The following is a 143,065-nucleotide window of genomic DNA, read 5'->3' as shown; positions in this document are numbered from 1 at the left end:
CAATTACCGTTGCGGGGACATCTCCTTGCAGCAACAGGTACCAGTCCTGGCCCATCTTTTTGAAGACATTAGAGGTTTTGGGTGACCTCACTGGCAGGTTAGCTTAATGCACGCTCGCAACTCCTCTCGCACCAAGGATCTGCACTTGCTTTCTCTCCAAACTCCAACCACTGGTCCAGTACTTGATGGGATTGGTCACCTCACAAACAGGGACGAAGATAAAGCAGACATTTAATTCCTCCTTCACCTCTTTCACACCAGTGACGCATCCTGGAGCCCCAGATTGTAGGATCATGACTGTGGCAGTGATAAAGTCTCAGTTGACTGTGAACTTGTACAGGATTTGCTGCTGCAACTGAACGCACATACGACAATGGGGCCTCATGAGATTCATCCCAGGGTACTGAAAGAGTTGACTGATGTTATTGCAAGACCTCTATCAATGGTCCTGGGAACCTGGAGAGGTTCCAGTCAACTGGAAGCTAGCAAATGTTATTCCAATTTTCAAGAAGGACAAGAAAGATGACCCTGGTAATTGTAGGCCTGTCAGTCTCCCTTCAGTGTCTGGTAAAATTATGGAGAAGATTCTAGGAGTTATTGAAAAACACTTGAAAGACAATGCTGTCATTGAACAAAGCTAACATCATTGGTTCATGAAGGGACACTACCTTAATATCCTTTTACAACAAAATTACGCACCTAGTGGACAAAGGGAAGGCAGTGGGTGGGGGCTTCTTGGATTTTAGCAAAGCTTTTGATACTGCCTCTCACAGTAACCTTCTGGACACCATGTCCAGCATACAGCTAGACATGTACACAATACAACTGAGCCTGACCCTTCAGCCAAAGAACTGTAGTAAATGGGGCAACATCTGGCTAGTGGCCAGCCAATAGATACAAGAAAGGACTTCTTCCCCTTGAGGGTGGCGAGACACTGGGACAGGTTGCCTGAGGAAGTTGTTGGTGCTCCATCCCTGGAAGTGTTCAAGACCAGGTTGGACGGAGCCTTGAGCAACCTGGTCTAGTGGGAGGTGTCCCTGCCATGGCAGGGGGGATGGAACTAGTGGAACTAGATGATCTTTGAGGTCCCTTCCAACCCAAATCATCCTATGATTCTCCAAAGCTCAATTTTAGAGACCAAGCTCTTCAGTGTTTTTATCAATGAGCTGGACACAGGAGTTGAACACACACTAAGTAAGCTTGCCAATGATAGTAGATTAGGAGGAGCAGTTAATTCCCTCAAGGGTAGAGAGGCCTTACAGAGATATCTTGATATGTTAGAGCTCTGGGCAATCACCAACTGTATGAAATTTAACAGGTGCCAGATTCTGCACCGGGGACTCTAAACCTAGATGTACATGTAAATTGAGGGACAAGAAGCTGGAGTGCAGCCCTGCAGAAAGGGATATGGGGTTTTTGGCTGATGGGAATTTCAAGAGGAGTCGACAATGTTCCCCAGCAGCCAAAAGGGTCAGCCGTATCCCAGGGTGCATTTAGCACAGTACAGCTAACCAGCCTAAAGAAGTGATTGTCCCGCTCTACTCAGCATTGGTGAGGCCTCACCTGCTGTGTGCAGTTTTGGGCTCCACAAGATAAGGACATAAAAACATTAGAATGTGTCCAAAGGAGGGTAACAAAGATGGAGAAAGGACTATAGGGCACGATTTACAAGAAGCAGCCGAGGATATTTGGTTTGTTCAGCTTAGAGAAGAACAAACTTGAGAGGGGGTGACCCCATTGCTGTCTAAAACTTCCTCAGGGGAGACAGTGGAGAGGAAGATGCTGATCTTTCTCTCTGATGTCAGGTGACAGGATGCAAAAAGAATGGCTTAAAGCTGTGTCAGGAGAAGTTCATATTGGCTGTGATGAAAAATCTTTTCACTGAGGGGGCTGTCAAGCACTGCAACGAGCTCCCCAGGGAGGTGGTTATGGCCCTGAACAGAACTTGCACAACACTTAGGTACACGGTTTAACTTTCAGGTTGCCTTGTGTGGAGCCAGGAGTTGGACTTGGTGATCCTCATAGGTCTCTTCAAATTCCAGATACTCTATGATTCTCTTCTCCCACCTAGCTTAGAAGTGCATTATCAATTCTTCAACAGCATGTGACTTCCCCCAGATGAAGCAATGTCATTTGCTGTTATTGCGTGACACTGAAGAAGGGCTTTTCAATCAATGTTGAATTGGTTATTCCTGGACACTTTTTTTTTTTAAAATTTTATTTGTTCATCCGTTCTGACTCTGCACCCAAGCCAACATGTTACCAACATCTCAGGCACATTCAGCGTTTGCCACGAGAGGGCTCCCGCCGCCAGAGCCGCAGGCAGCAGCCTGGCAGCTGCCCCCTCCCACCCCCTGTTCTTGCAAATTATCCAAAGATTAGAGGTTTTGCTGAAAACAAACACGTCTCTGAAACGTCATAGCCAAACATATCTGTATTTTGGATCTAAGATCATGATCTCATTTTGCTATCTCGTTCCAAGTCATGTTCCCGCCACCCCCCCTATATCACTTGAATATGTAAAACAGGGAAGTTTCGCTCAAAAAGCTGCAATAGCTTTCACAAAGGGAACAGGCTATTGTCAAAACTATTTTACAAGAGGAAAAATACAGTGCAGAGAAGGAAGTGGCTAACTCCTGTCTGACCAGCTCATACGATGGGTTTCCAGCTGACTCAGAGGTGAAACCAAGGTCTCCCATCCCTGTCCAGTGCCCAGAGCCCAGCTCCACAGCCGATGCTTTCCGAGGAGCTGAGCTGGAGGCTACGGCTGGGCATTTTATCTTCTCACCTTCTCTGCAATTCCCAGAAGAGCCTAGCTCAGTGACTTGCCTGGATTAGAAAAGTGGCATGAATGCAGCCCAAAAGCATTTTAAATCACTGCACTGATACGGGTATGAACACAGTCGTCCTCATCCTGGTTTCAGCTATTCCAACTAGTACTGAATCAAAGTTAAACTAGCACAAGAGCATCTGCTTGCCCAGGGTAATTAGAGTTGTGCAGTCATACCAGGACTGATTTTCTCAAAGCAGAGCTCAGACAACACGCCAGTGAGGCATAGCGGGAGGGCTGGGCAGTAGCTGTGGCTGGGGAGAGCAGAGGAAGTGGCAGTCTGAGCCACTCCCAGCAGGGAGATGGTATCACAGATCTTAAAGATCAGGCTTTAGCCTGCATTTGCAAAACTAGATGCTTTCCCAACACCTGCTGCAGCTAGACCTCCAGACAAGGTATCCCTCACTTTTGCAACAGCCCAGCTCAAAACTGCCTTTGTCAATCCTGCAACACCATGTGCTGAGTGAGGAAATCTGGCTGCAAAGGGCTCTGCTCTGTGGCCAACTCGAGCAGAAATGAAGAGACCTTCCTGCAGCTCTAGGGCTTGCTTTCTACATAGCTCAGGGAGTCTGCAGCCAGACCCTCTCCTGATTTTGCTTCACTACCCTGGTCTATCTTTCCCAGTCAAACTGAGCTACTCCAGGTTGGTGCTGCTTCCCCATCTCTGCGCATCACTGCTAAGCACAACAGCTTTCTGATTGCTGGGCTCTCTAGACAATACTACGCCACAAATAACTGTGAGTGAACAGCAGCAGCTTGAAAATGCAGCAGGAAAACCGTTCTGCTCTGTAGTATGTTTAAGGTGGAGAACTAAGGTTGTGCAGGGGTTTTTTTACCATAAAGCCAACAGAAGGCTCTTAGTTTATTTAGGTCAATTAACTTCAGCTTTCAAATTAAGTTCTCATCTCATTTTACAGACAAGCTGTAAGCAAAGCATAAAAAAGGGTCAGCTGAGGAGAGCATGGCCCAGCATTTCTAGACTGCTAAGCAATTTAAACCTAAAGGGTAGAAACAAAACTGAGATCAGAGAAGATCACACAGACCACCTAACAACATCTGCTGCTTCATGCACTTGCGTTCCCTTTGCTCTGTGCACCAAACTTCCAGGCCAGAAAAAGGTAGAAAAAAAAAGAGCTGATATAAAGAGCTGCGCAGAGGAAGCCATTTGTGGAACACGACAACATATTTTATTGGTCTCGCACACCCGGGAATGATGCTCCATATTCTTGAGTGCCATCTACTGGTATTCTTATCTCTTTGCTATATATTAGAGCCAACCCCAGTGTTAAAAGAGCAGTCAGGTTGCAGCCAAGCTCTTGAAAAATGTCACAGTCCGGACTGCACATATAATCCAAGCCCAGTCCCCTTGCATATGTACATTGCAACACACGTTGTAATGATATGATCATGGACCACTTCTTCTGCAGGAAAAAGCCCCCTTTTCTACACCAGATGGATAGTCCTCTCTTAATGAGCAGCTATTCAATATTTTTCTTTATCCTCATCATTCAATATGTATCCTTGTGTCCTGTGTATGGCATGCTATTGAAGTCCTGGTCTAAATAATGAGCTATTAATTTTCTCCTGGGCTTTCGCAGCATTTATTATCATAGTATCTGAGTGGCTTGCAAGCATTAATTTGCCTTACAGCAGCCTTGCAAGGAAGGGTGGAATTATTCTTGTACAGATGGGGAACTGAGGCATGGCCAAATAAATCAGAAGGGTACTATGCGGTTGGGTTCTTGATTTGAGATTCAAAAAGGATCCATTTCTCAGAGCTTTGCAAATCAAAGCTTTCAGCATTTAGGGCACCATTCTGACAATCTCCACATTCAGCTACTAGCCCACAGCTTTCACAGTCCCATCTGCTATAGCAGCTGGGAACCCAGCAGCACTGGGGTTCATTTGAGATGAAGTTTCTCTGCATCTTATCTAGCAAGTCTGCTGCAGTCATCCAGGCTGCCTTAGTAGCTACAAAGAGACACAGCCCCCCAGAAGCAATGCCTCCCTCAGAGATGGTCATTTCTCACCACAGACTGCAGAGATAGCCTAAAGAACTGCTTCAATCTGGGGCAGCTAAAGTTATATACATACTATGGATCATCCCAAAGAGCATCTCTTCCTCATAACACAATCCACCACAAAACACTTCCTCACACATCTCTGGCAAGCTGAAGACTTGCATCAGAAAACCAGAAATCATGGCAAAAACATGCCAAAGGAGGAGAGAGCAAGAGCATCACAGACTGGGGTCTTTCCACCAATGAACAGTAGTTGCTGCTGATTCAGAAGAGCCCATAAATACACCAGTATGGAAGACAGCAAAAACCTCACCTATATTCCCTGCCTGGCTGGGACAGAGAAAAAAGTGCTCTCCCACATCCAAATCCCTTGGGCAGCACAACCCAGCCTATGTGAGCAGTTACACCAATCCCAGCCCAAGAGAGCAGGGCCAGGACACACACCAGTGCGGTCTGTCTATCACAGCAGCTCTCGATGAAGCTTTGGAAGAAGCGAGAGACCCCCAAACACAATCGGCAAGTCATGGATGAGGACAGGGGAAAGGATAAATCCCTTCTCGCCACCTCTTGCTCCCCATCAGGCTCTAGTCTCCGCAGCCACCCACGAAATGAAGAGCTCACAGTCAGTGACCGCCCATGAGTGTGGAGCTCAGAGTGAGCCACTCCACATCATCACAGCCTTTTTGGTAGAGACAGGGTTTCAATGCCCCTGCTGTGGGGTTGGTGCATCATGTCATCCCAGTGCTCTGAAAACTGGCTGTTCATTCTGCCCTGACAGGGGGATTTTCCAGCCCCCAATCACTATTTTCATTCTGTTCTGCCCACCCAGCAGAATTGCAGTATCATTTTGGGGAGCAGAAATCATTACTTTGTCATATTCAGAGAAGGAAGCACTACTCATTTGCATCATGACAATATTATATTTCCTTATTACTTTCCATCCTTTCCCATCCTTTACTCCTCCTAAGATCTTATTTGCATTTTTGATCAGACCCATACACCAAGGAGATGCCTTCAGGGAGCTGGCTGTAACAGTGCCCAGGTCTTTTTCCTGGTCTGAATCAATTAATTTACACCTCTGGGAATAAAATGAATTTTTCCCTGCAATGTGTACAATTACTCCCAGTTTTCATTGGTAAGAGAGGGGGAGAACGAGGCTTTGAAATGCAAAGTCATATGTGCAAATCACCATCTCCAGCCGCGAAAGCTTCACTCACATGCTGTGATGTCCAGGTGAGGCAACATCTTACCTGTGCGGGAAGGACTGCTGCCTCTCCTGCACTGACCTGCCCACACCACACCATCCAGGCTCATCCTCACCCTAGGTGCCTGGTGATCAGCGATAGCCCTGGCAGAGACAGTGCATGGGATAGTTCAATAAGAGACTAAATTACCCCACGCCTTCCTGAAGCACAGCAGCATCCCATAAACCCGAACGCAGCACTCGCGTTCCTCTCGCAAGGCTCTAACACCACTGCCCAGCCCATTGCTTTTTTTGAACTTCCATCTCCTAGCTCAAGTGTACAAGGCTCTTAACCACATCCCCAACATAAAGCACAGCAGCTGTAAAACCTAGCACTGCGGCTGTCTGCGGGTTTTCAGTCTAATTTGCTGATTTGTGGTTCTTCAGCCCAACTTCCTCCCGTATTGTTATGTTTAGACTTGTTTTCTTTTTTTCTTGAGTGGTGTATAAACACAGACAAAATCTGTCCCTCGCTAGCAGCTGGGAATACATCATCTTTCTCATGTAACACTGGAAATACTGTCTGTCAATAGGAGAAGAGAGGAGGAAATCCCTGGTGTGGTCTAGTACCTTCTGCTGGTGGCAATCAGTGCTGGATCTACCTCTGACAAGCTCATTGTAGATGCTTTAGATAAAATGCTTTCCAGGCCTGACCAGCAATCAGGTCTCGCCTTGTATAAGAGCTGAACCACCTCTTCTCCCTACAGCCCATGCACACAGAAGGCAACACTGCTTTTAGAAATGGCCAAATTAGTTAAGAGTATTACACAACAGACTTGATAATCTTCAAATGTGAGTGCTGCTGATTAACCATGCATACTGTCCCTTTTTTTCTTCCCCCCTTGCCATTTCAGTTCTTCTCATTCCTTCATCCCTGTGCTCTCTATCATTTCTATCTCACACCGCCTTCCCCATTCTCCTGACACTGTTCCCTAGTAGAGTCACAGAGGGTTTTGAAGGCTCCTTCCTGATTTCTGCCTGTGTTTCCCATCCCTCCCACATGAATGGCTCATCTCTCAAGGCTGTCCCTTCTCAGATACACCAACACCTTCCTCCCATACTTTCCTGGGCACAGGAAGCTTTTACCACCACACACAGCCAGCTGAAGCACATTTACCAAGCAGTAGGGAAGAGGTGACAAAAGCAACAGCCATTACAAATCATTAACATAAAATTCACCAAATTGAATTCAGGAGACTCCCACCAGTTTGGTTAACTTTATTTCTTATAGTTACTAACATGTTGATACTCACTAGGTTTGGCCAGTGGCAAACAAAGCTCAAGAAAGCAACGTCCAGCAAAAGCATTAACCAGGGAGCTTGGATAACTCTGGCTGATAAAGAGCGGGGGTTTCTGATGCAGCCAAAGCTGAGCAAATATCCAGGAGCTTCCCTTCCCCTCCTGCTTCAAGGCTTGAAAAAGCTCTTCAGGTTTTCTCAGGATTCCTGGAATTTACCACAGAGGTGGAAGATCTTTTCCGCACGAAGGGATCTGCTGGCACTGTCCCGCCCAGGGGCTGCAAAGGTTCTGGGAGGTGAGAGCCACCTGGCAGCACCCACCACCACAGGCTGCTGCATTGTGTGCCTCAGTTTCCCTCTCTGAAGATGTACAAACGATCACAGCCACCCTAACAAGGCATCTCCAGGTACAGAGCGTCCTTCTCCACACCAGTCTCCAACCTTAAGTGGAACAACTTAAAAATCAAGTTCTCCTCGGACAAACTCCCTGCACAACACCTAGGTTGAACTCTGTAGGAAATAGTTAATTAATCTCTCTTGCTGTGGCCTAATTCTCTTTTCAACATGTGGCTGTCACTTCCCTGTCATCACAGCTGATTTACAATGGGGTTTAATTAAATCCTCCGTACATTATTCAGCATTCTCTGAAGACAACACCAAAGCAGCCAAGGGTATTTAAAATGTCACCTGCTGAGATGTATCATCTCCTCCTAAATAAATATGACAGTGATCAAACTTTGGCTAATTACAGTGACTTCGTTATTTGTTTGTATGTTTTAATATTTAATTGCTTTCGTGTTCATCCAATTACAAAGCAACGGCAAATAGAAATTAACTTTTTATCAGCGTGTTCCCAGCCCAGCTAATCAGCACTTCAAAGGCCAGACACAATAGGAGGCCATCCAACCTGAGAGAGCTTTACAATATATTCTCTGCTGAACGGACCATTCTATTAAATTAAGGGAGAATTGTGTTTGTCAGTGTATTCCCAGCTCCCACCCAGATTCCCTTTATGTGGCCATTTACAGGCCTTGTTGTAGCATCCTTGCAGCAGGATAGTAAATTGTTTGTATTGCTCCTGCCCTCGATCCAGCAGTGCTGCTCTCTGCTCTGCAACCGCCCGAGGTAACGGCGCGTTGCTCTGTGTCAGCAAAAAATGCCGGGAAATCTCTTCCCTTCAGTACCTCACGCCTTGCTGCTGAGCAGAGGGGAGCACATGCACGTCTTGCTTCCTTGCACCAGGGGAGCGAAGGCAGCACCACGCGAAGTGCCCTGTCCGAAGTTGTCCGTTAGCCTAAGCAGGCACAGAAGTTAAACCTGACTTTTTTCCCCCCGCCAAATCTGAAATTCCCAGTGCTGTTAGCACCAGTGCATGCTGCTCACGTGCGACAGGTCTGCAAGAACTTTTTCGTCCTCATTCGCACGCGCCTGTTGTGGGTAGGCTCAGCTCTGCAACAGGAGCAGTCGCACAGACTCCCGTCCTTGCTGACTCTCTGGGAGACCTACACCCTTTTTAGTAATTACCAGGGGAAGGCAGCAAGAAAAGCCTGAGGATGCACAATGGATTTAAACAGGATTATTTCTAATCGGTGCAACTATCTTGACAGTGACCAGCAAACTGTTGTCAGAAATCTGATGTAGAAAACAAAAGGTTAAGTGTACCTTCTTTCCTCTGCAAATCTCCTAGCAGAAGTGGAAGCTTGCTGCAGACAAAGTGATTTAGGGTCAAAGAAAACAAACAGCGCATACGCCAAACATCGGAGAAGAAATACCACCAGACAAGCGCGTGCACAAGCGACCCACATTAAAGAGAACTGATCTGCGTTGTGTGTGTCCTACATTTCACTGCATCGCCCCATTATTATTACTTCAGAAAGCCAAGCCTTCCATACTTGCCACAGTGAAAGTCTAGACAAGAGATCAGGAATTGTGCCACAAATGAACATGGTTTTAGGAAGAATGAAAAATAGAGCACAACCTCCTTGTTTTAAATATTCAATTATACAAATCTATGCACATATAAACCCAGGCCAGGCAGTAGAGCTTTCCTTTGGAAGCACACGCAAATTCTAATGTTACGGCCCACCTTGCCTTCTCGTGTTTAGGAGTTCATATGTGCACACAAAGAGAGTAAAGAAAAACCTTTCACGATTGAAGACTAGAAGAATTGGGAGGTTTCTTGCCACATGTGCTGCTGTTCCTTAAGTTGTGCTCAACCCTCCAAGCCGTAAGTGAAAACCTCAAAGAGCCAAGAACAGCCACAGGTCCTTCACGCAAATGCTAGGAGATGCCACAGTGACTATCACTATCTATTTACAGCAAGACTACACAAGAAAAAAAAGAGAAAATATAGAAGACTTATTTCTCCAAACTACCCTGTAGCAGCAAGAGCTCATCTTTGTCCCTGGAGCACCAGGAAATTCAGTACCCAGAGAGGCACCATCTTTCTGAAAAGGCTGCTGTGACACAACATTATACAGAAATTCTCAGAGTGAGGAAAAAATTTTCCTTTTCCCAGAATAAAAGTACTTTTATCAGATGTTCTTTTTCTTTAAAAAGAGCACAAAAACAACCTCTGTTTCTTCGCCCACTGAGAAACAACTTTGTTTAATTTTAGGCTTCTCATAAAATATTAACTGAATAAAGAAATAAGTTTGAAATACTTTTATTTTATTGAAATTAAATATTTAATTTGACCCAAAATATTTTTTCAGATTTTTTTTCTAATATCTTTGAGACTGGTTCCATTTGAGAAATCAAGAATTGCAGGATTTTTCCCATGCAAACAGGAGATCTGATTTCTGCCTAACTTCAGTAAGGACTCATTGACTATACTGACTTGCTACAGGTTTTGTTTTCATAATTTTTCTCCTCCTGAGTTACATGGTTCATTAAAAAGATACAGAAATACCAGACTCACATCAAGAATGAAGCTGAAATAGCTTCGATGGGGTCCTTTGAAACAGCTGAGTGATCAGTGCAGTGGTGGTGAGAGAGAGGTTTGCAGTTGGGAGGAAGAGAGCTGAGAAGAAATGCAGAAATATGCATATGAAGAAAACAGATACTTTCCACTTTGATAAAAATCTGAGCATTTTGAAGTCTATGCACAAAGACTTCAGCCAACTTGGCTGTCAGTGACACGAGAAGGGCTGCAAATAAAAAAAATGAAAACTTCAAGTTAGAGAGATATGTTTGGCATCAGAGAAAAGTCACTTTTCAAAAGCAAGTGGACAGCAGGAACTGGTCAAAGGGCTTAAAAATGTTTCATTCCACACAAACTCCTGAGATACAGACCTTTCAGTAAAGAAACTAAAAAGAAGAAAATATCCTGTTTTTCCCGGCCAGTACTGACAATACCCAAAGCACTGCTCTCATCCCACAAGAGCAGTGGGGCAGAGGCTTCAAAGCACTGCAGTGGCCCTACTGATATCAGTGTGGGTTTCCTATTGGAAAAAAATACATCAGTTCATTCCTAGCAAAATCCTGTTTTGAATCAGTTCAATATCCTTCGACCTAAGGAAAAAAAAAAGTTGGAGAAAGTCCTGAAGTCATGCTTATATTACCTTCCAACATACAATTTATTTTCCTCCCCCAGCTTGGAGTGAATTTGTATCCTCAAGCTTAAGCTAATTGCATTTGTCCAGCTCCAACCAAAACACAAAACCCCAGGCTCAGCTACCAAAACCAGTTTGAACAAAATCAAAGGTTTCAGCTGGCACAGCCTGCTCACTTTGTAACTTGCAGGGATTTGGAATTATGATTTACCATCCTCATCCAGGCCAAGAATGGTACTGATATTATTATTATTCTAAATCTTGAATGTTTTCCATGGTGGCAAAGATATCTCCCACTCAGTTTTACTACTTAGTTTCTGCATTTTTCATCTCTGTAATATATGGGGTGACTAAGTCCAGGGTATACATCCAGACTTCTGAAACTGCCACATCATCAAAACTCAAGAAACAACTCCATACTGAGGAGGGCATGAAAAATCAGGCCTCCCCCTGGCTTCCCATTTCTCTGGTCCCAGATTCTTGTTACAGAGCTGTTAAGTTTTAAATTGGGTATTTCATATAAAAGTCCCAGACCCCAGCGTCAGAAAATTACAGGAGAATCTGAGCTTTCATCCCCCAAGAATCAAATTTCCAGCCTTCATGACTGCAGAGGAATACTTCAAAAGGCAACACTGAAGACTGCAAATTCAGGAAAAAAAAATTTACAATGGTGAAAAAAATAATCCAATGGGAAACTCCACAAAAACCACCAGCAGTTGTTTTGGTCAGCATTGTCGAAGTGTTGAGCATGTGTGTTCCCAAGATACTATGCCAGGACACTTGGGATGAGCACCAGGGTTCGATAACCTGGCCAAGCAGTGGGAAGGAGCAGGCAGAGCAGCCCAGTGCAGGACAGCATTGCACAAGTTGAAAACGGGGCTGTGGAGCAAAGCTGCCCGATGGTGTCCTCCTGTCTCATACACAGTGGTGGGAACACATAAACTGAACTCTGACTTGCTACTCCTGTGTTTCCATCCCCCTTTAAATCTTGTTCTGTTTTCTTAGTCAAGCCAACACAGTAAGATGTGGAAACTTGCTTTGTCCAGTTGCAAAAGCCTAGGAAAGTTTTTCAGGTCCTTTCAGCCTTACGTGTGTGCACCTTTCAGCTACATACACCTCCAGCTACCCAGAAATTGCCGCCCCAGCTGAGTCCTTTATTTATTATCTGCTTCAGAAAAGGGAGCCTCTGCTTCCCTCCACCTCTTGGCAGACTGAGGGCTGCTCAAGTGCCTCCACAGGCAGATCTGTCCTTTCTTCTAGGGCAAACCAAGCTTCTGGATGAAGCTAACAGGGGTATGGTGGATCACTGCAAAACCCACCAAGGTCTGTGTTGTCAGCAAGACACGGCACAAAGGCCAGATACCGGGAGACGGTAAGAAACCTCAGCAGCAATTGCACACAAGTTACAGCTCAACGGAGATCCAAGAGCGTTGGGAACCTCCAGGTAGCCACCAGCACCCTGCAGCATCAGGCTCTAGTGGTGCCCTGTGCCACGCCAAAGCTTTTTCAGAAGCAAAAGCTCCCAGAAAAAAAAAACACCACAATCCAAGACACAGGAAGGAACAGATTGACTTCCAACATACACAAAATATTAAAAAAAAATCAAAGCGAGCGGCTTGCACACAAGCGTTGCATTTGCAATTCTGATTCTCTAATAGGAAATGGCTCCCAACTGGGGGAGGGGTAGACAGGAAATATTACAGCAATGTTATTTTGTTACACTAATTACCAGTAATGGCACATACTAGGCTACCAACCACAGTCAATTCATTTTGAAAGCTATATAATAATGTTTAGGATAAGGAATTAATTTTTATAGCCATTGAAGCAGATTTACTTGTACTGTAATACAGATTTATTACAAATTAAATTTCCTAACTCCAGAGGTTGACTCGGAGAGGCTTAGCAGGACTCAAAGGGAGACACACCCTGTTGCTATGAGGGAATTTCAGCAGCATGAAGGCTCACAGGTCGAAGAGTGCCCAGATCAGTATCAGCCCTTTAGCATGCACGTGTTTGGATATACTCCCACCTTCATGGGCAAATTCAATCCCACAGCACGAACATGAGCAGGACCCCATCCATGGGTGACTTTCATCAAGTCAACTGCTTGTGAAAGGTTGGGGTTTTTTGGTTTTCATCATATGGTTTTAGAAGGTAAAATTTCAGTATTACAGGTTTGGGGTTTTTTCCAGTGTAAAGAGAACTCCATAAAAGATTCATAAAGTGAAAACTTTGAAGTGTAGTCAAGAAGACGCATGCATTAATTTACAGAAACATCTCTGGTGTCAATCACTGAATATGAAGCGATTCAGATTGTCTCTTCCACACAGCAGCAGTGCTGCCAGGCTGGGACTGATGTACACAGAGACAAAAGCAAGGCTGGGCCTGAACAGGAGACCTGAACGGTGCGAATGCATCCTTAGCAGGGCTTCAGATGCAGTCCAGAAGAGGGACTGAACTTGATCATTTCTAATTAGGACCAACACTCAAGCTGGAGTCCAACAGAATTGCTGTTTATTAAATGACTGGGATAACTTTGGTTTCTTCTTCCTCTCTTGCTCATCAACATCCATAACTGGATCCATCATTACCTGGGTGGGAAATCTGAGACCTTTTCCTGCAGGCACACAAGCTGGGCTGAGCTTGAAAGTTTCCCCCAAAACCTCAGGCCCCAGAGATCTAGCTGGCTGCAGGCTGGTGGACAAGGACAGGATCTGAGAGGACAGCCAGGCTGAGTTCAGCCTCCTCTGGAGGGAGAAGACACTTTCTGCTTCCAGGGAAGGAACACCCACTGTGTACACAAGTGCTGCAGGACCCTCAGAGCAAACACAGGGTGGGTACAGCAGATGGTGACACCAGAGACTTGGCTTTTGGGATCCATCTGTTTCAGCTGCACAGGGGATTTTTATGTCCCTCAAGCTTCAGCAGACAGCTTTGGAGCCAGCACAGGGAGCCCAGGCTGGGGCAGAGCTAGTACCTGCAGCCAGATAAGGAGCTACACACATCAATACGCACCACGCCAAGGGAATTCTGATGAGATCCTGGGACTGGACCTTCATCCCTGATGAAACCCAATGGGAAACTTTTCTGATATCTAGCCAGCCCTGAGAAATAATTCGGGCAAAAATCCGTGGGATGGGCACCCACCAGGATGCTTTCCAGGGCACCGGACAAGAACCAAGCTGCGTGCAGCTCCTCCTAATCTGCAGCTTGAAAGAGGGGGCCCAGACTCCCAATCCAACACTTGGCATTGCTATCCCCTTAAAACCCCCACTTATTCAACCTAAGTTTTGTGACAGCTTCAGTGACAACTGGCAGTCCATCATAGCAGCCAAGGCAGGCAGGAGGGGCTTGCGGTGGTTTTTAAACATCGTCTCTGCACCATCTGATCTATGCAGGCACCAAACAAAAACCTACTCAAATTCTTTAGGAGAAAGAGCAATAGAGTTGGAGTTGCTCCAAATCCTCTCCTGGCTCAAAGCAGCTCCTGGCCGTGTCTCCACGGGCCTCACGTGCGTACACGACATCGCAAAGAGAATTTGACTGATACTGTTTTCATGTTGTTTTTTAATGACACTTCTAGAGATCCCACCGCATTAAGTTTCATCCTGGGAGGGAGATGCAGAGGGAGGAGAGTCATTAGCTTATCCCTAATGCCTGGTGAGGAGGAGGAGGGAGGAGGGGTTTCCTATGCTAATGCTGCACAGGCTGATCTCCCACCGATGCTTTCCTGTGCTCCAGGATAAATTAGACTTTCCTAATACTTTCCCCACTGCAAATAACCAGACAGGGAGCCCGCACCATGCGGCTTGCACTGCCCTATTCATCACAGCATCCCATTTGTAGGTAGCAGTGATTACAGCTAATTATTGGCAATTACCACTGCCGAGCTGGTAGGTGTGTTTCCCCAATAACTTTCAGCAGCTCCAAAGCAATTTGAGGGCTTCTCCATGCAGAAAGGCTGAAGGAAATCACTCCCCCTCTGCCCAGCAGTCAGATCCTCCTCCCAAAAGCTGTAGCCATCAGGCACCACAGTGCAATCACTAAAAATAACCAGGAAAAATACCCCCAATCCTGTGAGCCTGTAGCATCAGCAACACACCGAGTCTGCTCTTTTGGTACGGCTGGTTGACAGAAAACATCTCTGCTTGGAACAACTCTTCTTTCTCCCTTCTGCTTCTCAAAAAGCTTATCCTGTGATCGAGCCTGCATCCCCCCACCCCTGTTCTAAACAAATAATTCAATTCATACAAAAAACCCCCACACAACAGAAAAGCGCATGTACAGTCGGTGCTTTTCCCGCATATGAAGTAACACGGCAGCGGGCTGAGGGATGGACCCTTTGAGAAATTCGTATGCCAGCCTTCCCACTATAGTAATTTCATTCTGTCTTTGTAATTGTCTGATATTACATTGTTCCCTGCCAGAAGATTAATTAGCTAGTCTTACCCTCCAACATACCATCCCTCTGCAACCCTCAAGGAAGCTGGAGTGGTGCCAAGTCGCAGGGATTTGCTATTCGGGCTGGCAGCTGCTACTGTCGCTGCAAAAAAGCCTCCTTTTGTCCCCGAACAGCAGTTGCTGTGCCAACTGACCCCCACGTCCCTGGCCCTCCCAAAGCCACCACCAAGGAGGTGGCCAAGTTTCAATGCCGTGGGCTGGGCAGGCAGAGAAAAAGGGGCAGGGAGAAGTGGAAATTAAGAAAAAAAATCAAGTAAAAAACCCCACACCCCCAACCCCAACCGCCCCCCACACCCCAACCCTCTGCCTGGCGTAATTACTCACGCTCGTTAAGCATGGCTGCATTGCGTATGCGAGTCACGCGGGACAGGCGTGCGCTGGGCTGCCGGAGCGCCGATGCCGTGGTCTTGTCTAGCGGTGGGAAAGGCACGGGCGAGAGAGCATCCCGCATCCCAGCCCAGAGCCACCTTCACGCCCCAGCCCACCGGCAGCCTGCCCCAGGGAGGAGAGGACAGCAAGGAACACCGCCGGCCATGTCGGCTGTGGGGGGAACCGCCACCCCAACCGGGACTGCGTGCCGCAGCCGCTCTTGGCAAGGAGCCCGGCCCAGCACCGCGGTGGATCTGCTGCTTTTGTTCCCCCTTCACCTTCCCTTCCCTCCTCACACACATGCTCTGGGTCTCCCCATCTTATCTGATGCGTGGTGCCCAGGCAGATGGGATCTGCGTGGGTATGAGCACACAAACCCGTGGTCACCACCTGACCAAGAAGTGAACTCTGGGGCACATGGGGTTTCCTTCTCCTTGGGCTTTTGGTAGAGTTGAGCAAGTTCAAAGATGGGAAGTCAAAAACCATAAAAATTAAAAGGCACCCATCTAAACTCCAGTGCGTGCCACAAAACCACTGCTGACAAGCGCATTGACTTTCTTTCCAGACAGTCCTCCAGAAGTTGTATTCTCCTCCTAAAAGCACCACAGCAGTTAACATTTGGTGGTTTATTTTCTGGTTTGCCCCAGCAGCACTGCAGAGCTGCCCTGGCTGGCTCTCTATCCACCACCCCCATCAGGGCCATGGCACAAGGTAGCACAGAGGATTTCAGCAGAGGAGGCACCACAAGTGCCAACAGGCTGTGTTTAAGGTAAAAGAAAAAAGAAAATGAAGCCAGGAGCTCTGCAATGCTGATAGTGGCAGCTATGAGCAGAGAGGGGTGTACTGAACCCTTTACAGCCCAATGTAGTTTAGCCCCAGCCTGCCCATCCCCAGCACAGAGACCTCAGGACAGACTGAACTCGGCTGCTTTGCCTCCTGTCCCTCCCAGAGCTCAAAAAAAAGTCAATTTGTGATTTTTTTATGGTTATTTTTTAATTCTGGCAGTTGTTGCAGCAGATCACCTTTCCCCACAAACGCACACAACCCAGCTGCCCAGGGACATGGGGCTGTATTTGCTGGGCACGAGAAACCAGTTTGAAACCACCCGTTACAGGGCTGCGGGAAATGATCCCATATTGTCACAGGGGCTAATTAAGCTCCTCCACTCAGACAGCAGATCTAGACTGCCTCAGCACCCGCCTTTGCCAGCAGCCCCCCTCCTCGGGTGCTACGGAAACGGGAATTAAGCGGAGATGAATGCAGTATTAATTAATTAAGAGAAGACACACACGAAGGGGGTGTGAGGCAGGGGGTCTTTGCGCTGTGGAAATTACCCAAGGAGGGGCCACTGTAAATTCATTTCTTATTGTTTTTGCTCACCAGAAGGCACTGGGAGGGACCTGCATGCCCAGGCAGCAAGACTGACCTGCTGGCACCACTGGCACTACAGCCACCCGTCCTCTATGACCGAGATGCATGAGGGAAGATGGTATCTCAAAAGAAAAAGTGATGAGGGAGCAGAAGAGGCGCCCGCAGCTCCGTGCCGCCATCTTCTTCCACTGCGGAGGCCGAATACAAAATCAATTTTGCACACTCCGAAATGGCTGTTCAGGAAGGTTTTTTTGCTCTGGAGATGTTAATGGGGAAGCTCAAAGCAGCTGACGCCGGGGGGGTGCTACTTTTCAGTTTGCATATCAAGATTGTTTACACACATGATTAACTAATATATTAAGCTTCTTAAAAAAAGATGGCAAAGCACATTGTTTAGCTTTGATTTGCATTCCTCACCTATCATCTCCTTCACCATATACCACCCAGAGAAGAGGAAGGACTTGGCCATCATTACAGACAGCTGGGTTTTGGAGAAGGGAAACAAGTGGTTAAAAACCCATAAACAACTGTGGTGCTTGGTGCTATTTAGCACATCCAGCCTCCCCATGGGGCTGGCACATCAGATAAAAGCTAGTCCCCACCATGCAGACCCCTGGGGCAGTTCACTTTGCCCCGAGATGAGTTTTGGGTGGGTACTCAGCAGCCCACATTGTCCAGATCCTGACCCAGGACAAGACCTCCGTGGGAAATCCATTTTTCCAAGCCTGGTTTGGCCAGCGGCAGCAGGGGGGCAGGGAGGGGGCAAGCTGTGGCCTGCAGAGTCCACATGCAATGGGGAGGGCTCAGCACCACAGCTTTTCCCCACTGCTTGAGACCCCCTCCTGGTGGCTGGCTGTGGTTTCCAAAGTCTGTTTTCTGTCTTAAGGCTGGAGACAGTCACCCTTGAGATAACCACGGCTTTGTTTCACCAACAGCAGGGTCACAGAAATTCAACTGCAGACCCCATTGGGACTTGCCTGGACTAACAGGACAGGTACTGTCATTCCCTGCTCCAGAGACACCGTGGGCATCTCCATGGCACACTTGTCAGATATCTCAGTTCTGGGAGCTAACTGTTTTCTACCTCCTCCCATCACAAACACACACTCCTGGGACCACGATCCAAAGGTGTGGCTGTGCTTCAAGACACTCCTTCAGTTCATCCCTGCTTTTGGGCCTTGGGCTCCAAGCAGCCCTGCCTCCCAGGTTATGCCGTGCCAGTGTTTAACACAGCCACAGAACAGGCTTCACTCAGAGCTTCTCCTCTATAAAAACCTCCTCCTGAGTGAGCTCAGTGGGATCATGGGCTGAGAAGTGTTTTACAGAATCCCCTTCAAACACTGGGCTGCACTCTCAGACCTTGTGCTATTTGTCTAACACAGAAGCTACGTTGCAGACTCGAGTCCTACATTGCTGCCTCTTGGACAAGCTTTTTGTGATCCTCCAGAGACACAACTTCCCTGTGCATTTCCAAACACATTGGCAAAGCTCTTCCAACTCACTGTCCTTCCCCTCTGCCATGATTTTAAACCCAGGCTTCTCCTTTACTCCATTTTCCCTGCTACAGGGATAATTCCTCCACAGCCAGGCATGACAGCAGCCGCTGCACCAGCATCCAGGCTGTTGTTCTTTCCCTCAACTTCCCCTCTTAACTCTCACCACCCAGGGTGTGTTATTTATATAACATCTCTTAACATTGACGTTTTCAACACAACTTTTTCTTTAATTACTTGCATTTAAAATAAAAATGCCAACCTATGTGAGTGACTGCCCTCATTATGGTTCCAGTCCTAGTCCTCTAACTAATTAATATCTGTTAGCTTTGGCTTATACAGCAGGATGCCTAAATCCAAAGTACACACGACTGCCAAGTTACTTTGCAAACAGAAATGCTTGCCTTGAAGAAAGAACCGTGTTATCTGACTTGCTTCTATGCAATCTTACCATAACCCTTACTTTCAAGGTCTTAGACTTCAAAGGAGGAAAGCTCATCCAGCTCAAAAGAGATTGCTAAGAAATTGAAAAGGAAAGCAAAGAGAAAAGAAAAAAACAGAAGAGAAATAGAGATCTCCAAAAGAAAGAAGAACCATCAAGTGCAAGGCGTGCTTTCTACATGCTTTTTTTGCACTGACACAGGCCCCATTGCAAAGATGGAGTCCGTTTAAGAAAAACCTCCCAGCAGCTCCCAAGCAGGCTCTTCCAGAGCGCACGTACACTTCTCCAGCCCATAGAGAAGGAAAGCAAGCTGACTACAACATAACTCAATCACACCAGTACTCACGTTCTTTTGTGGTGTTATGTTACTGTAGTGGATGTCAGAGAAGCCCGTACAGGTCAAAATAAGACTCCAGAAGTATCAGGAGTGCTTATTTAGCATGGTGACAAAGAAAGGAGACATGCCAGGGTGTACAAAAGAACTGCCAGGGTAGAAAGGTGGGTACGGTACTCCTGTAAGCCCCACTGATAGCACCCAAGTGTCAGGGCATTCAGCACACCTGAAGGCAGCAGGTTTAGAACTGATTAAAAAAGGAAAAGCCTTATGTAAACTTAATGCATAATTAACCTGAGAAATGCACTCGCAGAAGACATTATTGAGGTCATGAGAGCATTAGAGCCACAAAAACAACTCCATCGGTATATGAAGGATGAGAACATCCACTGCTAAGAATATTCATCTAATGCAAAGGCTAAAACCTGCTGCACCCCTACCCAGGACAAGCATCCCCTCCAGGCAGATTATAGCAGGTTCTTTGCATTGTACTCCAAAGCATTTGACACCCATGGCCAGAAAGGACAGCCTGGGCTGGACAAGCCCCTCTGAGCTTTCTGTTCATGTCAGGTCTCTAGCAGGGATTATAGGAGGGACATTCCTGCCCTACTGCATGCACCCATGAGTGGGACATGGAGGTCTGCATAAGCTCCCCTTGGATGTCTTTGCCCTTAGTTGAGAAAATCAGCCCTTACAGGAATGATTCATCTTGCCTCAAGTGCAATCAGGTGAATTGTCCTTGTGAGGTGCCAGTCCCAGGGTGACCCACCCCCACAAGTTGCTCTGGGCAGCACATGGGAGATGCTTTGGGGTACTCATCAAGCTGTGCTTACAACATACCCCCTGAAACCAGTGGGCTGCAGGGCCTTGGGTATTTTTAAGCATTTACAGGTCTGGGTGAGGATGTATAGAAGTCTCACCCTTTCCATTTTCACCAACCCCTCCTGCAGCCCTTTCAAAGCCCTGCACTTTCCTTTGCCCCTTCCCTGACTTAATATCACTGAGGTTTCACAGCACACCTTTCAGACCCACCCAGCTCTCCTGACAGGTGTTGTTTGGGATTCCAAGGTCCCAAAGATCTTCCTAATGTCAATTAAAATAAAAAAAAAAGGAAAGCCTCCCATTTGCCAAGGTCTGTAAGTGAAACACCCACAGGCCTTGCCCTCCTCTCCATTCCTGGCTTGCTTACAACCGTAGCAGCTGTTTCACATTTCCCACTTTTAAAAACTCATGTTAAATCAAGGTCTCTCTTGCCAAAATCCAGCAAGTCACAGACTTCATGAAACATTTCAGAGACTGAGAGCTGCCTTTCCCCAGGCTGCCCCTCTCTCAGCAGATCATCATCTAAATACTTGAGGCTCCCTTTGGAGAAAGCAAATGATGGTACCGGCAGCTCACATTCAGCTGGCCAAGTATGGCTCTACACATCCAGTTTTGCTCGTATTGCTCTGCACCCAAACATCCCACACGCACAGCGCCTGCTTGGGATCCCTACAGCACCCCAGAGGGGTTTGTTGCAACGGACTCACCAACCCTTGCATCCCTGCCTGCCCTCGGGCCATAGCTTTGACACTTCCAGCACACACAAGCTAGGCGCGCTGCCAGCAGCACCGAAGGGTCTCTGCAGGGCAGTGCCAGGCTCTGTCTTCCTGTTCCAAGCAATCCAAAATAATAAAATAGGATTTCCAAATAGTTAATTTTAGAGCTAATTTGATGATATTTTGATATAATAAGCTTGGGCTCCTTCTATGTACAAAAAGCAAATATTTTAGGGCCCCGGGCTAGAAAGGCTTGCTTGGGAAGGAGGGATGCTATCAGACCACCAGACTCCAAGAGAAGTGAAAAGACCAGGCGTCACAGGACTCCTCATAATGATGATGCAGAATATGTTCAGGGCCAGGTGAAATCAAAAGCTTGATCCAAACTCAGCTTTACATTGGGTTCATCCCAGTGCATGGCAGAGACCAGTCTGCTTCAACAGGGCAAGGCAGGCGGACTCCCCTGCTTTCCTCAAGGACTGGTTTATTTCAGCTATTCAACACATTTAAACCCTCAGCTCCGTGAGTAGGGCAGGTGTACAGACAAGGTGCTGGACCTCAGCATGGGAAGGCAACAGCCTTGCAGCCGTGGGACCCAGCACGAAGGGGGAGGAATTAGGCATTGAAAGCCCAGGGACCCACTGGCTCACAGACCTGCAGCGATTATGGCAGTCAGGGAGTAACCTCAAAAGCCTCCAGAAAAGCCAGGCTTCCATCTGTTGCCGTTAACACTTGGAGTCTGTACTTTCACTTCAGGAAATGAAAGCCTGGAGCAACCTGGTCCTTCAAACTGGCAAGTGCACAGATTCCTGCAAAAGCAGAGCACTTGTCACCATTTCAGCCTTGTTTCCTTCATCCTCTTACACGGGGCTCCCTGTTACATTTAAAGAGCATTTGTGGGATAGCTGTCATCCAGATATCCATCACAAGTACCTCAGAAGAGCCCTGACAAGCACAACATCCAATGTCCTTCTATTTCACTGAAAGGGAAAACTGACTGCTGGTGGTAGCTCAGAGCCTTCTGAGGTGCAGTTCCCCTACCTATCAAATAACAAAAAAACCCCAACCCTTTCTCAGCTCACAGAGGTGCTATAACTCATACCTGACATTTGCAACATTCCTTGACAATCCCTGGTAAAACCATTAGCACTGGAGGGGATGCAAGGCCACAATCTGCCACCTCACTCTGTTCGTACGCAGTAAGTTACTGCCACTAGCTCCCTCAGCATGCGAGACAGAAAATAAAATTTAACTTTCACTTGCTTTATGTTGCTTTTAAAATGACATCTTACACGCTTGCTGGACAGGGAAGGCTACACTGTCATCATGTCTCCATGAAGATCCAATTCCCTAGGGGGACATTTCTTCCCTTTTTTTAAAAAAATAACATTGCAAAGACACTTGGAGACATTTTTCCTTGTTCACATGGAGAAAAACTCGCAATCTCAGGTTTATTGAATGACACAGAAGTGTCATTCATTGTTAAAACTTGGAAACACGCAAGGAAAGAGGAAAAAGTAGTATTTCACTTTTCTAGCACGGCTCAAGCTGGCCTCATACAGAAAGACTGATTTCCCAGACCCCAGGGCATTCTAGGCATTTCACACCACTTGCCCATGGGTAAACCTGAGCCTTAGTAACTCCCCATGAGATGGTGCATCACCCAGACCCTGCCAGGCCCTCACCAGCTTGCTGTTGAAACCAGGATGGTTTCAGCATGTTGAACCCTTGTAGTTGGAAACCTCTTTGGATCTCCAGTCATTTCTCTGGTTTCAGCTCCGCTGGTGTGTTCCCTTGGTAGAGATCTATGCTTTGTTATCATAGACCTTCTGATCCACCTGCACAACATTCCTGGCACAACTGCTGATGCCCCTAAGCACCCCATTGGGAAAAGCCTATCTCTCTCCAGGGCCCTGGTCCTGCAAGCACCCTGCTTGTCCAGCTCTTCTCCACAGGAATGTGCCACTGCCAAAGCAAACTGACATCCCAGCTTTGGGGACCTTCCAGAAATCAACTGCTCCTGACTCAAGCAAATGCCAGGAGCACAGAATTCTCACCCCCCCCTACCCCACCCCCCAAAAAAGCCAGTTTTCCTATTTCAGCACTCCAGGCTCTGCAGATTTAGACCAGATCCCACAAAATGTCTTTGCCCTTCTCTTTCTTTTTAAGCACACGGAACTTGCCCCTCTTTTGCAGATAATTTCCCTTGGAGCCATTGATTCCTCATCCATCAAACTTAAACTTACCTTGTCCAGGTTGCAGCCAAGACTCAGCACCAGTGACTGTCCATGTTGATGGCAGATCACTTGTTTCAGTAACCCCATACTGCCAGCCCTACACTGAATTTCCTTCCAGTGTCATTTCAGCACAGAAGAAAAGACTCAGCATCCCACTTTCAAAAGAGTTTGGTGCATGACCCATGCACATGAGAAGTCCTGCAGGATGACAGGGAATTGATAGCAGCAGCTGGACTGTGGGCTTGGCATGGATGGCACTGCCCAGGAGAGGATGTTTTGCATCCAGCTGTGCCTGGAGATGGCCATTCCCATTTACATCCCTAAACACAGCACTTGTTCTCCTGAGCATCCTGTGGCCTTTGCAAATTAAGGACCAGGTAGCTCCAGCTCAGGGCCATGCTGCTGCTATTCTTTCAGAAGCATTTTACACCCAGAGCTTTGGCAACCCCCCCTGCTTGGTGTATGCTCGCTGGGCTGTACCTGTTAGCCAGCCATACAGTAGAGCAACCCACAAGGAACAGGAGGGAGGACTTGGGCTGGGATCTCTCCTCCATGTAAAACAGGAGCACTGCTAAAGCAACCTCCCATCAAACAGAACCTACCGATCCACTGGGTCCCCATTCCTTCATCAGAGGGTCTTATAACTTGCCGAGATCAAGGGCCCTTTCATTGCTTGTTCCCAAAAGCCAGGAGGAAGCTGCAGATATACCATGAACACTTAGGAGGAAAAGCATTACAGCATCTAAAGGCACTTTAAATGATTTAGATACAAACTTGCCTGTAATAAGACATCTATTTTGGTTAATCTCTTAGTTGCAAATCTTGAAACTCTTGAACCTGCCTCAGGCTACTGTCAGCAGCACTTCATTTAACACTGCTTATTGGGAATAACTGCTATTTCCCACTGTAACCTCCAAACCTCTTAAAGTGTCTTATTGCTTTGCCCAAATATACTTGCCTTAAGGATACAGAGGGTTTTTTCCTCGCTAAGAACTGTTAAGATGATTTGAACAAGCTGAATCAGAAGAGACTGTTTCCCAGGCGAAGCAGCCGAGACTCAAAATACCATCCCCGCGATATTTAAGGAGTGATTTTTTTTTTTTGAGCATTTACTTGGGTTATGAAATCAAACGGCTGCACTTTGATCACTCCTCATGAGCAAAGGAGTCAAAGGCATGGGGATGGGTTCATCCACCAGGAAAGCCACTTGGGGCCAACCACCCCTGCCTGCCCCTGGGGAAAGAGACCACCTCCCCTGCCTGCACCAGGGATGTGGAGACCATCCGCTCGGACACACCAGTGTCCTAAGCTCTCTGCGGAGACTGGTGAGGGGTTTAGCACCATCAGTGCTCGCATTTCAAGTCCAATCACATTTTTACGTTAAGAGGATGCAGAGCCACGGCAGGCGCCGAGCTGTGCGGTGCCCAGGCGCTGCTCCAGCCCGTCAGCCCAAGTGCCCACCCTTCCCGGCTTGGCCCTGCTCAGTCGGCTTACTTTCAAACACAACCACTTGCACTGCAGGCAGTTGGACCCCAGACATACATAGCAATGACTATATTGAGGGGCTGTCAGAGCTCCAACCCTGATAACCGATGGGAAATGCAGCAACCCTAAAGCAGGGGTGATAACCCACCCCGTCCTGCTGACACAGGGACCAGCATCAGGCAACTGCCCATTTTATTCCCAAGCAGCAACCACACATGTCCCAGGTAAGAACAGCAGCAGCAGAGCAGATGTACCAGAGCCCTTCAAGCACGTCTTTTAGATACAACACTTTTAACTATAATGCGGGATTTCCAAGCCCAGCCCTGCGCCTGGAGCAACCAGTCATCTCTGCAGGTTTGCAGTCCCCATCAATAGTGCAACTTCAGCAACCGTCTTCTCTCTGCTCAGTGGGAAAAGGTCTGGCCACTAACTAGTGTTGACCCACATTGTGCAGGACACAGAGAAATGGGAAGCCATGACCCCGAAGGAAAGGAAAGGGACTCACACCATGCTGGCTCAGAGCATGCACAGACCTGGCTTGGGATCAGCTTCTATTCCCACTAACATGCCTGAGAAAGTGCTCTAGCATTAAGGGATCACAGCTCACAGGGACTTAGAGACACCCTCTCCCATCCCTCTGCACCAGTTTTACACAGAAATTTTAATGCAAAGAAAAAAAAAAATCAGTATGAAATATGTACATATAGGCTATGCTTAAATAAAAACATAACTGTGTAGGTTCTGGCTGCTAAAGGACCCTGTCTATCATACAGATAAACCCCGGTTTAGTAGGAATGAAAGTGACCAACTAATCCAGCCTCTGCCAAACTACAACCAGTACAGCAAGAACCAGCATGCTGTCTGCAAACCCAAATTGGTATCAAAGTTGTAACACTCAGCTTTGGCGCACCATAGTCCCTGGAAAGCTGCAGAAATCTAAACCATGTCTCTCCAGGCAGCACTCAAAGCCTCTTCTACCCCACGTCTCCCTGTTCTCTGCTTCCACTCTGGAGCTAAACCCTTATTCTGAGCTCAGGTTACAGATAAGAAATATTCCACTGGCTGTAAAACAAACACTCATTTCTCCTTCCCCCTTTGCATAATCAAAACCAAACACTCAAAAACCGCTTCATCCCTACGTGAGGCAAAGCACACACAGTGAGGTACCTGCACAGCCCTGGGCTTTCAGAGACAGCTCACCCATAGTGCAAAAAGTCACATTTATATTTAAAGAAGAATAAAAACTTACTGAACCTACTTCTTCACACAGGGCAGCTCCCCAGTGCAGCTCCAGCTCTCACAGAAGTTGACAGCAGGCCAGAGCCATCTCAGGAGCTCTGGGGCAGACCAGCCCCACATGTCCCGGCTCAAGGCAGTGCTTCCCACCCAAAATGCCCTCAGCCCCATCACTCCTGCTAACAAACAGCTGCAGCTTTTAAGCCCTCCGGAGAGCCGAGGAGTGGAGCACCTGCACCAGCAGCTGATAGCACTTACTGCTCCGCAATTAAGCTAATTTTGCACCCGGAGGGGAGACAACTGTGCAACCACTCATCAGGCCACCTCCAGTTCCCTGGTCCTTGCGCTATGACAGTACAACGCAGGCAGGCACCGACGCTTGCTGCAGCACTCAGAGGTGCCCCTGTGCCAGCAGTGGGAGCAAGGAAGCGTTGCAGTGGCCCTGCAAGCACCGGAGGCTTGCAGGAAGAGTCCCTGGGCCCTTTTCCATAGCACAAGTACTATTTTTGTGCTCTGTCTGTCCAGCAAACCTTGCAGAGTCCAGCACGCTTTAGGGCAATGCAGCAGCAGTCGCTTTGTTGTGCTGCAAAAGCCCACGTTGCATGTACTCCAAAGCTGACACGTATGATCTAGCACACTGGCCTGGCTGACAATAGCAAAAAAACCCCCAACAACCCTGTCTCAATCAGCTTTCTCCTGTGGCAAGAAGCACTGAGAGTGTGACATGCTCTGCTAAAAACAGCAAAGATTCTAGATTGAGGCAGGGTTAGGAGGCAAGACCAGAGCCTCCAAACCAGTGGGAAGTGTCCCAGCTACGGCTGCCACCACGACCTCAAATCTCCCCGCTCCTCCTCCACGCCAGTCTGCAGAAGTGCTCAGAAAAGGAAACATCAACTCCGTCTTTTTTCCTCCACAGGGCTGAAAAATGGGTTCAGTGCCTCCTTCTCACATGTCAGTGGAGACAAGGCATTGCAGCCGGCACCCGGGGAAGGAGCACAGAGGGACACGGCAGGTGCCAGCAGGGGAGGGGTTTCTTTTGGGGCAGAGAAGGCACCTCCAAGGTGCCGCCCCTGGTCTTACCTTCGCCCAGAGATGGGTCCCTTGGAGGCAGCTATGCTCAACATCCATCAGTCTTTATAGCAGGACAGACAGTCATTAGAGATGCTCCTTCAGCCTCCTTCCAAATGCTTTGTATCTTCATCCATCAGTCGGATTTCTCCTCCACTAGATAAGCTTCCCTTCCACTTTGAGAGTTTCAGAAGTCATTTGCAGACATCTCAGCTTGTTCCTTGTTAAATACTGCTAACGATAGCATTTTAGACTCTTGGCCATACATCCACTTTCAGTTCTAGTATAAATTTTAATCTATTTTTCCCTCTCACTTCTATTCAAGTTTTTTTTAAAAAAAATACTGGAATAAAAAGGAAAGCACCAAATAATTGAAAGGAGCAGCTAAAAACAGAAGGGAAGGAAAGCTGAAGAAAGTTATCATGATTGAAATGTTCAATAAAATTGGAGGAAAGAGGAAAAAATTCCAATTTTTAATGAAATGGATGATGAAAAAGGCCTTTTTCAGTTAAGTATTTTTAATATGAGACATGTCAACAGGCTGTAATTATGATGCAGCCCTACTGCACTACCCTGCACTGTTTCTCATTCATGCAGATAAATCGGGCCCGCAGTCCTGCCTAGCGAAGTACTTTGCAAGAAAATCCCATTCAAAACTCCCCCAGCGCACCGGGGCCGCGCTGCCCCACCAGGCTCAACGTCTGCGTGAGGTCTCACTGGCCCACGGCAGCAGATCGCTTTGGCGAGAGCCGTTTTCCCACCCCAGATCAGGCTCCCACCTCCGCGGGCTGTCCCAGAAACATCGCCCTGCTCCACTTTCCTTGTTTTAACTGGCTAGATGGTGCATTTTCTCCCGTCTGTTCATCCTTATTCTAAACTTTTTCAGCTGATGCTTTCGAAGCCTAACCTATAAAATGTTGCAACCAATAAACCTGTTTTGGGGGGAAAAAGTTTTCCAAAGAGAGAAAGCATCAAAGATGATGGTTTACAGAAAGCTATGAGCAGAAAATGGGAGGTTGGAGTTGAAATGCTGATGCTGATGAAGCTTGAATGGTCTATTCTCACCATAATAATGAGCACATACATGATTAATGAAAATATTTATCCTCGTAACCCACTGCAGCAAGTTAATATTTAATCCAAAGGCCGCGTGAAAGCCCAACCTCTCCTGGTTCCTCACCTACCGCCTCGTTTCCTTGGAAATCTCTGAACTCTGCAAGCTGACCTGAGATTTGGCTCTTTGGGGCTGATCTAAGAACCACACTGGCTTTTTCTGGCTTTCTGCATAAGTACCACACCTTTTGATCCCGTAACCGTCGTCACTTGGGACCTACAAGGTTTCTTAGATAATCCCGGAGAGTCGGTGCCTTGTAACTCGTCTCACTTTGATATTCAAGGCAAAGCTGGACAGCCCACACATGAAAAGACAGGCTTCCCTTTCTTCCCAGGCTTAATTTCATCTGCAAATTAAACATATCGAGACAGATATTTATAGAGGAATGCCCTGATCCTCCTGGGAGGGCCATGGAGTCTCCAATGTGTAATTTTGCTTTAGGAATATGATTTTATTCCTGACTTTCTTCTGAGGCTGGTGGCAGAAGAGGAGAAGGGCAGGGAAGAGGGATCATTGGCAGCGGCACTCACCAAGTGTTCCTCTACTCCCCCCCTCAATTTAAGCCTAGGGCTAATGCATTGTAAGATGGTGTGGGTGCACACAAGGGGACTAAGACTCTTTCTGCTTCCCTGTCATTGTTCTCTGCAAAGCTATGTCAGGACACGGCTCTTAAAAGGCTACAATTTTCACTTTTTAAAAAAAATGAGGTCTGTAAACTCTGCTAGCAAGTGCTTTCAGCTGTGCCTTGCAAATAAAAAAGCCAACAAGCCACCTTTAAATATAGTGTACAGACTAAAATAACTACTAAGCCCTGGGTCTCGATGAGTCTTCGTGACAAGGAGCTCACACACAGTCATCAACTTCCCTGTATCCCAGCCCCTCCATCCCACATTCTCACTGTGGGTAGTCCCCAGCACTAAAAAAACTACAGAAAAGAAGTGTTTTGGCTGATGTGGTTTTCAAAGAAGCACCAGAGGGGAGGATGAAGGACAAAGGTATCAGTCCTCCTGAGGGCTGACTCCTGCTGAAATCAGCTCTTACTGCTGTCGCTCAGAGCTAGGGCAGATCAGTGACTCCTGCCTGCTCTCGAGGCTGTGAAAGCCACCCAAAAAGTGGGTCTGCTGTCCCGCAGCCCAACAGAGCCCACAGGATCCCAGCAGCACAGGAGCTGCAGGAGCAGGGAGGTTTCTGCAGGGCAGGCTGTGAAAAACCGCATCCGCTCTCCTGGAGCTGTTGCAGGAAAACGAGGCGGGCGCCGAGCACCGGCTTCTGACCGTGGGCTGCTGGGGACGACGTGCTGGGGGCCTCTTACCTTGGGAACAGCAGGTTCTGCTGCCAGCAGCCCTGTATAGCCCCCATAAAGCTTTGTGAGCTTCATCTCCTTCTTGCAGGAGGCACAGCCAGCACACGTACCTGCACAGGACCAGCACGGGACCCCCGGGGCGATTTCCCCGGCTCCCAGAGAGTGCGCATCAAGCCAGGCTGACCCCCGAGGGGCATGGAGGGCAAAGCTACAAACTCCTTCACACAGCAATTGCCTTTCTTCTCTTTTCCAGCTAAATATTTTCTTCTTTTTACCTTCTTGATAAAGAATGACTTAATGCTATTCTTCTTTTGCCCAGTATCACCCTCTTAAACCTCCGTTGCGTTGCAGACACATGTCTACAAGAAATTTTGCTGCTGGGAAACCCACTAAGAGGCTCCGGCTTGGTGTATCGGTTCATTAGTGCAAGGTTTGTTGTAATGACCGTGTCATGCTGCTGTTTGTAAGGGCTTGGTTGGGATGCCCAGGCTCATCACTGCCAGCTCCTGGGCAGGGCTGGGCATGCAGTATCGTCCCTGTGGGGTTATTCATGATGTTCAGGGGTGGGAAACCTGCAGAAAATATGGTTTCAGTAGTAATGAGAGGGACTTTGGTACATTACTGCATGCTATGAGGTATGTCTTTAAGCTTCAGTAAACTTCTAGAGTCCCTGGGAAGCTGGTAATGTGCCTTTGAAAGAAGCATGACTTATGAAATTGCGGGTTTTAGCTTAGCTGGGTAATATTAATGAGAAAATATTGTGGGCTGCGGGTAGAAGTCTCCTGAATCCCATAAGTTAGGAATAGATTGTTCTGTTTTCCTAAATGAAGCAACGCAGTGCAATACTGCTCCTAAATCAGGTTGATGGTGAGAATTATTTATTAATTTGTATAGGATCAGACGCAAGCTCAGCCGAATAAATACAAACTAAATTGTAGGAAACAGTTATAAACTTTGACTTGCTGTGGGCATAGAAGAAAAGTTTTTGCTGTGGTTTTGAGAAGGAGCAGGCAGGCTGCAGCTAGCACCCTCTGTGATAGAGGTGGCACAAGGTGGTGGCAAAAGGGATGGAGATGGAGGGACAAATCCTCCTTTCTGCTGGAGCTGCAGTGAAGATGATCAAAAAAACCCCAGGCTCTCAACTGCAGTGCAGCAGCTTCACAGTAATTAAAGCTTGAGATCGCCAGCTCTGCCTTTGCCTGCTGCAGCCCCGCTTGCACATCAAAAGGAGATGTTTCCCGTGAGGACAGGTCCCGCGTCACCAAATTCAGGTTTTGATGTGCACTCTGAGCCAGTGTGTAAGTGATGATCCAGAAAAGTCTCTTAACAGCAGCTCATAGGGAGCAGGTGATGACACATCCCCCTTGGGTACCCCGGGCTCATGATGACTTGGTGGCGCCCTGCTTTTTGGGTAGCACAGGCTCATTCAAAGGGACTGTCCCCGGAGCAGGAGGTGGCCCTCTGGGGCACAGCAGGCTCCCAGCTCCTAGGGCTAGGGCTCTGCGGGTACCACACAGTTGCAGCTTTGCTTCCTGCCAGCACCTGGCCTCCTACCAGGAGAGGATTTATTCCTCCCTGAACAGGTCTCCAGTGATGTTATTAATCAGGGAGATGGACAAGTACAACACATTTTATTGTGCGCTGCGGATGAGTGATAAGTCTGGGCGCCGATGCCTGGGATAGCAATCAGGAGAGGGCGAGTGAAAGGAAGAGGAGGAAAGAGCAGCATTGTGGGTAAATATATGCGCTTCTGGTGGTGATTACCCTCCAAGTAATTAGTTTTTAAATCAGGCAGACGTTTCAGGAACTACTCACTATGAGCTGCTTTAATTATTTATACTCCCTTTTATTCTTATTATTTATAGTCATCCTCTTCGGATGATGATGCTCTCTGGGGCGGGCTGGTCAGGTGGAACCGGGACCCACCTCCAGCTCAGCCTGGCTGAGCAGCCATCTCCTCCAAGGCTGCCAGGCACCCCAAGAGCCCTGCTGTGCTGGGGGGTCCTCCTCTCCCCGCCGCAGCCAGGCGAAGGGGAGCGAGCGCCCGTCGTTGCTGTGGAAAGCCCTGCTCCGATCGGTAATTAAACTCTCACTCATCTTCATTTCCCTCATTTGTTAAAGTGAGGCCGTTCAATAAGCCATTAGTGCAAGGCCCTCTGTCAGCTACAGCATCGTTAGGCAAATTTCCCTTCGAGACAGCCCGGGAGGGCACGGGCAGGGGAAGCAGCCCCTGGCCTGACTCCTCCGCTGCCCAAACCCTCCCCACCCACCCTCCTCCCAGGTCACTCTTGCCCTTCGGCCAAAGCTCTGGGGAGAGGTGGTGGTGGTGGTGGATTTTGCAATGGCAAACCCTTCCCCCAAGCTGGGATTTTTCCCGCAGCACCACACAAAGCCCCGCTCCATCAGCACATCTGGTGTTGCTGCTCTCCCTTCACCAACCCCACCTCTCCGGAGCTTCGTAACATCTGGAAGCCATTCCCCGAGCCATTCCCATGAACAGACCTCCAACCCGCCGAGCTCCTCCTCTGCATTGAACAAAAGCTGCCCTTATTGCTGAGCTTGGGAATTTTGCCTGCCTTCCTCTTGCCCCAACCACAAACCATTTCTCAATCTGTCACCAGGAGGGCAACTGCCTGGAGAGCCCTGGAGCATCCTCTGCCCCATCTTCCTCCATGGACACGGTCAGATGCCAGCATTGAGGAAGACTGCAAAAAAAACAGATACCAGCGCAAGAAAAAGCACCATACGGAGAAAAGCTGCTGCAGATTTTACCCAGAAGCAAAGCCCATGGTCCATATTTGTAACTACTACATGTTGACTTTTTACCCCTCTAAGACCTTTTGCTGTGAGTTACAGTTACAATAGTGGCAACACCTTGATCTTGCTGCTTCTCCTTGATAGACTCATGTGGTAGAGAAGAGCTGTGGGGGGTGAGGAGTGTCTGAGCTAAAGCAAGCACAAAAAGCTAAAGCAAGCAGTGTAGCACACCCAAAAAAAAAGGGTGTTGCTAGGGTGAGGTTTAGCACTGGGGCAAAGGGGGGCCCATCAACAACTTTACTGCACACCTCACTGGATGCAATACCAGACGAGCCGATTCACTGCTCTGAAACCCAGATGCCAGCAGAAAAGCAGAAGAAAAATGTACATAAACCTCTCCTGTACTCTACACACCCATAAGAACCCAACCCAACCCAACCTGACTTCTGTCCTGTTGGTTTTGTTTTCATCCAGCTCCAGAACCACAGAATCCCAGAGGGGTTGAGGTTGGAAAGGAGCTCTGGAGCTGCTCAAGCAGCGTCACCTAGAGCTGGCTGCACAGGACCGTGTCCAGATGGCTTTTGAGTTCAACCGACTTGCGGGGGGAAAAATACAAGAGACAGGTAAGATGCGGATTAAAACATCAGACTGGACGGTGTCTTGAGACACCAGGGAGATATGTGGTTTTCAGGAAGGCGAGTCCTCAAAGCGAAGCCAGCTTCCAAGGGCAACGCTGCGGTCGTGAAAGGCTTTGAAGACCGTCTGCCTGCGAAGACAAAGCCACACTTGTGTGAAAGGCATGCTGGTGCTCGTCCTCGAACCAGGTGCAACCCACTCCTTAACACAAATAGCAGCAACTGCAGTGGAAATGTCTCCACCATGAAGGCAGGAGGTGACCCACCTGCCTCGCTTGGGATTTGCAAGGACACAGAGGCCACGCTGGCTCAGTCCCCAGGGCACTCAGCACCACCAGCTCCAGCATTTTGTAGAGTACCTGGGGCAGATATCCGAGGTAGGAAGAGTCAAGGGGGTTAGGAATAAATACAACATTCACACCAAAGCGAGCAGAGGACAGCAGCTCTGGAGCTGGATTCTCATCACCCCCAGCCCCACGGGGCCCATACAGAAACGATCACACTGTGGCTGGGAACAGACATTTCCAGACAAGCCTCCTTCTATTTGCATTCGAAACATTTATTTTGGGAAATACATATTAAACACTATTATTTATACAAAAATGGACTAAATTTGTCATAATGCTTATAACCCCCAAAAGGCCGGTTTAATAGATCTGGATGAAGGTTTTTTTATTGTATTATTTTATCTTTCTTTTTTCTTCCAAAAAAAAATAATCAGGTTACAAAGGAGAAAGCGGCATGTCTTGCTTGGCCCAGCTTGAGATATCAACTAGATGAAAAAAAAAAAAAGTTCAAGATGACATTTGCAGAAGTGCCTCACATAAGAGATTTTCTCCCCTTTCATTCTTTTTTAACACTTGAAATACATGTATTTTTTTCAGTTAATACACTTCTGTCGTTTTGTTTTTGCTAAAATATAGCAAGTCAGCAAGTAGATTATTGTTCTTCCCCAACAGATCTGTGGTGCTGTTGTGGGGGGGGGGGGGGGGAATATGAGTTCAGGGGGAGAGCGGCTTCTCCTTGCAATGCACCCCCCACACGCACCCCCCGACATATGTGGGGAGCCCCTGCAAATCCTCCGCTGAGCAACGTCATCTGGGCACCCCCACCAAGATGAGAGCAACCTCCTCCTTCCTCCCGGTCACCTGTGCTGAAGAAGGTGGCTCTGCCCCCCGTTGGAGACCATTGGGTGGGCTCCACAGGCACCTTTCCAGTGCTAGAGGATGGGACACACTGCCATTTTAGTATGTGCCCCCCCCTCCCCCCAAAAAAAGGGTGATTTGCAGAAAGTTTTATCCCTTAGAGAGGATACGGAGACTGACAGAGAGGACAACAAACAGGCAAGTGGAGCTGGGGCGGGGGGCAGGACTGCAGAGCTCCACTCCAGGACCACCCACTCCTGTGTCACGGCGTTATTTAACCAACCCCCTTGCAGGGTCTTATTTTCTGGAGACTCACTGAAAGAGGAGGCGCAGGGGGGCAGAGCGGGGGGGGAGGGGGGGGGGGGCCCATGGGACGCGGCACCTGCAAACGCCACCCCAGCCCTCCCCACGGCTGCAGGGCTCGGTCTGCACATGCAGAGTCCCCTTGCACAAGGACCAGCAAACCAGAGGAGCGTGTTACATGTACGCACGCCACGCAGGGGATCCAAAAAATAAAATTTAAAAAAAAAATAATTAAAAAATACGCAAGAGCCTCCTCTGATGTAGGGAAAAGCCTCAGAATCACAAGGGTCAGACAGGACGACCCTCCGCCTCCCACTACTGCTTTGCAGAGATGTTCCACTCTCAGCCCCCTTTGGACAAACGTACTCCAAGCCTTCAGTGGAAAAAAACCCCACCCAACTGAATGGAAAATAAATATACAAGTGTTCCCAGGACATCAGCCACATCTGTGGTCCAAGGGAGAGGGAGAAGGAGTCTCCACAAAGCGTCACAGGACTTTTGCAGGCTGCAAAGACAGACAAGGCAAGCCCTCCCTCCCCTCTCCCACGCTATTGCAAGGTAACAAGTCTGAAAAGGCACTTCTCCCAAAGCAGGTCGCTCTGCCTGGCCGGGGGTCGGTGACAAGCAAGGTGACACCTAAACACTCCCAGTTTATTGCATGTAGGTAGGGTAGAGGGGTTGGGTTGGGGGCTGGCGGTCCCGGAGGGCTGCAGAGGGTTCGGAGGAAGCGGCAGGAGACAAGGATGGCACCGTCTTGCTCTCTTCATCCCACCGTACCTTGCTTCCAAAGGCTACATCCACCTGCAGAAACCCTTGCCTTCAACGGACGGAGAAAAGCCTCTGCACAGAGGGGCAGGCAGGGCTCCCAGGGGCACCCGAATCCCGCCAGTCCCGTGGATCTGCTCCCCCAAGCTCAGCTGTTGGGCCAGCGAGAGCCCAACCTCCACGGGGGTTCGGTCCCCAGCCCAGGGATGCTGGGCCGGGGGCTGAGAAGAAAACCCGTGCCACAAAGCGGGGGGGGGGATGAGCGGTCGTCCCGCTCCGCACGACAGAGACGGCGTCTGGTTATTTGGTCAGTTAACATCGGCAGGGGGTTTGGGGGGGCGGAGGAACGGGGGACGAGGGACAGTGGCAGAGGATTTATATAAAAATAAAGGGGGAAGAGGGGAGAAATAGCGAGCGTGAGCGAGCAAGGTCCTGGCTACGGAGCGAGACGGTTACATTTCGTTAGCCACCAGCTCTTTGTCGGTCACGCCATTGGAGAGCGAGCTCTGGCCCTCGTTCAGCCTCTTGACCCTGTAGGCTTCGAAGTGGATGTTGCTGGTAATATCCTTTATGTTCTGCATGTGCGTCCTGCAGGAAAGGGAGACGGGGGCGATCGCACCTTGCTGGGCGCGGGCTCGGCCAGCCCAGCCGCTGCCGCCCCAACCCTTGCACCCTCCAACCTCTGCTTTCGAACCTCCAGCCCAAACTCCCCCTCCTGCTTTATCGGTTAATGACATCTTCAGGGCACAGGAGGGAAGGCAAAGGCAATTATGGGGCAGCCAAGACCAGAAGCCTTCACTGGTACCAACAGCCTGTGCTTGGCTATGCAGGAGCCCTGGCGTAACACACCCATCCAGGAACACTCCAGTCCCGCAAGTCCCTGGGATCAGGTTTTGTAGCCTCACACAACCATCTGCCAACAGCTCATGTGTGCCAAGTTTATCTTGCAGCCAAATTTAGGAGGAGCCCAATGCCCTCTCAGCAACCAAGGGGGCTCAGCCTCCCACTCCCCTGCGGCAGGGACGCTTCTTTCAAGAGGGACCAGTGATCGCCCAGACCCCGCAACAGCACGATCCTGGGACACAGGAGGGTGATGTCTTTGGATTGGGGGTAGGACCCAGGGCTGGTGAGGGGATCGCTAAGGCCAAAAGGCTTCCCAGCTGCTTGCAGGCAAGCTGGAGCCACGCTGCATGCTGCCAGCAATCTTGGAGCCTACCCTGACCCACCCAGTGCTCCTCTCCTCCCTTAACTCAGCACCGTAGCTGAGAAAAGCCTCCTGAAGCCACGTCCCACTGAGTGGGGCCACCCCGGGCAGAGGAGCTGCAGAGCTGCAGCAGGCTGGGAGGGGATGGATGGATGGATGGAGGAGAGTGAAACCACGGCTGCTTCAAGCTGTGCTGGGCTCTCCCCTTTCTTTGGATGCCACCTGGTGACTGAAGGCTACAGGGACAGGACACAGTCCTACCGACCTGATGAGGAGGTCCCGCAGGTAGGCGAACTCACAGTGTGTCGTGTTCTCCACTGGTAGGAAGAGAGAGAAACCCATCAGCGTGTGCCCACAGCAGGAGTATGGCAACCACTCGGGGTAAGGAGGACACTATAGGGCTTCATTAGTGTGTGGAGGCCTGAGAAGGGGACTTACCCCCAAGGGCTATAGGGTGCAGAACTCAAGAGTCCTCTCTTCTGCTGTAAGGCTGGTGATTTACCCAGGTACCTGCCCCAGCTCAGCACGACCAACTGGTTGGTGAGCTTTGACTGAGCATTCCCAGTCCTTTTCCACCATCTCCCACCAAACGAGAGAGCTCCCAGTAGCACCTCTCACCATAACTCCCCCTTTGGACCAACACAAGCCTAAGTGGGCCCCAAACAAGGCAGGGAAAGGGACGGACCCCACAGAAGTGTTTCATCTGTAGCTTCACCAGGAGCACCCTGCAGCATTCCAGGCACAGTGCCAGCGCTGCCCTGGCTGCTGGTGCTGCGGAAGGATTCGATCTCTTGCTGACAAAGGCTACTGCTTCTGAATAGGGCTTGGAACAAGCAAGAGTGTTTGCAAGAGGGAAAAACCAAGGGGTGTTGCTCTACCACAATCAGTCTGACGACTTGCCGCTTATCAGGCATTTGAATTTAAAGGATCAACGCCTTTCTTTGGATTTTTTTCCACACAAACGGGCTTGCCCATAATGCAGAAATGGCAAGAAAACAACTAACACGGTTCTGCAAAGGCTGCCTGGGCCCATGGCTGGGTCCTGGGGTCTCCCCGTGCTGGAAGGGAGATGCCACATGCAGAAGGTGAGTAGTTTAACGAGCCCCATTAAACTCAGAGCTTCCAAGGACAGAGCACAAGAGGGCAGCAGAGCTTTAAAATACAATGATTATCGTGGCATCTTTGTTCAGCCATCCCTCAACACAGGATTACTACCAAAAAGACTCATAAATGAGAGAAACCTATGAAATGGAGGAAGATAAGGCAGGTGGCACTGGAGATGTGCCAGTTGGCTGACAGGAAAATGGGTAGACGTACTGGAGCCAGGAGCCTTCATCTAGCCTTTAAATCATGATTTAAAATGGGGGATTAAAAAAGGAAGATAGTGATGGGATGAAGAAGGAAGAGATCCCACAAGGGCACCAGCCAAATGCATGGATGCCCAGGGAAAGGCTCTAATCTGGACTCAAGACAGAGATGTCAGCACCGCACTCCTACGCCCTCAAATCCAGCCATCAGGCATTTAACTGTGCAACCAGCAGGAGACAGGCCACAAGAAACCCTGAAGTGTCCCCTCTGGCACTCAGCAGCTCCGTGCGCCGGACAAAGGCCCAGGAACTCGGTGCAGGAGCATTGGCCAAGGGGTTCTCACTCCCCAAACACAAGGGAAGTGATTTTCTTTGGAGGGGCAGGGAAGCATTATATGCACCTCAACTTCTACTGCTGGTTTGGACCTCATGACCCTCTGTCAGGGCAGGGAGATAGGCTCAAAAGGTAGGTAAAGGACAAGGTACCTTCAATGGTGCCCCACTTGGTCTTCCTTCCAAGGATTCTTCTTCCATTAACCTGGTATTCCTGGTCACTGCCCACCACTGCAAATGGGATCATTTCCTGAAGAAAGAGAAAAAAAAAAAAAAGGTAAAGTTTTCCTCCTGAAAACCAGTCAGGAAATGAAGCTAGCGAGCAAAGTCCTACATCCAGCTGTTTTGAGGAGAGAGTTTCATGGGATGAGCTGGTCTGTCCCTGATGCTCCTGAGCAGTGTTGCCCGCCAGGGACCACAGGCAGCCCAAGACCTGGGCAGCAGCATCTCTCACACATGTGCCCAGTCCAAAACAAACCTAAAACCAGCCCAAAACCAGTCTAGCCCAGCACCTCATTGGCAGGTGCCAGTGTACAGCCAGGGCAATGATATCATGATGCTTCCCTGGGAATCACCCCCAGCATCTGGCAACCTGTGGCTCAGTCATTTCCTGATCCAAGGTGGTGTCTTTGTACTTGGGAGTCCCTAGATGACTTTTTTTCTTCCTTGAATTTGTCCAATCCACTTTATCGAGCCAAAAAATTGTTAGCTATTTCCTGTAGCAAGGAAATCCTCATCCTCTTTCTGCCCCTGCTCTGAGCTCTGGCAGGATCCTTGCCCCTGGGCAGACCCCAGGATCCAAGTCCCGGGCAAACGCCCTGGACAGGGGCACAGTAGCTTTGGAAAGAAAATAGAGGCTGTTTGCAAGAGACCCCCCAGGACATCACCAGCACCCAGAGCTGCAAGGCCCATCCAAACACACCCAACCCGCCAACACCACACACTAACCCTGAATTTCTCATTCACTAGCCGATCTTCAGAGTCTTCATCAAACTCCTTCTGAGGATACACATCAATCCCATTGGCAAGAAGATCGGCCATTATCTATGGGAGAAAAGCAGAGGAACACGTGAAGGAGACACAGGCAGAGGAGCTGCACTCCCACCGCAGGGGCAGCTCCCAGCCAACCCAAGAGGCTCTCATGAGCAGCAACATCTTCCCTCTCCATGCTAAACACTGCCCACCTTGGGGAAGAGAGACCTGTGTTTTACTGCTACACACCTACCAAGCACTTGCCCTGCAATGTCTGCAAGAACCTGGTGCCAAGACACGGTTCAGGCTCAGACTGAGATGAAGTTATATGAGCTGGGTGTTGCTTTGGGATTGAAAAAGACAGTAAGACAACACAAGCTGCACCAAGCAATGGGAAAAGTAGCTGCCAGACACATAACCCAAAGCTAAGAAGCTGCTTTCTGGTGCTCCCCTATGCTCCTTGGAAAAGGAGTCATGGCAGTGCTTGATCCTAGGGGACAGGGACACAGACAGCTTGGAAGAGCGGCCTCGAAGGACATTGCCTCTGTGCAGGACAACAAGACACTGAAATCTGATTCCTGGGTGGAGGCTCAGCTCACAGGGAGCTTGGAGGATCAGCCTACTCCAACAAAGCTGCAAACCCAAACCCAGCCTTGCACACCCGCTCCCATCGCTTCCTATGGCAATAAACTCCTCCGTGTCAGCCCTACATCGCAGGCTGGCAAAGAACCCAGCCCACAGAAACCCCCCAGCCAGTCTCCCAACCCCCAGCCAAACCCACACGCTATTTTCAGGGGAAAAACCCAACAAAGTCAACTCTGCAGGGCATCAGAGCCCATTCCACTAACTCAGCGCAGTGCTGGCATCAGCCTAGGTAGCCTGCAGCCACGCTGGTGCTTCACCATCTCCTGCCCACCCTGATCCAAACCCAAAAACCTTTCACCTTTCTGAGCCAGCTACACCCCCAGATACAAAGGGTGCTCTGCTTTTCGGAAGGACACATGCAGGCGCGCTGGAGCAAAGGGAAAAGGTGCCAGCCTGGGCCCACCGGGACTGATTACCTGCCCTCTCGTTTGCACCAGTGGATCTGGAGCCGTGAGCCTAAGGAGGGTGAGGCCCTTGCAGAAGGGGCACTGCAAACACACCACGTGGCTACGTGTTCTCCCTCCATCTGGAAGGATTTTGGGGGTCTGGTTACAATCAGGAAGGCAATTACAGATAGGGCGAGCCCACCCTGCGCTGAGCTGCTGCAGAGTGGGCGAGCCAGGTGGTCTCCCTATGGTCTTTCATTACACAAGGATGGTATCAGCAGCCAAGAGTACCCAGGTGACATTGTAGGTCCCAGACTGACTTTGTAGTCCCAGCGCCAGCCAGTCGCCCAGATACATCTCCGAATGGAACCAGCAGCCTGCAAAAGCCACTGCAGAGGGCAGATGTGGCAGCATGCACTCCCACCCCCATCCTCCCGCACCAGCTCCTCGCCGACCTCCACGCAAACAGGCTGACACACGGATCAAGCCCGGCCTGGGTTACCTCTTGGCTCCACTTCCAGCCATCCTCTAGCTCACTGCTAAGGAAACTGATGGCAGAGTTTGGATTCAGCCCCCAGAACAAGACTGGATATTTCACTGCCTGATCCTGCTCATCAAGAACTGGGAAGACACTGGTGTGGGAAGGGGTGGCTCATCCTCTTCTGCACGGAGGCATCGAACAACTCCTGGCTAATGCGCCATCCTCTCCATAACCTGGGAAGTGGTCCCTAAAACTGCCCTTTTGGCAAGACCCCCTTTCCCTTCGCTCCACATCCCTGCAATTCAGACTCACGGACTAACAACCTTGGTGGCTTGCTTACTTCTGCAGGGAATGCTGAGGCCACCACGCCTGCAGCCACATCAATCAGCTGCACAAACAGATTTACAGCCCCTTACCGAACTCCAAAGCGGGGCATCCCCACCCTTCCGCAGCACCAGGCGTGCATGCACGGAGGAGAGCCTGCGCCTCACTGGGGATTCAGACAGCCCCTCCTTGGCTCCCCACCACCAGCTCCCGACCAAGGGAATTTCATGCCTTGTTTTCCCCATAAATCTTGCCCAGCTGAGATCAGCAAACCCACACTTTTTTTTTTTTTTTTTTTCCCCCCTGGTTCCTGTATCAGTGTGTGATGCTGCACAGGATGGGATTTCCAGCACCCTCTACCTCCCAAAATAACAGAAACCAGCCTGAAAATAACAACCAACAATAACAAAGGAGGCAGGAGAAACAGGCCCCAAGACTTAGAGCTCCAAACTTACCCTGCACTGACAAAGATCCAAGAGAAACACAAGGAACTGCTTGGAGCACAGGCCTTTCCTCCAGCCACGTGGGATCGCTCAGAGCTGCAGCCGGAGGAATGCGCTGGGCTCCCGGCCAGGAGCTCGGCTTCCCAGCCCGGACGGAGGAAGGCAAGGGGAGCTGGGGAGGGGGAAAGGGGCAGGAGGGGATGGGGGACAAGAGATGGGAGCCTAGAGAAGAGCCACCAGCCCCTTACCCTTTGTTTGAAGTAGTCCCTCTCCTCCAGCGTTAACGTGTCGGCTTTTGCAATCACAGGGACGATGTTGACCACTTTGCTCAGGCGTTTCATGAACTCAATGTCTAGCGGTCGGAGCCTGAAAAATACAGCAGAAAAAAGGGAATTCGCACACTGCTAGTGAGGTGGGGGCTGCTCCAACGCCCCAGCAGAGAGACACAGAGGAGGAATCACTTTCTTTCAGATAGGACAAATAAAGACATTTTCTTAAAAGCAGGCCAGCACACGTGCGCCTGAGAGGCGGTTTGCAGACAAACACTTAAAACGTTTCCCTTTCAAAGTGCCTTGCTATCGCCCACAGACCCTCGCAAAGCCCCCTGAAGCGGGAGTGGGCTTTTATCTCTGCGCAGATGCTCAGCCACAGAGGACTGAGGGAACTTGCCCAAAGCCATGCGTGTCCTTGGCAAAGCCAGGATAAGAGCACGGGCCACGCTGGCTGTGGGGCCAGCCCGCCCGCGATGTACAAATCAAACTGGGGAGAGACCACGGTGTGAAACCTCCTCCAGCCCTACCCAAGCTGTCACCCACTGTCCAGGGACTGCATGGCCTGCAAATGGCCATGGACAACTATTTCCACTCCCACTCCCTCCTGTGCTGAGCACCAGCCTGCTGTCATGCATGAGCCAGGACTGCATCTCACATCCATCGGTTGGGACTAAAAAAAGGCTCCACTAATTCTCCAGGGGCTCACACGGCAAAGAAGAGATGCTGCTTGTTCCAGAGGACAAAAACGTCAGAAAATCTCTACGACAAAAGTCTCAGCAGAGGAAAGCTTCAGAGATTGCATAACCCCCATGATCAGCCCCTCAGGAAATCCCTCCCTGCTAAAGGCTCCCGCTGACAGCATGGACATGACCTCTGGTGCCACAATGCTCCGCGCCCAAGGGCTGCAGTCCAGCTGCAGACAGCGATGAGGGCTCCTGGCCGTGACCCTCCCTCGCTCCTCAGTCCCCCCTGAAGGTGTTTTTCCAAGCCAGCTAGAGGAAAGCCCTCCTTGGAACACCTCCACTTGCTGCAGGTCCCCCTCAGTGGTTCTGGAGGTGATGGGGACACATGCAGGACAGTTGAGCAGATGTTGCCCTGACAAAGGAAACCCAGAGGTCCCAGGGGAGGCCAGGGTACAGCAACACCTTCGGGGTGCTCATGTGTTAAGAAGCCTGTTTGAGATGAGCACTTGCTGACAGCCCACAAGGAAGTCTGCACCAGAGCCCCAGAAGCAAAGGGACATCTCTGCTGCTCATACATCCTCACGACCTCCGGCGGCGGCACGTGCCAGCAGGACACGACCCAACTCATCTTTGGTGAAACTGAGGTAGCGAGAGGTGAAGTCACCTTTCAGAGGAGCCGTAGGCTTAAGCGGCGGAGCTGGGGCCAGGAATGAGACCTCCCAAAGGGCAGACCAGCCTTGTGCCACAAACCAAAGGCCTATGGCAACAAGGAAGAAACCAAAATAAATGGGACGGTGACTTAAAATATCCAGGTGCAAGCAGGCACCCAGCAGGAGCCCTGTGTGGGGGAACACAGAGCCGAGTGCTCAGGGAGAACATGGCCAAGAGAGCACCTACTGTCAACACACTCAAGCCAAACCCCACCCATGGTCTTCTTGGGCACCACAAAGGGCTCAGAGACCCCCAAGACCCAGCACAGCTCCTGCAAACTCTCAGTCACACCAGTGCGAAGGGAAAGGGGCTGATATTGCTCCTTGGCAGTCACCAGGCAGCATCCCCATCCCACGAGGCCACCCCAGCCCAGCTCCAGAGCCAAGGGAGGGACATCCAGCCCCAGAGAGGCCCACTCAGCCCCGGCTCATCCAAAACCAGCAGCTCAAGGCTGCTCTGGCATAGCCAGCACTGGTGACCCAGGCGAGCCCTTCCCTGGTCAAACCCACTCCTCTTCCAGGGACTGGTCTGGACTGTGCCAGGTGGACCTTCTCCCTGCATGGCATGCATAGCCCAGAGCACATTGTTACTGTGCAGACAAATGAGTTCCTAACACAAACTTGGGAGTCACAGATCACCCTGGGCCTCAGGAAAGTTTGGCTATTCAAAAAAAAAAAAAAAAAGAAAAAACACAAGGAAACCCCCATGGACACATCTAAGCAGACTTGCTGCTGGCAAACACTGTTTGGAGCTCTGCATAATGTATTTCCCAGACCTCCAAGGAAGTAATGTTCCTTTCCCAGCAGACCTCTCTCCCCTCCTCTCTCTTTGCTATTTTTCAAACAATTTTTCCCCTCTAAAAGCCTCTTCCCTACTGAGACTGTGTTCCTGCCTCTTTCATCAGCTTTTCTTTTAGAGTGAAGACCCGGATGCATATGGAGCTGATGCAGGTGAATTCACAATCAGCCAGACATTTGAGTTTCAGCTCGACTGACACATAAAAGCCCCGTTACCGAGCCTTCACCAATGCCCAGAGGATGCCGGCAGTGAGCCTGAGAGCATGAGGCAGAGCCAGAGCCAGCCCACACCCCTGCCTACGTCCACCAGCATCCACGCAGGCACAGTGACCGTGTCCCATACCGGTCTGCAACCAAAGCCAAAAGAGCCCAAGGCACCTCTGACATGACTTTCTGCTCCAATGTGCTTCTGCAGTTGCCTCGTCCATGGAGGTCACCTCCCATGGGCACCTCCCTGCACCATCCTGGAGAACAGGAAGTGACCCAAGGGACCCCCCAGAAGAGAAAACTATGTTTTTAGGGTATTTTGCAAGTTTCTAGATATTCTACCAATTCCTGCTGGGTAACCTCAAAAAACCTTAAGTATTTAGAAGAAAGTGATTCTTCTCACTCAGAACAAGACCTGTCACTAGACGTCATGTTCACGTGAAGGCACCAAAGGAGAATAAACAGCTTAAGGCGATCACAAGTGCAAAGAGCTTGATTTGCACTCATAGCTCTGTACAGACGCAGTCAGACATGACCAAGGTCACAATGGGGCAAGCCCAGATCAAATTCCTCTCAAACTCCTGCTGCGAGGCACAGCCCAGGACAGCAGGGACTTCTGCTGGTATCTGCAGGGACCAGTTCTGGTGTTTAACCACCACCATCCCGTGACAAGCCACAGGCACAAGTAGTGCCGGCCTCCGCTGGGTATCTGAGCTTGGTTCACCTGCACATCGATGCCAGCACCTGGCAAGGATTGGCAGCGAAACCCTTACAGATATCAACATGCAAACCAGCAAGAGAAAGCGAGTTACTTCACTTCAGGTGGGTGCAACCTGCTCCAAGCAGATCACGAAAGAGAAGGTAGTGCTCAAGAAGAAAAAGCTTCTCTTTTCTTCCCCTTCCCCAAATGGTCTGCCACATGATTAACTTCCAACTGGATATACACACACTTTGGGCTTTGCTGGGAGGGAGCGGAGGAGCTCCAGGGATGGGCTGGAGCAGGAGCTGCAGGAAGGGCTCCAGCCCACCCTGGACAGTGCTGGTTGCTCCCTCAACCCCTCTTGTTGGGATGGGGAAAGCAGAGCAGCTGGGCACACATTATTTCTGCATCGCCCACAGCCACCGTGCATGCACAGGATCTAAGCAGAGGCGTCAGTCCTGCTGGTTCCCTTGAAATGCCATTGTAGGAATCAAAACTCACAGCGAGCTGCAAAGTTATTTCCTTTGGGTTGTGCCCCAGATCAAACTAGCAGCAAGAATTTGAGCCGTGCATTAAGCAACCACCAGTGAGCACCCAGCAGTTGCCCAACCCCACCACTAGGACCCATCAGCCGGCTCAAGGGACCTGGTGGGCACCCAAGTGGGGCAGCTAGCAGGGCAAGAGGCAGTGGGTGGCAGTCTGTCAGCCAACAGCTCTGGTGCGGGCAGAAAAGGGGCTGCCGAGGCCGGGGCGGTTTCAGAGCCCTGTTTCAGCGCCGAGCAGTGCTTCGCAGGGGTCAGAGCTGAGATATTTATTGGGTGGCAAAGAGCTGGGCTTGCGCGACTGCAGCCAAAAGCCCCTGCCAGGACATTACTTAGCCTTCACAAACATGGTTTTACAGGAGTGTTACAAGAAGGACAGGGTGTGTGCAAACTAGATGGGTTGCAAAGCCTGCCCCGAACTCCCCGCAAAGGGAGACGGCAGGGGAAACTTCCCTGCTGATTAACCCTTGAGCTGCCCGGATCAGAGGGCCAGATGGAAACGGAGCCAAGCAATCCTCCACTCCAGCCTCTGAATCTGTGCGCCTGGTTAGCTTTGCACCCCCACCCCCTTTTTACCTAAGAAAAAAGCAAGCTCTCACCCAATGCCAGGCTTAGCCCTGGCTGCCTGCAGCATCCACATGCCAGGGAGGGGATGCCAAGCCCTGTGCTGAGTCCTGTGCCGTGCCCATTCACTTGAGCAGGGAGGGACCGACGGACACGAGTCACCGCTGCTTTGACTGTGTCATAGTGAAGGCAGCAGCTCCCCAAAGGCAACGCAAACAAGCTCCGTGCAAGCACTATCCCAGGGCAGGTGACACCAGGCATCCTGGGATGGCGAGCGGCACAGGCAGCACACGGATGGTGCCACGTGGGCACGGTGGTGTCCTCCGCAGCTGGGTATGGATGTCCCTAGTACAGATCCCTGCAACACCACTGCCCTTGCCAGCCATGCTCCCCATCACCTCCTGGCGAAGCCAGATACACCACAGCAAGGCCCTCGATGCCCTTCCCACACCCTTCTGCAAGGGACCACAGACCGCCTGCCCTGGCAGGGGCACAAACCTGCACTCAGGTGTGACAACCCCATGACATGGCCTCCGAAGCCCCTGTGCTCCAAAACGAGCATGATCCTCTGCTACCAGCGCGGCTGCAGCAGCTCCACCCAGCAAGAGAGGTGGCCACGCCATCCATTTGCGTCCATGGACCACGGGAAGCAATGGGGAAAGCCTGTCCATGACGATGAGAAACGTAACTTGGGCTTCACAAGGGAGCAGAAAGGAAACCCAGTGCTTGCTCAAGCTCTGAGAGAAGCAAAACTTCCCACTGACGTCTCCTTCCTGGTAGGGTTTGTCCCCCTTCACTCATTCCTTGGCTTATCTCTGTCCCGTCCCGCAGCAGGAAGGAATGTGCGAGCCAGAGGCCAGCTCTGACACCAGGGCAGGAAAGTGCAGCCCCCAAGCCATGGCCGGGGGGCGAGCGCTGGCCCCAGCCAGGCTATCAGGCTACAGGGAAGGAGGATCAGTGCAGGGCTCAGCAACAACGGCCTCCAACCGCCAGGCTTGCTCGGATATTAGAAACACATGTTTGTTGTAGAGAAAGAAAAAAAGCAGCTGAATATCCACACAATTGCTGTTAGCCGGCGGGTGAGAGAAACCAGAGCGCACGGCTGGAGAGGCTCCGGGGGGGGACGACATGGGGACGGGGCTCCACGCCACCGCCTGTGTGGCTCAAGAAGGGCAGCTGCCACCACCCAAAATGTGCAGCCTCTGTCAGGTAGGTTTAAGCATCAGACGCGCTTTTAAGAGTTAAACACCCAAAGCGATCAGAAAAAGCTCGAACGTGGCTAATGCTGCAACACTCCGACCTGCCGAGGCAGGGTCTGCAGATTGGGGCTGAGATAAGCAGGACCAACACGCTAGACTGGCCTAAAAACGTCATCTTCCTTTGAAACATTTTCTGCTTTATCGTATTAAACCATAAAAGTTTCGTCGGCCCCTCTGCTCCCAATCGACAGGCAGTTACACAAGAAGAGCATATCTGGCCCATGCAGTCATTTTATTCCAATGAAGGATGCATTTTTGGTCTACCCACTGACAGAAGCAAAACAAACTCTTTTCTATTGGAATAAGTCTCTACAGGGGGAAGAGGAAAAGGCTGACATTAATACAGTGCTGGCAGCTTAAGTTTACTTTTGAAAACAGACCCAAAAAAATCCCGACACAGACGGAGCCAGAAGTGGAAGGAATTGACACAAATCAAAAGGAAACTTAGGTCTCATTTTATGTTGTGATTCTTGTAAGTCACATTTTTCAAGACACTTTAAGCGCCCCAGATTTTCACTGCGGGCTACGTGCCTAGAAAAAAAAAAAAAAAAAAAGAAAAAATAAAGCAAGCAAGATCCGGACCTTTGATGCTGTCACTTGAGAAGTGCCAGAGCCAGGAGAGCTCTGCGCTGAATGAACTGCATCCCACTTCCAGACTAGTCAAACAACCTAGAAAATACCCTTAAAGGGCGAGGGTGTTCACTCCCCCCGTAGCACAAGGAAAACCAGCTTCTCCCCTTACAAAGGCAGGGGCACAGCAAAAAAAAAAAAAAAAATTAATGTTCTGTTTGCAAAGGCAGCCTTTCCATCCGATTTGAGAGCTCAGTGACTGGTGTCCACCCTTGGCCAACCAAGCAAGGTGACCAAAGCAAAGCAAGCAGCTAACCAGAGCTCAGGGAGGCTTTGATGGCCCCTCAGAAGAAGAAAGGCCACGTCTCTCTGGGGTACAGCAGCTCTGCTGTGTTATTGTGAGGGCTCCAGATGCTACAGCCCTAGGAAGGACAGCTTCAAGCCGCCCTCAAGCTCCTCAAGTCCCCAGGAAATGCAGGGGGAACCCAAGGACAACCCTGATGGCTGAGCTGCCTGAGACCTAACGCAGGAGAAGGAAGCCCCAAGGGCCTGAGCGAGGACGGCAGGGTACGTACGAGTGGCCAGTGGCTGGGATGAAGTATATACAGCAGTGCACCCGCGTGTCAGGGATCCGCTTCTTCCGGTTAATGTTGATTTCCTCCTGCAGGTACTTCTCGTACTGGTCATTGATGAACTTCATGATGGGCTGCCAGCTGCAGAGAGGGAGCAACATGGGACAATGGGTTTGTGTGAGGGATCTGGACCACCCTGAACCTCCCATCTGGCCTGACTGTGTGGAGCAGAGCCTGCCGAGTCAGGGATGCTCAGCATCTTACAAGAAGCCCATAAAACAAACAAACAAAACCAAACACACTCACACGGGGAACGTTTTATTTCCTGTCAGCTCCCACTCACACAAGCACGTGCAGGCGGCGGGGAAATCACAAACCTCACGCGTTCACCGCTTGGCAACTCCACGCACCGCCGCAGGAAGGGATTTACTGGCTGGTTTAAGACAAGCAAATGCCTAAAAAGTCCTCCCTTCTCCTGAACCCAGCTGCTGAGCAGGGCGGGACTGGCAGCGGCCCTTGGCTCCCTGCACAGTGTCATGGCACAGAAGCCAGAGCAGCATCAAACCCCACAAGCCCAGCCCAGCTCACGGTGAGGAGAAGGCACCTGCCATCGGCCAGCCAGGCCAGCCCTGCCCCAGCCCGGGGGGGCCATCCCGCACAGCCAGCCACTGTCCCAGGGGCTCCTGGCAGAGCTCAGCCTTCAGAGCCACACGAGCAAGGTCCGGGGACCGGCCACGCCAGCGCACAGCTGCTCCCGGCCGCAAACAAAGGTTGTCTCATGCCCGGAACAGCAGGATGGTTGTGGGTCCAGGATCAGCCCTGGGAAGCACAGCACCACGCTGCCACCCACAACAACCCTCTCCCTTGGTCCCCACGGAGCATGGGTGGCACAGGACCAGGCCACAGCCCTTGGCACCAGCACCGGGTCAGGATGCCCTGGGGCTCGGCCGCTTTCCCCCCGCACCAGTCCCCACGTCAGCACAGCCAGCTCACCAGTTCTCATTGTTGATGTGGTCTCCAAAGCCCGGGGTGTCGATGACTGTCAGCTTCATCCGAACCCCCTTCTCTTCAATCTCTGAAACAGAGAGGAAAGCTGGTGCGTGAGGCAAGCGTCGATGGGCACTCTGGCCAAGCCCACCCTCCCAAAATCAGACAGAGGGCTGGAGCTTGCTCCCAGGGGAGAGACGCACTTTCACAGCTTCTAACAGGTACAAATTAGCCCCCTAAAGGGATGCAGCACCACATCTGCCCTGAAATACTAGCCCCCATGGCCACCTCACTTGTTCCCTTCCATCACAATTAAGTCAACGCTGGTGGATAAAGAAAAAATAGACATTTTCTCAGCCCTGCGAGCACCTCTGAATGGTAAAAGCCCCTTCAGAAAGATGACAGTGGAGGTTCAGTAGAGGTCCACAATGCCCACGAGCCCCTGCAGGCACAAGTCAGAGCAGGACCAAAAGCCAAAGCACCAGGTGGGATCTGCAGAGCCTCACCGTGAGTGATGGATTTGATTTCAATGGTCTTGGGGATCCGCTCTTCAGAAGTCGGCTGTACAGATTTCCGGCTGATTTTGGATTTGAAGAGGGTGTTGATTAATGTGGATTTCCCTAAGCCACTCTGACCTGGAAAAGAGCAGGATAAACCACAGTCAGCACTCACTTGTTTCCGGGCTGTTTTTTCAGGGGCCAGGGGATGGGGATGGTGACAGACTCAGCCTGCACCGGATCTGCGGGAGGGAGACAAGAGGGGCAGCTGCTTCCCTGCAGCCTCCCTGGCTCAAGGAGCTTGAGTCCATCCTGGGCAGGAGGATGCTGTGGGCAGCAAGCATCTTCCCTGGCTCCAAAGCAGCAGGCTTGGAGGGGAGTGAGCAGGTCAAGAGCTGGTTCCCTGTATCCAGCCGAAATCACAGCAACCCCGAGGACAGGCAGACACCATCCCCCAATGCTGCAGTGACATTCAGCAGCCCTGAAGAAGGGCACGGGGACCAGGGAACCCCAGGAAGTAGCGTCCTGACACATCTGTGCCTTTACCCTCCTGCAGCCTCTCCTGTCCAGCTCCACAAGGAAGACTTCGGAGCAGCTTGGCAAGCCCTGTGTTGGACAGGATTAACAGCAGCAACAGCCTTCCAAATCCCAGCCTCGCAGCATGCGCTGCTGCTTCCCCACTGGACTTGCTTTTGCAATCAGACCAGCTGGCTGCACAGATCCCTTTAAGCAGGTTTAGGCCAGGAGCTCCTCCAAGTCCCACAAACGACATCCCAGGAAGCGCATCAGATTCCACAACTTCAGAAAAAACAGCTTTTAGAAAGAAGCATTTTCATACTTTATATCCCAGAGCTAAGGCAGATCTGTGCAGAAAGGACACCTGCAGCTCTTGACTCTCCAGACAACTTGTCCCACAAGCTTGGAAAACAATTTTTCCAGAGCAAAGAAAACAGAGCAACTCCTCAAAACCCAAGAAGCGGACGCTTGGCTTCACACCAGATGTACTGCGCCCCCTGCAATCACTGCAGGGCTCCTGCATACACCATGGGGACCGCTTCAGCCTCATTCTGCCGAGCCACATTGCAGCCAGCTATCGCAGCACGACCACCAGCATGTCCCTAGCACCGCAGAGTATCTCTAAGCCAGAGCCAGCAATTGTTTCACCTACGTCCTTCAGGTTCCTGACCCATCCAGGCTGCCAAAGGCACCCAACATTAAGCCAACAGTAGGGTCAAACAGCACATCGGCACTGGGCATCACCTCCTGGCCAGCCCGCTCCCTGATCAAACAGGAATTTAGAGCTGAGTTTGCAACGCTACTGATGGCACACTGCAAGCCAGCGCAGGAAAACTCTGTCTGCCAGCCACTCTCACAGCTGGCTGGTAGAAGAAACACGTGGACCAGGCTGGGGTCAGGTGCTCCCGGTCCTCTGCTGCCTGAAAACATGCGGGGCCAAGCACAAACAGGTCTGGAGCTGCAAATGCAGGGAGCCAAAGCGAAGCTCTTGTTGCACTGCTCATCATTAAACAGAGCACACGGGGAGAGGTGGAAAGCAGGGCGACGCGCTGCTCGAGCTCCTGGCAGTCGGTCTCTGCGTTCGTGCTTGTCCAAGCTGCCGGAGCTGCACTGCCTGGAAAGGGACCAGAGGCAAGACCCGCCAGTGGCCACAGATGCGATGTCCCCCTCCAAACCGCGGCTGCAGGCTGACCTCACCGAGCGACGGATGCAGCTGCACCCCAGGGACCCGACGGCCCCGGCGCGGGCGGCTGAGCATGGGGCAGACCCGCTCCCACCTCCCCTGGTTTGTAGCCCACTGCATTTCCCTGAGCTGAGCCCCACCGTGCCTGGTCAGCTCTCCTCTTCTCTCCTTCCAGCTGCTCTCCACCAAAAACTGAACACAAAAGATGTGCTTTGGGTTTTTTTTTAAGCATAGACCTTTTTTCTTGTCTCCACAGACTGATAGGACACAGGGCTAAGCTGACCTCAGCCTGAAGCCACCTCTCAGAGCTTCGGTGAGGCTGGTGAACCCTTTTTGAACACGGACCCTGGTACATAGGGCAGAGGATTTTCAAAAAGCCCCATCACTGGGACGTGGTTTGGGCAGAGTGACCCCCCACCACAGCAGTGCTCAATGTCCACCTCCCACGCAGGAGAAACCGCCTCCCTCCTTCCCCTCATCTCCTGCCTGTAAAACAGGGATTGCAACAACTTCAATTCAAGGACTTGCAGCTTAGGCTGGATGGGAATAAAGGAGCTAAACTCATCCCGGGAAGTCCAACCATCCCCTACAGAAACGCAGTGGGATGAGGGCTGGCTGCTGCCTCCCAGCCTCAGCACAGCACCCCTTCCCCGAGGGCACTCCATGAGGTGCTGCTCCTCTCGTATCCCTCCCCGCATCTTCTGGGAGGGCCAGAGCTTGACTTGTTTATGCTGCCATGAATTCCCCAGCCTGTAAACAGTCAGCCCAGAGCCTGCCAAGGGAAGAACAATGTTTTCCAGCCACGCTGCAGCACAGGCTTTCATACCACACACAGCGCTGCCAAGGCAAAGCCGGGCCCTTTCCTGAACATCCCTTCACATCTGCAAAGCAGAAAGCCAAGGCGCTGCCGCGGCACAGCCTGCTCGCAGAGGGATGGGTGCCTCTTCTGGCAGGGAAACGGGGGCTCAGCTCATGCAATCTCACTTGCAAACTCTCAGGATCAGTGCTGTGACCCCTCTGCCCCAGGGGGCCGCTCCACTGGCAGTGAAGAGCTGGGTTTGTTAAAAAAACCTTGCAAGAACTAGTTCTGCAGTGACTGGGTTTGCAGCGATCTCTCAGCCTAGGGAGCCCTCCCCATAGATCAATTCATGTATGAAAAGATCAAAATGGGAAAGGCAGAGCATCAGCAGAGCTCGCTGGGAAGCTACAGCACACTAGTATCTTTTACAGAATTAGCAAACTCTGGCTCAGGCCCTCCTGTAACCCCAGGAAAATCCCCCGGGCCGTGGGGGCTCCTACCCCACGGGCATCCCTGCACAAACCCGCAGCAGCCCTACGCAACTCCTCACAGGAGGAGAAAGTGGGCTGGCGAGGCCCCACCACCATGCCATGGGCCATGGCCTGGGCTTTACTCTCCTCATCCCCCTGCACCTCCCCTGGGAGATCCAGGCAGGGAGAGCTGCTGCCTGCACAGCCCGGCCCCAGGGACCACAGCCCAGCTCACACGAGGGGCTCCACGGGACCAGGCCAGACACCCATAGCTGGAAAAAAAACAGAAAAGGCCCATTTCTTTTCCCTTTTCCCCCTTGCCCAGTGTCCTACAGTGCCCGCCCAGCTCTCCAGTATGTCCAGCATTTTGCTGGCGAGCAGCTGGTGCAGTCCCTGGCACTGGGAGCCCAGGGGCTGCAGGAGCACAGACTCCCCCTCAGCAGAAGCTGCAGCCAGAGCAGCAGCAGCAACACAGCCAATGGCCTCTAGCTGAAATAAAGCTTCTTCATCCCATCCAGCCTGCAGCCTCAGAAAGCTAATGAACAGCAGCTTGTAGGCAGCAGGATTTGGACACACAACCTTCCAGCCCTCCCTCCCTGCATGTGGACACCCTCTGGGACACTCATTCCCCACTGTGCTGCACTGCAGGTCCCCAAAGGAGCTACCGGTAGCAGAAGCCACTCAAGTCAAATGACTCAGCTACGCAAACCTCTCCTGCTGGTCTTTATTCCCACCAGTAAATCACACACGGAGTGTCTTCCCTGGTACTTGTAGCATGGTTGCCTGAGCTGCACAGCACAATACAAGAAACCTCACAAGTAGGAATTTTACCCAAATTGCTGGAAATACTAGCAAAGATTAGGGTTCTGGTATACCAGCAGCAGTGTAACCACTTGAGCCTTAATGCGCTCTCTGACTGCTCAAACCAGTGCAGGGCACCCAGGAGAGCAGGCAAGGGAGCTCTCTGCAAGGCTCTGGTGAGTTCTGACACCTCCAGGATGTGCCTATGGGTAACGCACCCCAAGATGCGGGAAGACTCAAGGGACCACAGGCCACGTCACATCGATAGCTTTAACGACAGCTGAATTCAAGCCAGCTCCTTGGGAGCAGGGTTTGCTGACCCCTAAGGCACAGACCCCAACGCTGAGCCCGAGCTGCTGCTCCCAAGGAGACTCCAGAGAGGACAAACATCGTCGCAGAAGAACAAAAACAACTCGCTGAGCACGTTGTGGGCAGCTGGCGCAGGGAGAGAACTCACCCACAACCATGATGTTGAACTCAAACCCCTGCTTCATGGCTTTCCGTCTCATCTGCTCCAGGATGGCGTCTATCCCCACGTAGCCGAAGTCTGCAGCCGGTTTCTCCGGCCGCGTCGGTGCTGCCTGCTTGGGGCCAGCATCCCGTGGAGCGTCCGTCATGCTGGGTGCGTGGCTGGGAACTGCCTCTGGACCTGCAGAGGCAAAGAGAAGGTGGTCAGGGGTGGCAGGCGGTACTGAGCACACCAGGCAGGGAATAAAAGGAGCTGCCTGCTGCATCCAAAGTGCGAATAAAGCACGTGCGGGGACACACGGCACCAGGAGGCTAAGAGGGAGGAGACAAGTGGGATCTTCCTTCACCTGTAATTACATTAACTTTGGGATTCTTCCTAACTTTCTGGATTCACCTTGATCCCTGCCCACATTACCAAGCCTACCACAGCAAAGGGATGCTGCTATGGGGGGGAGCAGGCACACCAGGTCCCATGAGCAGCTGATCCACCACCACAGAGCAGGACCCAGCACCAAGAAAGTCCTTGGCACGAGTCTGGAAGTTTATTTAGTGAGTGACAAAGGCTTTTAGCAGCACAGCTTTGTGCCCAGGCACTGCCATTAAAGGCTTGCAGACCTAACACAGCCTGCCCGCTCCTCCATACTACTGTAATTACAGCGCTATGCAGATTGCTGGTGCGAACGCCTTGTGGCCACATTTCAGGGAACCGGTTGGCTCTGCAGGCACAGAAAAGTCCTTGGTATCCACTGCCACATGCCCTCCTCGAGCTCCAGCTGACTCAGCACAGAGACTGCTGGCCCCAGCTTGCAGAAAACCCAAACCCCAACACATCTGCATCAAAATGGGTCGTGCCAGACAACACCCACGCAGCCACAAAGCTTTTGTGATCCTGCTCTAATTCTGCCAGTATGTGCCCAAGAAACCCAAACCCTTTGGCTTCCTGCAGAGACAGGGTGCTCGTCTCCCCTGCAAGAGGGCTCCAGGTCAGCAAAGCCCTTCAGAAGCAAAGGCACACCTACTGCCTCATTTAACACCTTCATAACAAAAATCGGGGAACCATCCACTCCACCAGGCAGGAGCATCTGCTGCCAGCAAGGACAAACTGCCCCTGATGTGCTACCAGGCAATGCAATCTGCTCCCACCCAGCCCCAGCTGCTCCGCGTTGCCCACAGCAGATATAGCAAATATCCTGAAGGCAGAGCGTGCACAAGGTCAGCCTGGTCCTTGCAAGTCCTGGAGGTATCAGCCGTGCACAGCAAGCTCCTCTGATGCAGGCACGGAGAAGCAGGTTTTAGGTAAACGCACTTCTAGGAGCCCCCCCCACCCCAGGCTGCTGCTGATCAACGCCTGGGTCCCTGCAACCACCAGCCTAAGCAAGCATTTTATTTTCGTTAAGCTTTTTGCAACGCTTATTTACCGTTTTTAGTATTATTAATAAAAACATTATTATTTGCAAACGACTTATTGCAAAGTCCTCATTGTCATTCCTTCAAACAGCAATATGGCTCTCAGCTCATCTTCTCACCCCACTGTTTTTCCTGGCCTTTGATGAGGCGCTGCCTGGTTTTCTCTCCCTCCCTCTGAAGGGATTTGTCTGTAGGAACGTGGCTGGTCCAAAGGGGCTCCTCCAAACACAAGCCCACCATCCCTTCTCCTGCAGCGAGGGGCAGGAGCCTGCCGGGGTCTGCACAGCAGAAGCGCTTGTTTCCTCTGAGCCCAGTGCACTTCCACACGCTCAAACACAGGCCAAGCAGAAAAAAACATATAAAAATAATAAAAAGCAAACCCAGAAATGATCCCAAAGTCTGTTGGGTCACTTTGAACTCTTTTTTTCCAACCCTCAATCCCGAGCTGTGCGGAGCAGCATTACTCACAGAGCTGCTAGAGAGCAGACGTCCCGTAGCTGACACACACGGTAGCAACACACTCCTCCCGGAGCACGGATGGATTCAGGCTACTGCACAGCTGGCAACACGCTGCCACGCTGCCCCTTGCAAATCCAGCTGGCCCGGCGTGCCCGAGGTCTCACCACAGATCCCAAATTAGCCCCATTCCAAAATGGTAAGGCCAAAAGTGGAAAAAAATCCCTACATACCACTAGGGAAAAAAAAAAAAAAACACACACAAAACTAAATCACGTGGAAAATATGCTGCCACGGGCAGCAGCGCTGGGTTATGCAACTGTTGTAACTCCTCCAGGCATCGCTTGCATGCGCGGGAGAGAGCCTGAAGCAGGACGGGACAGCAGCCTGGAAAATTGGTGCAGATCAGGTCTAGTAGCACGCACAGAGAAATTAAGAAATTAAAGAAATGGTGCAGCCAGCCCCCCTCCGCTTGCAATAAAGGCCACGAGCATCTCCAGCACCTCCTGACCGCTGCTCCTCCATCAAGCTCCGCTAACGTGCAACAGGCAGCGTGCAGAAGTGGCTGACCCCCTCCCTGGGCAGGGGGGCGTGGAGGCAAAGCTGTCCCCGGCACAGGGAGCAGATGCTACGTGCTGCCTCGCCACGCTGCCTGCAGTGCAAGAAGGAGGGCTCGGGGCTCCACAGCCCCCAGCCAAGACAAAAGGCAGAGGAAGCGCGGGGCGATGGCAGGCGGGGGTTTGTCACCGCAGAGCACGCAGGCGCGCTGCCGCCCGGGAGGTGCTCGAGCAGCACAGCCGGCAGCGTGGCCCACGCTGCTTTGGTCACCTACAGGGAAGAAGTGATTTAAAAGATGTTTTCTTCTAGCACCTGGCTTCTGTTTGGGGAAAAAATAAAATAAAAATGAATATATTGCAACTAGGAGTGCCTGCAGGACAGCAGAGATGCAAAGACACCACAGCACCAGCATTCTCCCAAGAGAAATGCCGCAACGCAGACCTTCACTTTTCTCTTTAGCTTCCCAGCACGGAGCTGGTCTTTTCTTAGCAAGGACTCCAGCACCCCACTTGGCTCTGAGGGGTTTGCGCCAGCAGAGGCAGGATGCAGCCGAGCTGCAGGACCACTCAGCAGCACAGGCACACAGGGATGGCAGGGAGCACTCCCAGCAGACACTTGTCTAAAATAGAAAGATCCTAGAAACAAACTGGCACAGAAGCGGTGGCTGCCTGGGACATGCCACGGGCAGATCCTGTACTTGTCTGACCCGTTGTGCTCTCTGCAGGGACGGTGCCAAACCTGTAGTGCTCTCGGTGCCAGCATCACCGAGCTGTCCCTTCCAGAGCGCTGCAAGGAGCGATGAATTAATGAACACCCAATACTGTCAGAAATTCCTGACTGCCGCCGCGTCCCTGGCAAGAGCAAGATCAGACCTCACGCACCGTTGCTTCACCAATGCCACCATAAGACAGCAGCTTGTCCCTGCAGCGAGGAGGGAGGCTGGGGAAGCGCTTGCTTTGCTGATGGGGGCAGAGAGCGCAGAGGCCGCAGCTCCTCTGGCTCGTGCGCTCCTGGATAAACACGAAGCATGCAGAATACATGCTTGTGCCACATTTAGACCTCTCCTGCCAGGGAAACGCTCTCCACGTGGGCAGGGGAGATGTCGAGACCGTCAGGACAGACTGCACTGAGCGGGAACAGACCCACGGCTCCAGCCCGGGTGCCAGGCTGACTCAGGACAGCTGCTCCAAAGTTGATTTTGCCAAAGACTCCGGGGCTGTTGCGCTGTAACTGATGCAAGTCAGACACGAGCCAAACCCAACATCTGCGAAGCAGCAGATGAAAGGCACCCTGCAGGCAGGGGAGTCCCGGGGAGCCCCCCGGGGAGCACCCCGCTCCTCCAGCCAGCTGGATGCTGTGCTCGGGCGGCCGTAGGATGGGCTGTGCAAAACGCTGCTGGCGAGGGACTGCCAGCAAACGGAGGGCTCCGAAATGCTGCGCTGGTGGCACACGGCTGCAACAACCCAGGTCAGCTGTGAGCAGGGGATGCAAACACAGGCCATGGGTTCACCCAAAACCCTGAACCCCGGGGCCGGCAGTCCTTGGGAAGTGGATCTGTAGGAGACTGGTGTTTCCACTGCAGGTACACGAAGGTTAAATAACCCTTGCAGAAGCTGAACTGGGAACTTGTCACATACGCCAGCTCCCAGCTAGACCCAGCAGTTCTATGCTCTGCTCCAACGACGCACTGGGAACAGGATGCTGGTGAGCTGGGAGGGCAGAGCTGATCCTAGAGCAGGGCTGGTCATAGACCTGGTGCTCAGCAGCTACATGGAGCCGCTGGAAAGAGACCAGGGGGCTGGACCTCTGTCACTGCTGCCCGCCACCAGATTCAAACTGGTTGCACGCTGTACGGATGCACACGCAATCAATGGAGATATGCTAACGCTCGCTGGGTAAATCAGAGAAACATCCCTCAGACACAGGGAGCACCAAGCATTTGCCACCTTTTGGTGATTCTGCAGCCGGTTCTGCAGAGCTTCAAGCACCCAGAAGACCAGGACGCTGCGGTGGGGATAACACCCCTTCCCTCCACACAGCAGAGACCAGAAACACCACGGGCTGCCAGATTTGTTGGATGGGTTCACACAAACACAGAAAGATTCACAGCAGCAAGCAGTGGTACATCAGGGCGTGAAAACACAACCGCGTCCCAGGCAGCTGAGCATCCACAGATGTTTTTGAGGGAGTAGCGAGGGCCAACTAACCTTTCAGGTTTTGGGAGCAGCAATCTAACAGAATTGTGCCTGTAGGACGTAACAGAGACTTTTCAGAACCAAAGAATGAATCTATAGCTCCTGATTAACTACAGTCGGCCGGCGGGACTGCAGCAGGCGCAGCCTCCAGCACCTCTCCCCTTTGCACACTGAGCTGACCATGAGCTATGAAAACAGATCCTAACCATGGAGGAGGTGGCAAAGCCACAGCTTTCCCTTCGGAGGGAACAGGAGGAGTTGGGAGGGAGAGAGGCAGCAAAGCCGGGGCTGGATGCAAACCCCGAGCGGCCCAGGCACTGCTGCCTTCATCAGCTGCCCAGTCAGAGCCACTGCGGGATCCCCCAGTGCTGAAGGCAGCAGGTTCATGCTGGTCCCCCAGGGATGTGTGGGCACCAGGGAATGCAAGGCATGGCTTGGTCAGAAACTGGGGTGGTAGCCAGCACTCCGGAGGAAGGCCCAGCCTGGCGTGCAGAGCCACCGCCACAGGCCCTGCAGCACCGAACTGTAACTAAGGGACATTTCTATTACTCAATTCCAATCATTTGCGCCTAGCTGGCACAGCCAGGTCCAAGCTGGACCCTGTCCCCTGCATCCCTGGGCACTAGGCTATGGTTTCGGGCTGGCTGCCAGCCCAGGTCCACCCACCAACTGGTTACATTTCCTTTTCAGCTTGCACTTCCACCCGGGTGCCAACAGACACGACCTAGAAATAGCAGAGGATGCTCAACTACACTTCATTAGACCAGATCCACCCAAGAGCTGTCAGAGAGGTGGCCAGGTGCTTCCTGAGCATGCAAGATGCTCCAGGCTTGAAGCCTCTCACTCATGCAGGGGGATATATCAATTTTCAGAGACCATAAAGGAGGCAGCAATTCCTGCTCTGGAGCAAGCGCTTCGGTAGGCAACCAGGCAGGGCCACAGCGCTAAGCCACGGGCACAAGCCACGGGCACAAGCCACGGGCATGCACCGCACGCGGCTGGCACATGTCGAGCCGCCTCCGCTCGTGCTTCCGTCCTCGCTCACTGCACGCTTCCCCCTCCCTGCTCCGGAAAAGGTCCTCTGCAGCTCACCCCTCTGCAGCTCACCCCTGGTTTGCTCTTTCATTTACAAGAGCTGGATGCTCCAGGGCTCCCCGTCGCTGCTTCCCTTCCCAGCTTAACCCTCCAGCTGCTGCAGGCTCCAGTCGTGGGCGTTTCTGGGCTGGGATGCAGCGAGCTCGTCCCAGAGGTCAAACCATGATGCCAGCTCCACCTGGACGCAACCGCCAGCGCTCACAAACTGCTGCCTGCGAGCTGAGGCACAAGCCCCTGTGCCACCTCGGCGCACCCCAGGTACGGTATGAGGCCGACCACCGCCCTTCCCCGGCTCGGACGCGTGCCAGCCCTTGCGGCGCAGCCGGCAGCCCTGCGTCCTCATTTCTCCAACCACCCTCACTTCTCCAACCACGTGAGGCAGCAGCTCTGAACCACTTACAGAGACCGGCAAGGAGTTGTTACGCTCTTCTCCTCCTGTTTGCCCAGAGAAGTTTAAAAGGAAGGAGATGATCATAAACAACCCCAAGTCTCGCCTGCTCTGGTCTTGCAAACTGAGCTCCAAGCCTTGGGCACGTGGAGGTCTCTGGCCACGCAGGCATGAAGGTCTCCCTCCATAAACAGCTTCACCTGGAGATGGAGCAAGAGCTGACCCCAAGGCCAGCCCTGCCTCGCTGGGGACCACCCTGTCACAGGGGAACTCTCCTGCACACCAAAACCAGCAAAAACTACTCCATCAGCCGGCCCCACACAGCAAAACACCAGGGGCCAGGGCAGCCCTTGCTCCCCACAGACAGGCTCGGGGTGCCCGTGCCCAGGGGGGTCCGAGACCCCACACAAAGCTGATTCCCTGGTGGGTCTGGGGAGGGGACCCCCTCCTAACCCCTGAGCGATGATGTTCCGCATAGGAGGGATGTGGAGACCCTTTCCCAGCCCCTGGGGAAGAGAAAGCACCTCTTACCCCTGTCACCACTTCTCTGCAGAGCTCTGCGCTTTGAAAACAAAGAGGCAGGCAGCGCTCCGCAAACTCAGCCTCCCCAAAAAGCCTTGCAGGAGGAACGCGTCCCGCCGCAGGCCCCGCACGGCCACCTCGGCACAGGTACCTGGCACGGCTGTGTGTGCCCAGGGCCACCGGGCTCCCAGCCCAGGGCTGACCTCCCTCCCGCGCCTGGCAGAGTTACTGACTTCTGCAGCTACGGCAAAAAAGAATTAAAAAAAAAGAAAGCCAGCGGCGCCAGGGCTGCCAGCACCCCGAGGTACCGGAGCAACCAGTGAACCAGTGCTCAAGGAGGGATTTATATTTAGTTTAGCTTTTTTCTAATTATTATTTTTCGCTCTGCTTCTTTTCCTTTTTTTTTTTTTTTTTTTTTTGAGGAATGGGGGGGGTTGTTTCTTTTTTTTGGTTTTGTTTTAGTTTTTTACGAAGTGCAACTGCGTCCCAGACGCCCCGAAAGCCCGTTTACGGGGGGCGGCGGCAGCAGCCGCGGCAGCAGCGCGGGCGGGGCCGCCGGGACCCCGCGGGAGGTGCCCCCCCGGACACAGCCGCTATTCATCCCCGGACAATGCCGGCATCGCGGCCAGGCGGCCGCCCAACAACGGCCCCTCTTGTGGGGCGCAGGGGCGAGAGGGGCCGGGCGGGGGCTGCGGGATGAGCCCCCCGCCCCCCATACCCCTGCCCCGACACCCCCCACCGCGCTCGGGTGCCCGTGCTCGGGGCCCTCCGTGGGAACCGGCGGGACCCCCACCCCCCCTCCACCGCGCTCTCAAGCCCTCTCCCAGAATAATTCACCCCCAAAAAAGCACTTCACCCCCATCAGCCCCCCCCCCCCCCCCCCCCTCCTCCCGCCTCCGCGGAGCCCCCGCCCCCGGGCACCGGCGACTCACCCGCGGCGGCAGCGGCGGCTCCGGCTGCCGGCGGCTCCCCGCCTCCTCCCGCGCTACCCTCCGCCTCCTCCCCCATCGTCCTTCCTCCTCCTCCTCCTCCCCCATCACCCTGCCTCCTCCCCCTCCAGCCCGGCCCGGGGGGATGGAGCCTCTTCCCGGGAAGTTTGTTTCGCCCCAGGGCGGTTTCCAACCCCCCGCCACTACAAGCCCGTCCCGGGCCCGGCGGGGTGGGGGGGAGCTCGTACAGGTTAAGAGGGGGAAGGGTTTAGGGGCGATGTGCAGCAGCAGCACGTCCCCCCTCGTCCCCCCACCCGCGGTCACGCCCGGGCCCACGCCGGCGGTGCGGGGGGGAGTCGGTGCTGGGGACTTCCACGGGGAAAGAGCGAGGCGGGGGCAAACTCAGCAGCCCCCGTGGTCCATCCCAGTGCTCCAGGGAAGAAGGGACAGGGGGCACGTCCCCATCCCCAGCACAGCCCTTTTGGCACTCGTCAGCACTGAAACTTGCCTTTTGCTTTCAAGTATCCTGAAATTCTCCCAGCAGAGACCAAAACCAGACTCCGGCGGGTGTTAACGCTGCTGACCATGGGCTCACTTCGCTCTGCGGCTGGTTGAAGACCCCCTGGGCCACATCTCTCACCCGCTGGGGACGAGACGGCAGCCTACACCTACCAGCCTGGCTGTTTTTTAAAATCATGTCAATTAAGTTGAAGGGATTAACTGTCTCCACAAGCTCTTCCTGCCTTCTATCTTGATAACCAGAGCTTCACCACCACCACCACCACCGCTCTCCCACCAGCGGAAAGCAGGGCCCCAGCCGCAGGAGGGACGCAGCGATGTGCACGGGGCCAGGCAGGTGGGCTCCACCCGGCCCTGCTCCCACCGGCACTGCAAGGTCTCGGCCAGTCCCGATGTGGGTCGAAGCCCCCTCGGTGCTGTTGGGCGGTGATGGTGGGAAGCAGCAGGCATGGAGAGCCCAGCATCACCCAGGCTGCAGGGCCAGGAGCAGACGAGGCTCTCCCTCCCTTCAAAGCCACCGTGCAAAGCCAACCTGCCTCTTTTGGACCCCCGGTTCTGACATGGTACTTTGACCTGTGAGCTCAGGATATTTTTCCCCCCCACTTCTCAGATCTGCATTCCCAACAAAAGGCCTACAGGCGACAAAAGGGTTAAGGCAGATTTGCGCATCTGCAGTCCTCAATACCCAAAGGACTCCATTTCCCCTGCACAGCCCATAAGCCAGGGGCTAGTCCTCCTCCATCCTTTTTGACCTGTTACCAGCATCACTGGCCGCTGTCAAACTCCTGCTCTAAAGGCAAACCCTGCCGCCCATGCCAGCGGCACCGCAGCCCGCCCTGCCTCGCCGCCCGTGTCTCTCGCGTGGCTGTCACTTTCCTTCTGCCCTTCCGGAACCCCAGCAGCGATGGCTCGTCCTCCACCCAGCACAGCTGCCATGCACTGGGCTGGCAGCATCCCCTCCGCATGGCACTGGGTAAGGCTGGCGTGGGCTGCCCCGGAAACAATGAGTGCTCAGGGGGGTGAGACTCACGTCCCCCCACTTCAGCCACAAATACCAGTTTCTGAGAAACCTCCACCCCAGCACCCAGGCAGGAAAGCCAGCCTCAATCTGCTTACGCTGCAGCTGTGTGTAGCTTTCTGCTGGATTACACCACTTTTTATGACTTAATAAAGCTTTAACCCCTATCAATGGGCATTAGTGTTTTAATCTCCCTAATCTCCAGGAAAATCCAACGCTAGATGCCAAACTGGGCTTGCCCAAGTAGCAGCTGGGTCTGTTTGCAAGTCACTCCAGCCTTGCGTTAGCTGGAAAAAGGGAAGAGCAGAGCCGGAAAGCAGCTCAGCCCAGCTCTGCAAAGCTCCACCATGCTCACTCAGGTGCTGGGTTTGCATGGGGAATAAGGGGGAGATCTCAGGTGCACGCGGGCTTTGCAGATGTGATCCACTCTTCATGTTCCTGCCATTAAATTAACCACATCTGTAACGTTGTGCAGGTGTTAAGCATCCAGCCAGTTTAACTTGCCCAAACTGAGACCAGCAGCAGAGGGGTAAACACAGGGTGCTTGGCCATGTGACCCAATGCCTCGCTGCTCGCTGTTATTTTTTCACGCGGAAACCACAGATGTGTTTTAGTCTTGCATGTGAGGGTAAAAAACCCCAAACCTATAGAAAAGTTTGCCCCTTGGTCACTGAAGCTCTGCAAAGACATTTGGAGGAGAATGGGAGCTCACACTGTGTACAAACTGTTTTTCAGATTAATTAGTAGAAAATACTTTGTTTCAACTCATATCTTATCCTTCCCAGAAAGGACCCGAGGTGGTGGAATGAGCAGCTCAGGACAACAAAGTGGCATCTTTGTCCTCAAACCAAATAAGTACATTGGGCTTTGGTAACCGTGCTTGTCCTCATGAAGGCCCTCGGGTGGTTTGGGGCTGTTTGCACAGAGGAGGTACTCGCAGAGTGACAAATAGTCACCTCTGGGATTTGTTATTACGGGAGCATGTCTCTGTTCCTTCAAGGAGAGCAAGGCCCTGCCATACTTGTCCTCCCATGGCTCATTTCTGGCTGTAAGAGGTCACTCTGCAAACGGGCAGGACTGATCGATGGACGATGGAAGTAGCCTTACCGCCATGGTGCAGATGAACAGAAGGATTAAGTGCCTCACCCAGCGTCACGCAGAAACTTACAACAGGACCAAGAACTGGATCTAAACCCTGTACTCAAGAGTTTTAAAATCACAAAGTCATTGTTCTTCTCTTTAAAAAAAAGTTAGGAGCAATTCTAGCGAGGCCCTCTTGCTGTTGTAAATAGTACCAAGGGATTTGAACTAACTACAGATTCAGTTCTTAGTCTGGCAGGTAATCCAAAATAATAAAGAAGGTTCCTGCCTGCCTTACGCAGTCCTATCTGTACTACTCTAATCTGACACCTTTGCAGGTGAAAGCTGGTCCCCATGTCATGGTCACACTGCACAGGGCAGTGTGGACGAGCCCCCGCGTTAGCGCAGGGCTGGTAGGGCGCAGTGGTCCACAGATGGTCCAGCACTGATGCTCAGGAAAGGCTGGGAGTCAGCAGAAGGAGCAGATCACCAGCAACGGTTTCCACAGTACCTGAATTTTGGGGAAAATCTCAGCCACCCTCCTTTACCTTGCACTAGAAAACTGCCCGACAGCAGGGCTGTTCCCTGGCCACGGCAGCCCTGCTCCATCCCAGCAGTGCCGCAGCTCTCCCCTATGCTGGGCAAAGCTCTGCCCTCGGCCAGCACGTACTCCAACTCCAACCACAGATCCCCAGCTTTGAGGAATAACGGAGACCTGCAAATGAAGACAGCTTCACCAGGACCTGATTATCAGCCTGCAGGGCGGATCTGCAGGGCTGCCAACAAACATGTTACACCCCAAGTTGCCCAACTCTAAGAAAACATCAAATCCCTCGAGCACAAGGAGCACGAGCAGGACATCTCTCGCAGGAACGCTGAAGGGACATTTCCAACTTGTACTGCACAGCACCGATCTCCAGTTAAAAGTGCACCATTAGGCCTTAGTAAATAATTTTTAATGTTTTAATAGTGCAGCAATGCTGACCACCTGCAAGTCCCCAATGACTTTGACGGGCAGCTGGAAATCCTGCCAGCTATATTTATAATCTCAGATCAATAGCAGAATGAAAAGCACATCCAGAGACCTTGGTAAAGCACCAGCAAGCTCAGTGGAAGGCAGCATGACCGAGAAAAGGACGTGAGCTTGCAGACCACAAGACCAAAATTTAATTTTTTAAACACTGAAAGAGACACCATCACTTCTAGCAGGAGCAGAAAGGATCCCCCATTATCAGGAACATCCAAAATCAACCCTAACCCTTTTCTAAGAGCCTGGCTGCAGTTCTGATGCTGTTACCATCTGGGAAGGGCTCTGGCAGGTAGCCACCGTGATCCCTTCTGGACATGCAGGGTAACTCTCCAGAAGATCTGTAAAGGTAAGACCTACAGAACAACGGTATTTCCTCCCTTCTGGCTGTACTGGACTCCCGTGTGTATAGAAGATGCTGGGTTTTTGTTTCAAGCTACATGGCTTTCAGCATTGAGCGGCTTCTCTGAGCAGCCCATGGCAGAGAGACCCCTCTGCAAGTATCACGCTGGTTCCTTCATAAAAGGAGTTATTTGGTGGCTTACATCTCCCTACACAGACAGCAATGGAGCAGCAGGTACTACGGGGTGCAGGCACTGCTGGGAGCATCTCAGGACCCTGCAGGCTCCATCATGCAGAGCCAGCACTGGGAGCAACAACCATCAACCCCTCCATGCCTTGGCTAGGAGCAGGCAGCAGAGCCGGTCAGCATCACTGAACCGTGGCCATTTTATTGAGCCCACGTTACACATGGCACCAGGACCGTTCCCACTCCCAGGGGCTCCTCCAGCCAGACACCTTCAGCCTGCTCCCATTCTCCAGAAGGGAAGGAAGGAAGGAACTATTTCACGTGGGGCCATCAGCCAGCTCACACAGCTGGCACCATGTCCTTGGCGTGAGTCACCCACTCCCCGGGGAGGCCGTGTCTCACTTCCTCGTGTCGCATCCCAGCAGGGCCCCTGCAGCAGCCTCCCTTCCTCTAGCACATTTCTTCTGCAGAGGATCTGCAGCATCTGTCACCTGAGCGGAAAAGGCAGGAGGCTCCTCACCATGCTTGAGCAATCCATCATTTTTCAGAAGGGAATGGGCTTTGCTAGGAAGCTAGTCCGGGGTCATGAATATTTAGAAAAAGCAAGAAAAAAGAATTCTTCCCAACATCCCCCACCCTCGCAGGGGTTTGGCCACTGATGGTTCGGACAGACACGAAGCACTCTCAGCATCTTCCAGCAACTCCCTGCACACCACAGCTCTGAGCACCGGTTTTGCTCAGTGGGGACCAGTCTGCCTTGGCACCGAAACGCTGCAGCTCAAGAGTCACCAGGACAGGTCTGCAGATGGCACAGCTCAGCCTTTCCAAAGGAAATGCACCTTGCTCCTTCGGCTGCTGCCTTTTCTTTAGGAGCAATCTTCACCCCTCCTCCTCAAGGGCACGATCTACTCTCCAGACACGCCTAGCCAGACTATTGCAAAGGACAAATTATCCTCAAAAGGATAAAGCAAAATCCACTGTGCATCACCCCAGCAGCATCCCAGAGCCCTGCTCCACCAAACCCCTACATCCTGCCCTGCAGAGAGACAGGTGGACAGACAGACCCTCAGTGGGTCTTGCACACCAAGGGGCACCTCGCAGGGGTCCACCACTGCCTCTGTTTCTCTTGCCACCAGCAGCATGGTCAAAGTGGACTCAGCAGCAGGGGCAGAGGATGAGTTTGGTGAAAATAAATCACCTTTGCAAGGGCGAACGGCATGGAGTGAAAAATCTGGCTGCCTGCGTCAACCCACAGCTCAAGCAAACTTGCTCAAGTAGTTTACTCCGCACCAAAGTGGCATCTCCTCTCCAGATGGGGAGATGCCCAGACAGTAGCAAGAGGATGCTCCAGTGCTGCCCAGGCAGTGACATCCCTGGGGGGTCACAGCATCCAGCTGATACAAACCCAAGCTGCAAAGTAGGTGCTTGGGGTGCCCTAAGGGTCCCTGCAGACCTTCTGTGTGATGGATACTTGTCTGTGCAAGCTGCGCATAAAGGGCCTTTCTCCATCCTTTGTGTGCTTCCCCTTTTAAACCTATAAATTCCCTTTGGAGGTAAAGGAGAAAGAATTCAGGGCACCCTAACCTTGAAAAGAAGGAAAACTCCATTCAAGCTGCCAAGCTGCCGGGCTGTCTCCTGCAGCTTAATTAATAGCAACACATCCCCAGCAAGCTGCTTGCAGCGCCAGCTGTCTCCTCTGATGGAGGTGCTTTTCTACGAATAATAGTGCTTTGTACTTTGATGGGGAAAGGTCAGGAGGATGGGGGGGAGGAGGAGGACGGGTGGGAGTGAAATGTGTTGCTTCCCTGCAGCTCCCGGCGCCTTGAGCAAGTCCCACTCGGTCCCCATCTGCTCCTGGGGTCAGATCTGGGAGATGGTGGCACGCCTCCATCAGCGTTGGGGCGATCACCTCCTCACACTCAGCGGAGCAGAAGGGCACAGGGAGAATTCAGGTCTGTGGTCTTCAAGTCCACTGCTGCCAGGAGGCCTGGCGAGCACCTCCTGGTGCCACTTTGACATAGTCCAGGACCCTCCACAGGGAAATCCCTGCTCAGCTCTTATCAGGAGCCACCCTGGTAACCGCACAGGATTTCTGCTGCACAGAGCCGGCACTGGGCACCCCTGCCTCTCTGCTGGGCCACCAGAAAGGGATGGTCCCTGCTGCCATTTGGCTTTTGCATAAATAAATAAGCCAAGACAAGGCTGACAGCAACGTGGATGAATCCAAGGTGACGAAGCAACACGGCACAGCGGAGGAAAAAGGTGAAATGGACCCAAGCCCTGGGTGTGCAGCATCAGATGCTGACAGACACCAGTCCCCAGGCCATGACCGTGAGATCACCTTCATTTCTGCTCAGCCACGGCAGATTAGAGCCAAGCACCAGGTACCAAACCAAGCCACCTCCTTGGACCCTGGGCAAGGGAGCCGAGGGCTTCCCTGGAGCCGTACGGGTGCTTTCTCCCTGCAATCACCCTGCTGCTGGATGGTAATTAAGTCCTCCACCTCTCCTGACAAAAGGATGCTCCCGCCCCCAGCCCAGTGCCAGTGCCTGGCTGGGCACCAGTGCCCCAGAAAGCACCACTGACACGGTCATTGCTCTCTGAGGAGCACACAAGCAGCTCTCCTGCTCTCGCCAGCTGGCCTAGTCTCTGCGCTCGCTGTGACTTTTGTTCCCTCCCTGTCCCACTCACGTCCCTTCTGCCATCCAGGCAGCCTGGGGCTGCCCCAGCACGAAGAGGGCTCTGGTCCCAGCACAGGACTGGGGCACACCTCCCTTTCCACCAGTTTATCTGGGGGAATAAAGAGCGATAAAAAATGCCAAAGAAAGGCAGCAGAAAGCAGCGTTAGGGCAGGTCCCTGTCCCACATACCTGCCATTGTGGTCTCCTACCCAGGCATCAAGACTTTGCCACTTCAGCCTCTGGCTGTGCAGGGGGAGGACGCAGCCCGCAGTGCCCCCACTTCCACCCACAGCCGCTCAAGGAAAAGGCCCCCACCCCGTTGCTTAGCAAAGGGCCATTCATCACCAGGACTGTGTGGGATGAGCAAGGGTTAACCCGCTGCAGCTGGGCCAGAAATACCATCCACGACAAAGGGAGACTTCATGTCACCCGCATCCGCCCAGCGCAGAAGGGGCCTTAATCCGATTCCCAAAGAAAATGTGGCTTTTACAGCCCTGCTTGACCAGGCTCCTCCAGCAAGCTTTGCATCCGCAGCAAGTGTTAACCCAGTTTAGGAGGGTTTCAGCCAGAAAATGGGAAGAGAAATCACTTTTCTCCATGTTCCTGAGAAGGGAGAGCCAGGTGGAGGCAGCTGGACCCAGGCAGCGTCCCTGCAGCAGGACACAGGGGGGAAGTGGACGTCATAGCCTGGCAAGGTCTGACGGCCCCAAAGCACCCCCAGAGCAGCCAGACCTGGGCATCAGTTCTCATGCCAGTTATCAGGGACTGGAGAAAGCACCACTGCTGAATTCCCACTGAGCAATGCTCCGTCGCACACCCCCGCAGCAATCAAGAATGGCAATGAGGGCGCAAGAGGGACCCATAAGCATCCAGACACTACCATGCATTTTGGGGACCGTGTCTCGGGATGATGAGGGTGAGCCAGCACGAGCTGGAGGGCTTCAGGGTGTTAACAGCAGAGCTCTGCCTCTTCCCAGCAAGGATGGGGACCCCAGGGAACAAAGCCAGGGATGCTGCTGGGAAGCAGATGGTGCTCACACCCACTATGGGTGCAGATGAACTGTTTCTGCCTTCGTCTCCCAGCCAACACCAGGGCACATGTCCCATGGTGCTGTGTCCGTTCCCATGTTACAGTGTGACCCCGACAGCTACAGCCCTGCAGGAACTGGGGTTTGCCAGCCTGGCCCTCTGCCACAGCTCCTTCCCTCCTGTTACCTTGAAATGCCACATGCCCACTCCTATGGGATCTTTCGACAGGCCCTCCTAGGATGCCACTGAGCTGTATTTGCAAGATTAACTCCTTCAGCCCAGTTTTTGTTATTAGTTTTTAACGAACAAGCGAGCTTTACCGTACACTACTCCACAAAGCGCCTACCAAATTTTAGAGATAAACGAAATAAAGTGTAGTTGTATTCAGACATAAAGTCACAGCACCCAGCAGGTGTAAGCCCAGGAGAGCTGTCCTTCCCTTTCCCAGCCCAGCCTTTCTCAACTACCGGAGCAAAGCTCAGACACGTTACCCAAGGATCAACGCCTCCAGTGCGGGTTTCACGCAGCCCCAGCCTAGCTTCGACAGGGCTGGATTCAGCGTCACGGCCATACGGAAATCAAAGCATCTAAAACCACAGGCTATAAAAATTCCACCATGCTTAGAGAGGGGAAGTCTGGATTCCCCATGGAGAGGTGTCCAGGAACCGCCACTGCCGGGTTATTAGCCGCCAAGCCATTAGACTCCACCACACTTGCATACTTCGAGCTATGTCTAGCATACACTAGCTAGAATATACCTGCTTAGTAGCTGTGAGGTCAAATACGTTCAATATACCACCATCGAGCTACCCACAAACCCCACAGACCCACAAGTATTTTGTTCTCAACACGGAAAATCATGGACTGCAGCTACAAAAGCATGGAAGGGGTCACAGCTCCCAGGGCTATTAGTCCTCTGTGTGCTCCAAACATATTTTTTCTACCCTGACATGTCTTTATCTGCACTCAGGACGCTCTTACAACAGGGCTGTAAGCAGGGCACACACCCTGGATGGCTGTACTCCTCCTGGATGCTGTATCTTATAAACTGGAATCACGTCCCCATAGGGCAATGGCGCTTAGGGGTTCACGCAATCACAATTCTTGCTCTTTTTTTTTTTCACAGGGTGGTGCCTGAGCTGCCGCTTGTCTCAAAACCAAAGCTCAATCAAGCATTGCCAGCACATGCAAATCTCCCATCACCCAGCTCAGGCTCCCCTATCTCATCCGGGAATTTGGTCAAGCTGACCAATGGTTGTTAGCACCAGGGAACCCACCTCCAACAGCGGTATAAAATCTCTTCCCACCCCAGAGCTGCACCACTGGTCTGCTCCATCTGCCGCACCCACCATCTGTGGCAGCAGGAATTCAATAAAATTAAGCAACGTGCTTAACACAAGGGATATTTAACCCAAAACTTGCCTGGCACTATGGTAGGATGTTCCTGCGCTCCTCTGGTCACTCTTGAAAGCAGTGGGAGCGAGCCCAGCACACTGTGCAGGGCACACGGCTGCTCAGTGCATGGAGAGCTCAACGTCCGTGGCTCCGAAGGGGGTTGGGGGTGAGATGGAGTGACCTGCGATTTACGGAAGGGCAGACACAATGCTCTGTCAGTGCCCTCTGGCCCTAAACTACGAAATCTCTGAGAAACCCTGTATAAACAGCTCGGTGCACGCTAAAAGCCATGGTATGGGGCAGCAATATTGGCCCCATTGGAGCTCAGCTGCTCTCCCGGCCTTGATCTGCCCTCGCTGAGCCAGAGATAATCTTGGCCCCAAATATGTCAGCCTAGATCCATCCCGGATGCTTCTTCCCTGATGGAAGTGTGGTCACACCAGGGATGGATGTAAAAAGCCTGGTCTGAAATCCTTTGGCACGAAGCCTTTCCCATGCAGAGGCTGCCTGCAGGCAAGACCAGCGGGTCACAGCACAGGCAGGAGTGGAAACCCCCTCCCCGGCTGCCTCCGAGGGGTGTAAAGGCGCGGGGTGACAGCAGGAGGGGAAAGAGGGGTTCCTGCGGGCACACACCGCGCACGGCCTGGGCTGCCCGTGGTCTGCGGGACCAAGGCATGCGAGAAAAACTGTGCACTCTCCAAGTCCAGAGGGTTCCCACCATGTCACTGAACCATTCGTGTCCCCCGTCTTCCACGAACACTAGCGACAGAAGAATGAGGATGTGCCGTTAAATTTAAAAAAAAAAAAAAAAAAAAGAAAAAAAAAAAAGGGGAGGGGAAAAAACCCAAGCAAGCTTCCCAGCTGGGACAGTTTACACAGCTACAATGCTGCGACACCGCAGGGAACAAAACTGCGGGCGGGCCCCGCCGTGTCGCCAGGCCGGACCGGAGCGCGGCGTGACCCGGCCGCCGCCCCCGGCCCCGCGCAGCGCCCGCCCCCTCCGCAGCCCCGGCCCCTGCCCGCCGCTTCCCCTCCTCCCGCCGCGGGGCTGGGAGGGCTCCCGCGCCCCCCTCACCCCCGGGGAACACCCCACCCCCCCCCCCCCCCCATCCCATCCCCGTGTCCCCCAGCCCCATCCCCAGCGCTCACCCGGGCGGCCGCAGCTCCCGCGCTGGGCCGGGGGCCGGAGGCGGCGGCGGCGGCGGCGGGGGGAGGGCGGGAGGGGGTTGGACGGGGCTGGTTCAAAAGAGCCAATTAAAGAGAAAAGCCGGGGGGGACGCGCCCGGGGCGGGGGGAGGGGAGGCGAGGCCCGCTCCCACGCGTGGGCACCCGCGGCGCGGCTGCGGACAGCGAGCGGCTCGGCAACACCCCCCCACCCCCCCCCGCGCTGCGGAGCCGGGGGTCCCGGGGACAAGAGCCCGAACGCCTCCCCCCGTGAAGGGGTCAGACCTCCCCTGGCAGGCAGCTGGGCATCCTCAACCCTCTACCTTTCTTTTTTTTTTTGGGAGGGGGAGTAGGGTACCCCCGAGGCCCCGGGAGCCTCCAGCGCACCCCGTATGCCCCTGCACAGGCGGGGACGCGCACCCTGGGCACAGGCTGCAGCTCAGGTTTGGGCGGGTGCTGCACCGGGGCAGGATGGGTGAGAGGAGGGGAGAGCAGGAGGCCGCTTTTGGGGAGCACGTGGGCGCTGAGAGCTACAGACAAGGGCCGAGGAGAGGATTCCCCCCCCGCCCCCGCCCTGCACCACCCACCAGCATTCGCAAGGATGCTCAGTGCTCAGATGGGTTTTTCCCAGTGCTCACCAGGACAAGGGGCCACCAAACACCAGGGGGTTCCTTCCCCATCAGTTCACGACCAACTTCCAGAGTAGAAACCGAGGAGAGAGACGACCACGGGCTGTCAGCCCTCCCTTATGTCACCAGACACGCTCCCCACGATGCTACAGAAAAGCGTCTCCCAGGGGAAGCAATGCAAGAGCATCTCCAATGCAGCCAGCAAAGCTGACACAGCCACGCATTTGCCATGCAGGCGAGGCTGCAGCAGCCCCTTCCCACTGCCCGCGCAGATGCAGACAACCACACCTGGCCCCTCTGGCTGGGGCAGGGCTCCCAAATTCAGTACAGACCCTTTCACAGGCAGCACTCTCAGCCTTGCCTGGCACCACCAGCAATCAGGGTCCCTTTTCCCCCCACAGGGCTGTGGGAATCGGGCGAGGGCAGCCTGCCTGCAGCGGGGTCCCAGCCCGCTGGGAGCTGACACCCCAGAGAACCCCCATTGCGTGGAGCACATTGGGGTCGCTGCTGGTCCGTTTCACCCCCAGGACCCAGCACCAGCTCCATGCCTGCTCTGGCACCAGCGCTCAGACACGGTCCAGCACATCCACACCCCATGGGTGAACCTGAGTGGGCAGCACAGCCGGCTCTGCCTCCCTCCCTTAGCATGGGCCCTGACAAAGTGTTCCCTTGCAACAATGCCTGCATCAGGCCCCTGGTATTTTCCCCTTGCTAAACCACTGCTCTATTGTTCCCCTCCTTACCCTTCAACGTCCCTTGCACTCATTGCCAGCTTGCCTCCTCCACAATTCCACTCCGTCACGGCTGTGGAGACCCCAGCACAGCCCTTGCCACCGCTTATTTTTTCCCCAAGGCTGGAGAGAACTCAGGCAGAGAGACTTACTCAGCCAAGGATTACGAGGAGGACAACGCACACTGCCCAGCGTCTGCAAGAGCCAAGGATGCTTCAGCATCTATTCCAGCTGCGGCCCCAGCGAGTCTCCCTCAAGCTTCTGAAAAGATTTGCTCAATTCCCTTCGTAAAGGCCTCGCAAAGCAAATCCCTCCTGGCTCTCTGCCTCCCTCACCACAAGACATGAAAAGCACTTGAGTTTCTCCCCGGGTAACGCGGGTAAAAGCCTCCAACATCAAAGGCACCACACAAGAGTTACCCCCCACCCCATCCCTCCCATGGAGCAGTGCTGGGGCTGCCTCCCTTGAAAGCGCAGCAGCCTCGGTGGTTAAGGCGCCAACTGCACTCGATACATAGTTTTGATTTATTTGTCTTTATTTTGGTTGGTTTATTGGGGAGGTGGGTGTTGGTTTGTCTTTTTTTTTTTTTTTAAACTCTTCCACAAACTGGGGAACTTGGGGCAAATCTGAGCCAGGGTCTCCTTTGGGAGCAACGTGAATAGCGTGGTGCTGATGAGCGTTTGCCTGCTGTCTGGCGTGCGGTCATCCAAGGAAAAGGGGAATAAAAATATTCCTTGTGCCAGCCCTGTCTGCTCATTGCAACATTAAAAGAAGCCACTAAGTGTCCTGGAGCAAAAACACAAGCACCCTCCAAGCAAGCAGATTCACACGCATTTCTCAGCAGCCTCTGCAACTCCACTCCTCCATCCACAAAACAGAAACAACATCTCTCCCTCTTTGCGAAGCACTTTGATATCTCTACAGCAAAGCAGGGCGAGGGAGGGGTGTTTACCTTCCTGGAAACAGGGAGCAGCATTTACACCCAAAGCAACAACAACCTCAGCACAAAATACCAGGGGAGAGAGAGCAGTTGCAGACACAGCAGGAACGGCCGTGGATTCGGAAGACGAGGAGGACTAGAAAATAGCTTCAAATCACCACAGGGATTTCAAAAAGTCATAGGACCACATGGTTTCTTGGCCCATTTAAGAGCGTTCTTCATCCCTTCATCCCACACAGCAGTTGTTCCTGCCAGATCACCGCCTGCCCGGGCTGCTAGGTTAATTTTATTGCTGGAACATTGAAACAACCTTCATTTGCAGGGGGGGAGGTGGGAGGGCTCTGCCGTTTAACACTTGGCCGCGTTCATGCTGTGATTAATATCACCCGATGCACAGATACCAGATGTTCTCAGGGCAGGCTGGAGCGTATCCTAAATTGCACCAAGATGGAATTTTTTGGCAATTTTCAAGGAGTGCTGAGGGCAGGCACTAATGGGAGAGCAGAGATTTACACAGATACACACACACAAAAAAAAGCCCATGGGGTTATGGCACCAGTCATAACCCCTGGGCTGGTTGCAATGCCATGGGCTGCACTTCTTGCAATCAACAGCTTGTCATTTTGTGGGCAATTACTCCAATTCCTGTTCTTCAGTGGGTCACAAGCCTCTGATTTCCACGTGTTCACAGCAAAAAAAGACTTCAGTTTTGCCTCTGTTGCTCCCCCAGAGCTTCAGCTCCAGGAAGAAATAGCTGGTACAGGAACAGCAAACACTTGTAAGGTTCGACCTCTCCATGCTGCTTCCCCGGGGTCCCACTGCAAGCCCACTCCAAAGCAAACCCTCCCCACCAAGCACCTCACTCCATCAACAGCTTCTCCCCACCCCTATGGGGCTGCCAGCAGGGAGGAGCGCCCCGGGGTCACCTACGTGGGCGTCTGTTTAATTAGAACCTAATCCTATCGTCTTGGAGACAGGGCCATTCCAGCTTTTCGGAGGCCTGCCGTAGAGCTGACCTCGATCAGGGTGACTTCTCCTGGCTCATTGCTGGATGCGAGGTGACGGGGTGCATCTGCTCACAGCGAGCGGAGCTGAGACCAGTGGCCCGTCCATCTCCAGCGCGACGCAACGCAACGCTTGCTCTAGGAGGGGGTCACGTCACTGTGCTGAGTGGCCACGGAGCAGCATTTGCAGTGAAGTCTCTCTGCAGCTCACTGCGGCTCTGCGAGCATGGAGGGGCTCAGCTGGCAAATACTGAGGTCCCAGTCAGGAGGGAATCTGCTGGAGCACGGTAGAACTATGTGGTGCTCAAAAACCTCACCATAGTATTTCAGAGACCTCTCTTCTCTTTGTATGGGTTCTTCCTGCTCTGCACCCTTCCCTCCTGCTGATCCCACGCAAAGGCCATGGCTGATGTCCCCAGAAAGCGAATTCAGGCAGTCCCAGGACCTGCTGGTTTTCTCTTTTCTTCCTTGCCAGGGTTTGGGAGCTTGGAGCTGAGGTTTGGGTCATTCTCAAGTTCCCCAAACCAGGTCATCCCCATACTTAATCACACAGAGGTGGCCAGGCTGTGGTTCACACACCACTTTGACAGCTCTGGGTGCTGCTGGTTATGTGACTGGTGGCAATCGCAAGCACCGTTGTCACTAGGGCTCATACCACAGGAGACAAACCAGAGAATAAAAAGAGGGTCCAGGGCAGAAAAAAAGTAGTGCTAGCTGTGCCTTCTGCCGTAGGCATGAAAAGAAGCAATAAAAAAGAGCATTTCCCCTCCCTGAAACTCCACCGCTTCCCACTGCTGGAGTCACTTGCTGCCAGCAGAGAAAGCGTGGGAGCGGGTGTGTGTCCGTGTGTCCAGGCAGGACCTGCAGTGACCGCGGGCGTGAGAAATCCCGCATCCCATGGTGCTGCCTTTTTTTTTTTTTTTTCTACTGAAACAGTAAGGTCTGGCTGACACCTAAAGCCTGTTTTGGGGGGGTCTGTTAGAGCAGGAAGGAAGGGTAATCTCTCTGCAGGCTCCCAGTCCCTGCTATAAAGAATTTCACCCAAGTGAAATCTCTCTCTTTCTCTCCTCCAGCTTTTCCCACCACAGAATCATGTTGTGCATACAAAACCATCACTGAATTGTGAATTTACACCCAGAAACCAAAAGTAAAAGATCTCTGCTATGCACTTCTTTGAGCAAAGGTTAAATCCAACCAAATAGCTCAGCTTTCGCGGACAGGACGAGTGTTTGGCAGCCAGCGGAAAGGAACAGGAACGTGGGAATTCCTCCTACGACTTGGCAACAGGCTCTTCCCCCAGCACGGGAGCCCTCTGGGGTCTGCTCAGCCTCCGCCAAGCTAAGAAAACCCCTCGTTCAAGCACTCACTGATCTCACAGGACATCCTGTAGCTCAAGGAGGAGTTTGGATGAGGGGCTGAATGGATTCAAGCTGCCTAATTGCTGGAGAAAGAAATAGGAAAGGTGGGGTGGCAGACCTGGAGCTGAGAAGTCCTAACCTGCTGTTTGGAGAAACACCTCTCTTCCTACTGAAGGTGTCTACAGCAAAATAGCTACTAAGTCAGCCATGCTAAGCTGTAACATGAGGTCTGCCTGTGATGGTCTCCATCACAACATGAAAGAAGCTGCACTAATATTTCCAAGTCCCTCCTTTTATACCTTGAAGTGTTAAAAAGCAGCAGGCCAGGGGAAAAAGTGTGTGATGGCCCACAGTCTGTGCATGGTCCTCTCCTGGAAAAGGCTCTCCCCAGTAGGTGTTTCTGCCCCTGCCCACGCGTACACGGCGAGAGGACGTGCGTGACCCAGCCCCCATGTGTTCCTGGCAGCAGCAAGACTCGGGCAAGCTGTGGCAAGCCAAGCTCTGCTGAAGGACAGCTGGGTTTTGGGTGCAGCTACCGATGGTGTTGGAAGTGCAATGCAAGCTTTCACCTCAGGTTCAAAACACTCATGCTGGGCATCTTCATCCAGCACTACTCCAACATCAAGACAGGCCCTGAGGCTCTGTAAAGGCTAACAACACCACTTAACTCCACTGGAGCTCCCAGGCCCCCAGCATGACATCCAGCCCCCTCCTCCCTTGCCCCAGCTACTCCCATCACCCCACTCCCCATGACAGGGCACATCGTACGGGTTTTGATGCTCTTCCAGCATCAGGGCGATGGGGCAGTGCTGTGCTCAGAGGTGCAGAAGAGCCAAGACAGACATCCTAAAAGGTATTTAGGCACCTAATTCCAATTAGGCTGTAACAAACCCCAAGAGATTTCAGTATATACATAGAAGCACCAATATTTGAGAGATGTTTCAGGGCAGACCTGCACCACAATCATACCAAGCAGGGAATGAAGCACCCAGTACCTGCACCCAGGTCTCACCATCACCACTCCACCCTACACAGCATTACATATATGTAGACTGAGACCAGCCCTCAGGACCAAGAGCATACATGTGGCAGAGGCGAGGAAGGCAGATAGTTGATTTCCTGAGGAAAGTGGAGACACCCAAATTACTATCTGCTACTGAATAAGCTCTCAATGGACCATCAGAAACCACCACAGCAGCTGCTGGCGAGATAGTCACCTCTAAGAAAGCAGAACTCAGCTTTAGTTGTGAATAAAAGAAACATTTCTTCAGACCTACCATGCGTGTTTTGGTTTTGGGGTTAATTTGTAGCTGTTTGGCTCTGTTACACATAGTCCCTACTTTACAGCACCCACAGACCTAACATTGTAACAGCAGATCACACTTTCTGGTCCAGTGCAAGGAGAACCTTGCAAGGACGTATTCAGAGCAACTCTTCTAGACATAAGGCTGCAGGACACCAAGGGTCCCCCCCAAGCCTTGTCTCCATTTCTTACAAGGACTGAAAAACGGGACTAGTCTGCAAGTCCCACTGGGTCCCCCACAAGTGCCCAAGTTGGGGAGGCAGCACCCGCTGACCCACAGCAACACGTGTCACTGGGCACTGCACTCCCCACCGGCTTCCTAAACCCTCGTCTCAACACGGCCGGCACAAAGCGGCTGCCGAGCTGAGCCCCATCACCCCACAAAACCAGAACAGCCCCGTCCGCCGCTCAGAGCCACCCTCCTCCCCAGGCTGAGATCTGCAGATAAAGGCAGCTGCTTCACTCTGCAACGCTCGCTCGCAGCCTCTTAAAGGTCACGGGCATCGTTAGGTTCGAGGTTTTCAGTTCTGCAGGGTACAGGTCTCGTTTCTGACACCATTTTTCAGCCGAGAGCAGAGCATGCCGCTGACTTCAGCACGTGCCTGTGGGCCCAGGCCCCCCCACTGTCCGCCCACATCCCCGCAGCACCAGGAGCACTCTTGGGGCACTGACCATCAGTCACGTTTTTAGTCCTGGAAAAGCATCCAAGAACAGACCCTAGATCCTGAGTTTAGGATCATTCAAGCAAAGGCTGGGGTGCAAATTTATTTTTCAGATGAAGAGCAATGGGGAAGCCAGCTGTGCCTCCAACCTCACAAACGGAAAGCCTTCTACCCAAGGAAAGCCACGTCCTGCCAGGATACTGGACAACCCGAGCTCCTCCAACTCCCATAATAAACCAGCTCCATCATGTGAGGGGAAGGAATTTTAGGAAACAACTCTGCTGCAGAGAAGGGCTGGGAGAAGCAGCCACCGCAATGCTACTGTGGTCTTTTATGGCCCTGCAACTCATTTGCTGGCAAGACTTCCACCCAAACAATGAATGAAGCACCTCGGCTCCAGCAAGGGGTCCCCTGTGAGTAGGAGAGAGCTTACACACCAGGTATTGCGGTGTCTACCAGAAGAGTCGAAATCCCCACAGCTCAGCACCCCTCCTTTAGCCTGTGCACTGGTGAACAGGGACCAGCAGCCACATCCCACCAGACTCTTCCTAGAGCCAAGCACACAGACCCCAGAGCTTCTGGAAAGCATCCTTAAAATAAACACTTTAACAGCCTTCTGGGTTGCCAGGACCAGGAAATAGGTAAAGCCTAAGGCACAAGAAACAGGATTGCAAAGTCAAGGCATGAAAATACCTGTTTTCTCTCTTTTCATCTCACAGGTTTTGCATTTGAGGACCGAGGAGCACCATCTTCTGACAGCTTAGCCAGGCCAAGCTCTCTTGGTCTTCATCCTTTCAAGGGCAAAGGCTGGGTGCTGGGTTTAGCCTTCAGGGGCTCCAGCCAGGTGCAGCGCAGCCCCACTCCACCCGACGTGGGATGGATGGCCCTGCCCTCCCCATCCCATCCCGCTCCTCCTGTGGGGCAGCGCACACAACATCTGGGCAAGGCATCCCAGGGTCTCACAGAGACTTGCCAAAACTCACTCCTTGGGCCCCAAATTGCCCATTCATTTCAGATTGAAGACAAGCTGAGTGATCAACTTCAGCCTCCCTATGGACTTGTGGTCTAGCAAGACGAGCACTGCCCTCTGCCCCACATGGAGCCTTTCAATGAGCTGTTTCCAAACCTCTCCCCAAACCTTTCCGTGCTTCTCCCACTGCTGCAGCCCCGAGGCTCCACGTCCCTCTGCGGGAGCCGTGGGAAGGAGGGCACCTCCTGCGCAGGGACACGCTGGCCTGCAGTTGGACGAAGGGGAGGGCTGCGAGGGGGACCCTGAGGGTCAGCCAACAAGAAGAAGAAAAATAAATCAACTGCGTAGCAATTTACACAGCAGCATTCGCTCCTTCCTGCAGACCCACATTTTCACCACAGCTGCTCAGCAGAAGCTGGGGATGCTGAATCGCCTGAAGGGCTCCAGGACACTCCTGTGGAAGGATGTTTCCTTTTCGGATTAATTCCCCCCACCATCCGCCCTCCCTGAGGGCACCTGGAGCCCCATGGACCTGAGGATGCTGTGTGGGTATCTGCTTCACCGGCTCCATCCGTGATGTTTTGTTCCAGAACAGGGTGAGCAGGGCAGCACTGGGCTTTGACCCAGCACCATCTGAGACAGCAAGGCCTGTTCTGTGTGACCACCCTCCTGGTCCCTGCACAGCATTGCAGCCACATAGGCAAATGGGGATGGCTCCAAGGCAAATAACTGCATTTCTGCCCCAAAAGCCACAGCATCTGCCCCTCTAGTCCTTCAGCCCCAACTCAGCCCATCCAGCCCACCCCTCCGCTCCTGCCCCCCGCAGCCCTGCCTGCCCAAAGCAATGCCAGGGCCAGGGCTGTCTTGTGCTCCCCGAGCTTTAACCAGCCCCAGCACGTTGTGCAAGAGCAGTGGGCACCACTGATGTATTACGGGGCTGCACACACAGCTTTCAGCCAGCTGTAACTACTTTTGGGCTTCAAATCAGCCTCATCTTCCCCTCCCCCAAGCTTGCTGGCCAAAGCTTTCCCGAGGAGAAGCACCACATGGAAAAACCTGGTAAAACAAACAGGGTGTGCCTAGCCAAATCCTATCCCCAAGGGCTGCGCTGCTCGGCGTTTAGTGGGGTTATGTGCCGTGGCGAAAGGTGAGCACCAGCAAGCTGCATGACCGACCTCCCCAGGCACCGAGCTGCTGGCTGAGGATGGTACTTACCCCCTTCCTGATCCTCACTCCTGCAGGGCTCCCAGCACCCCATGTGAAACGGTGCAGGAACAGAAGGGGTCAAGGAGGGAAGCCAGGGAAGAGGATGTTCGGAGCACAGCATAATGCTCCAGCCATGGTAAACCCGCCTGAGAGGGCACCCACGTGTGCTCTGGTTCTGCTCCTACAGCTGGAACAACACCTCCCAAAGTGACGCAGGTCCTGGCATGGGTGTAAGAGGTCTAATTTTTCTTCCATTATGAGCAATTTTATGATTCTCAGTGACTGTTAGGAGGAAGTAAGTGTGAGTGAGCTCAGACCGGCCCAAGGTGCTGCAGAGAAAAGCTCTGAACCATACCCCGCTTGCTCTGCCTGCAGCTCCCGCCTCATTCCTCTACTGCAACTGGGGGCTCCCAGCCACATGGCATAGGTATTTTTTAGACAACTGATAACATTTTGAATAAAATTACCAAAACCTCCATGCTGCAGCCAACAAACTGGGGTTTGGAGAAGCTTTCCACAACGGGGCAGTAAACCCCAGCGAGCTGAATTACATCTGAAGATGTGACACCCATCAGAGAGCTCCAGCGAGGGCCACCCTGCTCCGCAGAACCGCTGCCCTCCCCTCCTCACTGCCTGCCCTTCCCCACGCTGCCTGCACACAAATACTCTCATTTCTCTACTACCCTTGTGCATGCATCTCTGTCCTGGACAACCAGTCAGCCGGCTGCTATTCCCTGCCTGGCCAGGTAGATGGTGCTCAGCCAGCACGAAGTGGGAAATCATCAGGGTTGGAAGAATTAAGTTGCCTCTGATTAAACCAGTAACCCAACTCAGTTTCTGTTGACAGATGCAGAAGATCCCACTCCAGCCCCAAACAAATGGGACCAACTCCCATCCTGATCATCTATTTCAGACTTTCGCCTTTCACTTCAGGCTGGAAGGTGGCAGATAAACTGGTAGCAAATCTTTTGTCAAAACCAGTGCTTTCCCAACCCTCCCTTTCTGCTGGAAATTCACTCCGCTGACTCTTCACCCCCCACCTTTGACCAGCTCTCCCCAGACATCTCCCACAAAATCAAAACACAGCAAAGCCCAATGGAGCAGGAAACAATTTGTCCATTTTTCCCCCTACAAAGTCAAGGCTGGGGGGGGGGGGTCCTGGGAGGGCACTGGCAGGGCCCCTTGTTCTGGCGGAAGATGCTGGGCACAGGCAGCGGGGGGGTATGGGCTTTCCACCACATCACCCCAGGGTCACTCTCCTCTGCCGTGCCGGATGTAGGATGTCTAATATTTCTCCAGTTCTGTTTTAACACTCACACCATCTTGGGAGCAGGAAGCTTAAGCCATTTCCTGCAAGGCATTGCTCTGCCATTCAAATATTTTCAGCCTTGGTGTAAGCGGTTTTAAAACCAAGCCTGGCAGCTGGAAGTGTGAAATCAGAGGAGGGGCTTGTCAAGGGAAAAATCAGTTTGCGAAAGCTATCCAGTCCCCGCTGCCACAGAGCAGTAAAATAAATATTGCCACAGGCAATAAAAGAGAAAAATTAATTTTGCACGTCTAAAAATGAGAAGTAAAAGCAGAAACTCAAAACAATGTTCTCTGTGTCCCTCCCAATGGACGCAGCGCTGTTCCTCAGCAGAAAGCCACAGCCATGTCCCCCCTTGTCTCTGTAGACCATGATTTGAGGCTTTCCCAGCTTTGCTTTTTCAGTGGAACCCAAACAATGGCTTTGGTTTGCTCGTTCTTCAAATGACCGTCCCATTGAAATCTGTCCCATAAACAGGCTGAAATAACCCCAAAGAGACCCTTCCCGCTCTTCCAAGCGGAGAAGCCGCCAAATGCTCGTTCCCTGAAGCTCTGCAGAGCAATTTCAGGCCATGCCAGGGCAGAGCTGAAAACCCCACAGACCCAAGTCAGCAGAGCTCAGCCTCATCCCCACATCACCCACTCAGCTAGGAGAACTCGCTGCTCAGCCCCATCCAAGGTTGCACGTGCAGAGGAAGGGTCCAGCCCTGTGCAGCATCCCGGAGAGGCCCTCTTCCATAGAGGAGAGAACCCTGGCCACACTGCCCAAGGGTTTTTGGACACAGCAGGACCGAGACTGAAGACTTTTGGACAGAGCCTGTGCTGAGCAGGAGCAGCCAGGAAAAGGAGGGAGGAAACGCTCTCCTTTCTGTTTTCTCTGAAGCTAAGGGCAGACCCAGCCGACAGCACAAGCCCCGGGATCCCCTCTGTTACTGTAATGGCTTTGTGGAGGAGATGCAGCATGAACTGGGCTGGAAGCCATGGGGCCAGGAGGACAGCAGAGCCAGGCTCTCCTCTTGCTTCTTCCTCCTCTGCTCCTCTCCTTCATAACCCATGGTCCTTACTGCTTTCCTCTCTAACCAAGCAGGGATTTAAATAAGGAGCTGGTTTTATTGCACTGTCTGAGCTTCACCTATGTGCCCAGGCATCACCAGGGAGAGGACAGCAGGACGGTGTCAGATGGTGATGGAGAACCCTGGGGCAGGAAGAGCAGGGTACACTGCTGATGGTGACACCAGGTCTAGCTTCAGTCCCAACACAAGGGAAGAAAACAAAGCCCCCAGGGTCCAACACAAACATGGGCTCTGGGGAGATGCTGGATGACGGTGGCCAAGGGTGGAGGCAGACGGATGGCTGCTCATCACCTGCTGCTGTCCCTGGCTGCTCCTCGTGTCACATGTGAGCACTGGTTATCACCTAACAGGTCTTCTCCAGGTAACACGCACGGACACGTGGCCTTGCTACAGGGAAACAAAGCCAAGCCCCAGGCCTCTGCTTCACCGAGCTCCCACCCACAGACCTGCTCCTTTGCAAGACATTTCTGCCCAGGAATCAAAGCCACAAAGCAGAGAGGAAACCCCAGAGCTCCTTCAGGGCCCCACAGGAACTCTTCACCTCCCAACCTCAGGGTGCGCGTTCCTGGGCTGTAAATAAACTTTTATTTACTACACAAAGTAGGGCAAGGAGGACCGTTTCCCCAAGGGATGGTGGGAGGAACATCAGCATTATGGCAGGATCTCAGATTTCATCTGACTCCACAGTGTAACTCCTGGAGACCTCAGTGGGAGCCACACAGGGCACGACAACACTTCTCCTGCAGCTATAGCCCACCCAAGTCCTGCTTCTCTCATCATTTCCAGTCCAAACTAGAATCTCTCTAGGGCACAGCTCTGCCTAGCCACCCTACCTACATCCAGGACCACCAGGTTTGGAGAGAGTACAGCTGGAGCAATTTCACCTCTCACATCCCACAGAGCAACACACAACTCAGGTCCATCCTCTGCAGATGAACCATGATGGACCTAATGCTGCCCTCCCGGACCACCCGCATCTTCCAATTCCCAGCACTGATGTGCTGCATTATCAAGGTCTCCTCCGCATTTCAGGGCGCTGAAGTACCTAAAGCCTGGGCATCATCCTCAGCACTCAACTGTGTCCTCTCATCTTCTCCAAGGCCACCAAATTGGGTGGACAGGGGATCTTGGGGGTGGTGTGACCCCAGAGAGGGCCTCAGCAGCCTGTGAACTCGGCCTCCCACTTCCACCCCCTTTATCTGCATGTTGGTCTGCAGAAGGAAGTGAGTTCAGCCAGAGTTTGTCTAAACAATTATGTTTTATCAGAAAAGCTGCTCAGATCTATTCCTTTTTCCCAGGACAAATCTAGACAACTCCAAGGTAATCTCCATTCTCCTTCCTATCTGCACAAGATGGAAGCAGAGGAGGAGGACATGAGACAAAAAGCATCCAAACACCTTGCCAGTGCCTGCTCCACCTCCCTCAGTGTCAGCAGTCTTCACCACTCATAAATCAAGAGCAGCATCCATCCCCACATCTGCTCCCCACACATCCAAAGTTTACCTTTCAAATCCTTTTTCCCCCTCCAAACTACAGGTTTTTCAAATTCAGGAGAAAGCAGACTGAAGAGCAGAGTAGACTGGACAAGATTTTGATACAGAAACGTCCCTCTCCTCCTAGACAGCTCAGGACCTCTCTCTTTGTAGAGCTGCTCCAGTAAGCTGGGCAGAGCAGCTCCTCACATCCTTCATGACCCCAAAGTGCCCCTGCGACCACGACCAGCAATTTCCTTACCACCAGCTGAACCTCGAAGAAGAAAGGACTCAATGCAAGGACCAAACCCGAGGCATCTTCCCACATTCACCAGCTCCTTGGTTACAAAAAGAGAAACTGGAGTCGGTAGTTATTCACCCAGGACAATGAGCAAGTGAACAGCAAAGGCAGGGTCCCGACCAGGCTCTCCTGCCATCCTACCTTTTGTCATCTTCTCAGTGTTTTTCTGGCTCCCAGTCCCTGAACTTCCACTACAGATGGAAGTGAGTTGCCCATGAAAGCCCCAAGTACGCCACGCACGCGATAGAGGACAGCAACCTCTATGCCTTAACGGCATGAGCCTGTGCATTCGTAGCTTCAGAAACTGTAATCAGGGACTCATCCTGTATTTCCGCGTACCAGAGCTGCAGAGAAGCTGCAAGGGACACCACCGCTTTGGTGCATCAGTAGAAAGCAGCACAGCCTCCCAGATCAGAGCAAATAACAGAGTAAACAAAAACATTCCCATCCAGAGTCATAACATGCAGGGAAAGCAAGCACAGGCAGGGGCTCCAGCCCAAGCTGGGTAGGGCAATAGCTGTGATGTCCCTCCAGCTCTGCCCATCACACATGCATTCACGCTGGAGTTGAAAGAAATGCCCTACAATTTAAGACTTGTGAACTACCAAACAGTTGTAACTGAGAAAGCTCCTTTCAAGAGCTTATGTACGATTAACTTTTATCACTGCCTTCTCCTCCCAGGCACCCTACCCCTTTGGATTCTCATCTAATCTTCCTTCCCTGAGATGTCTCCAAACTGAGCTTTCCTTTGAGAAAGGGAAGGAATGTCTGTCCCACTCCATGCACAGCAAGAAAGGAGGAGAGGGGAGAAGACAGAACCATAATAAAAAGTTATAGTGCTATCGATAAGCATCAAAGACAGTCTGACCCATGCACTTAAGTAAATGATTGTCCACAGTGACCTGTTTGCAGAACAACCCGACACAAGGGGACCAGGTTTGCTGGGGGGCTGTCAAGCATTTCAGATAACAAGGGATGAGTGGCTTGCACAGTTCTGTTCTTCTGCTACATTCTTGTTCACGTCCATGTCTTTGGAAATAATACAGGAGGGTAGAATTTGTCTCCCCCAAATGGAGACACCTCCAGCTAAACTGACTGCATAGGCTTTCTTTACATTCAGCAGAGAAAAACAGATCCTTTGAGAAGACATCCAGACGATCAGCTCAAGTGCAGACATCTCAAGCGAGACAGGGTGAATGCCATGCAGTACGTATGGACGAAGCCACGTGCAAGGGATCCATCGGGCACATTCCCTGTACAGGTTGTCTTGCTCATAGATGGACAAAGGTTGAATTCGCAAAGAGACAAAAGGAGGTAGGCACTTAGCTCCCACTAAATATTTTTGGGCCCCGTGGAAACACTAGCCAGGGACCACACCAGAGCCACACCACGGAAAGCCTCTGCAGACCCAGAGAACACCCAGGGGCTGGTAAGACCACCCAACTCAGACGTAACCTGGACACCGTCTCTTGGGTGGAAAAGCTAAACATAAATCCAAGGTTATGCTCATATTTGCTAGAGCATCAACAATCTTTGAACTTCAAGGTGTTAAAAGATGCTTCATTTCAGTCATTCTTTGTCCCTGTTGCACAAATTGCCCTTACTATGCAAAAACCACCTCGCTGCTTCCACACAAAAGAAACTGCAGACAATACAAGTCACGGAGGAGCTAAGCAACCAAAAATCCCCACGCTGTCACTCCTGAGCGGGCACAGCAACCTTAGATGGCTTGTCAAAATTATTTGCTTTTCATAATGCATGAACATCTGCCAAGTTTTGTTGTTTGCAAAATGTTTTGGACCAGACTCTTTGGTCCAGCTTTGTCTCTCAAGATGTCCGGTACTATCTTCATGCCAAGACAAACCAAAACAATTCAAGAGAGTGAAATATTCATGGATGTGAAGCTACAGAAATCCAGAGAACTTCTATGCAGAGACCCATTCAGAAGATCAGCAAAATGAATGGCCCAAATGCAACTAACCCGAAGGAAATCAGCCCTCTCCCCAAGTCCCTCCTTTAAAACCTGTAACAGATGCAAGAAAAATTGGGCCCAAAGAAGTCGGAGCACAGGCTGCAATCCAAGACCAGCTGCTTCTTCCATTTATAGCCACATTCACTTCAGCTTCGTTGCAGCAACTTGGACAATACAAAAGTGTCTGTGTGCCTGTTTGTTTGCTGGAGGAGTAAAGAACACAACTGGCTTGCTGTCAAGTTATCTTTTTTGCACACAACAACGTTTGATCTTCTCAAAACAAAGTTATCTCTCTATAATCTCAATTCAGTTCCTCAAGTCCTCTTACACAGTTTACAGTGTTGGCACCATACCCAGCCTATGGTGTCCCTTCAACTACTGGCCAACAGAAACATCTCAGGCAGGGACAGAGGTCTAGAAATAGTTTAGAAGAAAATTATTTCTCAACTACAGAAAGTTCATCACCATTGCCATCATTTCCCTCCCTCAGCAGACAGCAGAGAAGTCACAAAACGAGTGGACAGGCCTCACTGGACGAGATCAAAGCAAACTCTTTGTTTTATCTTGGTCAAGATAACGGATTTTATTTGCCTTATCAGCCTGTAGGATGATTAACCTAAATGTGAGAAAGCTTGAAGATGCCAAAGGAGTTGATGGGTGGGGAGCATGTTCCCCAGCACGACTGCAATGGGCTCCAGACATGCAGATACTGCAAGATAAACACAGAAACTCTTGGGTCTGGTTCACACACGCCACCCTCAGCCAGGGCTGCATCTCCCATCACCTTCCAGTGTCACCTATACATATGCAAATCTAACAGCAGGCAGGAGAGCTCACCCATGTCTTCCAGCACAGCAAAGGCACCTCTCTGCCCAGGAGCTGGCTGGAAGGCAGCAGCTGCCCTAGTTTACATGCATGGAGGTGCAGAGCCAGGAGCGTCCTGCAGCTGCGCAGGGCTCATAGCCCAACACAACGAGCACCGTAGGGAGCCAGCATCCCAGGTACCATGCAGTTGGTCACCTTCTGCCTGGAACAGGAGGCTTTGACCTCTACAGAGACACGTTCAGCCTGAGATGCTTCCTGCAGGAAGCAATGACATTGATGCACAACCTAGCCCACAGATCCAATCCAGCAATGGAAGAGATCTGCCAGGTCATTAAGCCCAGCACCAGGACTCTGCAGCCCAGCATCCATGGGTTTGCCCTCTCCTGGTCTCAAACGACAGGAGGCAGGGAAGGGAAGTGAGAACTGTAACGTTTCCTATGGGAAACTGTTCCTTCGCATAATGAATCTCCACTGGGGAGATCACTGCTTTTCCTACGGGCCCTCAGGGACTTTCAACCGGGCAAATGAATTCTCTGTGTGATTGCACCTGGGTCTGGCTGCCTGCGCTGGAGACTGGGAGCAGGCAGGCTCGCTGCCTGGGGCGTATCCTGCGTGGCTGGAGCACCCACGTGGGACCATGATGGTGTCTGTACAAACTGTGCCCACGCGGACGCAGAGAAGGGGACATGTGAATGTCAACGTGACTGGAGCTGAACACGACGTAATGAGTTTGGGAACAGCGTTCCGAGGTGGGGGTCAAGGTGTGCAGCAGAAGTACCGTCACATCTACAGCACCTAGCCTCCTTCCTGACATCCTCAGTGCCCAAAATACACCCCAGAAAGGAACTGGGGCATGCTGGCCACTCCCTGCACAGCCAGGGACAGAGCACACGGTGGGAGGGGGAAAGCAGAAAGCGCCCAGCTGCCCTGCTGCCCTCCCTGTGGGGGCAGGAGGCCGTGCACGTGGCATCCCAGATCAGGCAGCATCTCCACCATGTAACGTGATTATCTCCCCCACACATGCTCCCGCTCCTTCGTTCCAAGCCACTGGCGCTGCAGGCCTCCATTTTTCCAGATTATCTCATTTTTGGCACCCGAGTTCACAAACTGGGAATCTGTATTTCCCACTCAGCCCCTCCATTTGGTATCTGGGATTATAGGCACTTTCCCGTTAAAAATAATGACAACAACAACAACAACAACAACAACAAGACTACCCGTAATCTAGCCCAAATGTGTCAGCTGGTTTTAAGGAAATGTTTCCCTACAGCTTTAATCTCTTTGTACAGTTAAATTGCACTGCAGCTCGGGGAGCTGGAAATGATTACTCACTGCATCTCCACTCAGGCCTGGCCTCTTCATCGCAGGGAGCGTCGCTGTGTTAACAGTCGTCCAAATCCCTCTAAGCCTCAGCTCCAGCCAGGCAGCCCAGCCCCACGCTTGGCGTCACCCTTGCAGGACAGCACAGAAGAAAAGTCACCCCAAGGCTGGGGTGGCTTTGCTTCTGTGTCCCTGGGTGACCACGGCAGGACTGAGGTCTGAGGCTGGCAGGGTGGCACCAGGCTGCAGCCCCACTGCAGCTTCCCCAGCACGCAGCAATGGCTCCCCGGCTTTTGAACATGTCCTTTGCAAGGAGCTCAGTGGATCTGAAAGTTTTCTCTTTTTTGCAGTTTTATAATTTTAGCTCAACTCTAACGGAGCCACTAAAATAGTAAGTTCTAAAGAAAAGGCTTTCCATAGGGGTCCAAGGCTGGAAAAAAAAAGTGAAGAAGAGAAATTGCTTCATTCTCCTGGTGTCATCCTGCTTGTTCTGCAGCAAAATAGGAGGAGGGACCCTGCTGCTTTTTAAGAGGCACTTGGCACCCTGCGTAGCTTTTCCAAAGAGGGGCATCAGGCAGTGATGGGGGACAAAGACTCCAAAAAAGCTGAAAGCTCAGAGATGGTTCAGACCATTTTCCAGTGTGGTGGGACACAGCTATTGCAGACGAAGGTCAAGTCCCTGGTTTAAGTGAGTGTTCCCATTATTCATTGTTATCTGCCTTGATTTATCTGAAAAGCTCCAGAACACCCTTGCAAAAAAGGACCACAAGGGAGGAGAACTGTGTCCCTACCAGTGGCCAAGAGCAGGAAAATGGAGTGAGGGCAGGAGCAGGCAGCAGGGCCGTGGTGGAGAGCCTGCCTTGATGGCAGCGTGCTGTCCCTGGGGCCCTAGGCACTGTGACCACAGCAGCTTGTGCGGAGACAAAAAGGATCATCAGATCAAACTGGCTTCCACATCTCATCTGGGCTTGCTTCTAATCCATTACCTGAGATCCCAGGACTGAGCCTTCACCCCAAATACAAAAAAGTTCAGATCGGGGATGGGGGAGGTGGGGGTGTGTGTGTGCAGAGACAAAGTATTAAACTGAAGTGGAAAACACTAACTTTTCCCAGACCAATAATGTCTTCCCCCCGACCCCCAACCACCACCATGCTGCAAGGCATGAAGAATAACAGAAGAACAAGACGTTCAACCACACACACACAACGCCAGAGTCAGTGACAGGAGGCACCAGTGGGAGGGGATGCTGAGGCAGGAGGACACGGCAGGATTAGTCACGATGCACCCAACGCGGCTCTTCCTGAGGATGTGCCTGACCCACATCCAGCTCGGGAGGAGCCCCCAAGGTCCCTCCTTTGTCAAGGGCTGGTGGATGTCTCTGGATGAAGTATTGATGCTCTCCCAAGAATTCCCCTTTCCTGTCCTGGGTAGCCTCGCTCAGCCACAGTGGAAAGGAGACTGGTGGGGCTGCCCCACTGCCCAGGGCCGTTGGGGACACCCCAGGCAAAGCCACTGCTCCCGAACAAGCCAGGGAGGAAGAAGAGGGTCAGAAGCAGGAGGTGATGGAAGCTAAGCAAGCCAGCACCCTGCTGGCTGCAACACCAGCAAGGGTCACCACGGAAGCAGGACCCAGCTGCCAGGCAAAGGCAGCGGCATGGCATCCTGTGGCACAGCCACCCACCTCAGCCCCTCCTGCCATGCCGGATCCACAGCACAGCACAGCGGGGAGGAACCAGCTCCAGTCACGCTGCTGCGGGCACCATGCACCCTCCTCAGACCTGTCCCACTGACACAAGAGAGGAATGGCCTCGGCCACCAGCTCCAGCCTGGGCCAGTGCCTCAGGGCCAGGATTGAACCGCTGCCACGGTTATCAGCACCCACAGGCGGTCACATTTGGATATTAAGATTTGGTAAGTCCTACGCAGTGAAGACAGACTCCTGCCACGTCCGAGGTTACGGGTTCGGAAACAGCACTTCCCCTCACCTTTTTTTTTGTGTTTATTTTTAATTGCTTGTGCCTCTTCCTGCCTTTTGCATATTCTCCCCTTGTCTACACCCACTGCACAGTCCTGCTCAGATTTCTCTGGACGACTCCACCTATAGCAGTCCACATCACCCCATCATCCCATCACATTTCCTTGTCCCAGCTGTGGAGCATCAGCCACCTCAGGGACACAAAGTCCTGCTTTGTCCAGGATGCTGGTGCAGTGGTACATCGCATTCACGATGTGCACCCATGTCCCATCTCCCTGTCACCAATGGCTCAGCTCAATGTCAAACCCACAGAAGCACAGCCAATGCTCCCCAGGGAGTGCAGGAGAGCGTGAAGACTTGGAGAGGGAGAACAGGGATGGGGAGCAGTATTTCTTGCTCCTCTGCCCCACAAAGACACCTCCTGCCCTCCTCCCACCTTGAGAACCACGGCTCCAGAGCAGGCTCAGCCCATGCCACCAGCCACACTGCCCTAACAAAGCTCAGCACTGTAATTACTCCTTTCCTTTGTGGTTTGCTCTGAACTGCTGAGCTCTCAGAGATTGCCCATCGTCTCCAACCAGCCTCTTCCTGCACAACACGCTCTCCTGCATACCTTCGGCAGCGGGACAAGGGGTGAAGGACAAGGCAGCTGAGCCCCAGCAGCTGGGGGAAGGCAAGTCCCAGCACATGGCTGAGGGCAGCTGGAGGCAGCTGCCTGCATCCTCTGCTCAGCTGTTTGCAGTGGAGAGCCACCGAGCGACAGGATTGAGGGGCGTCCAGTGCCATGGGAGCATCTCTCAAGTGTCCCAAACCCTGGGAGCAGCGAGACGGAGCGGGACTTCACGCCACATGTTGTCTCTGCTGCAGATATCAGGGAGCCAATGTTTTCACTTGTGGGGTTGTGGTGGAGCCAGAGCTGCAGTGGGGCTCAGCAACGTGCCTGCACCCATCCACAAGGCTCCCTGGGGGTCCCTGCGCAGCCTCCCCAGAACTCCTCCATGTACTTACACCAGTGACAAGAAGACATGCCATCGACCCCTCCCAGCATCACTCCAGGGTGGGTGTTGCGGACCAAGGGGAGGAGCACCCTGAAACGGGGTCCTAGGAGAGCGGCCCAGGGCAACCTTGAGTCATGGCAATGGAGAAGGTTGGAGATGACCAGGAAGGGGACACAGGCTCGAGCAGTGACTCCGGGCTCTGCGTCAGCACGGAGGGAGAAGGAACCCTCCATACTGCCGCAACTTCGTCTCCTGGCTCTTCTTGGAGGCATTGAGACTGAAAGCCCCTTTTGTACCCGGACCAAGGGCTGGCTCGCTCTGCAAGGCAGATGCCAGACAGCTGGGCTCTTGGACAAAACTCATCCCCAGCAGCTGTCCTGGGCTTCTGGAGTCCTTTTTAACGCAAAGAGGCCTCCCTCTCCCCTGCCAGGCAGCTGGGGGCTTCAGCAGCTTAAATGGTCGTCTGCTTTTAAAGTGCCCAACCATCACGGTTGAGAGCTTGGGAAGCTCAAAGCAGCCAAACCCAGCAAGACGAGGCTGAACACCCACCTATAGAAGAAGACGGATCTCCTGGCATCATGCACACGGTGGCTGGGGACAGACAACCGGTAAGAGAAGCCCAGGCTGAACCCCATCATTGGGCTGGGTCTTAGAGCTCAGCCATGCCCAGCTGGAGATGGACCAACCTGGTACCTGCTGGAGGCATTTGGCCACTCTTTAAAAGCCAGCTTAGAAAAGCCACACCTAAGCCATACACATGCACAGTGAAAGAAACCCACTCAAGTCTCACGGGTTCAAGATCAGCTCCACCACTGACTCCTGATTTGATTTTAGACCATGCACACATACGCCAAAACCTGCCCTCTCCGCAGACCCCATTACTGCCCTGTGACTGCAGGGCTGCGCCCACGGAGAGGAAATGGAGCAGGAGCAAGGGACCACCCCGTGGTGGGGTGAGACAAGGGAGTGTGGTCCAGCTCCAAGGCCAGGCACGGACCTCCCAGGTCCTGGCTTGGCTACCACACGCCATCCCACAACCCCTGAGGAGAGGCGAAGGGTGGGGTAGGGAGGTGGTGCCCTCCAACCAACCGCTACATCCCTCACAGGATAGACCTCATGGGTGATGGGGAATGGAAAAATAATTAACAGGCCAGAAGAGAAAAAAATAATTAAAAAAATCTCCAAAACATTAGGGAAAATAAATGACGGCTGGCGGGGGAGGGAAGCTGGCTTTAATACCGGATTAATTGAAAACAAGATAGAGCTAATATAAGCCAGGGCTCCAGTTTAATAGTGGCTCTGGTCCACGATGTTATTAGACTTTGGCTCCAAGACCAAAAAAACCCCTGACTCCTGCTAATGAAGAGGCGGTTTCTGCCCCACAACCATCAGCAACAACACTAAACAACAAGCCCTCACAACAACGCTTCCACAGCCACCGCCTCTCCAGCACCTCAGAGGTTCTTCCAGACACTGCACAGGCGGGTGAGTCTGCACACGGGGCCCGAGCTGGCAGAATTGTCATCTTCTGCAAGCATCCAGCGCTTTTGGCATTTTCTTTTTTATTTCCTTATAGGCTTGATAGCATTTTTTATTCAAACTGACAGCTCTTTCAGCCAGGATAAACCCAAGGATAACAGCCATGTATGCAGACACATCTGAGCACAGATCCAAGACCAGCCTCAAAAAGCATCACCACCAGAGCTGAAAGATCAGCACACAACGCTTGGCATCCCTGCGTGGGCTCTGAGCCCGCAGCAAAAGGGGAAGGCAGGAATCAGTCAACGCCTCACCCGAGCAGCTGCCCGGAGCTGTACTCACCTTCTTCTCTCTTTGGTGGGCTCTCCATCAGCACCGGCTGTGGCTTTGGCTCTGCCTGGGAAGGCTGGGTGGCCAGAGGAGGCTCTGAGCTCTCTGCTTGCCGTGACAGTGGGGCTGGGACCTCGGCAGACTTTGCTACCTGAATTTCCACGCGCTTGGTGGCCGTGTCGGGCACAGAAGCGTTGGCCGTCTCGGCTCTTCGCTGAGGCATCTCGGGGATCTTTGAAGCCGGCGCCTCCACCCTCCGGAGACCTGGCTCCTGCGGCTTGCCGAGGGTGATCTCAGTCCTCCTTGGGGTGGCCTCGGGGGGTTTGTGCCCCAGCACATCTGCTCTTTTGAGGCCAAACCTCGACAACCCTGAGGTGGAGTTCTCCACCTGCTTGGATGAGATGTCAATGGAGATTTCTGTTCTTCTGGACACCGGCTCGGGCAGTTTGGGTCCAGAGAGCTCCACTCTCCTCAGAGAGGGCTTGGGTGATCTTTGGCCTGTGGGGTCTGCATGTCTGGCAGATGGTTCTGAATTCCTGGCGCCAAGTTCCTGAAACTTCTGTGTGGAGCTGGACACAGTGGACCTGAGGAGGGGGTTTGGTGTCCGTCTTTGTGGAGTGGAGGAATTTGAAGACTGATCTACCTCCTCAACCTCAAAAGATCTTTTCAGAGCTGAAAAACATGAAAATGAGTTCAGAGTTTAGTTACCATCCACCTGAGCAACTCATGAGACACTTAGAGACGCTGCCTGAGGGTCATAACCCCATTTCTGCTCCTTCACCTGAGGGTTCATAACCCCATTTAAAGCACGTAGGGACTGAGGGCCAGGCTCTGTCTCTTCAGACAAGTCACAAACCCAGTAACAAAAATGGAACCAGAGCCGGGAAATCCAACCCCAGAGTAGAAACCACCCCCACACTCCCCTCCATCCCACCTGCACCCCATGCATGCCCAGAGGGTAGCAGAGGGCCCTGTCATGGCATGGAAGAGCAGAGCACAGCACAGGATTTAGGGGCACCCAGGGATCCAGCTCCCAACACCTCCCTTTCCCTCTCATGTCTGAAGGATGCACACATATAACACAGGCTTCCCAGTGAGTGCTGCCAGCAAAATCCAAGTTGGGAATGGGAAAACAATCCTGGGAAAGCACCAAATTCATATAAATGCAGCAAGAAAACCAAAGGTGGCAGCCACAGAAGCTCATATCCTTTAAAATGCACCTAGAGATCACCTGAGGCAAAGACTGAATTGCTTGGAAAACATTGACATGAGATCCTGATACAAGGAAGGGGCCAACTGGGAGGCCTTAGGGACATCCTAAAATCTAAACATTGTCACTCCCATTTTACCAATGGGGCAGTTAGGAGGCAAAGAGGGATGGATGGAGCATCACATTGGATGTTCTGACTTTCACTTGAACAAGCAGCAGTCCCGCCATCACTGAGCCCCAGCACCGCACAGGATCTGCCCCCATGCTCGCAGCTGCAGCAGAGTGGACACACAAAGTCACTCCCACACAGTGGAGCAGCACTCAGGCAAGTGCCCATCGTTCGGCTCTGCCCGTCACACGGGTCCCCCTCAGCATGCAGAGCTACCCAGCTGGGCATGCTATGTAAGAGGGAAACCCCCAAACCCCCCAAGCTAGGAGTGTGTCTGAGGAAACCTGATGGACGCTGGTGTCAGACCCTCAGCTTGGGGGCACAAAGCATCACCTTAGGTAGCCTCCATCCATGGAGTGATGCTCCCATCCCAGCCATGCAGCTGAGGGCCAGTAGCTGCCTGATCACGTCCAGGCTTATGCCTGAACATCCACATGTCCTCCATGCAGCTCTTCCCACCTCACTCCAGCATGTCCGCTTTAAAGAAGTAGATGCCCTTAAGCCCACCAGACCCCCTGCTCCGCACAGGAGCCAGCCAGGTGGAAACGAAAGGCTGACCTTCGTGTGAAAAGGGCGGAATGCAGAGAACTACTGCTGGATCCCGTCCAAACTGACATGCCCCGCAGCACCCAGGCAGGCACGGAGACAGGGCAGGATGAGACACAGCTCTGCAGTCCCAAAGGAGCTCCCATGAAGTGAAGCTGAGCCGGTGCGGTGACAGCCTTGGTGTGGTGACAGCCATACTGCTAACGACCAGCGCAACCATCAGTAATGAGTCACCCACCCCTTACATCAACAGGATATCAGTGAGATCTAGTCTTTAAAAACGTAGGCTTGAGATCACACAGGACACCAGGAGTGAGGGGGGGAGACTAGAGCACAGCTTTCCCTCATCCCAGGACATCCACCCACCCCTGGGGTGGAGCTGGAGAAAAGCCACCACGCAGGAAGCACCTCCTCTGCTCCATGGGGCTGCTTCGACCCCCTGGGACAGGGCCTGGGGACCCTCCATCCCTCGGACACATCCGTTCGCTGGAGAGGAGCCATCTGGTGCAGCTGGGTCCAGCCGGTGGGACAGGGGGGCCGTCCACGTGGCAGCCGCCCCGGCTCTGCTCCGCCAGCAGATTGCAAACACAGCTGCTGACACCCGGCCCCCTGCTCCAGGCAGGACGGGCAGCAGATGCGGCTGCCTCCGTCCTGGGCAGCAGGGGCTAAGGACAGCTATGGCCCCGTCCCGTGGCAGCAGCTCCGAGGGGGCCCAAAGGAGATGGTGAGGAAAGCAAGACCCTCAGAGCTGAGGCTCACGTGTCGGACAAGCCACACAATGGGGAGGCACACAGGTCAAAGTGTTAGGACACAGGCTTTGGGCTGCTTTCCCTTTTTTGGAGGAAAATACCCAAAAAACTGCTAAATATGAACACCAGGCTGCAAAACCAGCCAGAATGGGCACTGCAGGGGCTGGGACCAAGAGCCTCCCCAGGATGCTCCATATTAGGGACCCAGCAAAAGCTCCTCACGGAAGCCCCACCATGCTCAGGGACAGATAGACATGGGCATGGACACACACCCACATCCACCAGTTGTGGTTTAGACCCTGGCACGAGTTCCTGGGAAGCAACGGGTGCCTGGGACAGGCTCCTGAGGAAGGGGTCCTGGCTGGTGAGGGCAGGGAGGGATTCACAGGGCGATTCACCCTCAATATTAACCTGACTGAAACAGCATCTCAGCCGCTTTATGGCTACGAAGAGAGGAAAGCGCCGAAGCACAACACATAGCACCCACCATGCAAAACCCAGGAAGGACCCCATGAGGGGCTCTTAGTGACAAAATGGTCTGTCCTGCGTCTCAAAAATATTCAGAAACTGGCAGAAAAAGGGAGGGAGGCAGTAAAGAAAAATAAAGACATTTTTCCTCCATTTTATCTGCTCTGTGTTCCAAATCCCACAGAGCCCTCCCAGCCATCTCACCACTCACGTGCAGAGGCGAGATGCTCTCTGTGGCAATGTCTGCCCTGCGATCTGTGCTTGGCACATCTCATGCCTCACAGGTCTGTGTCTAAGTCTCAGTTCTCAGCACCCCCCAGAACAATTAATCCAAAAGAAGTCCCACACTTGAGAGCTGTTCCCAGGTGTCCATAACTCTCAGGTTTCTAAAACTGAGCTGAAGCTCAGATTCTCCAGCACTGACTTTTCAATCACCTTCCTTCTCCATCAAACCAGAAAATATCATTTTAGCTATTTTTCCCCAAAATCCCAAGTTTAAAACAATGCACCAGTCAAGACTAGTTTGCATTTTTCAGGAAAACAAAGGGAGTGGAAGGGACAACCCGATGGGGAGCCTTTCTCTGGCCTTGAGCAAAGCCGGGTGGGCAGGAGCAGTGGAGGCCATGGCCTGGCCAGGCGCTGCCAGCTCCCTGACGGATGGGATCTCAGTTTTGTCCACATTAGGCCTTTAAAACCTGCTTGTCACTCCTCCAGCCAGCCAGCTCGGTCTCCATTTATTCCCTTCAACAAAGCAGCCTAATAACCTCATGACAGATGTGTTGGAGGAACAGTTTGAAAGCAAATGCTCTCAAGGAACCCGAAAGCAAAGGAAATGCTGGCAAGCATCTTTCCTTAATGAACATCCCCCTGGAAATATCTCAATACCAAGTGGTTTGGGGATTTCTTTTTTACCTGATAACAAGCTTTGAATACAAACAGCGCTGCTGACCTCCAGGGTTCATCGCATGAACCACCTCCAGCATCTCAGCTCCTTTTGAGTCCCCCTGCTATTTGCTACTGCCAAAGAAATCGCAGCATCAGTGACCGGGTGGTCGGTCACTCGATGGCAATGCTGGAGCTACTGCACATGGCCCTTTCTTTTGACTTCAAACCTCCTGAAGTGCCCCAAGACTGGGGTAAACCTGCCCAATGCCAACAGCATGGTCTTTCTGGAGCACAGCCATCCCCTGCCTTTACTGAAAGGCTGGACTGAATACAACACCCAAAAATGGCTTTTCTCCAAGTCTTTCTGGGCCCTGAAGCAGAAAAGAGAAAAAGGTCAAAGTCCAGACACAAAGGGGTTCAAAAAGCCTAAGGAAGAGCTGCAAAACCGTGATTACAGCTGCAGGAGACTCAAGCCATCCAAATAACACCTCCCATGCCAGTGCTGTGGTCCCAATAGGCAGTAAGGGGGTACCAAGAGGCTGGCTGGGCAAGGAACCACCACCCTAAGGGAGGGTTAGAAGCAGCTCAGAAAAATCACGAGGACCCCCAGATCCCAGTGGCATTCCTCCCCAGCAGTGTCACTGATTTGCCTGGGGACAAGCCGAGAGCTTTCCCACCCGTGGCTCTCTGCGGGATGGGAAGTCCATCTCCTGCCTCTGGTTGCACAGGGATTTCGGTACTCAGCTTGTCCTCCAGTACCTTCAGCCACTGCTCTGTGTCCAATGCAGTCTGGAGAAGGTGAAACATCCCAGGAATGAGAAAGGAGAGGGACTGTGACCAACCGGGTTTGTGTTTCTACCTCTGAGACAGGGACCCACTGCCATGAACGTGATCCTCAGGGATGCCTCCTTCAGCAGTGGCAGCCCTTGGTGTGACCAAGCACGGCTGTAGCCTCCCTGCTCGGCATTGCCTCTCTCCCGCTCCTCACACAGAGAAGAGAGGACCTCAGGAAGGAAAACAACTCTCAAAAAAAAAAAAAAGAGAAAAAGCTTAAAAATAGCCTGTCCTGCCCAGAGCCAAGAAAGGAAAGTAAACAGCCTCTGCTCCAGATGACCCTCCTCCCGGCTTCCTGCGGGGAAGCTGGCGTATTCATTACAACAACAGGAGCCGAAGGCAGGGCAGCACTGCGGGGCCCTGCGCCCCGTTCCCACCCGCGCGGTGCCGGGTCCCACACCAGCCGATGTGGCTAATGCTCTGGGTCCCCATCGGCCTCCAGGTCCACATGTCCCTGGACACCCTGGGCCAAGGTGTCTCTGCCCCAAGCAAGGTCCAGGTCGGCCACGCTGCAGGTTGTGATATTTTCCAGGGGATTTTCAGCCCTAGCAGGGCTTCCCCAGCCCCACCAGCCGCATCCGATCCGCTGGCTGGCGTCAGAGGCAGCTGGCAGGGAAAGAGGTGGAGGTGCTGAGCATCGCCCTTCCTTCTCTTCCTCTGGAGGTGCCTGTGCCGTGGGATGTGAGCACAAAACAGCGTTATCATCGACACTCACTTCCTTTTAACCAATTCCAAACCAATTCAGGTAGCTCTGGCTCAATCCACCACTGCTGAAGGCAGTGACTTGCCTCCCACAGCACAGAATGGCCAAAATCCCCTAAAATGAGATTTCCAAGCGCTTCCTTTCAAACGCAACCTCTGCCTCTGCCAGTCCCTGCCCACAGCCATCGTGCCTGGCCTGGGAAACACTCACTGCGGTGTCCCTTTGGGGACCAGACCTTTGCAAACCTCTCAAGGCAGCGGCGTTTTGCTCAGCACCACGCAGCCATGGCCCCACTCTGCAGGGCCAGCTTTAAAAAATAACAGTATTAGTCCTGGCAAATGAGGGGTGGCATGGGCTCTCTGGGATGGCACCTGCTGCAGGCAGCTCTCCTGGCTGCGCACGGCTCCTGCAAACCTGCAGTCTTGACCCAAACATGGTCCCTGCCAGCCAGGTATTTTGGGGCAAGAAATGCATGCCTTCATCCCCAGCTCGGATGCTCCCCAAGCAAGCACAGAGCCTAAGAAGTAGCAAAATATTTATGTGTCTTTTTTTTTTTTTGGTGCTTATTTTGTGCTGCAGCACTGGGGATGTCTGCACAGTGTGGCCACTGCGTCCTCCCGGTCACCCCATGGCCAGGCACCAGCAGGTCACACGCCACCAGTTACAGCTGCTCTTTAGGGATCTTGCAAATTGGGAAGACAGGGCAGAGGTCTGGTTCAAATCCCAGCAGCTCCTACAACAGCCAAGATTTTTCCAGAGAAGTCACAAGCAAGCGGCACGGCCGAGGCCTCCTATCTACGCGCTCCTCTCCCAGGAGATGAGTCCCTCCTTGGTGGTCGCAGCCAAGCCAAGGGTGCCCAGATGCCATGAAAGGCTCTGGTTCCCACCCAAGGGCTCCATATCTCCTGGTGAGAAGCACCAGGATTACACAGCACGCCGTCCACCGCAGCTCATCCCACTCTGCAGCCTGGCTTCTGAGCACCCAGTGGGACCCAGGGGTGGTCAACAAGGGAACATCTGCTCCTTCTTTCTTCCCTTTCTAAACAGAATGCCCCCGTAACAGTCAAGGGGATGCTTTATACAAGGAAACCTCTATGCACAGAGCTCGGGAGGAGACCAAAATAAACAGGGAGGGACGCTGGCTCCTCCGGGACCCGCTTCACAACTGGAGCCTCGGGCTCTGCCGTGGCCGCAGCGCCCAACTGCTTCCCATTAAACATCCTCTGCCCCTCATGTGGTCTCTGTAACCCAGGGGTTACGTTTGCTTGCTTGCTTAAGTACGGAAAGCTTTTCTTGAGTTTTTTGACACATCAGAGCCTTATGGCACCAGGGCAGCCAGGCGCCCCATTATTTCACACAATACAATGGTACCGTTTGAGAGCGCTGACTTTCTCTAAACTGCTACCAGATGGTCACCTCCTGTTCCCGGGGAGGAAAGAGGGGGAGGCTGCAGGTCTCATCTTTCAAGGAGCCCTTGGAAACCCAACACAGCATTAACCTCTCACAGCCCTTAAAGCTTCCCAGACCCCTGTCACCAGGCAGCAGGATGCTCACAGCGGTATTCTGGCCCAACTCAAGTGCAAAGAGCGTGTTCGCCCACGTTACCACAGGGCCACCTGGGTTTAACTTCTCTGAACCTACTGTCCGTGATGGCATTGAAAAGCTGCCGCCACCCATAACAGAGGTGGATGAATTTTAGTGAACTAAAGGCTCAGTCACAGGGACAAGTAGGATGTTCTTCATGTATCTATAAAGTGTATATATGCTGCATATAAAACCTAAAGGTCCTGAGGCAGAAGGGTAAGGGAGCTGCAGCCCTGCTGCAGGGCCAGGGCAGGATATTTCTATCCCATCCTCAACAACAAGGTGCTCTCAACTGCATTGAGCCCATCAGTGGGGTCAAAAACATGGGGCTGAGATGGGAAATTCACTGGCAGTGTGGGCAGCAAGCAATGCCACACACGCTGGCAGGACTTTGTGAGAGCACCAACAGTTCAAAACAGCTCAAGAAATTTTTGATCCCCTCTTGCATCTGGAGAAATGAAGGCAGGAAACTTTAAAACCACATTTCCTGAAGCTACCAGTCATCCAACGTTAAGAGAGAAGAGAAGTCAGCGTTGCCGGATCCCCTCCCTGTGCTTGCATCAGGAAGTTTCACACCTTTCTTTTACCAATAAACCAACCTTGTTGCAACACATACAGATAAACACAAATATATATATATATATAAACCAACAATTTGCTGTAGTAGCATGACTCTCATGCTATCCTGGGTCAGGTTACGAATGGTTTATGCACAAATAAATCCTTTTTCTGATTTTGCAAATGGCATTCAAAAGAAGGTGCAACAGATTGCATGGTCTGACACAAATAGTGTTTAGAAGATAACACTGGCAATATGCTGACAATGTGCAGTGCCTTCCTGAACTGCACAAATGGTACCAAGAGCTGAGTTATGGAGAAAATTCAGGGATAAATGCAACTTCAGGGCTCTGACATTAACCAAAGCTTTTCAAGTAGCATTTCACTCACACGCAGTAAGCTCCAAAACAGCCTAAGACTAATGCAGCAAACCCTTCATTTACCAGAAATGAACATAGAAAAGCAAAGTCAGGACTAAGAATAGAAAAAAATAAAATCCATACTCAGATTAATTCAAAATCCCAGCTTTCCAGTCCCTGTAATGCAGTTCTAGAAAGATTTTTAGCTTTGATTCTCCGTTACGCTTTGGTTTATATAACCATTAACCCTCAGCAAAATGCTTCCAGATCAGACCAGTATATTTTACAGCCCTTATATTCGTTTCGTACTTGTACAGAAAATTACATAAAATACAGGGTATCCAGCCCAGCAGATTGCATTACTTGCTCTGCCACAGGCTATTTGCAGCTTTTGCCTCTGGTCTGTGCTCCAGTTTCCTTTCATAAGGGGAGGAGGAAGGAGAGAAATAAATCTGTGCGCCTCCCAGGGGACTGCAGATTTGGTTTGGTTCACTAATATTTCTAAGAAGCCTTAAAATATTTACCCAGAAGGGAAAACGCATGATGCAGGTGGCCTTGCAGACCCCAGACCGCCCCGTGCTACCAGGTTCGGTGCTGGTACCGCACCAGGTGTAGGAAGCCACAAGCACCCAGACACCATCCCCATGAGTCACGACTCCCAACGCCCACGCAGGGACCTGGAGAGTGACTCAGGTGGGTGACCAGCCTCGGTGGTGGGGACTGGGTGATTAAATCATTAAGTGATTGCAACAGGATGGTTAAAAAGCTACAGAAAAGGGTAAAAAGTGGATAATGGCCCGGGAGCCATTCAGGCCCGCAGCGCTGCCTGCAAGCCCTGCCTGCGCTGCCTGCTGATTGCTGGTGCCATTGCAGCCAGCTCTGGCGTCTCTGTTGGAGGGGACACCCAGCACTGCAATGCAAGCAGTTGTCCAAACGTCCTGAAGGCTAGCAGAGAGCAGAACCCTCCTCCTTTCTCCTCCCTGGTAAACTAAACATGCTTTTTAAAAAAAAAAAACACAAAAAAACCCGCACAACAAAATCCATCCTTTTCACGTTTTCCCCATATTTGCACCAAATGAAAGAAAAACTTAAGTCCCAACCCCACTCCTCACCATGCTCCTTCTCTCCCAAACCAGTCCAGCAGATCAGCGCCACCGTGATGCTGTGTGCTGGTGCCCTCACCGCTAACCCCTGCCATGAGTCCCAGGGCTGGGACAAGCTGGAGAGCACCCAACTCACTGGGAGCAAGGCGCTGTACAATTTTGTGACGCTTACTCAAGCTGCCACCTCTGCTGCTGGGAGGATGGTGGCAGAGACCGACGTGGTCACGGTGTCCCCTACCCTGCAATCCACAGGAGGCTGCCTGACATTGGCGGTGCCTACACCCAGACAACAGGCTGGTACCCCACCCCAACTTGCCCTAACTTGGGTGCCAGCAACAGGGCATCTGCTGCACCACTGGGAGGATGCAGGAGGGGGGCAAACCACCCTAACACCCAGGTTGTCTCACCTTTTGGCATGCAAACCAGCCAAGAGCCAGCTTGGACAGACCCTGCACCTGGGTCACCGCTCCAAAGGCGTCCCCAGGAGACCCAAGTGCTGAAGTCCATCCAGCAACCTCACAAAAGCAATCACACTAAAAGCCTGAGTCACAGCCATCAGGAGATAAGAGCTCCATTAATCTGGTGGCAGATTTTCAGAATAAGTTGAGGGTAACAGTAAAACCCTTTGTTGCCCAAGGTCTACTCTTCACCAGCATCATTTGCACAGCAGGGAAGGGAGCAAGGAGAGCTCCCCTGCACCAGCATCCACACAGGAGGTGGGAGCAAACTGCTGATGCCTCTGTGAGGGAAGCAGAGGGCTGCAAGGATCAAATGATACCCTGCAGGTATGAAGTGAGAGGTGGCCAGGACACAACCCTAGCCCCATGCTGAAGGGCATCACAGACCACCCCTGTCCCACAAAGAGTTCCCCTGACCCCCACCAAACAGGCACATCCCCATCAGGAACTGGACTCAGACTCATTGACTCATTTTACAGGCTTCAAACAAGCTTAACCAAGACTTAGGGTTACTTGGCTTGTTGCCTCCACGTCACACTTCTGAAGACCACAAAGGTGCCAGGGCTCACTACAGCAGGAGTAGGGAGGGAGGGAGGTTGGGAGAGGGAAAGAGCCTGCATAATGGTCCTGCAGAAAGACATTGCCTTACATATCAAATATTAGAGTCAGAAACACGAATATCTGGAGTGATCACAGGCTCTGAAGTCTCCATTATTGTCTTTGGATTTATGACAAGTCCCCATCCAGGCTTTTGCTGCTGCTGTCTGGGTCCTGGCTCCTGGGAAAACGAGCTGAGCAGCTCCCTGCAATGAAGGGCTGCAAAACAGAAATGAAACCGGCATCCAGAGAGTGAGGCCACAGAACACCCAGAGGTGCCACGACTCTCACTTAGCAGCAGGTTCCCTGGCATGTATTGGCCAAGAGATGTAGTCATGGTCACTCAAATCTATTAGGCATGACCCAACATGTTCTAGAGGTGCTTCCTACTCACTCCACTGCCGTAAACCACCAAGAGGCAATGAGCAAAGAGTAAAGCAGGAGAACGATCATATTTCAGGTGAGGCTCTAAGGGAAAGATGCTACCACGATCCCAGAGACTGTCTAGCACTTGGAAGAGCCAGCACGGTGTACACACTCCAAAACTCTGACTTACATCCAGGCACCAGCAAAGTAGCTGCCCTGGCCCCAGGGTAAAGACTCATCCTCTCTCTGTCCCTTCCCACCCAGGCACTTTTAAAAGGTTTCTTTATGATTAGCATGACACTGTCCTCACTTTGCCCAAGACTGATCTCAAATGGACAGCAAGAGCTCACCCGTACCAGCCAACACTGGAAACTCTCCATACTGACACAGAGCCAAAGACACTGCTCCATGCTGCAGTGGTTGCCCATCCCCAAGGACATGCAGCCCAGCCCTCCTTGCATAAGATGACTATAAACAACGACCTTTGGATGATCCTACACCCTAACAGGGGCCAGAGGCTATCCCCAGAGCCCAGCTCACGTGGACAGAGAGATCCACGTCCTGTTCTTCCCTTTCCCACTCCCTCACAACCTTTGTATTCCCAAAGAACTAAATATACATAGGGAAAAAAACAACCCGCAATGGCAGGTCTCTGCTGCTATAACCAGGCAGATGTGCTTTTTCCACTCTGCTCATGAAAGGCCAGTCCTTCAGGGGAAGATACAACTCTTGCCCTCCCACAGGCACCTTCCCCTGGCTCCTGCCTCTCCCACCACACGCTGTTTTGGCCTAAAACTCCCATCCACCCCGTCCTTTTGTCTCAGATTTAGAAATGAGATAAGAAAAAAGAGAAAAAACCCTCTGAAGCGTGTGTAAAGCTCGTCTTTGAGGGTATCAGAGGTGACTTGCTATCTTGGAGCAGCATGCTACATTGATCAGCTGGGAGGGAGGTACTGGCTCTCCCCACTCTGGGCTGAAGAGTGCCCGCAGAGACTAGTTGCAGTATAATTTTTAGAGGGACGGTCCAGGAAATCCAACAACTGACATTTAGGAGCTTTGCTTCACTCCTAGGGTTGGGATGATCCGAGATATAATCTAATGGATCTTTTTGTGTTTCCTGTTCCAGGCGTTGAAGCTCTGCACACGTGGGACCGTTAGTCACACACCCAGACTCCCAGCCCACTCCCATGCGTGTCAGCCCAGGCGAGCGCTCATCCTGCAAACCCTTAGGAAGGGCTTACAGGAGAGACCCTGAATCCCCAGTGAGATGTTTACACAAACACAAAGCACATCCCCTCTTCGAGGCTTTTCACCGTATTGAATTCAAGCCACATCACCCACAGAACATTGCAACCATCCCTCCAGTGCGTTCCTGCTAATATTAGCAGCAAGGTTGAGTCCCAGCATCCACAGCACGCGGGCAGCAGCTGCTCCCCACGGCAGCAGGCGTGCCAGCCCCGAGCAGCCCGGCGGACGCAGCGCAGCCACGTGTCCCAGAGACATCCCGGGCATTTGCTCAAGCAAATTTTAAGGATGAGCCCATGAGGTTCATGGACATAGAAAAGCCTATTTCTAATACGGCCTCCTCCTGAAAACAACCTGGCTAATGTTTTTTTGTCTTTAATGACCCTTAAAACCAGGACATAACTTAGTACAAGTCAGTACCTCCTTGAGACAAAATCTGTGGCTGAAATACTAGAAATACCCTGTGTTGGCTGGTGGAAGAAGTGTGTGTCTATAGGGAAAGTGTCCAATAGCGAGGAATTAAAAAAAAAAAAAAAAAAAATAACCAGAGAAGCCTTCCTATCAGCATCAACATGTCCTGGCAGGGCTAGAGGCTCCCTGCCCTCAGTGCCCAGCTCCATGCACTGCACGAATGCTCAGACCACAGCACTGCTGAGGCTCACCCATCAGTGAGAACATGCTCCCCGAGGGAGCTGGGCTACAGGGAATGGGTAAATCGGGGATTAAGAACCACCAGCGAAGGCTGTCTCATGATTTCTGCCAGAGCAAAGCTGCAAGCCTGCGTCCCCCCCAGTCTCTAGCTCTGGACATCACACTGAACCCCACCGCACCACCCTGCTGCTCCGCGCACTTACAGCCCCACTCGGCATTGCATCGTTTGCAGCTTGCACCCACTAGGACATTTTGTGTTTCAACATTATGAGGAAATGAATCTGGTGTTGACTGACAGCATCGGCAAAGCCAAAGAGCACTCGGCATCGCTGCTGCCAACTCACCGCCAGTGACTACCAGCAAAAATGTGCCTCGGTTACCCCTGGGACTCCGCTCGGCAGCAGCCACGTGCCACTGGCACGAGGGCCCGGAGCACATCTCTTCTGTCTTACTACCAGGCAGTAGATCGTGAGTGCACAGTGCTTTAAATCCTTAGCAGGAAGACAACTACCATGTTGCAGAGTTATCTTTGGGCATCATCACAACCAACCAAAGCTGCGAGCAGGAACAGCCGCCCCTCTCCACAGCTGAACATCACAGGCACTGACACTCCCATATCACCCAACCTAAACAGGATTGGGATGGTTTAGGGTTTACACGTTAACACACTGCACAAGGATCCCACCACTTGGGTTGATTTACTGCTACAGGTTCCCTTCCTCGTCGCTCAGGGGTCCATGTGTGAGACTCTGAGGAGCTGAGCGACCCGCAGTCCCCTCCAAGGCAGAGGTGAGCTTGGGAAGTGCTGCTGCAACTGCGGCTCAACAGCCACACTTCTGAAAACCTACCAAAATCTATAAACCCAGGGGCAGAACTATTATACTCTGTAAATCTTGGCAAACCACACACTTAATAATGTTCTCCCCTATTAGAGACAAGGAATCTCTTGCCAGACAAATAAACAGGATTAGTGCCCTCCCTGCAGGACCAGCTGGCTCAGTGTGAGGTGGACACACGTACCGCTGCCTGGATGCGACCATCCCCATGGTGTTACTGGGCACAAGGAAGAACACATTCTGCTGTGCTGTGTTTTCCTCTCAGGTGTTCCTTTGATTTGGAAACTAAACTGGAATCGAGTATCCCATACCCCTTCCCAAAGGCCCCTTGCATCCTCCTCGGGCTCATGGAGGCTGGCAGCTTTCACGCCAGCAGCCCACAGCCAAACCTGCAACTCCCCAACTTCTGCAACCCGGCAGGTACAAGAAACCCGTCGGTCCTATGCCAGTGAGGGATGCTACGAGGAAAGGAGGCAGGAACAACCAGGGTGATCTGGGAGGGCAGGCAGCGTGTGACCGGGAAGAACAAAGAGGGCTCTGGCTGCTGGGTGATCTGGTGTTTCTGCTCCGTGGTATTTTTGGCTGATCTTTCCTGCTTGGCCACCGGCTGTCTGGGGCTGAGATACCCACCCAACAGACGTGAACACTGCATCTCCAACCCTACAGGCTAGAAATGAATTGTCTTGTTCTTGGGAAGCTGCTATGCAACCCAGAAAACTAATTAAATTGTGAAACAGTAGCCCGGATCCCTGCTCAAGGGCAAGGCCAGACCTTTTGGCTGCAGATGCACAGAGCTTTCCCCAGCCTCTCCCTCTGCACAGGCAGGAACTATAAAGAGGCTCCATGGACTAAAAAAAAAATAAAAATAAATCGCACTGCAGAGCGGCTCGGTGCCACGGAGGAGCACACACAGCCCGAACAAGCAGCCCCAGGGCTCACAGCAGTGCCTTTATCATATCCAAGTAGGGAATTACTCATTCTTCAGAGATTTAAATGCAGTTGGGGCAGGCGAGAGGGAAGGCTGTAATTACATCAGCACTCGGGAGCCCTGCGGTGGGGAAGCTCACGAGTTCCCGAAGGACAGTTACAAAGGCGCCGTTGAACCCCGAGTGCCAAACTGATGGTGTATTTGGGTTGCTTTGCGTCCTAACTCTTGCTAGTCCCAAACTTCCGAAGGGACGTGACTTCCCTCAGCTTCCTGCTAAGCCCTCCGCTCCCAACTTCAGCTGAAGAAAGCCCAAAGACTGAAAAAAAAAAAAAAAGAGAGGACACGAATGTGGCTAAACCTTAGGAGGAGGGCTGCAGAGACCTCAGCCCTGCCACCCGTTTCCTGCCTGACCTGGAAGAGGAATCCTTGTGCTCTCGGCTTCCTCAGCTACCCAGCAGGAAAAACACCCCCGCGCTCCTTCCCGAAGGCAACGCTGGATTCACCAGGAGGCGGTGGAGTCGTCCCAGCCTATAGCTCTACACGGGCAGCCCCTGGATAAGCTTTCACCGCGGCCCCAGATCTCCACTATTTCTTGGGTTAGGGGTTTTTTTTGGGTTTTTTTGTTGGGTTTTTTTTTTTTTTTGGTCTAGAAACCGCTGCATGAAGCTCCGTTGGGTGACTGCCAGGACGTGAGCGCGGAAGGACGGAGCTGCTCTTCCAAAACTCTGCTCAGGAAGATGAGCTCCTCCGAGCTGATCTTTCAACGTCTGCTTCAGACGAACCCCCCTACCCCTCTCCTGCCCGTTTTTAACGCTCATACCCACCTGGCAGCAACGCACTTCTCCACTAGCTTACTTTATTGCCTGAAAAATGCAGCATATCGGGCAAGAGCTCCAGCCGCCCGGGGAGAAGGCATCCCTGTCTGCACACCAAGGGGACTGCAAGGAGATACTCCACGGGAGAGCAAGGCAACGCTGTCGGGAGCTGGAGCTCTGCCACGGGACAACTGCAAAGCTTTCTAGGGCGGGCAGCTCCCGCTATGGACATATTTGAAACTTGGGTTTGTTATCCACCTCCCAGCTACTCTAGGGCTGCGTTCGCATCCAAAACCTGGCGAGTCGACGGAAGGGCTAGCGCCTGAGGTTTCACAGACTTTTAGTCTTGTCAGGCGTGTACTTTCAGCTAAAAATCTACATAAACCAACTTGGGAAAAGCAAGAAGGGAAAAACACCCCGTAAGATCCTGCTTTAGCAGCTAAAACCCGGGCGCAGCGTTACTCCGAACAAAAGACCCCGCGGCGGCACCGACAACCACCAGCCCCCGGCTGCCGGGGGATGCGGGCTGGCCGCCGGCCGCCCTCGGGCACCCCGCTCCTCCCAGCCCTGCCCTCCCCCGGGCGGGTGCGACCCGCGGCGGGGCCCGGGCAGAGGCCGGCTCCCCCCGGCACCGCCAGGGCGGCAGCAGCGGGGAGAGGGGCTCCGGGGTGCGGGGGCTCAGCCCCGCTCTGCCGCGCTCCCCCCGCCACCTCCCCAGCCCGGCGCGGTGGCTGCGAGGGACGCAGGCGGCTCCGCGCTGCCCAGCCCGGCACGGCGGCAACTTCTCTCGCTTTTTTTTCCCCCGTTTAGCCCAAAAAAAAAGCAGCACCCCCCCCCACACACACACCCCTCGCAGTCCTTGGGGCCACCCACCTTCGAAGTCGGAGATGATGCCCTCCAGGTGGGCGTTGACGGCCGGGTCGGCCATGGCGGGGCGCGGGGCGCTGCCCCCCGGCTCGGCGGGGCGCGGGCGGGCGGGTGCGCGCAGCAGCAGCAGCCGCCACCGCCGTCGCCTCCGGCCGAATGAATGGCGGAGGGCGAGCGGCTGCGGCCGCCCCCCGCGCCGGCGGGCAGCCTGCCATGCCGCCCGGCCCGGCCCAGCCCAGCCCGGCCCGGCTCGGCCCGGCCCCCTCGCCGCGCACTGGCTGCTCCCCACGCCCGTCACGCCGCGCGCCCCCCCCCCCCCCCCCCCGCCGCCGCGCCGGCCCCTCCGCGGAGCGGCGGGCTGGGATACTGGGATACCCCCCGCACACACCCCCCCACCCCGGGTGGGAGCCCACGGGGGACCCGGGCCCTGCCCACCCGGGGGCAAACAGCATCGCGTTCGCCCCGCATCCCCCCGGCGGGGCGAGCACAGCAGAAAGCAGGGGCTGAAACCCGCGCCGGTGCCCGCCGTCCGGTGTTGGGTCTGTCCTGCGCGAAGCCCGTGGGCAAGAGGGTTAAAACCTTGGGTCACCACTCAAGGATGCCCCACGGGAGGGATGGCACCAGCCTGAACGGGTGGGTCACAGGGCTGGTGTTCTCGAGCACCGCTAACCCGTTCACTTTTCAGTGTGCCCTTGGATGGAAAGGAGCAACGCAGCCACCCTCCTCTATTTTGGTAATTTCTCAAACCAAAACCGAAGCACGAGCTCGCACTGCTAACCCACCACTCCTAAACCCAAGCCACTTCTGCAGGCAGCTCTGGAAAACCACCGCTGAAGCAGCAGAAGAGGCTGCAAAACCTGCCCCAAAGCTGAGCGGGCGGGCAGGCCTGTGCTGAGCCCCAGCTCGCTCCTCCGTGGCCACAGCCAGCCAGGCAAGTGCCAGCTCTGGGCATCGCCACCAGCCCCTTCCACAGCACCGCTGCCCTCTCTCCACCTCTCACCCCCTCTGCTCATTATCTGATGTTTCTCCCTGCTCATGTTGACTCAGATCCTGCCCTCTTGACCCTCTTTTTATCCTCCCCGCCCTATGTTTTTGTAGCATCATTTAGAAGTGATGATACCCACTGAAATGTGTCCAGGCACATCAACAGGAAAAGAATTAATGGGCTGGGGTTTTCGTCCACTTTGGGTGAACCATAAACAAAAATTAGGCAAAACAGTAGTACTGTTACGGTCTGTTACTGCAGAAAGTACGTGCTTCATCACTTACGTCACATTTTTAATTTTACACTTCCAAAGTCTGCAAACACCACAGACTCCCCACGAGCATATGTGAACCAGAAAATGAAACCAACACCACCAATTTCCCAGACTGAAAAAGTTCCAGGTTTTCCACATTGTTAATAGCTTGAGGTTTCAATCCAAGGAAAGGTATTACTTTAAAGCATGAGAACTACTTAAGTAATCTTGAGAATGCACCTTTAAAATAGAAGTATGGTATTTTAAGGTAGATACAGTGGTTTTCCTCCCCTTTCAGAGAGCAGCACTCAACTCTTTCATTTCTTGTGTTCTAAGTGATGTCAAAAACCAACATACCACAGCAATGCAGAGAAGAACAGGCTTTGCATCTCTGTGCGCTTGCAAGAGGGAAATGTAAATGGCCCCCCCTGCGATACACCGTCCGCAAAGCCACCGATGCCCGTCTCCCTGGCAGCCCCGCTGCCTGGACACCATTACCTGCTCCTGATGCCTTAAAGGAGAACGGGAACGAACGTGAACCTGCAGCGCTGGGCTCAGCGCTCGGGTGGCAGGTCCCTGCTGTCCCCACATCCACACATGCTCTGCAGAGAGTGGTGGTGACTGCCACAGTGCGCAGGAGCACATGCTGGCCGACCCGCAGTGGGGGCATAGATTTTCAAAAGAAAATGGCTTTGTTTTTCTCAAGTGCTCATACACAGGTCACATCCACAATCCATTTCAAGTAGGTAAAAACGTAGCTGTCAATAACTGACCTTAGTTACTGAGCGAGTTTGGTAAAAGCTGTCCTGCCTTGGTGGAGGAGCAGAACTTAGACTAGCATTTTACAAAGACTGTTAAGGCATCACAACTCCCATCATCGGGTTGTAAAAGAGGTTTGAAAGTAGGAAAAAAAGAACTAAGCAAGACAAACTGAAAATCAGTGTTGTAAAAAAAAAATTTTAAAAAGCGATAGGGTGCATCTGAGGAAGGACCAAGCACATTTTTTGCTGTTCAGAGTCTCCTCCCTTGCAAACCCCGTAAGATCTAGTGTCAGACACACTGCTTGGAGTTTGGTAGTGCTCTCTGAACTAGGTCACATGGGGATTGGTGTGGCACTGTGATGGGGACTCTTTTTGAGCACAGCTGGAGGCAAGAAGAAACAAAACACTAGGAAAAAACCTTTTGTTTGATGGATTGTGAGTAGTGAGCGTCATGATGACGTCTGCCAGTCTCATGAAGCTGGTGAAGAAGCTCAAAGCTCGTCAGTAGAAGAGTTTGCGGCAGTTTGGTTTAGTCTCGGTTCCCTGGGCCACTCTGCATTTCCTAAGCAAAGACAATGTTATCATCCTGGATCTAATAAAAGTTTAGCAAATCAACAGGCCTAGCGGAGAGCCACAAGAAGTGTGAAATAAAATATCCGGACTATAAGTGGGAGTTCATTTTCATTAAAACCAGCTGGTTAATATTGCACCCATGTGCACCTAAGGCACTGAGAGGGGGAGAGGAAGACAGAAAACTACAGCAACTAAAGAATAACAAGAATATCCAGAGCTCTAATAGTAAATATTTAAAGCAGGAAGGTATGTAAACAACTCACCCCACAGCACGTAACCCAAGAGCCTGCTAGTAGAGGAAGAGCAAGCTTTCCTCTGGAGAGATAAGCCCATCCTTCTCTCTCCTGGAGACTTTCTTACACCTTTATCTGATTTAGCCACGGTCAGAGGCATGGCTTTACAAGAGCATAAGACCAAGAAAAGTCATTTGCTTGTCCAGTCTGCACATAATTAAACGCCATTTCATCTGTTTTTCTACCTGCATCCTGAACCCAAAAGATTGTGTTTTAGCTAAACACTTCTCCTAGAAAGGCAGGCAACTCTGGGAAGCTGAGCAGCCATCCCAGAGGGATGGAGAATCCACCACCTCCCCTGGAATTTGTTTCTGGGGCTCCCCGTCAGCATAGCACAAGCGTGTGTCGTGTGCTGCACATCCAAATGCAGTTTTGGCACAGGCCTTGCTTTGCCCTTGTATGGTAGATTGAGGAGATTAAGGACCCTGAGCCTTCTCCTGATGAAAGATCTCCCACACTGATCACATCACCCACCTCCATTCCCTTTGATAAACTAATCAGGTTCTGCCCCTTCTGTCCTTTGTGTCAGGTATATTCTTCAGTCCCTTAGTCACTTATCTGGCTTTCCTGGTCCTTTCTCCAAACATTTCACAAGTGTTTGTCATTGGATTTTTATTTTTATTTCAATAAAGAGAGAGCGAGCTTACTTTTCAGAAGAAAGAGAACAGATCACATCTCTTCTATTGCTTGCTGCTCCCCCTGCTTTACATAACCAAGGGTCTCGCTAACTTTTTACTGTATCAGAGGACTCACCTTGAGCTCCTGGTCAGCTGAGACCTTCAAGATACTTTACACAGCAACTGCTCTCCAAGACACGATCCCTGTTCTGCAAACCACTGGCTACAGGAGGATTTTAAGTAGTTGACTTTTCTTGCTGTATTACCTTACAATGGAAATATTTGTTTCCTTACTAACCCAGTGCACCAAGGGCACTCAGTGCCCAGCCCTCTTTCCTTCACGATCACTCTGCTTTTCAGATGAGCAATAAATTTCTTGCAAAGCTGTTTTGTTGGCCTAGAAGTGATTTCCTGCCCCCGAAAAGGCAGTCTGTGAAATCTGCTGATCACTTAGTTATGGATAACAAGCTAAAACTAGCTTGATGCCACGATAGCTGGCAGATGCAAGAAACCTCGACTCTTGTCCCCTGGGTACCTTATCCCTGGGCTCTCCTGCCCTCCAGGCAGCGATGTACCTCGAGGGCTTCTCCAGATCACAGCACAGCCTCCTCCAGAAGCAGCCAGTGCTGGTCACTGCCTCTGCCCTGACATAGGTGTGTGGGGACCACAATGCAGAGCAGACCTAAAAAGTCACTTCAAGGAGAGAAAACCCCAAGAAGATGGTAGGTATCCGCACCAGAAGATCCCTTATGAAGACAGGCTAAGGCAGACAAGGGACCTTCCTATCCACACATATTTTAAACGGCACTGTACAGTTTCCTTGCAAGCTGCTAAGAATGCAGATTTTCAGGCAGATTTTCTTCCTCCCACAAGTCAAGTTTTTTCTGAACCCTTGTGGCTCTTATCAGTTGCACAATCTGCTGCAGTCATGAGCGTCAGGCATGGTTAGACTAGGTGGCATGAGTCATTGTGGCTACTTGAATCTTAAATTATCTCACACACAAAAGCAAGTAATTATCCACAGCATCTTCCCTTTCCTCCTCCTATTTTAATTAGAAAACAAAACTCGTTACTGATTCTGGCCTCTTCAACAAAATGCTTTGAGACTTACTGACCAAAATGACTACGTAGGAGCAGCTAAATATTATTATTATTAACCACTTAATGTTTCTATTGAGAACGCAAATATCTCTTCTTGCTGCTGATCACAAATGAAACACCCTTCCCAGCCTTTCCAGGTCAGTGCGTGGGTGGAGGCTCTTGCACCACGCGACACTAACCCCCAACTGCGCCGGTGCAGCATCCCCAGAGCATCACCTCAAGCCGAAGCACAGGCCAGCACCGGCTGCACCATCCACTCGCCTGTTAGATGGGCAGCACCGATGCAGAGTAACAGACAAGGCAGATTTTCAAGGTGAAGGAACGGTGAGTCATATCTTTTCTTTCTAAGCCAAAAAAGGCTGTTGCAATTACCTTCCCCTCCTCTGCTCCCTGCACCTTCTCAGTTCTTGTGCTTCTGCCCCAAAACCACTTCTGCCAGCAAATCCACCAGGAAGACGTGTAATGCTCCCCATATTACAGGTGAGGAAACTGAGGCAAGTAACAGCCATCACCCAGAAATGGGGAGGTGGCAAGGAAGAAGACCAGACCTGGCTGTGGTGGAGGGCAGTGCCAAATCTGTCCCCCAGCTCCTTGGGAAGTGCTGGTGTTACTAGCTGGGGCTGGGGTGGGGGGAACTCTGGAAGGAAAACCAGAGGCACAGTTCCCATCACCTCCGCCCATACTTTCATGTAGATGACGGCATGAATCCAGCCCTGCTGATTACGCAGGAATTGTCATGAAAAAAGGCTCTTTCCCAAGACTTCAGGCTCTTCCTGCTTCCAAAAGAGTAGGAAACACAGCGAGGATGGACGCACTTCAGTGCTAGTCACACTTCCCTTCCTTTTTAAAGAAATTAAGATCATGGGAAAAGTTTAAAAAATTCAAAATAAGTTTGCTGATTTGAGATTTCTGGATAATTAACTGATTTTCTTGATGAAGTAAACATGGCCAGTTCTCGTCCCTCAGAGCTACCCAGCCCCTCTGACAAACACAGAGCCACGGTACTGCACAGAAAGGGTCAGATAACTTCAAAGACTGGATAACAGAAATAGTATGAAATCTGGAAGAACGATGGAAGGTCAGTACCTAAAGGGCTTTTAATAGACTCTTTGCTCATGAAAAGGGCATCAGCACAAAGGACCTCGCTGCACTGGTGGGTCCCAGCATGATCACCAGCCATCAATGCCATGCAGTTAAAGCAAACACACTCCTGAAACGTAGTAAATGAGATACTTTCAGCAGCAAAGCAGAAATGATTAGTGGTTCATCTTGAGTCACCCTGGCTACCCAGCATCAGTAAAAGTGAGCAGAAACGAAGGTGGAGATGGGATGGGACTGCTAGAAGCATCACACACAAGTGCGCCACAGGGGAGAGCTGCTGCGGGCAAAGATCACTGTTGCCAAGGGAACAAAAAAAAACCCCAACGCAAACCCAAACACGGTTATGGTATAAACAGGTCAATACGTGCTGGAAATGAGAAGAAGATTTTAACAGCTAGTGATGGGCTATATAGAGGAACTGCTGTGGAAGCAAGGGAGCAAAAAGCCAAACAGGTTTCAAGGTGGGGCATAGATTCTTGTAGGAAATACAATGTGATATGGGGAAGGAGATGGTCCCTGAGCCTACAGCTTCTCAGATATTCACTGCACAAACAGGGAAAACAGCAAACTTGGAGCAACCCTGGAGCTGAGGCAGCATTGGAGCCAGGCCGGCAGAGGAACAACCACAGACACAAGGTCCCTGCAGCCTCTTCTCCCCCATCTCCAGCAGGGAGATAGATGTGGAGATCAAGGCTTAACTTAACTTTGTCTTAGGTTTAACCCTGTTAAGTCAGCGTGCAAAGTAGGTACTGGCTTGTTCTCGAGCAGGACAAGGGAACACATCCACGTGAGCAGGGCAAGCGGAGGACCAACACCCATCCTCGCACTCTTCTAAGCTGAAAACAGAGCCAAGTCTTTCCTGCGCCTCATGTGTGCAAATTCTTGATGGTCCCCAACACCTCCCCTGCCTCCATGGGGACTAGTGAAGTCACCCTGAGCTTACACCAGGGCTAAGGTGGGATTCAAACCAGGTACCCCCATCCCACTGCCTGCCAGCAGAAGGATGCCGTGGGATAGCTCCCACCATGCTCAAACCCGGTGGTACACGGCTAGGCTGGGAGGACACAGCTCTGCCCCCACGAGCACCCTCCTACGCACTCCGAGCCTTGTCAGCTCCAACAACCCATTTGCCCGTTTACCCGGTGACCTGTACGCTCAGGATGAGCTCACTGCGGGCCCCACCGACCTCATGCCGGTGCCCAGCTTGAAGCGTTTCACGCCGAGCCAGCGATTCCGGCTATTGTACGTGCCAAGAGCCTGGAAAGGGAAACGCTGTCCCAAGCCCAGGCCGGGCACATAGCCCCAGTCCCAGCTCAGCGCACAGGCAGTTGCCCCAGTGCTCCCGGGAGGGCAGGGGGACTGGGGGGCATCCCCACGGCACCAGCAAAGCAGGCTGGCAGCCCCTGTGCCTGGGAAGGGAAGCACAACTCCCTGGTGTTGACCAAACGGCGGGGGACGCACGCAGGGGAAGGAAATGGAAAGAGGATCAGGAACTGCGTCTGCCTGAACCTCACGCAGTTAAAACAAACTCAGTCTCATGCCCTTGTTCTTCTCATTTAGTTTCAGGTCAGACTTTCCTAAGAAACTGGGAGGTGCAGTTTAGGATCCAAGCAGAAAACTGATTTAATTACTTTAATTATTTTTAAAAAATTAATTATTAATCACTTGATTTTAATATTAAGACCAAACAGGAACAAAACCCAGCGTTGCACGACAGCACAGATGTTTTAATAGAAGCGAGAGGCTTCAGAAACCTTGCTCATCCTCTAATGAGTTTAACATACACATGGCACAGCACATTTCCATTGCAAAGCCTTCCGGTGTGGCCGAGGGGTGCATCTCACTCCAGAAGAAACTGCAAAGCTGGGACCTCAAGGCAGGGAAGACCTCCCTCCCATTTCAACCACGTGCACGCTTATGGTAGTTGCAGGGAGAAAAAGAGGAGGAGAGGGTCAGCCAGAACACTGATATCCTCGGAAAGAGGCCATTTCCATTACTGCAAACTTCCCAGCAGTCCCTAATTAGGGAGAATTTGCAGGAATAAACAAACTGGCAGTGCTACACACATGCACTCCACTTCCAGATGTGCATGTCTCATTTTCACGTGGTGTCCAAGGCAGGGCTGGAAACTCCATCCTCACACAAGAAGGGGAGGAGGCAGGCACGGCGTGGGCTCCCCATACTGAGCCCCCCACCCCACCCCCGGCAGACCCATGCATGCAAATCCCACTCCATCCCACCTCCCCATGCATATCCCAGCTGTCTTGAGCACTGTGCTTCACCCCTGTGGTGCTCACCATCCCTCTCCCACCACACAGGGCCACTGGACCCCCACAGGACCCTCCCATCCCTGCTGCAGAGTGGGGTGTGAGCCAGGAAAGCAGCTTTTACAGCCACTGCCTCTCCTGCTCTCTCAGCTGCCTGCTCACGACCTTTTCAACCCAAAACTTTCCAGTCATAAATATACCAGCTCATGGCAGGAAACTTGCTTTTCTTATACTTCTCCCTCTCCTTCTCAGAGAGCCATCTCCAGCAGCTTGCGCTCCCTGCACCAGCCCCCGGTTGTTTCTCCCTGCTCCTCCGAGATATTTCAGGCATGTAGCAAAATCTGCTGCAGCACAAAGATCCTAAAACTCCCCGTAAAGGCTCAGGAAGCACCACAAGCTGCAGGTCAGGCCTCAGGAGCAGCTGTCCCTCCTGATCTCCCTGCTTACAATCAAAGGTTTTATTATTATTATTCCTTTTTGACATAAACCAGTTTGATAAGAACAATTCCCAGGCGGAGCTGCAGCCCCACACCCACTCAGCTTCCTCCGGGCATCATGGACATAGCGCGGGAGCTCACCGCACAGCGGGAAAAGGACACAAGGGCAGGAGGAAAGGAAGGAGAGGAAGAATGAACACAGTTTTCCTGTCCTTTTAAAGGCTTTGGCAAACACCAGTGAAACCACCAGCAGGGATGCTGAGGTGTGGTGGTCAGCATCTGTACAGCACCAAGCACCACTGGAAGCTTCCCCTTTGCTCCAGCTCCACCACGCAGCTATGGGAAGGATGCCCAAATGGACAGGCATCACTGCCAAAATCCATGGCTGTGCACTCCCGTCTCCATGCAGATGGGAATTTGGGTGCCCCTGGCATCACTCTGCACTAGTCTGGCCAGGGGAACCATGCCCTCAGCTCCACCGCCTGCACCGCCGCTGCCTGGGAGAGCTTGGCAGGTCCAGCACAGGCACATACACAAAGTTAGGCAAGACTGGTGCTGTTTGACAAGCTCCTGGGCTCAGTGAGTGCAAATAGGAAAGAGATGGGCCAGTCTGGACCCAAGGAGGGACCAACTGCCTTCAGCGAGAGCAGCGTCTGCTTTGGCTTTTACGTCTCATTAAATCGTCCTCTTGAAAAGCGTATTACAACTCTTTCAGACTTACACTAAGCAGACCCCAGGATAGTCAGGCAGCCTCCAGGGTTCCAGCTAGCCAAGCTGTGCTGGGCAGCACCAAAGCAGCAACCCTGAGCTGAGTGTTCAAGGGATCTACCCAAAATACAGGAGGCAGCCCGGGTGCTCAGACTCCAGTCACCTTTCCCGCTGGAAAAACAGGGCAGGGCAAAGGGGGCTGCAAAGCCCCCTCTAACCCCATCAGCACACCAGCCTGTCCTCCCCCCTTACCTCTCAGATACCCAGCCCTGCGAACACAGACTCAGCCTCTTCTATAGAAGCAGAAGTTGCACAGTTGATTTGAAGATCTTGATTAAAAAAACACACCCAAAAACCCAAAACCCAGGTTCAACACACAAGCTTTTAGGAGAATTTCCTTCAACTTCCTCTGCCTTTCACGTGCTCAGCCACTTCTGCCTGCCCCAGCTCTCGCCCATGCACAGCCCCGTGCCTGCGGGCTCCCCACTGCAGGGCACTTGTTTCTGCTGAGATTAAATCATTACTGCAGGAGGGACCTGATGCTGTCAACACCACCTTCAGGCTCACCCCGTCAGCTAGAAGAGACTGTCAACACCAAGACTCATCCAGAGCAGGACACCACCAGGGCTTCACCCCGTCCACGCCTGCCCCAGCACAGCTTTCCAAGAGCCATCTCTCGGCACGAGCTGCAGTCGGCACACGCAGCTGGGGGACACAGGGGATTTCAGCCTCCAGTAACGAAAGAGGATCCAAAAAAAAAAAAAAATTTTTTTTTAAAGTCAGTAAATCAGTTGGGAGATGTGCTGCGAGTTGGCCAAAAGCAGGGGCCATCCAGCGTTTGCCCTAAATGGGAAAGGGGCCCATGAGCATGCTGGAGGCAGAGCACCAGCCTTGGAGATAGACGGCACCAAGCCAGGCAGGAGAGGAGGAGATTTCCAGCGAGCAGTCGAAGGGGGAGAGAAACTCCCCGCTGGCAATCCTCCCAAACAGGACAGTAAAACCCTGGAGATGGGCTGAGTTTGGGGGTCCTGGAACAGGGCGGAACACAGAGACACTTCAGCTGCATCTGCATTGCCGTCAGCTGTGGGACACGGCCCTTCCCTGGGCAGTTGTACAAAGCATCTTTCTGCAGGCCGCCAGGCAACTGGCTCTGCCGTTTTCGTTTCTAAATGAGGACAGCAGAGTCCAAAAGTCCTGAGTGAGGAGAGCTGGACCTGCTCCCTTGCAGTGACAGTCAGGGCTGCGTTACCTCTCCCTGCACGCAGCCTGCTCCTTATTGGAACCCATAACCCCTGTGGCCAAGCCCAGCAGGGAAAGGGAAATAGGGGAAACTCCCCTTCTGTCAAGATGTGGTCACTGCCATTGCACCAAGCCATGCTGCAACGAGAGGTTCATAGGGTGTTCGCTTGCCGCTATTGCTTCTGCCATCTCCAGACTGCAGGCAGGCTGTCTCTGCTTGCCACCCCACCATACACACCGCTCTACACTGAGCCCAGCCTCACCGGGCTGACTTTTTGTTAATACTTCATCTTAATTTGTAGCGCTAGTGCCTATAATAACCACATCAGGTCAGGGAGCGTTGGACTAGATGTTCCACCAACAGAATTAAACTTCCCTTGTTTAGGAGAAGTTAAAATAAGGTAGAAATAAAATCTGAAATGTTTTTCCTTATAAAGGAATGACAGGAGGAAAGCACGGCATGCATTAAACATCAGCCCTTCTCGTTCAGCAGGGCCTGGCAGTATCTATAAGCTCAAGGGATATTGTTATTCCCAGACAAGTAAAATCACAGGGCAGACCAACGCAGCCATGTTTATGTTAACACAAGGGAATAAACTGCCAGACCTGAGCTCTGTCTTTACGTACCTTCCATCTCCCCCTCGCCTCCAGAAAAATCCCCCTGCATCACAGTACCCCCAGTTTGGTCGGTTTAACAACCAGAGGACATTCCTAGGAGTCAAACAAAACTGCCCTGCTGCCTCCATCCAGAGCCCAGGTTCCGGGGAGTGCTCCTCTGCAGAAACACCTCGACATATCAGCAACACCCTCCCACAAGTAGAAGGACCCTTAATCACTCCAGAGACGCACGCCATTGCCACCAGCTCTGGACCTCCAGCCACAGGTCTGCACATCCTCTGCCAGGGGCATCTCATCTGCAGCTCTGGCTCCACTTCTGTAGGTGGTTTCCAAACAAGTCTTCTCCGCAATGCTTGCTTGTAACTTGGGAGAGTATTGCCTGCCAGCAGGAGGACAGAGAGCGATTTCATACGCTGCAGAGAAGTGCTAATGGTCCAAAGCAGATCCAAGTGCTTGTTTGGAGCCAAGGATGATGGCCCAATGCAGAAGAAGGGCTAGGCTGTCCCTGTCCTCACCATCCCCTGCATAACCCAGGCACTCAGTGAGGTTTTCAAACATGATGGAAGAGGCTTGCTCTTGTGCAGCTCTAGCAAGCCATGCATCGTGGAAGCAGCTAGAGGCCGATTTACACATAAGCAGTCAATTACTTGGAGAAAGAGGTGCCCACTTGGTTGCTTGCCAGTCTGCAGACAGATTTAAGACACACAGGAATTGAACCTCCGGTCCAGATATCACTGTGGCCAAACAGGCCACCTCCTTTACTGGCCTCGGGGAGAGCCCCTGGCAGCACAATAAAAGGAGTATTTAGTAAAGCTACAGACTCACTTGAAAAAACTTGAGAACGATGAGCCATTTTGCAGCCAAGCTTCATATAAACACATTGATAATGATGTTAGCATCAGAGCTGGAGACGAATAGGGCTGCACGGCAACAGCAGGCCTCTCTGTCTGCCTCAAAAAAGCCCCTTTCTTGCAACGCACATGTTTAATCCATGATCTGTGTCTGCTGCCAACCACATTCATACCAAAATCTACTCACCTCATCTATCTTCTACATATCCGCAGATTTAGGTGAGGCGGGAGCGCTGGCAGAATTGCAGGGCTTACTTGCAAATTCCACTCTGTTCTATGCTGTCCTTCTCTTCGGTGAAACCTCTGTCCTGTCTCCATCAAACACCTTCATCAGGGTTTAATGCACTGATGGAGGCCAGTGGTGTCGCGCAGATACAGCACCCTCCCGTCAGATGTAGCTAAACGCTTCAGTGTTTCACAGCTCTGAGGAGGCCTGTCTGAAACAAACTCTTGGACATGAAGACCCACTTCTTCACCCTATCCAGGACACAGCTGCGCTCCACTGTCTCTCAGGGCAGAGGCTGGGGGACATCCTAGCACTGAAAGCCAATGTCACCTCTTGCTCACAGAGACCCTCCTGCACCACGTCCCCTCTGCGCCCCTCAGAGAGGGGCTGTCCCAGCTCTTCTCTGTGGACAAGGAACAGCCTCACCAACCGTGCCAAGCTGCTCATTAGCTGAGATAAGAACACACCACCAACAACATCAGGTCATCCTCGGTTTGCTGAGGATAACAGTAGGTTTGGGACACTTGGATTCACTTTTAGTCACGTTGGCACAGTCCCAGAATAAAGCCTGTGTGCTCATCTCTTAACGGAGCTGTCTTGATTTGGCTGTCACTTTGATTTTACATTGCTCAGCAGTTCTGCCGATTGCTTGAGAAAACGCAGGTTTGTGTAGCTCCTGGTCTCTGAGCTCAGTCAGCCGTGCGTCGAGTACAGTCAGCTTCACAACCGCACAAGAACACAGACACCAAATACTCGTCCTGGCAGTGAAGGAAGCGATGTCAGCAGAAGTCAAATTCCTGTAAGTGCACTTGTGAAGACACTTCACTGAGTTCAAAGAAACAACCCTTCCTCCTCAGTTATTGCTACCACCCTACATCATTTACACATGCTGACCAGCTATAACCTGCCGTGATTTTCATGGTCATTCCTATGTAATAATAAACATTTTATTAAAACTATGGACAAGCACTCCACAGCATAATGAATATTCATGCTGCCTTCCACAGCTATGAACTGGGATCCCAGCACAGTACAAGCTCTGCAAAGTCTTCCCTACCCGCTTGCAAGGCACAAAAGTGTGGGAGTTGAACAAGGATCAGTATTATCCACTAAACCACAGGATGAGCTTTGCAGGAACTGGCAGGCTGGATTGCTTCCCAGTCGCTAAAGAAGGCAAATAGTGCAACCCAGTTCTCGCATGCCAGATATGTTGAGCATCTGCAGACTTGAGAATGTGAAGACAACCCATCCCCGTCCCACGAACCAGGCAGCCTCCCTCTGCACACCCCTAATATTGCGTGTTACTCAGAGGCAGACTTGTACTATCAAAAAATTCTCTTTGTTTTCCTGAATTAGGCATTAAAAAAAGCATTTTGAATGCAGTGCTTTTCTTCTACATCTAGCAAACTTCTAGCTGATAGAGAGAAGAGCTCGCAAACTCAAGGAATGCTGACAAAGGAATAAAGCAAAGTAAAAGCCTCATCTTACATGGGAACAGCCACAACCTCTCCACACCAAGGCACAGCCAGAGGTATGCCTAGGAAGGTCTGACCAGAGTTTACATTACAAAGCAGAAGGATGGTTAGTGGGGGATGATCTGAGCATCTTCCAGGGAGAAGCATCCCAAGCCAGACTCAGCTCTAGATGTCCCACACTGTCTGGGGCTTCCTGAAAAGTTCTCCATCCCATAGACAAGAACCTTTTTGCATTTCATCGCCGCTCCTGATCTTTTACGTGATGTTAATTCTACCTTTCAGCCGCATCCAAAGAGAGACTGGATGTCTGTCTATCTTCTATCGCAAGGGCTCCCCCAGCCCACACCAGTCACCTAAGGTTGAATTTCCAGCCCCAGCAGTTAGACCTGTCAGGCATTTACAGGATGTACTTGGTCTGCATTTCCCTTAGGTGCTTCTCCTGAGGAAGCTGTGCAGCTCTCCTCGAGCTGCAGCACTGGAAGGTCCCATAGGAGCAGTCATTGCATCACCCATCAAGCTTCCTGGAGCTCAGTTTTGAGGACAACAAAATCTCCCTGCTTGGCAATGAAAGAGCCCTACAATGTGTTATCTGTGCTTTTGCTTCCTTTCCCCTCCGACCTTCACACCCAGAACTGGGAGCTCCTTGCAGCCAAGTCTGCTTAGAGCAAGCGTTTTCTCAGCTTGAGAGCCAAGAAAAACCCCCGTGGATTATGGCCTGTTGCTGCATTTGTTGTCAAAAACGCACAGTGCATCAAAAATCACTAGAAGGGCAAGGGGCTGTTATTTATGACCCAGATTTATTGCTGTTCTCCTTCTCCAGGGCCCCTGGAATTCTCAAAATGCCCTGGCTTTAAGGCAAGCCCGTGAAACGCAGCTCCTCAAAGCCCGCATCCTGCCTCTTTACTTTCCCACTCCACCCAGCCCCCAGAAGCTCTCAGAGGTGTGGCATCCTCCTTTGCCTGCCAGCACGGAGATAAACCTCAACTCCTACGCCTTCCTAGAGAGAAAAACCTGATCATGGTGCAGAGGGTGTGCAGGTCCAGCTCCTGCAGCATCCCGAACCGATGGAAAGTTCATCTGTAAGAGGGGAAGAGGGAGGCACAAGAAGGTGAGAGACTTCAGGTGGGGCCACACAAGCAAGTCAAAACTCCCGAGGATCACCTTTGCTGTACAGGTACCCCAGCCCTTCTCTTGCTGTGTCTGAATCAGCTCCCAACAACTTCTTCAGCTGCAGGCACTGGGCTGACCCAAAGCCACAGCTCACACCCCATAGCGGGATCCCAACAGCTTTGCTCTGCCCGAGGTGGCTCCCATCCCACCCCCAATGTCACGGGGCTGCCGAAGCTTCTGGTGCAGCTCTGCATCTTGCAAGGGACTGTCAGCAATTTGCAGATTGCACGTCCTGGCCCTGTTTGTAAAACAGGGATGTTTATGTAACCCGGGAAAACGCCAAGCGCAGCAGGATTGTGAGGGAATACGCTTTCAGCTGCTGGAGTTGGTGGAGCTCTGACAACCCACGTCAGTGGAGAATCTGCCCTCAATACTAAAAGGCAACTTCCTATTTAATGAAAAACACCAAAGTCTGTGCAACGTAACATGTTCCTGTTCACAACAGATACAGCTGATGAGCAAGGCATTAAATCCAAATGGCCACTTCCAGCGCTTCCTGAGAGAGACCAGCTCCCCACAGAGAAAATTCTGCATCTCTGCTGGAAAACAAGGTTTGTGGGGGTTTTTTGTTGCTGCTGTTGTTTTTTAAAGAAGTTTTCTTCCAAGCCAGCAAAAGGACTGAAAACCAGCCTGGCTTTATTGTTTAAGTCCATGCAACACAAATGAGAGGGCTATGAAGGGGATATTTCTGATGGGTTACTTTAATGATGGATCTGACACAGCTGCTTAAAAAGTCTCACTAGTGAGCAACAGTCTGCCTCAGAAAGCAGCTTTACAGATATTGGCAGCCCTCGACACTAAGTCACTTTCCTAAAGAAAAATTCTTAAACCACCCAAAAGGCAATGAAGAGGCAAGTCAGCGACCTGGGAGCCAAGATCTAAAGCAATTGGAGGGAAAGAAGTGACAGTCACTGGGAGCCGAGGAGCTCAGACAGACAGAGGAGGGAACAGCAGAGGTACCTGGGCTTTGCCTGGAGGTGATGCCTCCAAACCTCATGCACCATCTTCGCCATCCTCACATGTATTACCACTATATATCCTACAGACACTGCTGACCTACATGTTTAATGTAATTCCTATTTACTGTTTAAGCAGAGAAGGAAGCATCGGAGACAGTTCAATTAACTCAAACAGCTTCTCCCAGATGGCCAGAGGCAATGAGGGAACAGTCCTGCTTCTGCCGGTCCTTCCCAGCTGTGTGGGACTGTGCATTGGCTCCTGAAGGGATGCAGGTATCGTCGTAGGTGGGAGAAGCAGCAACCTGAATGTCAACTCAAAACACAACATGAACTTCTGCTAAAGTTCAGACAACTTCTGCCCCCTAAAGCTATCCTTGGTTTTATACTGCCACACCCTCCGGATTTTAAGCCAGCAGCAGTGAAATATGACGGCAAAAGCTTACACTTTGGATACATTTGTATGTCAACAGCCAGGGCTTTTTATTTCATGGGAAAATCTGTCAGCAGAACGTCCTGAGCGCAACCAAGGTGCCTTTGAACAGTACGTCCAACACAGAACCGGATTTCCCATGATTTATGGTGTGCAATGCTTGCTGCTGCCAGGGCACAGAGGGGCTCCCACCAGAAACAGGGCACTGGCAGTCACTGAGACAACATGCAGCCTTATACAAAAAGGAGTTTATCAAAGAAAAGGGGTAAGTTGCTCAGTTTTGACGGCTGCTTAGTGCTGTATGATGAACCCTTCCAATGTGGAAAAACCGGGCCATGCTATCTGCCCATTGTTTAGATTCACAGAGGAATCTGCATCACTCCGTGGGTAACCAGAAGCAAAACAAACCTCCTCTTGCTATGCACGGGGTCTGGCAGATGAGCAAAACGGGTGAGCAGGCAAGCCTGAGCTTTACCAGAGACAGAGCGGGGTCCGGGTCTCTGCTGGCCTTCAAGAGGAAATGCCATACGAGCGAGAGGAGGGGGAGGAAGGCATCAAGCCAAGAAAGGGAGAACTCAGTCTGAGTCCCCACCCCTGCTGCTGCAAAGCCCTCCCCATACCCCTCCTTCTGCCTCTCAGATTTTTTTCTCCAAAATACTCCATCTTTTCTTTCCCCAGGTCCACAGCACTCCCATCCACACAGTTGCCTCGCAGCCCTTCAGCCCCTACAAATAAACCACCTCTGCATCACCCACTGGTGCACATCCACTTCCTCCGCCCCTCGGTCCCCTGCAACGCTGGTTGTCACCTTCTTGCCTTGGTACAGGGCAAGATTAAGTTTCCTCTCCAGTTGCAGACAAAGGGTTCACTCTCTGAGTAGCCTCAAGACAGTGAGGGTGCTATGGAGCAGCAAGAAAAGTGAGTAGAGGACTCCAGAGGTGGGTCTTTACCAATCTGGGCATCAACTATGAGCTAAAAGGCCAGTCTTAGCACTCCAGCCTCTGTACAGCCCTGGGTGCACGTGCGTGTCTGCGCCAAGCAAAGACCAATGCCCTGACATATCTCTTCCCATTTCATTTTGGAGCAAGGCTGGGAGCAGGCATCCAAACCACATACCTCAGCCAACATTGAGGGTGTTACTCAGGATCCAGCAACATCCCCCATGTTCTCACAGCACCACCAGTGAATAGCCCGAGTACAGAGCCCAGCACCCCCCGTAACACTAGTCTGCTGGAAAAAACTGATGAGCAAGGGGAAGAGCACCCTGGAGCACAACCTGCACTTAAGGAAGCCACTCCAGTGGGTGTCCCAGGGGGTGAAGATGTACATGAAGAGGAACCCAGAACAGCGTTTCTGGATGGAAACGCTGCCTACGGCACTTAGCTCTTGCTGCGCAGGAGAGCGGGGAGGGAAGGGTTTCCTGGTTCGTGGCCAACACTGCTGTTCCTCCTATGGAGGATATGCCTTCCCCAGGGTGTGTTTCAACTGAGAGCACGAGACACACAATTTCCACAGTTCACTTTCCCTCTCCACCCACTGGGAATTTTTAAAATTTTCTGGAAAAAAAAACCACCTCAAAACACAACCAACCAACTGCTCACCAACCATAGCAGTTTCCAATAGGTCCCCCTTCCCTAAAGAGCAGCTTTCAATACGGATGTCAAACAGCCCTTTTTAGGCAGCTGAAGTTGGGTTTGATCAGTTCTCCACTCGAGAGGAAAGAAATGGTAAATATTTTAGGTGCTGAAGACCACCCCTTCCTGGCCCAACAGTTCATCTGCTCTCAAGTTTGCCTGCTTTGCCTCTATCCTGATAAATCAGTGAACACTTACATAAACACAAGCCCTTCTGGTAAACATTTCTGGAGTGGCAGCTCCAGCCTTGTCGCTCCAAGTCCCATAGACCTCACGGAGCCAAGAGAAGCCACAGGGGAGAAGGAAAGCAATAAAGCCAAACTGCTAAATGCTTCAGGCTTGGTGAGGGGGAATCAGGGGGACAAATTGGGGGAAATGGCAGGCCCATACCAGAAGAAGATCATCATCTCTAGGAGGAGAGGTGACAACGTTTAATGATGCCAGCTGAAGGTCACCAGCAGAAGAAAGCAGGGAAGGACAAATGGGTTTATGTGCCCTTCCATCTCCTCGTGAAAGGAGGAGAGTCAGATGGTTCTTGCTGATGAGCAGAGCAGGAAAGAACACATTAACTGGTGTTCGGTAGTGCTCTAGCTGTGAACATGGCACCAGCCGGTGATTGTACACTGCTCAGTGCCAGAGTCCCTCTGGAGGAAGCTCTGCCTGCACTTACTGTGCCTGCAGTGATGGAGGGACAGACATCACGGCCCTGAAATAAGTGCCATATTCTTGCTCTTCGGCCCATGCTCCCCAGCAGAGGTGGATTCAACGAGAACGATTTGTGTCTCCAGCCTGATGTTCAGCTACGCCCCAGCCCCACATCTCAGATTAGCACCAGCCGTTGCCTCCACCCCGTAGGGAGCCTCATCCCAGCCCTGCACAGGGGTGCTGGCATCTCAAAGGGGTCAAGTTCCCAGCTTTATCATGACAGATCCCTTGCAGCTGTCTAACAGAGGATCCTGAAGTACCTATGAAAAGCGGAAAGTGTCTACCTCATTTTCCATATAGGAAGTTAGAGCACACGTGTTAAATGATTTATGCAAGGATACAGAGAGATTTAGCAGGAAAAGGGCTCCAACAGCCCAGCTTATAATTGCCACAAGATCATTCCCTCCCTGTGCAGCTTAAATCCCGACTCGCTGTTAAAAAAGCAGCTGTGCCAAAAAGCGGGGCCGTTTAGGAGAGGGGCACCCAGATGCTTTCAGCAACGTAGTGAGAAATTTCTCTCTCTTTTCGCCGATTAAGGTCCCTCTATCTATACCGGTAGCGGAATTGACTCCCCTCTGCTCTAACCCTCAGCGGTTGTCGCCCTCCTCACAGCCGCACACAACCGCAGCCCCTCGCCTGCTCTTGGAGGTGAAACTCCAGCCGGCGGCTGGCGGCCGCGGGGGGCTCCCGGGGGGCTCCCGGGGGACCCGCAACCGCCGGGGCAGGGGCTGAGCGATCGGGCAGAGGTTGGGAGCAGGGACTCGGGCAGAGGGGGGCCGGCAGCCCCGCAGCCCCCCTACCCCCCGCCCCAGAGGCTCCGCTCCGCCCCGGCAGCCGGCCGGGGAGCGCACACCGCCACCTAACGGCACCGGCCCAGCCCCGGCCGCCCCCAGCCCCCCCGGAGCCGGGGCTCGGTAGGGCAAGAGGCAGCACCCAGCGCACCCCCCTTGCCCGGGGTGGGTGCCGGAGGAGAGCCCCCTCCCTGCAGCAAGGTGCGCATCCCAGCATCGCCGCTTCCCGGGGCTGCGCATCCCTGCCCCGTCCTCGGGCATGGGGGTCCCACGAGCTGTCGGCACCCAGGTCCCCCCTGCCTGGCCCAGGGGCACCCGGTTCCCAGCCCTGACGCACCCCTTGGGATGGGGATGAGTCACTGGGAGCGAGAGACTCGTGAGTCAAAGAGATGCAAGACTGAAGCCTCTGTGGATGATGGTGTTCCACCCTTAGCCCACTGGAAACCAGTGGCTGAGATTGCTGGGATAGGGCTGCTGATAACCTCACTTCAAATGCAGGATGACCCCCTCTGGGGTCTTGCAAAGTCAGGCCAAGGACCTCAGCCATCTGACCCCAGCAGGTACATAGTAAGTATACCTGCCTCTAAGTACAGGCATCCAGGTAGTTAGTGAAGCCAACCAAGATGCTTCTTACACAGGGATCCCCTCCATATACGTGCTAAAAAAACAAGCAAGGAGTTTCTGGAGTGCTTTTTACAAAGTATAGATTTGCAAAGGCCAGCTGAAGCAGTTAAAAAAGCCTCTTCTCTCTCCTTCACAGGCAGTGTAGTCAAGGAAACGGGGCTCTGGACTGAGAAGAGGGAGATCTGACACTGATCTGCTTGCACAGCCCCAGGCAATTCACTGTCTGTACAAAGTCATCAGGACCTTGTCTCCAGGTACACTCACAGCAGTCATCACCCAAGAACTCTGACCAGCACAGCACTGTCACAGCAACACCAGTAACAGAGCGGTCCACACGAAACATCCCTGGGCAGCAGAAAGCACCACCGTGGTCTGGGACGAGCCTCCCAAGCCAGGATTCCCACCAGGTCAGGCAGCAACGTACCAGCAGTACAATGCTCTGTATTTCCAGCACTGCTTAGATGAGATGATCTTGAAAGCTCTTTGCCTATAGAGGGTAGAACCAGGGACCAGCTGGTACAACATTTCGGGGACGAGTCAGCACCAGGTGCTTCAGAGGAAGGTACAGAGATAGGCCCTCACACAGGACCAGGCTGTTCACCTGATCTCAAACGGGGACCTGCCCAAACCTCAGAGATGACCAAGCAAACGCGTCAGAGACAGTGAAACAGAGGGAGCCCATGACTTGCTGCACCTCACACAAGTCAGTGGCACAGGGACAAAATCCCAGACCCAGGCACTGAAAGCAGCCTTAACCACACCACTGTGCAGCTCTGCCCAACACGGCTGCTCTCACCAGTCCGACAGTAAAGCAGAAACAGGCCCTGGGCTCAAAGCCTGCATCCAAGTCCTGGATCCAGGCTTCCCAACCTGCAGTTTTCACACCACTCGACTCCCCAGGAGCTGCCTTCCAGCTTCCTAGGCGTCCCTCAAAGCAAGCATCCCTGCCAAGCATTCAGGACTTTAACGCTTTCTATTTGTCCCCCTAAACCACCCAGATGGACTCAAACACACATTTCCCTTGATGAAGGCTCTGGCTTCATCAGAGATGCTCAGCCACTGGGAGTCCCTCCATCATGCGTATGCTGGGCAGGCCTGGTGCTCCCTGCCACTGCAAGGGATCAGGCACTCAGGAAACACCCAGCACCTACCAAGCACATGTCCCCAGCCCCTGAATCCCCCCTATCAGCATCCCTCCTCATCAGCAAGTCCTTGGCTACACCACCAGGGCCCCTGCCCCGGCACCACAACTAGGAACTTGAAGCATGTAGCCCTGGAAAGAAAAAGCATCTGAAACTAATAAAAAAAGGCATGTCCTGCGCTCATTGGGAAGGAAAGGAGAGAGCTTTGCATGCAGGCAAGCAGCGCCAGCCGGCAGAGGATGGGCTGCCAGCAAGAGGGTGCCTCAGGCATATACAGATGCTGCCCCAGGTTGGGAAGTCATGGAGGGAGAGTCCAGCATCAGGGGGGGGAGGCAGGGAGAGAATAATTTCTGAATATATGGACCAATACCTCCATTAGCAGCCACACCAGAGTGCCCACACCTCTATACCTTGACCCCACTTCTCCAAACCCAATAGGATTTTGAAGAATCAACATTTCAGACAACAAAATAAGCAAAATATAAGTATTTCTCTGCTCCGGTGCACCAGAGATCAAACTTAGTTGTCGTGATGACACGGTTTATTTTTCCAGGTTACACAGCCAGGAGTGAAATGCAAACAAACCTCTATCTCCACAGCCTCAAGCTACAACCTTTCTGCCAGTTTGTGGTCAAAGCTGCAACCTGGAGATGTTGCAGAGCTAATGGCAAGCTCCCCCACAAATCCTGCATCCAAGCAATCATGCTTATCGCTCCCCAAATTAGTTTCACTGGAAACCAGAAATTGCTCCAAGAACAACTGCTTTAGTTTGTAAGGTATCTGGTAATGATGTAATCACAAAATTAATTAATACAGACCTGTTTATGTAGCACCAGCTTCACATGGACATGGACTCAGCCCAGGGGAAAAAGAATTTAAAAAAAAAAAAAATCTTCATTTTGATATGAGAAAGATTTTTTTACAGTGAGAACAATCAATCACTGGAACAAACTCCCCAGAGACATGGTAGAGTCCCCATCTGGAGGTTTTCAAGATGTGATTGGACATGGTGTTAGATAATCTCACCTAGGCTCCCTTTCCCACAAAAGGCTGGACCGGGTGAACTTTTGAGGTCCCTTCCAACCTGGGCTGTTCTACAATTGTATGAAAAAAATGCACTTCCAGGTTTATTGCATGATTATTGCTTGTAAAACTAATGCATTTTATTCACCTGTAAAATCATGCCCATTCTCCCCCAAGCCACAAACCAGAGCTGTTTATAAGTCTCTAACAATGCTCCTGGCATCAGCATCGCATCGCTCTTGCGAGCGTTACACTGAAGGGCTATTTCACTTCGCCTGCCACTCACACAGCAGCTCCATCCAGCAGCAAGGGCTCGGTGTATTCCTGCACTGGGGATGCAGTACCTGGCTGCTAGCACAGGGCAAATAAATGTAACAACAGCAGCCTGAAGTGCTAGAGGAGAGGCAGAGAGGGTGCTGTATCCCACTCAGAGACGACCACGGGGAAATTGATTTTCCATGTTGGTACTTAGGAAGGAAGTTGCCCTTGCAAACAGAAGCCGTTGGGAAGAAGCAGTGGGCATAGCCCAAGAAACTCAGTGTAAGGGGGTCGTTGTCCATAGATACTGGTTAAGCACGTATGTAAAGGGTGCTGTCTCCATCAGCTTTGCAGAGTAGCCACCAAGCACTAGTAGTCTGGGTGGAACAGCTTCAGATGCTGCGCACACAGCTGGTTTAGACGCTCACAACTCCCTTTGCTGCAGCGTCAGAACAGCTTCGAGTTTCCAGCCACACTTCTTACCCACACAGGTGAGCACTGCTGTGATCCCCCCTTCACCTATGGAGAGCTTCAGCACAGAAACCCAAACTCCAGATCCTTACCCTTTCTCAGGCACAAGACTGCTTCTCAAATGGGACTCGCAGCCCATCAGGAGCTTCCCTAGTGCCCATGCAATGCCAGGGTCCAGCCGCAGCGCCCGGAGCCTGACTACAGCGCTCTTAGCACAAGGCATCACTGCTCTCTAAGAAATTATTCTGTCCATTAGTTACAGCCGCAAGTACCACATGGAGAAGCCAACAGGACATAGATATTGTGCTTCTGAGATCATTAAGGCAACAGAAGACATGTGTTGACCCAGACATACTTCCCTAACTACGTACTTGCTCCTACTCAGCATTATGGTATGCTGGACCTTGGAAGCACCCTGACTTGCATGAGAAACGTCCTCCCTCACCCCAGAAGCATGGGAATTGCTCTGCTGGGAGGCCACAACTCATCCAGCAAAGCACAAAGCAGAGGGCAGGCAGCAAAGAAGCTCCTGCCCCAGGGTTCACCAAGTTCAACGGAGCACTGCTGAGAAGCATTACCTGTGCTGCCAGGCAAGAGCTGAGTTGTGCCCCACAACGAGAGTGTATTTCATGGAGATGAGCAGAAATTCCAGCAGATTTAAGAGCAGACATGAGGAAATGGATAATGCTTCATACCTTGACGTGCCTCAGACAACTGTGGGAACACATCCACTGGCCAGGCAGGAGCACGCAGCCAAGAGCAGGCTGGGAGCAGCATGGAGCATGCTGTGAACACAACCATTTGCAGAGGCAACTCCACAGCCTCAAGAAACCCAAACCCTTCCCTGAGAAAGGGCCTGCATGGACATACTATTAAACGAGCCAAAACCCACAATCGCAACAGGTTACTACAGAACATCTAGAATGAAGGCAAATGCTTGAACAAGAAACTGGTTAAAAAAAGCTGCAGGTAGTCTTTACAGTGCATAGCAGGCAAGCCCACAGCCTTGGGGAACACTGCAGCCAACTGCAGGGGTCAGCACCAGGCAGGGACACAAGCAGTGGGACACTGGCAGCAGAAGAGAGGGCTAAGGACAGACCAACAGCCACCAGCAAAGGCAGGACAGGCAGGAAGGAGTCCCTGGGCTGCCAGGGCTGGATGAGTGCAGTGGGATCTAACAGGGGGTAGAATCACCCAGACTGGAAATGCCTGATCTGGTGTCCCATGCATGTGATGTGCTACAAGGTGGAGGAAAAAACAAAAAAAGTCTGGTAAAAGAAGTTGTGTAGGTGTGAGAAGACCACTAAAAAGAAACATCAGGCTTTTGCCTGCCATTTCCTACGAATAACAGGGACACCAAGAAACCTAAGACAGAAGAGGTATCCAGAGTGATCAGAAGCAACCCCAACCCCCTCTGCGCTGCCACACACATTTTAAAGAATAACTTCTATTAAAAAAAAGAAAAGAAAACAAAAAAAGCACATTCCCTCCCAACAACCCTACACACCTCCAGCATTCACATACAGGGTCACTACTCTCCTGCTGCTCAGTCCAGGCAGGTGGTGCTTCCCAGGCGGCTCTGAGGACTACGGAAGATGCTCTGTCTTGCTGCATTTAGTCCAAGAGCTGCTGCCTGCACAGCCTCTGCAAGCCACATGCTGCAAACAGAGGCTGGCTCCTTACTGCTCAGATCATTTAGGTGCATAGTACGTATAAAATCATGCTAAACTCTGTACAAATACACATGCACAAACATACCCATAGGGGATATATCAACTGAAAGATTTAAAATGATCACCAATGGGTTAACAAACAGTTCATCCTTGTTTCAGAGTTCAGCAGATGGCATGCACCTACAGCACTCCCAGCTGCCTGCTGCTGGGCCCTGCCTAACACACACCACTCATTGCAGTCAGGTGTTAACAACCATTACTTGTTAACTCTTAAAAGGAGTTTTCACATTGCAATTTCAAAGGTGACATTAATAATTTACCTGGGAGATTAGACGACTTTCCTATCACAGCTGCATTCATCCTGTCACCCCCATCATCACAATAAGCAAAACCCCACTGTTTGGGGTGCTGCAGGCCCTTCCCTTTCTTTTAAGGGGTAATAGGCCCCATGGCATTAACAATTAAGGCTTTGTAGAAAGATCTGGACTCGTCAAAAGAGCCATCTACTAGGGAAAGAGAGGAGAGCCATCTCCAGGCCACTGCCACCAAAGCAATCTGGCAAAGCAGAGAGAAAGGGCAGATGGGAGGAACACAGTGGCCCCAGAGCACAGCTCCCCAGCCCTGAAATTGTCAGAGAGGGATGCCTGGAAACAAATTAGTTTAGAGGTAAGGCTTTTCATGCAGTATTAGCTTGTGGAAATGTGAGAGAGATGCTTTAACCAGATTAAAGGGGCTAGCAGGTTGTAGGAGATTGTGTTTCTTATGCTGGCACCCACAGGCACCACCTCAGGCTGGTACCTTGTTACAGAGACCGAGGAAGACCCTTGCTGCCCCAGAGCTAGCAATGAATCAGCTGCAGACCTACAGCATCACCTCGCACCTTCAATGCCTTCCCCTGAAGCACCAGATGCTTGTGACCCTCAGACGTGGGATCCTGGATCAGGGACATTGCACCGCTGTGTGTGAGAAAGCCTGAGCTCTCCCTGGGCAGAGACCCCATGGGATATGCTGAGCTCCAGCTGCTGTGGGAAAACAGCCCTCAAAGAGACCAGGCTCAATTCCCACCCGCCCTGGGGTGCCCTCGCCCCATCCGGCAGCCCCACACTCAGCTCGGGAGTCAGCTATTCCCACCCGCAGCAGAGTATTAATTAAAAGCATGTTTAGGGCCAGAACAGTGACTGAGATGTGGCCCCCAGCGCTGCACGGATCTGCTTTCATCTGAGTCATCTTTCGGTTAGTCACCAAAGCCAGGGTCCCGGCCGTCCTGCTGCCCGCACGGCCGTGGCTGGGGGGAGCCCGGGGCAGGCTGAGCTCTGCTCCCTGCTCCTCTCCTCCGCCAGCACGGCGGTGCCAGAGCCCGTGGCCCCACGAGACCCTCGGAGCACCTCAGCTGGCACAGCCCGCTCACGTGCCAGCAGCAGCAGCAGCACCAGTGTGAGCCGAGCAGCTCGCCCTGCGAATCCATGCTGCGCCACGGACCTGGGAGCCAACAGTGTGATCTCATGATATTGTCACCTTTGTGCCCAGAATCTCCTTGAGCACAGCTTTCCCGTTTTCCTCTGACACTGCCCCAGCTGAGCAGCTTTCCCTGCCTGCGCCGACCCCTCCAAGCAGCCACCTGCGGAGAAGACCCAAGACCAGCCCTTTGGCCCATCTGTTCCCCCATCCCATATTTCACGCAGGAGCCACATCAGAAGCACCACCGAGGTGGCCTGCACGGCTTCGGGGTTCCACGCAGCACACAACCCACTCATGCTTGAGCGAGAGCAGAGCAGCCACGTTCCTCATCCCGCACCAAGCCCCCTGGCACAACCGCCTTGGGGAGAAGGCGCACGCCACGCTCACTTACGCCTGGCCCAGGCCACCGAGCACACTCGCGTGCCCTGCCTGCTGCCTGCCTCCCTGCCCTCAGCTCCGCCGCATCTGAACCACCCACAGAAAACAGTTCCAGCAGAGGACTGTACCAGAAACAAGTACACACTTTGACATCAGTGTTTTGCAGCTCCCAGGAGTTAGCAAGACCTCTTGCATCTTTGCACAAAGACACTAGCCCAGGGTCTTCCTGCCCATGGGGTCACTGGGTGCTGTGCGCCCCAGGTGACAACCAGCCTGGGCAGGGGGGGTCTATGCTCCTTGCAGCAGCTGAACACGATGGGCAGTTCAAAAGCTGAGAGAAACCAACTTTTGAGGCTCTTCCGGAACAAAGAGCCCCGGATCACATCACTAGGGAATCCCCTTTCTCACCAGCAACCCTTTGCAGAGCCCCTCACCACCTCTGCATGGAAGAAGAGGACCCAGCGCTGCACAGAGGACGTAACAGGAGATGCGAAAGGCCAAACCACAGTGGGACCGAACTGCCTCTGCGACCCCCTCCTCTCCCCCATGTCCCTGCCTCGCAGAGGCCTGCACACAGCAGCAGAGGCTGCCCAGCCCAAAGCCCTGGGCTGCTGAAACACCCACCAGGCTCTGAGTTAGGAGCAGCTCTCAGGAATGCTTTGAAGTGGCTCAAACCAGAGGAGAAAGCACGAGCAAGAGAGACCGAGAGAGGGATGAGAAGGTGCCATCCACACTCTCCAGAGGCGGTGGGGAGCGGAGGATGCTCCTGCAGGTAAGTCCTCGTCCAGGGGCACTGGGTGCTCTCAGCACGTCCCCAGATGGGGCCCAGCAGGTCTGGTACAGGCCAGCCATGGGAGCAGCTTTCTCTGGCCACAGTTTCGCTCCACCCTGGCTTGAGCGTTTCCTCTCATCCCTGCGGTTTCCCTCCCAGCACCGATGCCCAGCAGCCAGCTGGGAACGCCCAGAAGAAGAGGCCTCGTGCCTCCCTGGGGCTGCTGTGCCGGAGGAGGTCAAGCCGCGCCATGCCATGGCTTTGGAAGGAGGGAGACCCACCGTTGGGCTGCAGCACACCGGGTCTGCTAATTTTGGCAGACACGCCCCTCCCTTGCTTTCCCTCTTTGATCCTTTGGTCCACGCATGCAGAGAGCAACCCTCATGGGTGATGCCACCCCGCCTGTCCCCTCTTCACAGCCATCCCAGAAGTGGCTCGCTGCAACACTGCTCCCCAACTGCTCAATGCACCCAGGAGCGGTTTTTGGAACCACTCAGACGCACACCATTAGGCAGGATTTACAGGGAGTTGGGGAATTAAATGGAGTTACTCATTCCTCCGCTTACCCCCTCCATCCTCCCCCTCCCACCCAAGGCCAGCAAGGTGAAGCACATGCCAGGTCACCGGCCACCAGCTCTGGCATTGCAGAGGGAACGGCCGCGGGACACGCAGGCAGCTCCTGCCTGGCCAGGCAGGCAGGATGGGAGGGCAAAAGCCGGGGGAAGATACTTTGGCAAGCAGGGAAAGCCCAACCACAACACACACACACACACACTCAGGAGCCAACCTTCAGAGCAGAAACGCGTCTCCATGCCAAGAGCTCGGCTATTTTCCTCCCTCTTCCCGGCTCGCAGCTCTGAGCTAACAGGCTCAGCATTCATCCCCCCGCGCCGTGCGGCACATGGGAGCAGAGGGCGGGGGGGAAAGAGACTCAAATCAAATCCAGACCTAGAAAGCAGTTTCTTTTTCCCCCCTCACTTCCCCCCTCCCCAGCTTCTGCTGAAACCACCTTCTGTCTAGAGGGCTCAGGAGGATGGGGAAAAAAAAAAAAAAAAGAAAAAAAAAAGACAGACATAGAGAAAGGAAGCATTGCAAAAAAAAAAAAGGAAATAAATAAAGGAATCTGCTGAAATCCACCCACAGTGTGGCTGTTTTTTTCTCAAAGTGCAGAAGCTGCTGGAAAGGTAGGAGGGCAGAGGCAGAATATAACATATTAAAAGATCAATAGCCTACCTGAAATCCGGTCCCTCTCCATTACTACAGGATATATTTAGCATCCGCGTGTCACGGCCGTCCCTTTTTTCGGTGGTGTCCCCTTCTTTCCCCCACTCTCCCTCCCTCCTTGCCTTGCCGCCTCCTCCTCCTCTTCCAAAAAAAGCTCTTTGTCTGGTCTAATTTCTTCAATCTGTTGCAATCACGAATGCATCCAAATTACCACATTTCCATGTGCTGATCATATGTTTGTGCTCCAAACTGAAGTAGCTTTGTCTTTTTGAAATGAAAAGGAAGAGTAAGAGAGGAAGAGAAAGGGAGAAGAAAAAAGAAAAAGGGGGTGCATGACCCAAAAAATCCCGTAACTCCCTGAAATACTCCACCAGGCGCAGGAAAACTGGAAATCCCGAGTCCTCTGTAAAACAGTCTTAAAGCTACAGCATGCGAGTGTCCAGGGGAACGCTCCAGCCTCCACAGCTCCCTCTTAATATCCACCAGGAGATGCTTAAGGAACTTGGCTCCTCGCAATAACAGCGCAAACAACTCATCCAGCTTCTCAAATCTCTCCCTGCTTCCCCCGTCTTATTTTCCTGCTATTTCCTCTATCCCCTCCTCCCTCCTTGGCTCCAGCGTCTTAAAAGAGCGCAGATCCTGCACGTTTCCCCACCCTGCCAGGTCTGAAGTTTCGATTCATGCATAAACTATTTAGCTGATGAAGGCTGACTTCATTCCAAGCACAGCATCATGGGCTGCTGCTGCTACCAGGCAGGACCTGAGCGCCACACATGTTTACTCGCCCTGTGCAACCCACTGGAGAGCTTCGCCGCCGGCCCTGGCACCGAGCCCCTGCTTCGCCTTCCCCCCCACTGCGATAAGGGGAGGATTTCTGCAGCCAGCCAGAAAGCGATAGTGAAAGTCTCTGCCCTGGGCAGCAGTCCTTGGTCTTCTCCTTGGTCCCACGGTGGAGCAGAGGTGGGATTTGAGAGCGGTTTTCCTTCCCGTGATGCCTGGGCAGGGCACGGGGGTGCGGAGGGAGTGGAGCAGCCCTATGGAGCCTGTCACCAGATCCTCCTTCTCCCCAGCCGGGATGGAGGGATGCGTGGCTGCAGCAATGGGCTGGCCCACTCGCTTGGAAACTTCCCCTTGGCCGGCGGCCAGGGCAGGCAGCAGGGACGCGGCGCTAGCACCTCCGCTGAGATGGTGCCTGTGGGCACGGCGCTGGCCAAACCGCCCCACGCCACCCTCCCGTGTCATCCGCCGCCGATTCCTATTGATAGGGCAGAGCCTGAGTCACCCAGCCAGATGCGAGGGCACAGGCTCAGTCCCTAGAGCTGGCAAACGAGCCACCCCTCCCGCAGCACGGAGGCAGGGGTGGCAGACGCCAGCAGGGAAGGCACGGCTGGTACACAGGCCCAGTGTGCCAGTAGGACCCTCACGCGCTCGGCACCATACACCCAAAACTTTTTGCCCCCAAATGCTCACAGTTCACGTGGAAAATCACAAGTGTGACAGCTGTGACAGAGGCTGGCACCTCGCCTCCATAGCATGGGCAGAAGGACAAATCGTTTCCTGGCTGGATGAATAAACTTCCAAGGAAAGCCTCCAGGTGTCACAGGCACTGCTGGGACCTTTGGACAGCCCGGATCTACGTCACATTGCTTTTCCATATTGCGCGTTTCCCCCACACAGCAGCTGATGGGGAGTCACTGTCACCAAACCAGGAGGAACGCAGCTAATGCCAAGCAGTGGGGTCAGGCCAGCACCCCCAGCCAGCAGCCACCGCTGCGCAACAGATAACAGAAAGCTGGTGGGAGGCAGCCCCAGGATGGTGCATTCCTCAGGGAAGTTTTTCTCTAAGCCCTAGTGGGTTATTCCCTGGGCAGGGAAGTTTAGATTCCTTCCCAAATTCCTGTTCATTCACTATTTGCTATTAAAGCTCTGCATGTTCCTGCTGCCAGTGCCTAAGGCATTAGAGAGGGGACAATAAGCAAAGTTTTCCCATGAACAGGCTGAAACCATGTTTCCTGCCCGAGACCTTGAAGGTGCCAAACACAAAGCAAGGCCCCAGGGGAGCTGCACAGCCCCATGCAGCACAAAATCCACTCCACTGCCTCCGCTGAGCAGCCTTTCTTGCCAAGCTCCTTATGCTGGAGAGGAAAGGAAAAACTCAGGGGAAGTATCAAGAAAGGACGAAGGTGAATGGAAAGGAAGAAGGGATGGGGGCAGACACACTTCAGCCTGTAGACCTTAACCCATCAAGACCCAGGTGACTAGGAGGGGCAAAGCAAAGGTATTATTTCACACAGCGCAGATCACCATGAGGCACTAAGGGGAGTGAATCCAAACAATGACTAATGCAATTGGACTTTAAATTCATAAAACCTCCAGGTAGATGCTCTCATTCAAACCTCAAGCCCTCAAGCAAATTTTAATGGGTTCGCTTTAAAGGTGCAGTCATGTGTCTCCCATTAGAAGCTGTGCTCACAAAGCGCTCCTGCTGCCACAGGTAGCAGCGGCACTGGGGTGTCTGTGTGTGAGAGAGGAGGGTGCCCATGATGCCGCCACTGGTGTTTGCTCCCTTCAAAGGTTCCAGTGACCTGCGTGTTAAAAGGCTGGTGGTCCCCCATGCTCCTTGGTTTTTAAGAAGGTTGCCACATGCCTGTTTAAATGGGTATTTGGTGGTCTGTGCATTGTACAAGTCTGTTTAAAGAAAGATAATATATGTTGCATCTTCTAATACTACTGCTAAAAGGGCTGGGGGGAAAGTCAAGCTCATCTAGTGTTCGGGAAGGGGACAGAGAAGACTCTCCCCTGGCTGGGGCTGTCTTCTTGGGCTGTCTTTTGTCAAAGCCATAAGGAAAGGGAAGAGGCAGGAGTAACTTCTCAGAAACCACCACTACCTGCCACAAAGATAAACCCAATTTCCATCTGCAAACAAGAAGCTGAAACAAAGCAGGAGCCTTGCTCCACCGCCGCCCCGCGCTTGCAGAGGCTGGCACAGGAGTGCACGCTTGCCCTCACCCCACCTCGCACGTTTAAACATTACCACGGGTGGCAGCCAGCAGGAAGCACTGCCAGGTGCAGAGAAAGCTAGGAAGGAAATCACAAGAAAGCAAGCAAACCAAACTCTGCTCCAGGCTCAGTTTGCGTTCTATCGCTCTGACACCTCTCCTAGGCGAGCCCCGCCACACACAAGCCCTCCGCTAAGCAAAAAACTGCTTGTGGTGCACAAGCATGTAGATAAGCAGAGAAGGTGCTGCGAAGACAGCACAAGCTCACCCCCAACCATGGACATGCCACAGAGCCCAGGACATCAGTGGGAAGCCAGGAGGGGATTTTAGAGCTATCGACACTGTCACCAGCCACCACCAGCCACTGTGGTACGGACTCCTGCAGGTATTCAGGTAGATCCTATTTGTAATTCCTTGCCTGCCTCTCTAGGTTTATGCTGGGTTTATGTTCCTGTGGCATTTCATCCAACAAAAGAGTTATTTTCTTTTCTACCTAGGTCACACATGCAAACCCACAGCCAGCCACTTCTGTCAGGCTTTTAGCAAACCATCCAGGTATCACCTTGCAACCGCAGCCCTGCTGCTGAGCAAGTTGGAAAGGATGAATGCTGCAAGTCCGTGCAGGGATCAGAGGTTCAAACTGCATTGACAAAGGTGCTGAGAGGCAGCCAGAGCAGCCAAAGACCTCCAGGGCCTGGAGAGGCAGGAAAAATGAGGATGCAACCGGTACTTTCACAAGCTCAGCTACCTGCAGTGCTGGCAAGCTGGGCAGAGAGCGCAGAGGGGCAGGACAGTATGGCAGAGCGGAGCGTACCCAAACCAAATTATGTTCAGTGAAGTATTGTGAAAACCCATTATATTCCCTCTATGACATTTACCCCCAGGCTGGACCCAGACAGCAGATGACAGTATCTGACCCTCCTTAGACTGTTTACTCCAAGAACCTTTCACTTACATTTATATAAACCTTAAAGATGGGGAAGAAAGAAAATGCTGGCTAAAGTTCTTCTTTTATTTTGAAACCCCCAAAACCCACCACCAAACCAGGGAGACCCCCCTCTCCCCAAGGGACATACTTATCCTCTGAATGCTGCTGCCCTGCTCTTTGCCAGGTTGGGTTTTTTCTTTTTTCCTTTGCCTCCCCACTCCTCCATCCCCTTCTCACAGCTGGGCAGACACAGAGCTGCCTGACTCTGGACTACTCCACATTTGCTGCTAAACACTATTTTGACCCTCCCTGACTATTTCTTACGAAAATGTATTTATTCAACACAGGGGAAGGGGAACACAGATCCTCCTGAGTTATTGCTTTTCCCAATCCAAAGACCGCATCCAGGACCCAGGGTTCATCACACCCAGAAGCACGTATGATAGTTGCAGCAGGGGATTGCTAAAACAGCAGCAGCAAATCTCCCCTCCTGCCCTGATCTCATGCAGCCCCTTGAGGTAATGACTGAACAAGTCCCTCTGTTCCGTCCCACGGAGGGATGTATCTTTAAGGAGAGCCCCTGCAAGGACTCTTCTCCATGCTGGCTCTCAATCTCTCTGCCTGAAAGCCCCAAACTGCCGGAAATCCCTTGCATATCCTCCCCAGGCTTTCTGCTCACGCTTTTAACACTCATGTGCTGAAGTATTAATAGCAGCTGGCAGTGCACAGCAAAAGGCAAGGCAGGAGGACTGGACGCACACCCTCCCGGGAGAGCGCAGGGAGTCTCAGACAAATGTTAACTCTTCCACAATCCTGTGCTTATGTTTTCCTTCCCAGACTCCTCCCTACCATCAGTCTTGCCCTCTCAACACTCACTCTTCCCCAGCTCACCACTTGAGTCCCCAAAACACGGGGGTTACTCCATGCCTGAAGGTCTGTGGTTATTCCCCACTGAGCAGTTGCTGGAGGTAAGCTGGGTTCCAATGGTATTGTGGTATTTGCTCTTCTTTTGAATGCCAACCATTTGCTCTGCACCCTCTTGCCTCCCAGGTAGATCATTACAGCAGCTCCTACCTGGCAGAAGGAGCCACCAAGGAGCAAAGTTTTCAAGAGTTACCACCTGGATCTCATAAGTAGGCAGATTAAGGGAAGGAAGATTGCACCAAGCCCTGCAAACACCTTTGGGAGTTGCCTATTTTTTTTTTTCCCTGAGCTTATTTAGTAAGGCAGGGCACAGGTTGCATTACACACTGCTTCCCCTCAGAGAAGCTTGCCCTGAGGAGCGCCAGAGCCACCCCAGCTGTGGCACTGCGAGTCTAGCTCCCCGCCCATCACCAGTGCCACAGCCAACTGAAAAGGTGCACAATTTCTAGGCCTATCATACCCAGGCAGCATAGGCTCACGGGAAGCAACTGTTCTGGTGTTGAGGGCAGACCTTACCTGAGGACAGACCTGCTGAGTTCTGTTTCACCTTCTTTAAATGAATTCCTAATCACAGTTTTAAAA

General features: G+C 52.4%; 1 protein-coding gene across 2 annotated transcripts; it reads right to left on the bottom strand.

The window, feature by feature from the left end:
- Positions 1-35,397: 35,397 nt before the first annotated feature.
- SEPTIN9 (septin 9) lies at positions 35,398-137,289 on the bottom strand. 2 transcript variants are annotated; one of them, XM_086473867.1, is made up of 11 exons: positions 137,196-137,289; positions 93,497-94,156; positions 53,628-53,819; positions 49,411-49,539; positions 48,911-48,992; positions 47,921-48,058; positions 41,289-41,406; positions 38,738-38,833; positions 37,943-38,039; positions 36,415-36,466; positions 35,398-35,533 (listed from the first exon to the last, which is right to left on the bottom strand). In XM_086473867.1, exons 1-11 carry the CDS (start codon positions 137,287-137,289, stop codon positions 35,398-35,400), a joined length of 1,794 nt encoding a protein of 597 aa, XP_086329993.1. The 2 variants fall into 2 exon arrangements, with proteins under 2 accessions (XP_086329993.1, XP_086329994.1); XM_086473868.1 differs by lacking the exon at positions 137,196-137,289 and adding an exon at positions 109,422-109,476.
- Between the last annotated feature and the right edge of the window lie 5,776 nt (positions 137,290-143,065).

This window comes from Leptosomus discolor, chromosome 15, assembly GCF_034619465.1.
Source record: "Leptosomus discolor isolate bLepDis1 chromosome 15, bLepDis1.hap2, whole genome shotgun sequence".
NCBI classification, from domain to species: domain Eukaryota; kingdom Metazoa; phylum Chordata; class Aves; order Leptosomiformes; family Leptosomidae; genus Leptosomus; species Leptosomus discolor.
The sequence above is the reverse complement of the archived record's forward strand: the minus strand, read 5'-3'. Positions and strand labels throughout refer to the sequence as shown.

What these genes read in the sequence shown, in the direction of transcription:
- SEPTIN9 (XM_086473867.1), bottom strand. Translation starts at nt 137,289, where the DNA reads ATGAATGCTGAGCCTGTTAGCTCAGAGCTGCGAGCCGGGAAGAGGGAG. An exon ending in AATCAAATCCATCACTCACG is followed by an intron (nt 48,993 to 49,410) that starts GTGAGGCTCTGC and finishes TCTCTGTTTCAG; the next exon opens with AGATTGAAGAGAAGGGGGTT. An exon ending in CTGCGGGACCTCCTCATCAG is followed by an intron (nt 35,534 to 36,414) that starts GTCGGTAGGACT and finishes CCTTTCCTGCAG; the next exon opens with GACGCACATGCAGAACATAA.